Source organism: Lissotriton vulgaris, chromosome 3_1, assembly GCF_964263255.1.
Source record: "Lissotriton vulgaris chromosome 3_1, aLisVul1.2, whole genome shotgun sequence".
NCBI classification, from domain to species: Eukaryota; Metazoa; Chordata; class Amphibia; order Caudata; family Salamandridae; genus Lissotriton; species Lissotriton vulgaris.
This window is the reverse complement of record NC_141689.1, coordinates 671,533,002-671,677,180: the sequence shown is the minus strand read 5'-3', so window position 1 is coordinate 671,677,180 and position 144,179 is coordinate 671,533,002. Positions and strand designations below refer to the sequence as shown.

General features: G+C 44.7%; 1 protein-coding gene across 2 annotated transcripts; it reads right to left on the bottom strand.

The window, feature by feature from the left end:
* Positions 1-27,172: 27,172 nt before the first annotated feature.
* On the bottom strand, positions 27,173-134,666 carry MACIR (macrophage immunometabolism regulator). 2 transcript variants are annotated; one of them, XM_086960995.1, is made up of 3 exons: positions 134,531-134,666; positions 97,904-98,009; positions 27,173-30,676 (listed from the first exon to the last, which is right to left on the bottom strand). In XM_086960995.1, exon 3 carries the CDS (start codon positions 30,657-30,659, stop codon positions 30,030-30,032), a length of 630 nt encoding a protein of 209 aa, XP_086817121.1. In that variant the 5' UTR covers positions 30,660-30,676; positions 97,904-98,009; positions 134,531-134,666; the 3' UTR covers positions 27,173-30,029. The 2 variants fall into 2 exon arrangements, with proteins under 2 accessions (XP_086817121.1, XP_086817122.1); XM_086960996.1 differs by having other exon boundaries at positions 97,914-98,009.
* Positions 134,667-144,179: the final 9,513 nt, after the last annotated feature.

The window sequence follows — 144,179 nt, the reverse complement described above, 5'->3', positions numbered from 1 at the left end:
AGGTGTGCACCATGGTAGTTCAGTAATGGTTAAGCGGGGGCCGGCTTAGGCCATTGACACTGGAATACTCAGTAAATCGGCCGGAGTTTAGATTCCTGACCTGGAATGTACAGGCGTTGGGCACCTGCAGCAAGAGGCAGCCCTTTGACCTTCCTCAAACTGCATCACATCTCGATAGTGTGCCTCCAGGAAACTCACCTGGATGACAGTGGCCCAGTTAGGGTAGCTAAGAAGTGGAGAGGTTAGATACATCATCCTTCTTTCTCTTCTTTTTCGCACACCGTTCACCCCAACCTATAGTGAGGCCGATGTACAAGGCAGGTATGTCCTTCTGCGAGGCACACGAGATGGCAGGAAAATTGTTATCCTCAACATGTATGCACCAAACATTGATGACCCCTCGTTCTATCAGGTCACGCAGGACCTACTGTCTAAAGAGCTCGACGTCCCCTTCATATGGTTGGGAGACTTTAATTGTATGCTTGATCCAGAGCTGGATAGGCATCCCCTCAAGGCTGGAACGAAACCTGGAATGTCACAAATGCTCCAGGAGGTCATGCATGAGTTGGGGGCATGGGATGTTTGGTGGGAGGCCCAACCCAAACTCCCGCTGTCTTCAAGTCATTCCCTTACTCACGGTACACACAGCAGACTGGATAGACTGGATAGAATTCTGGTCTTGAGCATACCAGCTTTCCTTGATGCAGAGACAACCCACCTTGCACGTTTTTTGTCGGATAATGCCCCGGTGTGATGTTCGGTGAAATCGGGCTCAACATACTGGGCCCAAGGAGATGGAGATTTCCACCAGATCTATTTGAGGATACACTCCCACTGACAACTACTCTGAAGGCACAGGGGGGAATCTTGTGCACACCAGAGCAGGAATACTGGAGGTATTTAAGTGCCATCTACAGCATGTCTATACTGCTGACCACGGACTGACTGTGGAACGGTATGTCCCTCTAGTCGGAGACCTGGCTTTCCTGCAACTCGATGCCACAGTTGCAACAGATCTAGATGGCAAAATCACTGTCGAAGAGATTCAGGGGAGGCTGGGGGCTTTGCAGGGTTCCAAGGCCTCTTGGGCGGACGTTCACCCGGTGGCTTTCTTACAAGCTTATTCAAGCCAGCTGGCACAGCCATTGCTGCAGGTGTATGAGGAGGCTTTTGCAAAGGGAATCATGCCTCCGACCATGCGTGAAAGAGAAATAATTTTCTTACTCAAACCTGGGTGGAACGATCAAGACCCCACGGCGTATCGGCCCCTTCAGATGATAAATTCAGACATCAAAATACTATGCAAGGTCCTGGCTGCCAAATTGATGCCTCATATGGTGCACTTAATTCATGAGGATCAATGCAGGTTTACACCAGCCCGCAAAACCGGTATGAATATCAGGCGACTGATGCACATTATGCATGAGGTGAGGCATAGCGATGAGGAATTAGCATTGGTCTCCATAGATTTAGAAAAGGCTTTTGACTCGGTGGACTGGGAGTACCTTTTAGAGGTGCTGAGAGTTGCTGGGTTTGGTCCTCGGTTCCGCCGCTGGGTGCAGATACTATACATGGAGCCCAGTCCCAGGGCCCGGATGGGACACAGCAGATCGGACGAGTGGCATTTGGGGGGGGGGGGACACATCAGGGGTGCCCAAACTCCCCACTATTGTTCGCCTTGGCGATAGAGCCATTGGCGATCTGGGCACGTAGGGATCTGGGGCAATGAGGTATCAGCACGGGTGGGACCACCCCATGTTATATCTTTATAAGCTGACAATGCTCTATTCTATATCTCGTTGCCCTGGGAGGCGGTCCCGAAGCTCCTACATATATTTGTGGAGTGTGGCGAACGTTCAGGTCTGCATCTTAACAAGCACAAATCATTAATTTTCCCCCCGACTCGACTGGTGGGCGTGCACAGGAATGTACTTCCTTGGTTGGGCCTTTGGTGGGAGACTGGATCACCTCGTTCCTCTCCCATAGAACCCAGAGAGTCCACCTCCCTCCCTTCTGCTCCGCGGCCACCGAGATCATCTGCGGCGTACCCCAATGCTCTTCGCTCAGGCCAACCCTCTTCAATATTTACATGAGCCCCCTCACCACCATTGCACGCAAACACAACCTCAACATCATCTCCTACGCCGACGACACCCAGCTGATACTCTCCCTCACCAAAGACCCAGCCAACACCAAAACTAACCTCCAGGAAGGAATGAAAGCGGTGGAGGAATGGATGTAACTCAGTCGTCTGAAACTGAACTCAGACAAGATGGAGGTCCTCATCCTCGGACCGCCCCATCCACCTGGGACGACTCCTGGTGCTCCACAGCGCTGGGCACCGCACCGACACCTGCGGACTACACACGCAACCTGGGATCCTGGACTCATCTCTCTCGATGACCAAGCAAGTCAATGCCATCTCATCCTCATGCTTCAACACCCTGCGCTTGCTCCGGAAGATTTTCCGGTGGATCCCTACCGGAACCAGAAAGATGGTCACCCAGGCCCTCGTCACCAGCCAGTTGGACTACGGGAACGCCCTATACGCAGGAATCACAGCCAAACTTCAGAAAAGACTTCAGCGCATACAGAACGCTTCTGCACGACTCATATCCGCCCACCTGAGAGACCTGCACTGGCTCCCCGTCAGCAAAAGTATCACGTTCAGGCTCCTCACCTACGCACACAAAGCGCTCCGCAACATGGGCCCCGAATACCTCAACAATCGCCTCATGTTCTACACTCCGACCCACCAGCTCTGCTCCGCCAGCCTCGCCCTCGCCGCCGTCCCATGGATTCGCAGAACCATCACCGGAGGAAGATCGTTCTCCTACCTGGCCGCCAAGACATGGAACTCCCTCCCAGCCCACCTATGACTGACCCAGGATCCTCTCACCTTCAGGAAACATCTCAAGACGTGGCTATTCGAGCAGTAGCAGCACCCCCCCTCCCTTCAGTGCCTTAAGACCCTCACAGGTGAGTAGCGCGCTCTATAAATGCACTGATTGATTGATTGATTGACTGAACAGTTTCGGTACATAGGCATTCAGGTGGTTGCACAGGATAAGCAGATACTGCAGTTCAATGCCTACAAATTGATTGGTGCCTTAAAAAGATCCGTGGGCTTCTGAAGCACTCTTCCTCTTTCCTTAATGGGGAGGATGGCGATAGCCAAAATGGTGGTGCTCCCTCGCGGCCTGTACATGCTACAGAATGCACAAAAATGGTGGTGCTTCCTCGCTGCCTGAACATTGCACAAAATACACTGTGTCCCATACCTAGGTGGATATTTCAGAAACAGTGTCCATATTGATAGACTTGTACTGGGCAGGCCGTCGAAGCAGAGTGGAACTCCCCAATCTGAATCATACATATGAGGGTGATGGGCCTGAGGCGCCTAGATTGGCGCTCTACTATTATGCAGCACTGTTGCAACATGCTGCACGATGATTCAATGACGAGGATGATTGGGAAAAGAGGCTGCTCAGGGATAGGGTGCCTCCTGGTGCCCTGCCATCGCTGCTGATGGAGGGAGCGGGTTCCTCTGACTCCGTGCCTTACGTGGTTAGGCAAACCTTTGTGGAGCGCATCCTGCTGCGCTCACTGGCCCACATATCCCTCGATTCTGCAACACTCTCAAGACGCTAGATATAATACTCACATGTGGCTCCGACAGACGCCTCATATCACTGCTGTACAAGGTTATGAGAGTAGATGCAAATGACCCTCCCCCAAGGGCTTTCGCCTCCTGGAACACAGAACTGGTGTTGCATCTAAGCGACAGGGTCTGGAAGGCGGTGGGCGCCTCACACACGATTTCTTGTAGTGCCCGCTTCCGTCTCGTACACTATAAGTACACACACTGCACATACATGATCCGGGAGAGACTACATCACATGGCTCCGGATAGACCCAGCTCTTTCCCTGGGTGCCATAAGATAGGGGCTAATTTCCTTCACCTGGATTGGGAATGCCCCGCGGTGCGGCTCTTCTGGACAGAGGATCGGAGGACGTGTTACCAGCCGGGTGCAATTGTCCTGAACACAATGTTTACTAAGGTTGATATGCAAATCTAAACAACAAAGCAAGATGGAGTATAACTGCTGCAACTAATATTGGTATTAGCACAGCGTAGAATAGGGATTGTTTGGATGGGGTTACGGGCACCTGAGGTTATGAAGTGGATCAGGGATGCTTGTGAGTGGATGGTAGCAGAGGAGGTACAAATGAAAAGACATCGTAAAGATAAGAACCTTGAGGATGACCTATGGTTATGGAGGGAACTCTGCCATTGCCTATTGGTCGAAGAGCCAAGGGCGATCACACAATCTACATCTGATGGGAGTGATTGCACGAGTCCTGTTGGGTAGAAGGATTTAAACGGTAGGTTAGAGCGGGAGGGACTCATTTGAGATTGCTCTGAAGGGTCCAAAGGTCGGGAATGTACTCCATGTATATGACTTTCAGCCTGTACTGTATGCGAACCTCGAAATGCACACCTATACTGACTTTTATTTAAAAATGAATAAATAAAGTTAAGATTTTTTTTTTTACTTATACACAGGGGATCACGCATCCTCCTCGGATCCTCAGTCCTACGTACAGTCCGCTGCGATCACTCCTCTCCCACCATCTGAATCAGAGTGCCTTGAACAGCCTATTACAATAGAAGCAGTGATCTCTGCGATTGCAAGGTTGAAGCCAATGAAATCACTAGGACCAGATGGCTTCAGCGCAATTGTTTATAAGACGTTCTGTAACGAACTGGCCCCTGCTTACTCAGCTTTTCAACTCCTTCTCAGATTCAGGAACCCTGACCGAGTCCATGTTACAAGCCTCCATCTTAGTGATTCCGGGAAAGACCCCAGCAGTGCAGCTCATACCGCCCGATATCCCTGCTCAATGTGGATGTGAAGCTCTATGCTAGCATTCTGGCTAATCGCCTTAATCCCCCGATGCCAGGCCTTGTTGATCCAGATCAGAATGGCTTTATTACCTCACATCAATGCGGGGATAACACCAAGCGTATGTGACACCTTATTGAAGAAGTCCAGCGTTCCCAGGAAGACACTCTTTTACTAGCAATCAATGCTGAGAAGGCATTCGATAGAGCGCACTGGCCCTAACTATTCGCAACTCTTAGGCGCTTTGGGATGGCCAAGCGCTTCGTGAATTGGGTGCACAGAATCTACAGCACGCCTAGTGCAGAAGTTTGGGTCAATGGAGTGAGCTCTAGCAGATTCCTGGTGCAGAGGGGCACAAGGCAGGGCTGCCGTTCTCCCAGCTCCTCTCTGCTTTATATATGGAGTCCTTTGCACAGAGGCTGCGAGACAACCCCAGCTCAGTAGGCATTACATTTAGGGCGGATCAACACTTGATTAGTCTCTATGCAGATGATATAATTTTCTCTCTCACCACCCAACCCCTCTCCTCACTTCCTGCTATTATTTTGGAGCTGGAGGCATGGATACCCAGTGCAAACCCTACGCACCCGGTTCGACTTTCAATGGGTGGAATCCAATCTCCCCTGTTTGGGACAGGTATTGGATCGGAGTCTCATTAATACTGCACAGACCAACTAATCTAGACTCAGGACCACAATCTACAAATACCTAGATCACTGGCAGCAACTTCCTTTCTCCTGGCTAGGTAGAGTAGACACAGTGAAAATAAGCATCCTGCCCCAGGCTCTTTTCATCTTTCAGACGCTCCCCCTCTCTCCCCCCCACCCAGAGAGCTTAATCAGTTACAAAGGGAGATTGATTGCTTTATCTGGAGTAAGACGAAGCCCAGTCTCCAAAAACAACTGTTGCAACGCACCCAGCAGGAAGGGGGGTCTGGCGGTTCCTACTGTCTTGAGAAACAATCAAGCTGCACAGCTGAGATATCTGATTCAGTGGAATCGCCCAATGACAGAAAAGCACTGGGTCTTCATGGATCAAACGTTAGCAGCTGCGCACATCTGGAGAGAGGTCTGAATCCCCGTGTCCATAGATCCTGGGGTCTCTATTCATCCCCGGTCACCAGTCCATCATTGAAAATATGGGACAGGGTAGCGGAAATTGCCGGGCTATATTCTTTCCCCTCCCCTGTGACTCCCTTATTTGTGAACCCAGTTTCCACCCGGTTTGTCACCAGATATTGCTAAGTGCTGGCTGGAGGGAGGCTGTAAGCAGGTAGGCTGCCTTTTCGATCACAAAGGTCTTATTCCCTTTGACCGACTCAAAACTCATTACTCCTCTTTGGAACAAGACAGGTTTACTCACACCCAGCTGACTCATTGGTTGCTCAATACAGAGGCGCACCCTAAAGCTATCAGACCTATGACCACTTTTGAGAAGTGGCTGTTCCTCAAAGAAAATGAAAAGAAACTTCTTTCAGAAATGTAACCTCACTTGACGAAAGCTTCCCTCAATCATTGGACCTCTGGCCTGCTCCGCTGGGAGGCAGAACTTGGGTGTAGTCTTACTGACAAAGAATGGGGAGATATATTCTACAGGACGCACCACACACCATGTAACATAGGACATACAGAAAAAGCATATAAAATCAGTTCATATTGGTATTATACCTCTGTATGCATTCAGAAATGGAACGCGCTATGCAATGGTCAGAGCTGGTGAGGTTGTAGCAACCCGGAGACTATAATACACCTCCTGTGGAATTGCCCCAAACTCACAAGATTTTGGGAACCAATTCTGACTGATATAGATAGCGCTTTCAATTCTAAGCTCCCCCGAATGTAAAAAAAATAAAAATGTTAATTGATACTTGTATAGCGCACTACTCACCCGCAAGGGTCTCAAGGCGCTTGTACGAATACCGCTGTGGAACCCATCCTGGCTTTCCCTGTGAGGCGTCCACTCCTGGGCACCCCCAAGGTGGAGGACAGGCATCCTTAGCGTTGTGGGGGCCGTTGTGGAGATTAAGCAAGCTATTGCCCAGAGTTGCAGAGTGGGACTCCATGATTTGAATAGGCACCGAGGCGAGAATTATCAGGTCCGTGGAATTTTGAGCCCAAGACCCGCCGAGGCGGGGAATCGAACCCTGGTCCCGGGGCTAGATTTCTGCATCAGGGTCTGCCGCTCTAATCAATGAGCCACACTTACATACTATTGGGGCTCCCCAATGCTCTCATATATCCACTCCGGTCCACTAGAAGCAGACAGATAGCTTTGGCCTTTAATGCTTTGCACAGGTTACTCTTGATAGAGTGGGGTTCGGACAAAATTCCTGATCATAGACAATGGCTCCAAAAGCTTTGGTTCTTGTTGGGTATGGAAAGATTATCAATAGCCTTCAATGAGGACTCCACAACAAACGCGAAAATATGGTCCACATTTATTACCATCCTGTCCAAAGCCTTCCAACGCAACCAGCAATACTGTGCAACGGTCATTGTTATTCTCAGCTGTCTCTGACAATTCTTGCACTTTTATTAAACCTGAATGACCTGAAAAATATTTGATCCTAAAATTCTGACTTCTTAAAACTAAGAGTTAATTGATACCTCTACTCTTTTCTTTTGCCAGCATTGCCCCCAAACTTGATCTAGGCCTCTAGCATACCGCCTGCTCAAAACTATGCGATTCTTGATAAATCTGCTATTTGTCCTACAGCTTGTGCCCCCACGTGACCTCCCTTCTTCCCAGGAAACTATGCCCCTCCCCCAGTGCGGTCTACCAAAAACTAAAACTAAAAATACCCCTATGAGGGAGAATTGCCCACCATACTCTATGCCAACCCTAACCCTGTTTTTGGTGCCATGGAACTCCCCTCAAAAAAAAAAAGCAAGTGAAAAGAAAAAAGTACAACATAAAAAATAAATTCCTTCTGAAATGCTAAATGAATCTAGCTCCCTACATCCTCTATAATGTACGACATCAGGGCAGCATTTTGTGCAATAGGCCTTGCGCCTCTTACATAGTTGTACACAAATTAAATTATCCCTTAAACAGAACTTTTAATTAAGACTGCTGGGTTGAGGCATGAGCACCAGCCGCCTTAAATTGGCCCACTAGTCCAAAAAAGTCTCTCCGTCGTGGAGCAGCTACGGGGGATATACCTGAAAAGACAAGGAACTTCCCCTGGTCAGTCACTGTACAGGATTTTTTCTGGATACCTCTTGAAAGAATACTCTACTTGATGCGACAGTGCGCAAAATTGGCAAGGATGATGTGAGGAAACTTAATGTTAGCAGGATGATGCGTGGGAACCCGATGAGCCCTCATGATGGGGAGGTCAGATGGAGCTTTAGCAAGTATGTATGTTTTAATCAGGGATTCTATGAGCTGTAGAGTATTCTAATGACTTTCCGAATTTTTTGCTCCTTCAGGAACACCCACGAACAGCAGCTTGGACCTTATTAAATAGATCTTCATTTCATCAAATTCATTCTGCGACACCAATAGCTTTTTAAAATATTGCTTACATTCTTATCCAAAGAAACCGCATGATCCTCCAGATCCGAGGAACTTTGTTCGAACTTTCTGCAGATGCTCTGGAATTGGCAAAACCATCTCCTCGATTTTATTTAGCCTCTGGTAGAGTGCAGCAACCTCTTGAGCTTGGATCAACTTTAACTTCGGAATTTCTGCCAGAATAGTCTTAAACAGAGACTGCAGCGATGCAGGTTGACCCAGAATTGATGGTGCTTGTAAGCCCAGGGGTCGGAGTTATAAAAGTACTGGGCAGCAAAGGATGCCTCATTGACTGTGGAGGAAGAATTTGCTCCAAGACCTGTCCCAATGTATGTGAGGGCAAACTAACCGGGGGTCTAATGGGGGAAGAGATGGAGATAGTTATAGGCTTTCCCCTCCTATTGAACCAGATATAAGTACTGGGGTGTGGGAGAGGGGGGAAGTAGAGCTTGCTGTGGCTCTGTAATCTCTGCATCACCTCTTTGATGTTATGCAAAGAGAGGGTAGTCCTATGGCCACATTTCAGTGCTCTAGTAACCTCCTCCCTGCTGAGGTATTACGTGGCTTTCCTTTAAACTCACCCGCCCTTCCATAGCCCTATTGCTTGGCTCCACACCAAGCGCTGTACTGCTTGGGCTAGTTGTTGCAGGCAGTCTCGAATTGCTGACCCTCCCCAATGAGTTAGATCAGGAAATAAGTGAATTACCACCGATTTCTGACTGTTGGGTGGCAGGTTCTACCAAGTCCATTGCTGCAGCCTTTTCCAACATTGCACAGTGCCGGCCTCCCAGGAAGCAGTATGTTTGTTCCTTGTTCCCGGATGACCTGAACACAGAGGAGCAGGGAGGCCGAATCCATAGATTGAGACTTATGAAAGAAAGGAAGCGAATCAAGCCGTCCTGCATTTGATAAGCCACATTTTAATCACAAACTGCCGAGTAAAAACGAGCATTCAACTCGTGATTCCGAATTGAAGAAGGGATCAGAGAGTTTTATTGAAAATTTTGAAATAGCAAATTACGGTGGCTCCTCCGTGCAGAATCATAAGCACAGATCTTTTAAAGCAGGTCTTACATTACTAGAAGAAACAGATTGATACGAATCTCCGGTCGATCTAGAAGTCTTTTAATTGATAAAAACTTCTATGAAAGATAACAAGTCAACTGTCAAATGTCCTGATGAAGGTGTGAATATTGTAAACAGACACCGAAACGCTGCGTCGACTCTTTCTTTTGACTGTTTTTTAACAAAAACATTTTTATGATGATAATCACTTGAATAATGTCTTTTTAATTAATTAGATTGTAACCCTAATAGGGAGGTGCCATAATAAATTGTGTTAATTGTTTTTATATCTTTGGTGGCATTTGTTTATTTGTTTATTGATTAATGTCTTGGTATACAGTATGAAGAGTGCTCTATATGCCTTTATAACTATACTCCAATTGCAATTAGGGACTCCGCTCAGACCATAATCTCCCCACACGTCTTTGTATAGTCAGTATCTCTGACCTTTCTTGCAAATACAAACCACAGGGTCTCATTTTTTGCACTGTTTACTCCCCTCCCTGTGTATATTACCGGGGGAACCTTCCAATATATTTGTTGTGTTCCTTGTGAGCTGCAGTAAAGCATGCCTGCGCGGTTTGTTTTTTAAACTTTATGCGAGAGTGGAGTAGAGCTCGTAAGTGCGGCTGTCACCCCTCTAACATGACGTTGCCACATAATAGTCATAAGAAAGTATTGAAATCATTAATATGGTAGGCCCCATGACCCAAAGCCTAGTGTCAGCGACTTATCAGAGTATCAATCAATCAGCTCTGGGGGTGAAGCGCCTTTCTGGCGTGGGCTGTTTTATATTGCTGCAAGGAACATGTCTATTTTAAAAGCATGCCAGGGACCTTAGGCTGCATAGTAGAGAACCCCCTACACGGACTCCTTCCTTGCAGCTACAGAGCACTCTGCTTACCTCAACTGCGCATATGGCAGCTTTCCCGCGGGGCAGCCGATCTATCCAACGCCATCATGGAGACACCAGAACCTCTTCGCGTCTCTCTTCCGAATCTTGCTCTCTCTGGGCATTGAAGAAGCAGTTTTAGCTGTTTCCCTTGGCTCCATGATTAGGCTGGCAGCCTTTAGTCTCAATTGCTACAGTCATGCACTCCACCAGCCACACCACAGCCAGTCTTGTTAGCCTGCAGCGCTCGAGCTCCTGCAAACCCTTTGCATAGAACAGCAGGTCACGTGGGCTCCGTATGCTGCCACCCTAGACACCAGCCTTGATGTTTTTTATTCTCATTAAAGTTATCTTTTGTGCAGAATTAGTGGATGCACTTTTTTTTTACTAAAGTTCTGTAGATCTGTATGCTTTTGTATTCGCCACCAATTATTGACAGGTGTACCAAGACTGAAATTAGTTTGGAGGAGATTGAACAGGATGAGGGACATGTTGAAAGTTTTGGAGTCTCTTGGGAAAGTTGTCCAGTAGATAAGCTATATGCTGTCCTTATAGAAAAATATAAAGCTGTATGTTTTGAATTGAATGAAATGGAAGGGGTAGCACACAGAAATAAACTGGCTGTACCCGTAGACTTGAGGAATCGATTATTGAAATTACTGTTGCGGGCCATGGAGGAACAACTGCTATGAAGAGAAAAGCTCTGCGATCCTGGTGGCCATGTAAATGGAGCATTACGCTAGGGATGGTTTTTCAATTGCTGTGAGCAATACGTTTCTTTCAACTACAGAAATAGCAGTAGTGCCTTGTGAATCCCCAAGAGGGCTTTGCAAACTTTGGGGCCTGACTGTGGTCCATTTTCAGGTACAGGTGTTTTGGGTAAATTTGCAACAGTAATGGTTCATTACTTTTCCAAATGGCCAGAGATCAAGTTTGCAAATGATATCAGATTCTTTCACCTGTCCTCCTTGGGCTGCTCTCTGTACACAGGCTTTGTTTAGAGCAATGATTCTAGAAAGTAACACTGGAGCAGTGTCCAACCGTAATGCCAGACAGACATGGGGGAAAGCTTCACCTACAAATGTCCTCCTCTGTCACACAAGACAGACTCCACACCCTTCAATGTCAGTGCTCAGAAGACTAACCAGTAGCTACTTGCTTCCAAAAGACCTTATGGAGCTTCTAAAGGTAGACCTGCCTCTACCCTCCTCCCTTCAGCTGCAAGAATGCAGGCAATACACTTTTACTATTTGGGAGCACAGCCCTCACTCTCCATCTTGTGGCAGGATAGGCCAGCGACACCGAAAATGGATCACACTGGCCTTTGTCACACAGGCTCACTCACACAACTCATCACCAAGCATGTGTTACATGCTATATGTATTACATGCTACACATGTACACACACACTTGGTGCATACAGTAGGTCAGCACAAAATTAAAGGCAAACAAATAACAGCAGAACTTTACACAGGTATGCAAGTAGTCCTCTGCCCTAGTGACACCGGTGAAGTGGTCTGGTCACTCAATTGATTTCCTTTAAATACACCATATGCTGCCACGAACACAGTATGGGTTATACTCAGTATTGGAAAATGTAGGCATGGTTTTTGCACCCCTCCATGTCACAGAACAGGTCCAGAGGCCCACACAGTCATGGACAGGCCTAGGCCACTTGTGCACATGCTTACCCAAGTGTGATGCTAAGGCTAAAACAAAACTTAAGATACCAGAAATCCATGTAGTTGGGCACCCAGGCAGGGAAAACACCTACATACAATGCAGGACTCATTCCCATCCCAGAAGACACCCCTCCCAGATCTGACTACCCGGATCCTTACGCCACCGTTTGAGAAATCTGGTTGTTGCTTTTTCAAAACCAAAAGGTAACGTACAGCTGCGTAGCCATGATTCTTGCTATGGTCTCCACAGTGAAATCTAAGCTTTCCAATAAGATAGACTTGGGATTCTCACCCATTCCGGCCATCACCCACTCAAGTGTTTTGTGAGCTATCTGGAGCAGTACCTTAGTACTAAACGGGTTAGGTTGGAACTCTCCTCAAAGCCCATCCTATGGAATGTCAGTTCAGTTCTGTTTCAGGGAGTAGTCTTCAGCCGATAAAGGGCCCTGGATGCTCTCTACCCTGGTCATGAAGGTGAGCTAGCACTGCTCCAACTACTTTATCTGGGGAACCAACCTGTGCAATGACGCGCAACAGTAATTTAAGAACAGGCACATTCTATAGTGCTCTGATCAGCTCCATAAACACCTCATATTCCTCAATCCATATCAGCTTTTCAGGCTGTTGCCTAGATGTCTGGGGCTGCCAATGGTTCAATTATGACACCCCTAATTTGCCACAGACTTGATCTTGGCATCCAGTGGGCACATCTTCTCAATGCCAACCTGATACCCAAGGTAGACTATAGAGGAATGCTCTAAATGGCACTTGGTTGCTTTGATGATCGGTTTTGCTTTCTGTAAGTTGACCAAACCCTGTTCTAGGTGCTTCAGGTGTTCCTCATGTGAAGTGCTTAATACTACAATATAATCCAGGCAGACAATGCAGATCACTTCTAGCCCGGATAGAACATGGCTCGCCAGTTACCAGAAAGTGACTGGAGTATTCTTCGGCCCAAAGGACTGGTACAATCCCTCTGGCATGGGGAATGCAGTTTTCGTCTTGGCATTACATGCTAAAGTGAGGTTTCAGTAGCCACTAGACAACCCAAAGGTGCTCAAGTAGCGAGCAGCACCCAGCTATTCCACAGGTTCATCAGCTTTGTGTATTGGGTGTGCATCTGTCTTGGTTCATTGAGAGTCCGGTAATCCACACAAAAGTGCCAGTCTGTGGATCCTTGGTTGGGCACCATCATCACCAGGCTGGCCAGACAGTTACAGGAATGTTCGATCACCACCTAGTCCAACATCTAGGTTGATACACTCCTGGGCTCACTCAGACCTCTTGTAGGTCTTGCTCTTCACATGCAAGCTGTACCCTGTATCTGTGAGATAGGAGTCAACCTTGGAGTCAGTTGGAAGAGATGGGAAACAGTCCTAGTACCTCCCTACAAACTATCTGCTGCTGCTCAGGGGCAAGTTGAACCCACCCACAGAACCATCCTGTATATCACTATACAGTAGCCCGGGGAGATAATCAGTCTTCCTCCACCCCTCTGCTGTACCCATAATGTTCATTGTGTAATCTCCCTGGATATATCCTTTAAGTAGTTCACATGGAACGGCCTCCTGGGTTCTTTTGTGGCATCTGTGACCAGAGTAGTAAATATTCTGTTCTACCTTTTATGGCCCACTCCACCTGTCTTCCAAAGCCAAAGAAACTTTACCACCTAAACACTTTCTAATCCACCTTTCAATGCGGTTTTCTGGTCAAACATTCATTTATCACCTCTTGGTTTGCCTGGAGATTTTTCTTCACCTGAACATTAACTTATTGAGGCAAATCACATACTTTTTTTTTAGATAACTCAGATCTTCCCACTTTGCTCTAATTAGGGTGAGCAGGCCATGTACTGGGTGCCTAAACAAAAGTTCAAAAGGAACTGAACCCAAAAAACATCTGCAGAATTCCTTTCTCCTGAGTTCCCATCATGCTCTTCAGAGCCTAGAAAATCTTTCCACCAATCAATTAGCTTTTTGAAGAAGTGGTAGGTTACACCAGAGTGCTTCCACACCTCTCTCATGAATGAAGAAATTCTTCCTTAGGGAATCCAACCCTAGAAAAGATCGCTGTCTAAGGGAATCCAACCCTAGAAAAGATCGCTGTTTTAGTGTCCTAGCTTTCCTTCTTGCAGTTGTGCTCCTAAGAGGTACTTCCTCCAGAAACCTGGTGGCATAATCTACCACAAGGTGCACTTTTTGCCTGGAACTGTGGTGCGGGGGGGGGGGTCAAATGGAACAATAATGCCAATGCCAGTAGAACAAAGGGTCCAACACCTGAAGCCCAGGTTTCCTGCTATGGGCACTCAATGGGCTACTAATCACATGAAATTCTTGTGCACTAGTGGAACCACTAGCCTCTTGCTAGTTCCTGGCTCGAGATACACAGGCTCGCTACATATAACAGTCTACTCTCTTAGCCAACATAGTGTCTTCAATCACTCCCTTGCAGACCAGTACCTGGGCTTACTTCTGAAGTCCCACAAGTTTAGGCTGCTCACCCTGTGCCTAGCAGAACCCCTATCAGGTAGGTCATCCATCAGCATCCACCCTATTCAGCTCAGACAGTCAGCTAGGCTCCAACAGCGTGTATGCTCCAGCTCTGTCATTCTCCAACTGCTTCTTGAACAGGGCATTGGACACCACAACAATCTCCCATGACCAACTTACTAATTTGTTCGGATCTAGGCAAATATGGAATGCTGTCAGCTTGTTCCTGAGACTGTGCTTTGGCCAACAGAGTTGTTGTGGTTTAAGCCATCATTGACAATAGAACGCAGCTTTTACAGAGAAATAGAAACATTTTAGAGCACTTTGCACCAATCACATAGGCTGGTACTTGCTTTGAGTGGAGTTTTCCCCTCAATGATGTGTCCTCAAAAAAGAACGTATGTTTATTTGCAGTTCCTGATTTAAATCACATACAAAACCAAAGGCAGCATGATGTGGTGATAACTCACTGGGCACCGCCTAGAAACTGCAGAGGTGTTGGGGAGCAGGGCAAGATGGCACCCTCTTTGCTGAGTTCCTGCCAGATGTGGCCACTACTGCCACTGACATCCTAGGTCCTGCCTCCCTCAACCTCATTAGGGCTGTACAGTTTCTTGAATAGCCTTTCATGGACTCTATTTTCAGCTTTCATTTCCTTAAAATTTTTAGAACCTCAAACCATCTTGCCATCAGTCAGTTTAAAAAGATGGTTCGCTCAGACTGGAGATTCTGAGCCAGATTAGTGTGTCAAAGATGGAAGCAAACTATTAGTTGAACTGTTAAATTGCTATTATTAGTTTGTTAGTGAATCAAAGAGTAGAGGTTGAGCAGTGCAGATGTTGAATTGCTTTTGTAGTCTAGACAGTCTTCTGGCTTAAATGTCATTAACCTCCCTGTGATGGGAATGTTGAGGCGGACATCAATAGTATGATGGCCAGTCCAGGTGAAACAATGGTTTGCTGTGGCCATGTTGGCCCTGAGGAGATAAACATTGTGTTCAGAATGTGTACATGAGTGGGGTCGGAGAGTAACTTATGCAGCTTCAACGCTTCTAGGTTAGACAGCCGGGATCAAGGTTGGGAAACATCAGGTTTGTGTACCCAACGTTGCGGCTACCCAAGATGCATAGGTTTTATGATTGCTATTGACAACAAGGAAGGTATTTAACAATATATACGAGAGATAGTGGTGGCATATAAGGTAGCAAATCAATTCTAAGAAACAAATAGTTAAATTCTGATTTTTCTATAGAAGCTCGTCAATAATGGTGCCGCTCAAGGTAACAGAAAGACGACACCCCACTATCACGGATGTCACCACAAGGAAGTTCAGCAAAAATCCCTTGTTAGATTAGACAAAATGATTGTGCCTCAGCACTCTCAGATTTCACATTTCTATTAATGAATAGTAAAGTATATTTCTTTATCTAAAATGGAGAGGAGGAGCTACGCTAAAACAAGATGGCTGCTTAGGCTCCCGGCTCCGCCGACCTCCGTCTCCTGCCAGATGATCCTGTCATTTATCCTGTCTTTACGCCCTGCCTCCGTGTGTATGAACCAGACTACAGCTCGATGGTGCGATCCCGAGATTTCTACCGGTTTGGCAGACAGAGTTATATTGTGTTAAAGTTTGCGGCCTAGCCCAGCTTGGAAGCCGGGGTCTCGAGTACCGGCCCAGCCGGGTTCCAGTTGAACAACAATGGCCATGAGCGTGTGGCAGGGTCCGGTCTATTGCTGTGGAGGTTTTCTTGGCCCGATTTTGATGGCGGTCTCCTGATTTGGTAAACATCGAAGGAGGGGTGACGATGCACGACTGAGGCAGTGGGCGAGGTCCCTGACCCGGTGGCCCGGTTAGCCACCCGCCGACGTTCGCTGGGTTGGGATCTTCGCTTGCAGTGGCGAAGCGCAGATAAATGCCGCTGTTAACATTGAGTCCCCATCTGCTGTTGTCCGTTCCACTTTCGACTGTTCCCCCGGGGAGACCAGGCTCTATGGGGGACGTGAAAATGGTTGATATCGAGCGAGGAGAAGTGGAGCAGACTGAGAATGAACCGTCGTTGTGAACTGTGCTGGCGGCCATTGGGGCTCTTCATACTAACGTGGAAGCCCTTACTCATGAAATGATAGCGCGTTCGTTTGAAATTGGGCGGATTGGACCGGACCCTGCTCCACTACAAAGAATGAAGCAGCTAGAGATACCCACGATGGCCATTTTGATAGAGGAAGCGGGCCCTGTGCAACAAGAGGTGTTGGAGCCTCAGGCCGGTGTGATGGCCGATAGGGGCGAGATTGTTGCTTCGAATGGATCGTCAAGCCTACTATCAACGCTGACTGTGGAAGGACTAATCGGTGCTCCCTTTCAGGAGACTTTTGATGAGAACTGTTTTGGGTTTGAAACCGCGTCCCTCCCCTGTCTGCCAGTTCCATTACGATAGCGGAGGAAACAAAGTTGGGAGTTCATGACGGTGAGGAGAGTCTTTGGACCTGATGGAGTTCTCAGTGACTTAACATCTTTGCTTGATCTCAGTTTGAACTTTGCTGCACTTTTCTCGTATTTTGACTATCCTGTGGAGGCAGCAGTTCGTCCTGAAGGGGTTCGCACGTCCGATCGGAAGGGTCAAGGATGAGACTGATTGACTGGGTTTGACATCGTGGTCTTGATGGATGTGGGATTTGCTACCATGATGCTTGCGGGAGGTTGGGTGGTGTTTACAGTTTACCCGGTTGCATACTGCATTAGCTTCTTAATAGTTTTGTGGATTTACTCTGGGGGATTCTTGGTTCTGGCGGGAGGGAGGGGGGACCGGGGGCACGTACGAAGGTGCCCTCCTCCATTTTCTATTTTTAGTATTTAGTTAGATGGGGCGACAGGCACACTGCTAGTTGGGGTTCGGCAAAAGCCATAGGCAGGGGTGCAGGGTGGGGGGATGGGTGTTGGTGTAGTTAGTTTAGGCTGTAGCGTTAATATTTTTGTCATTTATCCTGATGTTGTTTTTTCGTATCTGGGGGCACTACGCCTCTTTATCCTGTTCTGTTGGGTGGCAGGGACTGAGTACTGTAGCGCATCAAATGTAGCCTAATTGTGTGCAGTCAACTATTATTGAACGATCTACGCGTCCATGTTTCAATGACCCCGCCCACTGTTTTGTACAGAAATCCTAATATCTGAAAATGTTTGATTATTATTGTAGCTGAATGTGATGTCCCAGATACGCCTTTGTTTTATTTTGTTTTATATTTGAAAATAAAAAAATCAATGTGACAACTCACAGGAAAATCAATTTAGACAGTCAATTATACAAACAACTCCTATCTATTTCTTATTGACAATGTTTCACTCAAAGAGTAGTAGTAATAAATACGGTGCAAAAATAGACCAAAACAGACTGTTTCACATCATATAACACTGTTTACAATTTAACATGTAGAGGTCCCAAACTTGAACCTTCTTTGTTAGCATATGGAGATGGCAGCCAACACGTGTTTCGTTACTGATGTAACTTCTTCAAGGCTTATATTTGTATGATTGTTGACTTTTATCAATTGTCAACCCAAAACGTAAAGCTAAAATGTTGTCCCAAGGCAGAGAGTGGGGATCCTGATAGTCAATATTGCCAGTATCAAGTCATTCTTTGTGGACGCCAACATCAAATAAAGGGGATCCTAGGAAAGCTGTAACCAGCCTCCAGTATTAGACATGTACTCTTTGTCGTTTTCTAACTTAGTGTGTAGAAGTAACGGGCTCAAGTGTGCCCTTTCGCTGTAACATGAAAGCACGAGGGATAAGTTGTGCCCCTGCTCCCGGCACTCCCGCCGTATGTCCGTATTTCCACTCGAGTCCAATAAGAAGACTGAAAGAGAGCAAGACCATCTGATGAGAATGGAATTCCACTCTGCTGCTGCAAAGTACTACAAGCTGGGGGTGGCTAAGGAACCCTCAGGGCAGCTACACCTCGGATGTTTTCTTTTGGTATTGTGGTTTATTGACCAAATTAGGTAGTCAAGTCTTAGATATGAAGGTGGGGGAATGATCCAGCCTAGTGTGCATGACTAGGTCATGGATATTCAAACAATTCTTATTTATGGATCTAGTGGCATCCAGGAAGCTGGGGACAGAGAATTGACAGGGGTAGTGTTGGATTCAATTGTACGAATTGTGGTAGGTGGGACAACGGAGAAAGACGAGATGCAATAGAGAGGAAGAATAGAAAAGGACATGACTGGGAACAAGTAAAAGGTGCTCCGATGGCAAGGCTTGACAGAAGATAGAGGGCAACTGTATCACCTGTGCTAGGACTCCTGGGGTGAAGCATGTGTAAGTGGAAAGCAAATATAGGAATTAATTTTAGAATGAGAACTTTGAAAGCAGAGAAAGAAGAGCTGGGTTAGGATATGTGGTAGGAGGGCAAATGAGAGGGGATGCTGACAGAGGCAAAACCATCACAAGTGCAGGGTTGGGTGAGGATTGGGGAGCGATGGAGTTAAAGGGGGAAGAGGAGGGCTAGTCTGCCACCATCTGTCCTTAACCAGGCCACTGTCTTATTGTTGCAAGGAGTTCTATCAAGAGAATGCCCACTTTTCTGTCCAAATTCCTTCTGTTTACGGAAAGATGAATTCCGAACTGATACGCTTAGGAGACATGGGACTACAGCAATACCAACTGCTGGCTGACCTACCTTGGTTCAAATAAAAAGAGCAGCACTTCGCATGCTACTTTATTTCAAGGGATCTTCTTTGTAGCTCTGTGGGAAGAGCCCACGTGAATGATTGTCCCTGAATACATATGCTCACCATGCAGCTTCTTTGGATCAAAGAACAGCCACTGGCACACCAATACAACAACCTACTAAGGGAAGCATGTGAGTACTTTCCAAGGTTGAACTTGTTTCCAGCGCTGTTCACCAATGAAGAAGTGTTACGAAATTGTTTTGAATTGCCAGTCAGAGTTTGTCATTCACTTATTTTTCAGTGTCATTCAAACGGACCCAGGCATTATGCAGAAATCAATTTATAGCACCTTAAACTCACTCCTAATTTGCTTGACTCATGCCAATTTATTAGGCTGCTTGTAACTAGTGAGGATCTACTGTGACCCAATTGGGAGTCACAGTTAAGCAAGATGCCCTGAAGGAAGACTTGCAAAAGAACTTCGCAGTCAAAATTTAAGGAATAACAATCACAGACAGACCATATAATACCAAAGAAATTGATAGGAAAGATGCATAGTTAAATTTGTGAAAAGAATGCGTTATAACCAAGAAAATAAATGGTTGTTTTTTATATACTGTTTCTTACCACAATCTTCCCATTTTTAAGCACTGAAAGTAACAGGGCCCAAGACAATGGTACTCAAGGATGTACTTGTAGCAATTGGTTGCATCAGGAGGTAACTGTAATCTTCAAATTATGACTGATTTATTGGTGTCAAACCTAAGCAATTATCACAATTTTCGACAAAGACATATGCTTGAACTAGGAAATTCTGCACATCATTCTACAAGTAAAGAAACTTGGGCATCAAAATAAAAAACTATTTGCAACAATAATATTGTTTACCACTGTATCTTAAATTAAAATACAACACAATTTCACTTCCCCATTTAATTTCAAAGTCAAAATTGACAGGTTTATAGGGTGATCAATAAATAACAATTTTGAGGCTTCAAACAAAGTAAACTAGTATCATTCTTCCTATAAAGTCATGAATAGCAAAACCACAATGTTCTTCATAATCAATGTATTAGTTCAATTATTTGCAAAAAAGACACTTCAATGTTAAAGCCTCATCTGTAATAGCAATAGTTTGTACACAGGAGAAAATGGTAGACCCGTCAGACAATCAGACTGTCTATCAATCATAGTAAGTGAGATCACAGATACAAAAATCTGTTATTTTACAAAGTACAGTGCATATGTATGCCGGAAAACTACAATATTTTAAATAGACTAGAGGGAGCAAGCTACCCCACAAGAAATTAGCAGGTTTAAAAAGAAATACATTTTCTATAAAGGGACAAATACAACTGAACATTTTATAAAAGCTGCTGGTAATATGTTAGATAAATTTCAGCTCCATGTTTTGCCCGTGAATCATTTATACAGAAAGGATCAAAAATATTATCCGGCACACGTAACCACATGTACATGGCTTATCAGAGGCCATTTCCTGCTGCAGCACTAGAAATGATCCAGGAAACGAAAGTGCTCCACGTTAACAAGCAACGTATTTACAAAAGCAGTCCTGCAATATGCCCAGTGCCTGAAATAAATCAACTTTAAAGAAGTGCATGAAGTCACTTATTTTAAAACTGATGTCCGATTTGCTGGACAATATGGCTTAAGTTACTTCTGAATATAAAGTTTAAAGTCGTAAGGTGGAGCTACAGTCGCACAGCGGCCATTACACACTATCATTGCTTCCACAGTGACTAATGGTAGTCCATTCATTGTTCACCTTCAAGACAATGTAGGTATCGTGTTAGTGGTAAGTGAACGCTGATCAGTGTGGACAACATCAGCAGTGATGCATATGAAGTTTAATGTGCAGACCAGCAATCAGCTACTCACTTTTCAAGAAAGTAGGCCTAACTAATTGCTCATGGAAAGCCAAGAACTTTGTGGCTGTAATGATTTACAATACTCTTCCAAAGCCTCAATAACTAGCAGCATTAAATAAGACAGCTGGAAAAACCAAGTTTAGCTGTGACATCTGCAAACATTTTCCCAATCTAGAATTTAAATAATGATTTTATCATATAAACATAAAACTGTTTGTCAACTAAAATACACTCTTCCTTTTGAAAGCAGGTCCTTAATGTTCGAGTAGTTTGTCATTTGCACATATACGCCCTTTACTTTCAGGCAGACATACCAGTAATGACATCGACCATTGTAGATTTTATGGTCACTACACTGGAGCTTCTGAACGATGCAGTCCAGCTTATTCTACAATCTTACAAGGCTTTACCAGGATGGTAAAAAATACACGAAATGCACGTTCTTGTACTTCGAAAAATAATCTGTTTTGTAACCAAACAATTTTAACTTTGAGGTCACACTTAAATCAACTGCAAGGAATTAAAAAGAGGTCAGTGAAATTATGAACTGAATGAAATAAATTGACATAAAAGTAGATTATATGCTGTGAATGCTAAATTTGGTTGAAAAGTGAAAATCCTTAACAACTAAAAAAAATGACAGGCAATAGCAGAAGCCCCCTTACCAAGCATGGATTTGCCTTGACTTTCTCCTTCAGTCGAGACGCGAATCAAATACAAAGAAAAATGCCAGGGGAAGCAAAAAACCTATACTATTAGTCAACTGTATATGAACGCTGTCTGCTATTCTTTGACATACAGAGGGTACACAACTGTAGAATAGTTAAGAGTAACTCCTCCAAAAACTAATTAACACATGAGCATAATCAAGGAAATCATTCAGTTCTGCACACTGAAACGCAACTGTTACCCTATGCTGTCCGTGCTCAATAAAGGTATAAGTAAGGAATAAACCAATGCACTACTTAAAAAGCAAGTAGGAGTGATAATGTTGGCCAACCTATCTGTTATAGGAGCTACATCCTACAGTTTAATGATTTTGGGACGTTTCATACTCCAGGACAAACCAATAGGCTGCATTCTTGACATGGAAGCAGAAATGGCCTATCACCATTCACTACCTCAATTGAGAATGGAATCAGCTTCCCCTTCGTCTTTGCTGTCCCTCCCTCGTGAATCATCCTGCGTTAAAGCCCTAAAAACCTATCTCTTCTCAGTAATGTAGCTTGTTCACCTGGTCTTTATTACTTCAAGCTTTCAGCGCCATGAAACTCTCGTGTAAAGCTGCGCGCTTTACAAATCCTCCTCGTTCGTTCATTCCCTACTGCCATTGTGGCAGCTTCCTACCCCGAGAGAAATGCAGAAGCCAACTGTAAAAAGTTTGACACCCCATAAACGCTAACAATTTTAAATGAATTACTAAATTCCTCTATGCGCCTCCAAAAAGTAATTTTTTAAGCAGTGCTTAATACAAACATTGCAGCTATTAGTTTAAACTCCAGCAGACCTTTTAAATGTGTGAACCAGGGTACCAGTGCTCCCTCAGAGAGGCTGGAGTTGGGGTAAACTACATCTGTTAATAAAATGTTAAGTCAAAGATGCAGAATGACAAATCTAGGCTACATATTTATTGTAGTTCCCCAAGGTCTGCCTTTTATTGAGGATATCATAAAGGCAGCACCTATTCTGCTGTGACATTCGATCTGACCAAAGCAGCCCTAAATAGGGGCATTGTTATCTATTGCCTCTCTTATGACCACTCGCCAGAGACACCCTGCCTGAGTTATATCAGAGAGGCGTATGTATCTCTGAAGATTCCTTTTATCTCCCCTGGGGGGGTGATACAATTTTTATTGCTCGAAGGTAGAGTTAAAGGCCAGATTACGTGAAGAGAAGTAGGCTGCGAGAGAGCGACACAATCTCTTGAAGAGGTCAGTGGTCTCATATTTATCTATTTCTCAAGTGTGCGGCATGCAGCCATATCCGAGTGTCATTTTATCTGCTCACCATGTGTTTATGTTAACTAGATTCCGCCTTAACTTTGTCCATTTGATGGTGGCCTACCTTCTGGAGGCCAATGCAACAGAGAAAGGAGGGTCTCTCCTTGTGAAGTTAAGTCTGTTCAATGCACGGTGCACTTTGTTTTCTTTTGCACTTTTTACCGCTCTATCAGAGCGAGATTTGTAAGACAATGGGCCAGATGTAGGTGGCCCAATACCGGGCGGTAATGGCCGAAATGACCGAATTTCGGCCGTTACCGACCGGTATTGGGCATTTGGGATGTAGGTGGCTACATTTCAGATTCGGTAATTTACCGAATCTGTAATTTAAGGAATCGGTAAATTACAGATTCCTTAAAATACAGAATCCGTAAATTACCGAATCTGAAATGTAGGGAGCACTGAAATGAGTGCATTGCACAGTCAAGGATTCAGTATTTACCACCAAATAAAGGTTGGTGGCAAATATCGAAAACCTTAATAAAAAGCTATTTTGTGCTTTTTTTACTGTGCCATGTGGCAGACATACATGCCCTTATTATTATTATTATTACATTTCTTATATAGCGCCAGAATCGACCCCCGAAGGGGTATCTCCGCGCTTGCCTTGGGAACCCGTCCTGGCTTTTCCCTGGGAGATAGCCCCTACAGGGCATCCCCAAGGTGAAAGCCAGGCATCCCGCCGCGGGGGGCCGTTGTGGAGATTAAGCAAGCTTAATGCCCAGAGTTGCAGAGTGTGAACCCATGATTAGGTCAGGCACCGAAGCGAGAATTATCGAGTCCATGGACATTTGAGCTCAACACCCTGCCGCGTCAGGAATTGAACCCTGGTCCCAGGTCTGACCTCTGCTTCAGGGTCTGCCTGCTCCAACCAGTGAGCCACACTTCTCCACTTCCTTAGGGCATGTATGTGTGCCACATGTGCACCCATGCACTATTCAGGGGTGCAATCTGCCACCCTGCCACCCTTGAACATGGTTCCCCATTACCGATTCTGTAAATACCGAATCGGTAATTCCCAATCATTCCTATAGGCCTCCAGGCCCATAGGAATGAATTGGAATTACTGATTCGGTATTTACCGATTCGGTAATATCTAATCCTACCAATTCGGTAAATTTACAGAATAATTAGCTACATCCCATTTACCGATTCTGAAATACCTAATCAGTATAATTTGGTATTTTAGAATCGGTAAAATAGGATTACCTACATCTGGCCCCATATGTTTCAAACTTTAGGCAATGTAGGCAGGCATTGTTGTTTCTTAAGACTGTTCCTAATGAGTTGCAAGCCCTATCAACTGATTTGTATGCCATCACAAAATTTAGCTGATAATGCCTAGCATGTTGTTATTGATAGATGTTATTCTAGGCCTTAGCGTCATGCATTAGTTGTGGATGCCAGTCTGTAACATTTTTATCTGTTTGTTCTTTCACTGTCTCGTTGCTTTTCCCTGCATTTAGTTTTATGTGAGGGTAGAGCAAGGTTTTCACTCCCACTAACATTAGTTAGGTTTTTGTTCGTAGATTTAGACAATCTGTGCTTCTATCCTCAAATATTTATGTCTAGCCATAGGGCGTAGGCAACGAGTTTTGTGATCTTGTTTTCAATTTTACTGTTAATACATTATTCGTATTGATTGTGCAGTTTTATTTAAGTATTTTGTTCTCTTTGCCAATATATTAACTATGTTGTTTTTTACTGTGTACCTTTATGGGTTTACTTGTGATATCAGAATAAAGAAAAATAATCCAATTGATTTCCCTAAAAGGCTACGGTAAGCAGTACTATAAATCCAGGATACTCACAGTTTACTTCATGCCGACCGTATTTATCTTTTGAATCTTTTATCAGCTGCAGTAGGAACACGAAGCAAAAGAAGCCCCGTGGCCTGAAACGAATATGCTGCTACTTGAGCATCCTTCACAAAACTGTAGGGGGTGCTAGATAGTTAGACACGCAAGAACAATACCTGTGGAGCTGGTAGACTGTCATGAGAGTTCTTGAGTCCCAATTTTACTTTTACAGGAATAACAGCTAAACGTGCCAGCAAGGGGTAACATATGAGGCAGGATACCCAGGTATTGGTTGTGCTTTCTAGAGTTAACAGGGAGCCAAAGAACAGCTCTTACAAATTAATATTATGCGTTGTGTACACACACAGGTGTACAGTGTATTGTTGTGTAAGGTGCCAGGACACCACAGAGAAAGCCTCTCTTGTGATGGCCAGCTGTTGTCAGCTGTAAAGAGATTGTGACCTATAGTCTGTGAGGTATTAGGCAGTTTTTTCAATGACACTGTTGTAGTAAGTGTGTGAATATAGGTTTAATAGTTCAAGTGTCCAAATTAGCATGTTTTATTGGGATTCATTCATTATTTCTTTCTGGCAGAAATGAAGTTACTTACCTTTGCTAACCCTCTTTTTGGTAGAGACTACCTAGCCTCAGATTCCTCACCTACTAAATATTCCTCCAGTGTCAGACTGGTTCCGAAATAATTTCAGCAGTATCTTTGCGCGGTAAATGTGGCAGTGCGTGTTCACACATATGCCATTCTGCTCCAGAAATGACGTGTGGTGCCTATATAGGCGCCACTCCCGCGTGCTGACATTCGTTGGTTTTTATGTGTCAATACCCCCAGACGCAGAGCCCCAAAATCAATTTCGTGTGACCAGTTTGCAGATTCCTAGAATTGGGATCTTATTAATGGATAGCATTCAACCATGGAATGGGGAGGATGGGTGGGTCGGTGAGGTATATGCGGCAAGATAGCATCTATACCAGAAAGAGTGTTACTGAAGTTAAGACTTCTAGCCCCAAATTCTTCACCTTCTGAATAGAAACCAAAGCAGTACTTATTTGGAGGTGGATCTGTAAATGGACTAAAACCAGAAAGACCTGCAGGAACAAGCAGGCAAAATGCCCTGCATGGAGAACCCTACTATCCAGATGATAGTTCTTAACGAACATCTGGAGGGACACCCATGTAGCTGCCTGGCAATGTACAGGACAGCGAATCCATGTGCCAGCGCAGTGGTAGCAGCTTTGGCCTGGTAGAATGACCACACAGTCCTTCCAGAGGCTGCTTTTAGCCAATGCATAGCACATCTTAATGCAAAGCATGATCTAGAAGGAGATGGTTTCTTTTCTGACAGCCTTGCCTTTTTTGCTCCAGAGAGCCCTACAATGAGCTGATCATCCACCCAGTGTTCTTTGGTATGATCTATGTAAAAGCTCAGCGTGCTTTTGGGGTCCAAACAATAAAGTCTTTCCTTCTCTTTACAAGGGACAGGTGAAACACAGAATGCTGGAAAGGTGATGTTTTGACTGACTTAGAAAGCGGTCACAACTTTAGGTAGAAAGGATGCAAAACTAGCTTGTTTTGGAAGGAGGTAATATACGACGGTTTGACACCGAGAGCTAGAAGTTCTCACACGCCGCGCCAATGTTACGGGACAAGGAATACTGTCTTGAGGGTGAGTAGCCGCAAGGAACATCTGTGAAGCAGATTGAAGAAGTGTACTGCAGAAACGTAAGAACCAAGTTGGTCTCATTGTGGCATGGCAAACGAAGAGGGAGGAAACAAACGTTCTAAACCTGTCATAAAGCGTGTATCAAAGGTGGACTTAAACAATGAGGGCAGATCCTGCAAAAGCAAAAACAGCAGAAAGAGCCAAAGGGTGCCATTTAACTGTGCCCAGTGCAAAGTCTTGACGAACAGTGATAAAACAAATCACAAAATGTCAGATAACTTTGCCTCAAGGGGGTCTATCTGCAGAGTACCGCGTCAAGCCGGTGTTCGGGAAGTGTATAGTTTTTGTCACGAGACGCCATGCTGCCAAGAATACAGGAGGAAGGTTAAATCATGCATTGCACACACCGCTCAGCGGCTTTGCTTATTTTTGTTGCTGCTAGAGTTTGGACTGACTGGCTGCTATCCATCTTGTACCGATCTTGTACTCGAGCAAATGTACTTTCTGGATTTCTCTGCATTATTATCTGAACATTGTATAGACCCGGTTATTCCCCAAATGTTTCACTTCTTTCTGTCCCTACTCATATATTTTTCTTTCTTTGACTATTTCATACTTGTATTCAACGTGTTATCCCTGTAAAGCACTCTGATACCCTAACGGGTCACGTTCACGCTCCATAAAACACTAAATAAATAAATAAAAGATTGAAAGTGTTCAGCTGTCCCTGCTTAACCTCCATGCATGATGTTGGACATTGCAAGACCTAGGTGCAAATCCCTACCCTGCTGCTGCAACATCAGAACCACTCGAAGGGGCAGCCTGATTGGAGCGAAGATGCTCAAGCCCAGGAGGTCTGAGTACCTTACTCTTTGTGCCCAATCTGGGTCCACTAAGATAAGTTGTGCCTGATCTTTTTGAGGACTCAGGACTGGAGTAACATTGGCGCAAAAGGCATAAAGAAGTCTAGAGTTCCACACGAGGCAGAACGCATCTCCGAGATAGAGATGCCTTTGAAACTCCAATGCAGGTAAGGGCTGATATTGCGGGTTCTCAGCACTGGTCGAACAGATCGAACCAAATTTCTCCCCATTTGTGGAAGAGAACTAGCACCACCTCCAGGTGCAACTGCCACTTGTCATCCATTAAGCAACAAAGACTGAACTCATCTGGCCTGGCATTTAACGATACTACCAAGTGGTTGACTCCAGGAAAACTCTTTAGTGGTCCAGTTCTTTCTAGTGCCACAGGGCATCCTGGCACAGAGTCCATGACCAGCCCTGCTTCTTGCAGGACCACATTTCAGCTGTGCCTTCATTGAGCATCTCTAGCTGCTTTGCCTTGAGTTGAAGAAAGCCTTTCAACGCCAAGCAGATGACCCTCACCTCGAGAAAGTTGATATGGAGCAACAACTCCACCAAAGATCAGAGACCTCTAATCCCCACCTCTCCCAGATGGCCACCTCAAATCAGAAGAGATGCATTGGTCAATGCTGTCAGCTCTGTGTGGGAAAGGGAGGGCATGACTGGCACCCCTTACCTCTAAAGGTATGCTGCCACCCCCACTTTTGTGAACACTTGAGGGGCACTGGTTAGGTCAAAGTGGGGCACAGTGAACTGAAAATGACGTGTTCCATCACAAACCACAGGTAGTGCAGATGTTCCGGCAGGATCTGTATATGAAAATATACATCCTGCAGGTCCAAGGCCACCATCCATTCTTCAGGGTCGAGGGCAGACTAGGCCTGGTCCAGTATTAGTGTTTAGAATTTCTCCTTCCAGAGGCCCTTCCCGATAGAATTGGTGGTGTCCATGGCACAACAAATTGGGAACTTGTGTGCATCATGACCGTCCAGGATAGCCTAGGCAAGGACAGGTCAGCGATTTTTAAGATCTTCTGTAACACATTGAAGGACTTGAGCAACCGATTCCTAAAATGTGTGGTAACAGCGCCCCAGAAGGTAGCTGGTGTTTACAGTCCTAAGCACTAAGCTGGTGGACAAGAAAACCCTCTTTCTGAGCACCTCCACATATTTTGACTAACTATCGGGGGACTAACTGGGAATATGTTGGGGTTATTCATACTTGCAGATGCCTGCATCACCAGGGAGGGGTGAGGAGATAATAAATGAGTGTCGCCTGGGGCAAGGCAGTGGCGTTGCGCAAGCTGGTGGTTGACTGGTGGGCTAGAGCAGGGTTTGGCCCATGCCCTCAATACATTATCTGTAAGGGACGGGTTAAAAGATAAGTGGGGCTCATTAGGCGTTTGCCCAGGCAGAAGTACCTCTGGAAGAACAGTGGGCTTGACCACCAAGGTGAGGAGCGGGAGCTCAAGGCCTTCAGCTATTCTATGAATTTTCCTGGCGTAAGTAGCACAATCCTCAGTGGCAGGACTGGGGGGAAGAGGAGCCACGACTCCAGCCCACTAGTCTCTAGCAACTCATTGCACTACTTCTCTTCATAACAATGGCTGCCCAGTCTCATCACCTGCGGCGTAATTGTTCAATCTTGAAAGAGTGGCTGGGAGAAGAGGGCACACACACTTAATGTAGAAATAAATCAGCAAAGAGTCCCAATCACTCAAAGCCTGCCCAGTTTTAAAATAAACATTAAAAAATGAATGATTGATTTAAGTAATTCCGCTAAAATGTAAGATATTATTTATTCTGAAAATGGCGGTTCAGAATGGGACCAAACATCTGAATCATCAGTATTAAACACACTTGAATAAACAATGGTAGGCCTAAAACCCTAGTCACAATAGACAAAGGAAAGAATAGGTCTCTCACAAGGAAAAACAACAGATCTCCAGCGGGGCACATGTTTTGTTTTTACTTTAAGAATGCAACTAAATAGAACAGTAATTGCATTACTAGTCAAAAACACAAAATCTGATTCCAATCACAAAAACAACTGGCTACAACCTATTTCAACCAGATCAATCTAAATAAAAATTTGCCCAATTTAATCAGGCTTACTTTTCCTTAAAGGTTGTTAATGACTAACGTATTCATATTTTACTGCGAATGCTCATATATTGCAAATAAGTGTACACGCGTGCCTGTCTTACAGCACTTACCGAAAGCAAACTGAAATGTTTCCAGTGATCAAGCAGACAATTTCAAATAGGTACAGCATTTCAGATTCAGTAAATATACATCAAGACGCGTTCTTATAAATTTAAGAAAAAATTGTGCGTCCAAGGATGACTTGAAAAACCTTTCCAGACTTTGCTTCCCTTAGCCATTTTTTTCAATGCCGAATTCTACATTCTTCAAACCCCCCCTTTTTTTTTAAATTTAACAACATTTCACTATTCATATAATCCATTTCAGACAAACCCACATTCAAGGTGGATACAGTGCAGCACTAGATTCTTTCATATGTATGGAAAGCTTCTGCTACCATCGGAATCCAACTAATTTCAGCTCCAAGCATTGGCTGCCACCTATGTATTGTTTCGTGTAAACATTCGGTCCCCTCGGAGGGTGAGGTGTTGAAGTTGGTATTGCAGCACTTCAGTGTCAGCTGGCTCTTTGATGTTCATTTTATCTAAATTGAGGTAGTCCAAAGATTTTGAATGTACCCTTTTACCTTTGAGGAGGCACAGAGGCAAAGGCCCGTGCAGGGCCTTGCAGGGTTCGTACGGCAAAGTCTTGGTACACTTATCCCCTGAGCTCGGCATCCGCCGTCGCCTGCGTCCATTAACAGCTGGGATCTCATATGGCTGATAATACCTACTTCTGGTTCTATATAAACGTGAAGCACGAGAAAGTCCTGTATCAAGTGGTTTGGGGCGAAACGTAGGTAAAAGGTCTCCTGTACTCTCTTCTGTTCCTGTGCACTTCTGGGCTAACTTCAAGAGCTCCTCGCCTGTTGTGAAGCCAACTAAGTAGTTAGAATCCATGTGGAGTATCTGGTAACCAGACACAGTCCGTCGCATTGGGGAGCAAGGGGTACTTGAACAGCGAGGCTTCTCCAACTCACATTTGGCTGGGGAAAGTCCTTCTCCTAATGTTGGTACAGGAAGAGTAGTCCTTGTATTCCTTGTATCTCCACTGATGTTCACTTCCATCATGAATGCACCAGTTCCTCCTACAAAATAAAAAAGAGTTGAGTTAGGTGAAGCATCCCTTCATCTAAACAGTAAAACAGACTCCTCAAACCACGCTCAAATGGGTTTTAAATGGCTTTCACTGTCTTTAAGTAACAAGCACTGTGATACATGCATTGCTCTCCTTTGGACAACCAATTACTATAATGAGCTAGGAAGAGATCATGGGCACTCCAGTCCAAAAATCAGATCCATTGTGAAATGGATAATCACTTCAATTGTTCTTCACTACAAAAGAAATATGTGACAATTATTGGCACCCTTGACAGAATGTGTACAAGAGGACCACCAATCTGCCGGTTCAATGTATGTGCACCAAATAACTTTATCTTCACCCTCAACAATCAGACTATAGATTCCCTGTGCCAGCTGGTAGATCTCCATCTTCCTTAAGCACCTAACTTCACAAGCAACTAAGGTCTTTGAATTTCGCTTTTGTTACAGTTTTGTTTACACAGCTGGTGAAATGGCAGCACTTCCTCTCAGACCCCACCATAATTTTCTGGGAAACAACCTCAGGTACAGAGCAGGGGATGAAGCCCGGTATAGATACCCAGTCTCCTTATGGGCGGAGAGTAGCTAGAATACGAAGATAGTAGGTTTCTACAACAGGAAGAGACGTGAAAAGCAAGAAAGGGTGCAGTAGGGTGGACAGCTTGAGCAAGCTGGTGTAGCTGGGTCTGGGGAAACCTTTAACTGAGGAGAAAGTGTGGGGGGCAAGGGAAGGTGGCAATAAACGGAGTGCTCCCAGGTGCAGTCAATGCCACTTTATGCACACAGGCCATATTGTGCAAGTGGGCATTTAACATGAGACTGCTCACCGCTTGAGAACATTACACTGAAGTAAACCACATTTATCTTTAAGAAGTGAGCCATATTTTGGCTACCAAAATTCAACTAAGTCTTAGTATGGCTTTTAAGATCAACATTACTTGGGTTTCACAGTCACAATGAAAGTGGTACAAAGACATGGCTATTGATGACTTTCGCATGAAGAGGTCTTGTATTAAAAAATTGCACTCAATGAGCGATTAGTGATTGTTTTTTATTATAAACAAATAATAAATGTAAACAGATTATAAAAAATGCACTTTCAACAAGCCTGCTACATAAAACACCACATACGACCTTAATCTGCAGATTTCAGACTCTGGCATTTCAACTCCTTCTGAATAGTTCCAAATTGTCACTTCTTTCAACACTACTGTATAAACCTCATCTTTATATTTCTTTTGATGTTGTCTATACATGTTTGTTGGCCAATTTATGCCCTGAAACTAGTCAATGGTTTCAAGGCCAGAGGAGTCAACCTTGTGCATTAAGCTCATAACATTCTACTAAGCACAGCTGGGCAGAGGTCAACTCTTCTGTGATCATAATAAACGCAAGCGAGATGTAGATTAGGAATTAGTTAACAAGGATTCATGGGCTTATACAGCACTTTATTTTAAGCAAGGTTGTTTTCAGCATTAAATATTCAGCTATGCTAGGTCCTCTACTTGAAGCTTAATGTTTATTAAAGTTGAAGCGATTGTACTAATTCCCATCTAATAACTGGTGAAAATATATTATGGTGCTACACTTTATTATAAAGACACTGTCAACATAGACTGTGGTAGTGCATAGTCCTCCCAGAGTTTATGTCCTCTTACAGTAGGTTTAGCAAACTACACTAAACACTAATTGGAATCACTATCCTCAATACAACAATCTAACCCTATATGAAATATTTTAGCATTATATGATTGTGCTTTTGAAATCAGAAATTCTCTTCGCTTAAAGTTCCATTTGTCTATCGCGAATAATCCTTTGCGATGAGGCTCTACTCCACAGATAAACAGCAGCTTTCTTAGACTTGGCTGCCTTCTAAGTCCTGCCTGATCCTCCGCTGCCCTTCCAGACACCAGAGAGCCCTAGATCACTTATTCAAAGAGTACTGGGTTGCTCCTTTCCCCTCACGAGATCTCACTGAGAAATACAGTTTAAATGTGTACAAGATTTTTTAAAAATTCCCTGAAAGCCCACTTTCCCCTCCAGATGACATCCACCTCCAATTCTGCACATTAATAGCTTCAATATTCATTCCGAGGACCCTAACTGTATGTTCCAGTTCTTTATTTGCCCAAGTCCATATTATTTTACAGAGAAACAAACTTGCCGTGAACTGCTCCTGTACTATGTCCTCTATAATGCCCTTTTCGCTGAACAGTTTTCCTCATAGCCATGCCCTTCCTAGCTGTACTCAATAAAAGGTTACTTACCCTTCATAATGATCTTCCTGGGGGATACTCTTATCTACCTACCTGCATATTTCTCACCTCATGAATATCCTCCAGGTGGCAGATTCTATATTGAAACTTTGTATTATCCCTGCAGTGTTGATTGCTGGCACCCTAACTCCAAGTTGACTCAAGACACCTTCCCGGACGGCACCCAGCGTTTGGAAATCAACATATCATCCTATTTTTCCTCCACGCCCTCAGGGGTAGAGACAAGTCTGACAACTGCAAAGAAATGCAACACACAAAACTAACTCAATACCATGCTATCTGCACACTAATCACTCTTCGACTCATCACTTTGGACAGGTGAGCAAGAAATATGCACGACAATAGAGTATCCACCCAAAGTCATGTAACTTCTTCCTATGATGAATACTCCTACCAGCTGATTCTTCACTGCATGAATCATACCTAAGCACGACCCCATAGATGCGTTTGTGAGGAGAGAAATAGCCAAAGGGTCTGTTTCTATGGCATCAAGGCTAATAAATCGAACCCTAGGACCTAGGAAAAAGGAAGTGGGTTCTGCGACAACACAATTTGAGAGATTGGCATCATTCCAACATGCAGCATTACTAAAACTATGCCGAAGATTAAGCTGAGGGATCCCCTAGTCATATCGCCGGGCACTAGCTTTTTGCAGAGAAAAGCAGAGGAGGAAAAACTAAAATTGTAACCGATAGAAATGTATATGAGAAGAGTAAAATGCCTGGACCGTAGCACCAAATCACGCAGAACCAAAAGGTTCATTGGGTGAGGCCAACAGACAAGCTATGAAAATGAAAGGCATCTCAGGGGTAAGAAAACAGTCATGTTTCAGACTACAACCACCTGAACAATGAGGAGGCAAGAACAAACACAGGTACCAATACTAAAAGGTGCCTTGTTACACTAACTGTACAGGGGTCTCCAACTAGTAGCTCGTGAGCTACTGTAGCTCTCCAGCTATCTCTGAGTAGCTCACCTGTGTGCAGCGCAGCTTAATAAATCAGAAAGCTTTTGCTTGGTTGAATTAATATACATAACAAAATTGATATTATACAACACTAATAATATTAGTAGTTCTCAATGAGTTTCATTGAACATAAGTAGCTATCAGTACAGAAACGTGACTAACAGAAGCAAGTAAGCCATTCTTCATACAACAGTGTCCTAGCCAAACAAGCACAAATGTAAATTGAAGCACCAAGTGAACGAAGGACAAAACAAAGTGTATCAGTAGAAGGCCAAACATGGGTCACCAGGAGAAACACACAGCGATCAGGAAAGCAAGGCACTAGAAACTGAACCATCCAGTACAGCCTATAAAACTGTTCAAAAGAAGACGAGGAAGTATCTAAAATGGATACCGTATCATACACAAGCGAGAGTATCAATATTAAAAAGTACAGGAACTGATTGAGCTCTGAAAGCGCAATGCACCACAATAACAAATGGGGAGGCAGATATTGTGTAATGAAGCAAACCCTTAGAGATCAACTTTCTCCAGACAAAAGGCAACAACAAAGAACAAAAGCCACAGCACTAAACTCAAACTGCATCAGAGAAAGACTTCGATCTGCCCTACCTCACATTACAACAACAGACTGTGGTGTCCTTCAACTGCACCTGTCAAGTCTTCTTGCAGAGGAAGAGTTGGCCTCAGTATGTCTTTCGAGAATAGACTTTAGGAAAAGGGGAATACATCAGGATAGTAGCCTAGAATGGGCAAGATGCATGCCAAGGACAGAACTGGGACTGGTGCAGTACATCCTCCCTACTAAAACCACACATAATATGCAAGAAAATAAAACAATCGGGTGTGATTGAAGGTCAGTATACAACCCATAACAGGATTCCCCTATCTGGCTGTAGCTCAATCAAACGAACAACAACCCAGGCAGAAAAACACAAGGCCGAAACCCCAACATGGAACCACCGGGAGGACATCCCTTAAAAATACCATATTATCACATGGAAGACATCTCCAGGAGGCAACACGTAAAAGGAATAAACCAAACCATGTCACCTTACGCCAGTCCATGCAGGCTTTCTCTACAGCAACAATTTCCACCAGAACTAAGACCTGGTTCACAAGAAAGTGAAGAATAAAGCCGGCAAAAACACTGATGTGAATACCAGGAGGAATACCCTGCCTATTCACAACACAAGTGTAGATGCACTAGACTGGTGCACATGAGAGGGACAAGCCTAGCAGAACGACACCTGAGGCTGTTTCAAGGACTCCCCAAGACATGATGCTCCCCTTCAACAATAGGGAATGCCTTATTACTTTGGAAAGATTCAGCAGACAAGAGTCTCCTATATATTCTTTCACTTGGACACCCGTTAGCCTGCCTGTGCAGCCTCCCTTACATATTAAAAGGAGAATCCAACAATCTAAAGTATTAAGGAATATGTCCCTACTTGTGCTTCTTCAGGACCTGCTTGGCATTGAAAAGACCAGAGCTATCAAAAACACCAAGTCAACCTTGTCAGTCCTCAACAGACCTGAGAGACCAAAGACAGCACTAAGCCCTAGGAACTGTTGAGCAGCTCCAAATCCATCATGAACCACCTCAGCAAAGTAGCCGCTCACAAAATCTGGAGGCAGTTGGACCACCATCTGCCAAATAGCATAGACATAGTGGACCAACAGGCATACAGCATTGCAAGAAGAGGGCCATATTATCTTACAAGAAAACTATCTTCTCGATTAAATGAATCGATTTATGATCCATATCTGGTGGAAAGATGAGGGAATATAAAGAGTGCTTCTGCCCATCTTATGTTTATCACTCAATATTGTCAGACTTCAAATTAGGTTCACCTGGAACCAGAAGATAATATTATGCTATTTGCCCAATTACTACTGAAGCAGAGTTCAGTTTATTCCAAATATACTAAGTGGGTTCCATCAATTACTCATTAATGGGCAGCAAGGGCTCTGAGGAGGAAGGATCAGATTTCAGTATTTCTATCAATAAATTAGTTTTAAACAATGTCATGGCTAGAGGAAAATCCAAGATGAATGCGGCTTTGCAGAGAGTCTCATCAATAGAGGTAAGGTCTTCAGAAGGAAACTTTGGGACATTCAAGATCTAGATTAGGCTAAAAACTCCTATCCATTCACATTATGAAAAGCACAATAGAACCTTCCCTGAGACTCCGGATAAGACAAGTTGCAAAATGCTTCCATGATATCATCTACATAATTACACATCTTCCTAACGCCAAAACAAAGTCCAAAGAAGATCTAGAAGAGTGAGCTGGATACCTGGGTTGAGACCGGGAGGTTCTGGCGGACTCTGCTAAATCTCTGGGGATCACACTGGACTCAAATCTTAACATGACCACTAAAATAAAGACTAAAACAAAGGGGGCCTTTTACAACCTAAAACGCCTTAACTAAATTGAGCCTGTTTCTCACCGAATTACCCTAAAAAATAAAAGTAAAAATAATAAATAAAAATAATCGACATTCAAGCTCTGGTACTAGCCAAACTGGACTATGGAAACGCCACCCTCACAGACATCCCGAAATCTCACTTAGCCCCTCTGAGAGCCACTTTTAATGAAGCGCCAAGGACAGTCACAGGAGCATAAAAATACAACCACATCTCCCCTGCAATGAATAGTTTAAAGTGGCTACTAATCGAAGCACCATGTTGCTTCAAGATTGCCTGCCTCACCCACAAATTTCTGCACAGCGGTAAACCAGCCTACCTCACATCCAAACTCACAAAGGCACACCAAACTAGAAATCTAAGAAGCTCCAACAAACTTCTCCTCAATCCCCCCCAAAAACAAACAAAAAGCCTTTTCTGGCTCTTTCTCAGGTAATACCCCCAAAACCGGGAACTCTTTCTCTGTACATTTCACAACTAACCCTTCCTTCATGAGCTTCAAAAGACAACTGAAAGAGTTATTGCTCATTCAGCACCTCAAACATCCAGGAAATAACCTCCAACTCACTTTGGAATTGCTACCTTATTCTATCTCATTTTCACCCAAGCACTCTACACTGGCTTGACACTCGTCAATTTAAGTATATTGTGACTGATAATGCCTTGACAATGCTGTAAAGTGCTCGGATATTCTCAGGTTCTAGCCAGCACCATGGAAAACTCTTATAATAAATAAATAAACCCTAAATGTCAAGCAAAGAGAACAGCGAACACCTGGAAGATAATGTGAGTGCCCAGTGCATATGCACTGCCATCAACAGGCCGGGATGGAGATAACTAGCTGTCAGAAGAGGACCGGTCCAGGGTAGAGACAACTGGAGTGCCCTGGAGTGGAACTCTTTGAGGCCTGTAAGGACATCAAAGAGTCTGAAGGAGCCAGAGCGTAGCTGATAAAATCTGGATGAACACCGCCATTTAAATGGAGTCAGCACTGGCAGCCAGAAAACAAAGAGTGGATCTGGCAGCATCAGAACAGAGTCAGCCAGCCAGGCTCAATACTGGGCATCTGGACTAATGAGATCCTCACAACATTTGCAACTAGAGTCCAAAAAAGAGTCAGGGAGACCTCAGACTCACTTAGGGTGAAGGCACTGGAATGGTGAGATACCAAATGGGAGCTCAATCTGCCAGAAGAAGGATCTACAGAACTGTAAAAAAACTGGAAATTCGAAAAATTCAGAAGAGCAAATTGGATCAGCGTATATGGGCGCAGAAACAAGGAGACTGACGTCAGAGTGGTGGTGCCATATATGGCTCTGGTAAGTCAAATCCAGGAAGATGTAACCCGAGGCCATGCCCTCACTTGTCAGCGCTTGAGAGCTATTGCCTAGTTTCGCAGATCCACGCTGGCACCTAGAGATGAGGAATATGTAGGTAGAGGTATTCATCAGAAATTCAATTCATGCCTCACTTTTTTAATTTTTATTAGCCATCTGCTTTTAGTATCAGCGTTTCCGTGTTCATCTCGTGTGATGATGCGCTTGTTGAAAGGTAGAGCCACTTTATAGATGTTTGCCATTAACAGTGATTTGCATTTCGTTAGACTGCATGTCACATTGTAGTGTAGTTCCTATATCCCTAATAGGCTCTGGGCATTGGAATAATATACACTAGATTTGACATAGGACTGAGGTCAGTATGTCTCTATAGAGTACATTAAACTTAATTACTTGTGTGTGCCAGCTAACTCAGAGGTCACTAGAAATTTCTCGAATAAAGAAGAAGGGATTCGTTTCTGACAACCGAATAAACATGACAACTTTGTTTCATTTAGAATTGGAACAGTCGCAGAATCGTGGAAACAATAGATAACAGTTTCACTTAGTCAATCGTGCATGCTTCGTTTCTACAGAGTTTACACAGAAATAGATAGACGGGCGGTTCAATAAAAAGGGTTTATTGAACAGTCTTATTCAGTCTTATTTCTCGTGCAAGAGATATGAACTGCTACAATCGTAAGACAGAATGCGAAGTATAATACGTACAGCGTTAGCAGTAGGATTAGATAATACTGCAATAGCATGGTTTATAGCTAGGACATATATTCATAAAAATACATACATAAATTACAGGCTAAAATGTGAATACTCATCTGATGCTTCTAGTTAGTTCTACCCCAGTGTGCCCGACCTAAGTGTATTAAGAAGTAGCTGCTGTTTCTAAAGTATAGCTAGCTGTAGTTCAGTTTTGCCAGAGTTGCCAAGAGTAGCTCTAGGTTCTAGTCTGCTCCATACCTTAGAATGAGAGAGGTTGGAATCTCTTTCCGGGTCTCAATCTGTAACACCCTGCAAGGGGAGTCAGAAACACTGGAGCTGGATTTTCTGCGAAGAGGATGACAGTGTCTGGTCAGTGCGTCAGGTGGGGATTGGACTTCCTCCGAACTTGCCATGGCGAGCAAGTAGGCAGCCGAACCATGGTTTGCCATGGCAAGTGAAGGTACAGTTATATCTCGAAGGTGTTTAGGAATGCCAGTATTGATGTAAAAGTCGGGCAGAAGAACATCATGAATGAACCCCTAAGGAATAGATGTTCAAGCATACTAAATGAGTTCTTGGAGAAATCCAAGCAAGGGGAAGTCCTAAAGGCTTAAGAGTCTGGTTTTCCAAGAACGCATTGTGACATTGATGGAAGGATGTAGGTGGCCATGCCTGTATTTGGTTAGTATGGATAATGCCTAAATAAGGGTAGGATTTCTCTGCCTAAATATGGGCAATGCAAATTGTGGCCGTATAAGGTTTATAAATCGAAAACCTATATACGGTATCTAAATCGACACACAACATAAAACACCTTAGATGGAATCAACACTGTATCCGTCAATATGCTCCTATCCTGGCTCATTTTAAAAGAGGAACAACTTTATGTAATTTCTCATCCCTATGGATCCTCTGTATGATACAGCTTATTCTTTTTCAATCCGTTTCTTATTTGTGTCTCCACTATTTTGGATGCTGTTGAACGAATTAACTGCCTTTTCTGTGAAACCACTTTATTACTACTTTGTTATATCACTTTTCTCACAGAGCGCTGCTGTAGCTATGAATATTTTGGCCTCTTACAAAACGGTTGGCTCTTCTAATAAATTAACTGATGGCACTTAGGGGCAATGTGCATTTCCTAAACATTACCTTGCGGTTATTTAGTGTACTCTTCTACTGTTGTATCTGTCTCAATTGGAAGAAAGTAAAACCCTATTACTGAATGCTCTGATTCAATAGCTATGATGAGCTTGGTTGGTTTTTCATGGATCTGGTCAGTGCAGTTCCATTTTGCCAGTACGATTAATAATTATTAATGCAATATAGAAGTGGGATGGCTGTTGTGGGAGACTGGCCTAGTATTTCGTGCTCACTTATGTAAGTGTGCACCCTGCACTAATCCAGACAACCCTTGTGGTGATTTTAGGGGTTTTAGACAACCGTAGAAAGCTAAGTGGTAGCTGTGGAGAGCAGTCTTCATGCTTAGTTCAGAAGGAGAGTAAAGCAGCTTGTTTTACCAGAACTTAATCTTATTGGTATAGGTTAAGTGAAAAAGAACCACACAGTGCATTTATAAAAATAGGTATTTATTATAGGACACTCACTAACACATAACAATATTTCCTTCCCAGAGATATAACACAATGCACTTAATACTGTGCAAATAAACAGGCAAGTATCACAAATACACAATGGTCTCCAGGGGGAGATCAAACTATATGCTAACATAGTGGACAGCAAACCACAACTCACGACAAGAGTGGACCCACAAAACGTAGAAGAACCGGGGACCCTACTAATCACCCAAGGTGAGCATCTCGGGACCCCACCAAGGTCGTGTGCAGAGTGGGAACACGACCGTGTACTCAATAGAAATCTATGGTTAAGTCGCGGTTGCAGTTTTCAAGAAAAAGAACCCTTCCCAGCAGACCATGAAGAAACCACAAAAAAAGATGGAAGGTTGGAGAGTCACTCCACCGGTGAATACCCCAGGAAGCAGGATAACAACACGAGGGAAGCTGGGTGCATAGCTGTCAAGTGACGTCGGAAACTGCCGTAGACCACAAGGGAGGACTTCAGGAAAGTTGCTACTGGAGAAGAAGACAAACGAGTCCGGTAGAACCAAAAGGTGGATTCAAGGGGAGAAGAACCTGCAAGCAAAGGGGAAATGTCAATGTCACTTAGGAGTGACCAGGAGGCACGGAAGACTAATGTCCACCGATGTAGGAGATGCAGGAAAGTTTGACGGTGCCTTTCAAGTTGCAGCTGCACGGACCAGGCGATACGGAGGAAGTCCAGGAACTGTTTAAAAGCTTTTCCATTTCTGATGTCTAGGGCCATGGGGTCAGTGTCCGGCAGGGGCGCAAACAACCCTTGGCAGCAGCAAACAATGTAGATGATGAAAAAGGAGCAGTGCCGGGACCAACAAGGTCAAAGTGACTCACCACGCACAGGTAAGTCGGAGCAGGCATCGAGCAAGCAAAGGAGCCCACTGGAATCGAAGAAGACCCTCAAGAGGACCCACAGGCCAGAGGCACTGGAGTCGCAAGAGGGTTTGAGCAGCTCACCAAATGATGAAGGCCCATGGTGTAAGGGATGTGGTGCAGGCAAAGATCTTGGCTGCAGGATATGCTTGATGTTGGATCTTCTTGGAGCCTGAAGATCTCTGGAGGAGAGAGAGTCAACAAGCTTTGGCAACGACAAGTCTACCCAGTGCACAGGGGTTCTGTTCCAGTGTTTCCGACGAGGGATACTGGCCTCAAACTCGGTATGAAGTCAGTCGAGGCCTTGACAGAGTTGCAGAACCACCACCTGTGTTGCTGAGCCTTTCGGAGTCTGTGGGAGCCCTGGATCAGCAGACTGGTCAGCTGTGTTACGGTGCCTGCAGATGCAGGGGAGTGACTCCATCACTCCAAGGGAGATCCCTTCAGGTGTCTTGGATGTCCACAGGTCTGGTGTTGAACCTGTATGGCGCACGGACACCGATGTTGCAGAAGACCGCAGGACGACACGACCAGGAGCAGCAGGAAACTTCCCCGGTGCAGTCTCGGTTCCCACAGCGAAGTCCAGAGTGTCCAGGCGGTCGAAGTTGAAGTGGTATGTGATCTGAATCTTGTCCCACAACGAATCTAGTGGCCCACCCACAAGTAAGCCTTTGAGTACCATTAGGAAAGGATTGGGACGATTCAGGGGTCCTTCTCAGAGGAAGGGCTGGACAGGGGGAGGATACTGCACCAGAGCAGGAGCCAACAGCACCCTGAACTGGTTTGAGCTGGAGTATGTAAGGGGGTACAATATGTGCATCTCAAGCAGTCTCAGTGGCACTGGCAAGCACCCACACACTGCCTCAATAGCACCCACACACTGCCTCAATACACTAAAACCTATCTAGGAGGTGGTCACACCTCCCTGTGCCAGGATATCTTTTGTTCTGCCTTACCGTGCTCGAGCTTGGCTCAGCAGCAGGAAGGCAGAAACAGTTCTCTGGTCGGCAGTAGTCCTAGCTTGCTGTCCGGTTCTGAAGACTGGCACAGGGATCACTGAGGGACTTCTGTAGGAGATTTACTGTGCATGGAATCATACCTCCCACAATGAATCATATGTCCTACACCGTTTATGGTGGGGGTATGATTCCAACATGTTTGATACCAAACATGACAGGGTTCGTTACAGCCAGTTTATAGATAGTCATTGCGTAGTGACGCATGGTCACTCTATATATTGTAATGGCTGTTGCACTTACAACACAGGAGAATGGACTCCATAGGTTGTATGGGTGCCCCGCTCATGCATGTACACCCTTACACTTGGAACCGAGCACCCTGCCTTCAGGATTGAAAGCCCTGTCTTAGGGGTGGCTTATAGGTTTTAAGTGTAGTGAGCTCAGATGTAAGAAACGTATATCTGTCGTAAGTGGTGCTAGCACCAGCTTACACGGGCTGCAAAGTCACAATTTGAATGGTCTCTCATGGGTGGCATAATGCATGCTTTAGCCCACGGAGACCCCTGGTGTACCTATGCCCTGGGTACCTTAATACTATATACTAGGGACTTATCTGGGTACATCAGTAGCCAATCAGGAGTACCTAAGTTACTAAACATGTCCAATTTAGGGAGGAAGCACATAGACTGGGGTCCTGGTTAGAAGGATCCCAGTCTGACTCATCAGAAAAACAATGACACTAGCAAAAAGTGGGGGTAACCATGCAGAAGGATCCTACCTTAGAACAGCTGTAATATGTGGATGCAGTATCTTAGCTGAGCCACATTTCCGTGAGGAAGGAAGGTCTGGTTTCTGAAGGCAGATCAAATATGTTAAAGGGTTTTTTGTTTGTCGATATGCATATCTTTTTTCTTAATGTGATGGTGCTTTGAGAAAGTCCAAATGTATGTGAGATGTGGGTAGGGGAGAGCTAGGGGTAGTCTGGCTGGGTGCTAGTGTGGAAAAGGAGATAATTCTGATGTTTGGGTGGATACAGCTGCTCTCTATGGGAGGTGGCAGCTACTGGGTTGCTTGGTGTGTTGAATGGGACATGGTATTTAAGCGAGAGGGCTGTCTTTACATATGTTGTGGGTGGTTAGATTTGTTGTAGATAAAACTAGATTAGTAGTGTGGGTAATAGTGCGGATTCTTCAAGAAGTTCATTTCAGGGAAGTTTTCGCCTATTAGTTCAAAATTACAAATGATATGACCAGCAAATATAAATGCAATTTTGTTAAATTGGGGCACTTTCTCCTAACCCTTCCGCCCTCGTGGACTTTCAAGGCCATTTACTTTTCCCAAGTCTCAGAAAGGAGTTATGCCCTCCCAGTCCCCATGCTACCGACTTGACACCAACACAGCATAGAGAAACACTCATCATGGAGCTACAAGGCCAGGATAGCATCAGGAATGTGTCTGGAGTGCCGCCATGCCCCTGGAGAAAGCCAGCAACAAGCCATAAACTCCAAAAGCAGGTGTATCCTTCCCAGTAGCTCCTAAAACAAATAAAGTCAATAGGAAGCAAAGTTAATGAAGATGGGGAGGAGAAATTGTGGAGTAAGGAGTGTTTATTATTTCACTGTTTCTGGTGTACCAAAGTTGTATCAGACAAGTACGTTTCTATACTAATACATTTCCAAAGGTAAAATCTCCGTACAAACCTATCACATAAAGGCTTTAATATGCATTTAAAATCTCGAACACATGTTTCCTCAAACACTCGATGCGCCACAAGGGAAAGTACAATGCCTACATTTGTTGATCTAGTACATTCCATATTCTAATCCAAAATTATAAACTAGTTTTATAGCAAGCTAGTCAGGAACACTTATGCAAACAGTATCCACACCTCATTGGTTGTATGTGGTACCAGGCATAAGGCTGACTGCAGTGGGTTTTCTGTTCTATTTTTAGTGAGAAAGCTCAGCTGAATATGATTGTGCTCAATACATATTTTATTCAACCCACTGAAGGAGAGTAACATTAATCAAAAATGGCAGCCAGGCCCTATTTTTGCTAGACCAAAGCTTTCTAATTTAATGGAGTACATTCTGCCTTAGTCATCGCGTATTGCATCAACCATTGCAAGGTTCTTAAAAGCTGCTTTTAAATATTTTCCTGGAATTTCTTGCAAAGAGGGTGCGCGTTTTACATGCAGAATTTATTGAACTTTCTGGCAAAATATGTCCCATTTTACATTAATCTTTGCACATTCGGATTTAACAGATAAACAGTTAAAAAAAACTCATGCCAAATGCCACTTAAGGTAATTCAGGCTTTAGTGTCAGAAGCTGTACCTTTAGTTTTAGGATTTGATGAGATGCAGCGCTCAGGAATAATGCTTAGCTTCTGTACAATTTAATTTCTAAAGCATACATGTTTTACTTTATACAGAATTGAAAAGAAATGGCCATCACAATACTTATTTGTGTCAGGGAGTTCATTGGCTCACCACGGTTCTGTCATCTTACTTTTTTGCAGATCCGATTACAATAAGTTACTACAAGAGGTAAACAATGCCTGTGGAAAACGCCAGAGAGGATGATTGTCATTGTTTACTTGACAAACGTGTTTGTTCAAGGTACAGAGAACTGAAATGTGGAAGATGAAAATTTATCCAGGAAGCCGAAATCTATGCATTTTTATTTATTTATTTTTATTTGTCATCCTTCCGTTCGCGTGGCAGCTAAGCAGCCCCTTCTGCTTGTTCGGGCCTTTTAGCGACAAACTTTTCATGATACTAAACGTTGCTGGTCAAAAACCCAGGACTGGCTGATGATGTAACAGACGACACATGGCGTCGTATAGCAATGTGTGTGTGGCTGTGTGTGCACCTGGGATATCTGAATACACGGGTGTCTGTCAAACAAGTAATTGTAAACGTGTGAGCCACTCACAAATAGTTTTCTACCCCTTTAAACAAATTCGACAGAAACATAAGGAAGGCTGAAAATGTCCGTTATTTTCGATGTGAAAAATAATATACGTCCAAGATTGTGAAGGAAAAACTATGCCCCTCCTACCTCATCACTGCTGCAACCCACATGGATATTCTTGGCATTACACAGAAGCTATAAGTATTGTCTTTGCCAGTGCTTGTTCTAACAATGTAAAGACAGATTGCCAATCCGGTTTGGGGCGTTAGTCTAGTTTCACAGTTAACCAGGAAATGGATTTAACAGAGCATATATCCACTTACATCTAAAGCTAAAAAATAGAATCAATGATTGATTTTCCTGTTGAAAGTTATTGGTAAAGAGGAGGGTCAGTCATAACAGATGGTCTCAAAATAACTCTCCCAAACATCACTGCAGTGCTTACCTGTATCAGATAGTCCCTTTGAAAGGAAAATACCAGTTTTCACTCATGTCTCATACCTTTCTATGTTAGAACAGGTTACATACAGCTAGAGTATATCCAATTTGTCCCTAACATTTGGGCTTTTTGAAGAGTTACAATATATCCATAACATCAAACAAAATCCGACATTTCTTTGAAATATGCCCTAAAGTGGCCAATGGGAAACAAGTTGTCTTATCCTTCAATCTGACACTGATGAAACCGGAAGGCCACTACTCATCTGCCACTTTAGACTTCTTTAGACTTTTTCTTCACTTGGCTTGTTTTCTAGAACCTTTCTCCTACAAAGAGATCAATGGAGTACAATGATGCATCTCCTCTGGCAAGTGGCAGTGCAGCAACATAATGGTTTACACAGGCAGCTCCAGGTGTGGCATGAGGGAATGAAGGAGTATAAAGTATCACGTCGAGAAATACTTCCCATAAAGACTAGCTCTGGTACTAGCGCTCAGTCTGAACAGTCTCTTGCACTAGCTCTTTGCAAACACAGGGTATATGGAGAACTTCTTTGAAAGTGCAAGGTTTGGCTCCACCACACTCTGAACTCAATACCCCAAATTGTCCACGGAGCAGAAGATTTTAGCTCGAACAACAACTTCCATATTTAGTGCAGCAGGTGCAATATCACCCTGACCTAAAGGTGGGTCAGGTTTCACCGCACGTCAATTATGGGTTCGTACTACTCAACCAGGGGCAAGAGATGGTGTTTCATTGCTTGCATTAGGGCCTATCACACCCCTGGTAGACTGGTTACCCAAGACTTTCAGTTTGATGGGATCATATATTGGTTGATCATTTGGATCACTACACCTTGCTACAGTGAACGGTCAAAAAGACAAATCCTTAGCTTTTCCTATTAATAAGATGTTTTACACGTAAAACTGGTCATCCTACAGCGGCAAGATTTGCTAAAGTAATTTTATTAAAATATTTGTTGGGGGCAAAGGCGCATATATTCTTGCTGCCTGAGATCCAGTGGTGGACCAGGAAGCTTCTGCCACCTGTGCCCTTCAAAAGCATCCACATTAACACTAATGGTGTACAGCTAGAACTCCCCATTCCTCCAACCCACCTGGACAAGGCCTGCCATCTCTCCTAAATAACTGTGATAGATAACACCTCTGGATTCTGGGTGCGAGGTAATTATTTACATACAGATGAACAGCTTGGGACAAAAACACAATCTTGTTTCAACTTTTGGTGTATATGGAAAGTAACAGTACATTTTTCATTTAGGCAATATCAGACCTTTCTTTATGTGTGAGAGTTCAATCACAGCTGCATATCTGATTGGAACACATTTTTGTAAGTACGATTAAGTATTTTTAATATAAAAAAAGTTTAAAGTGACCATGAGAAAAACACTTAAATTATCCCCGAGAGATCTTGTATCCAGAGATTTAAAACATTATTTTCTTGTATGTGTTACAGAGCATCCCTTACCCAAATTATGTCTCAGGATTACCCCTTCTTTGAGAGGTGTAGTTACCGAATATTTTTGTAATACAGTCAATAGATAGATATTTTGGTGGCACTTCTCATACATAGAAACTAGGATCTATAAATGTTTAAAGCTCCACTACCAGACACAAGATCTGACCTAAACTCATACTTGTAAGAAATTTGACCTGCAGCAATGGCCCAATGTTTTTTATATTAAGCTTTAATAGTTCCAATGGGAAACAACCCCTTTAGCCTTATTCATTTGTTGCCTGGACTGCAATTTCTAAAAGATCTCGCTTCAAATCGAGGAGCTTTCCTTTGGGACACAACCTCTTCTCCGTCTCCCAAACCACCATGGACGCTGTCTGTTGTCGAAAAATGTATTGTGTATTATACCAATACTAACACAGGGCTTTGGAGTCTTTTTATGGGCTGGCGTTCCTTCCTCTACTTGAGTTTGTGCCCCCCTCGGAACAGAGGTGTTTTGCAGTTTCTGATTGGATAACTTGCATCCTTCTACTGTTTACATTCGGGTGGCTACTTTTCTATTTCATTCAGTTTCCCATAGGAGTGCATATGTTTATGGACTCACTCACGTGTGCGGTTTCCTCGCTCACATCCCCACTCTCCATGTTGTATCCTCTCCCCATTCCGCTCAGCTTTTTTGTTTGGCTCCATTTAAAAAAGAAGTTTAAACCTAGTCCTTCTCTGTTTTTGCAGTCATAAGAAGTGAAAAGCCAACAGATCAGCTAAAGCCTATCAAAGATGACTTATTGGATTCTTTTGTGTTACCCTTATGAGCCGCTGCAGTGACATTCCTTATGCCATCCTTTAAGTGCCGTAAGGCCCTCTGAGCCCCTTTCTCGGTCTTCATCAAACCATTCCCACCCAGTCTTAGATGCGAGTGGGCATGAGAGAAGGAAACAAATCATCTTTCAATATCGACCTCACTTGTTTGGAAGCTGGCAAGGCCAAAGCACAACCTTTTCTCCAAGAAAATCTCCCCCAACAGGGTAAACAGAGCTCATTGAACTTTGCAGAACTATCTTCTAAGTTAAACTTATCACATCTTAATATACACAAAAGGTGCTCGCCCCTGGTTTCAGAATAAGGAAGCATGAAAGGAGTGAAATAGGAAAACACACTGCTACAGGAGAAATGGATTACAAGGGATTTCCACTCACGGGACCTCAGTCATAGCATTCCCAGGAGCAAATGGCGATAACAATGAGATTATTATAATGCAACGGGTTTAAAAAAGCTAAGTTAGCAAGCAATTTGATAGGGATTCTCCCTTCGAGAACTTGTGTCCCTTCTTATATGCATGAGCTCAGCTAACATAACCCAGTTCTATTACAACTTGGAACTGATGCACACATCCTCGGGGGGAGGGGCTTCAAGAGGGCGGTGGGAAGAGAAAGGTCTAGAGTGTCCTATACAAAACAACTCAAGGGTGTGTGATCTTAATAACAGAAGTAAGATCACTGTTGAGCATCACATGCCTTAGGCCGACTTGGCTCCGTCCCCCACTTCACTTCTGGAGTTCCAACAACAGTTTATTCTCATCGTCTGAGGAGTCATGTCTGACCCCTCCAGTGCTGTACAACATGTACCAACCTATAGGAGCAAGCTGCATGGCAACTTAAAGGCAGGTCACTTAAGAATAAAAATAATAAACCACCTTAGGCTAAACGTGAAATTCTTTTTGAGCTGCTACACTGTACTGAGCACAGACCCTTCTTTGTGGACTGCACATCGTTCAGTCTACTATTGTCAGATTTCCCGGAGAGGTTTTTCATCACAGTAGTGACTGCAAACTTCCGAATACAAGATAGCAGCAATACGGCTACCTGGAGAAGAGGCCGATCAAATATTCAAGCCAAAGACACATGTGAGCACCCATAAACAGCTAAAAGACTCAGAAGGGATAGGATAACGCTATATAAATGCAAATATAGACAGCTATGAAATGGCCCTTACTTTTGGGTCCACCACTCAGCCATCCTAAACCGGAGGTGTCTTATGATCAGCACTGAATTGCTGTTGCAGGTCTTAAATATGCAAAAAGGGAAAGGAAAGCAAGCCCATGGGGTTAAAGAACAATTGACTTACCTTTGTAAACACTCTTTTTGGTGGACACAATCTAAATGCAGACTCCACTTGTTCAGAGTAGCCCCAGATGCCACACAGGACATGGAGAATTTTAGTACCAATGCTCATACAAGTAGGCAAATGGCATTGTGTGGCTCTACAGTGAGACCGCACCACCTGGGAAGTGATGGAGAAGAGTTGCATAAAAGCGCTAACGTCAGTTCATGTATAATTCTCAATTTGCACCCTCAGACATGGAACATGGAACACATTCGCGGAACACTGTGCTAATCTCCAACATTGAAGGAATAAAGATGGACCTTGGTTCCAGTATATAAGTCAGAACACAAGATGGTACGGGCCAGGTTGAGGGGACAAAAGGTATCAGGGACGGTTCTGCTACTGGAAATCCAATTTGCTACCCTTGTGGCTCTTTGTTGACCAATGATAAGCCAAAGAGATCATCGCACTAAAGATTTGCAGCATCTCCCCTTTGAAAACTCATATTTGCTGTGGGATCCAAGTCAGCCCGGGAAATTCGGGGCAGACTGCGACAAATTGTGGAATCAGGTCAGATTTGGTTGACAGCAAAGTAGTGCAATCTTTATCTTTACTTCCTTGTCCCATCAGACTAGACTTCAAGTGCCAAAGTGGGGTCGAGTCACGCTTTGCCCTCTTGTACTTATGTCTAGGCTTCAAATTAAAAGAAGACTATGATTGGGAAGTGGACTTTTCAAAGGAATGACTTCACTATTAGAGCCTTGATCAGTCCCACAACATGGAGTGGGATCTGTGCTTTGACAACGACCACTTCTCAGCTACACAACATAGAGCTTCACCCTCCTATTCCCGGATCACCTTCACTTGTTGCATGACTGGGTCGTGGCTGTAGCCCAAGCAACACAAACATACCTCATGAAGGTCTGAATGACATGCGCTTCTTGTAGACTCATCACAGTTTAAAGCTGCTGTTTTTGGGGGGACAATCTCCCTAGCACACAGTCTTGAAAAAATTGTGGAAGTCATCGGAATACAGCTCTAGATACATCTTTTGAAAGGAGCACACATTGGCATAAAGGGGAGTCATTACATGCTGCTCTGCTCCATCACTTCTATGGCAATGCAGAGTCAGCAAAGGGCCGCAAAATTCCATCTACTGGTGTGCGAAAAGCTGCTACAAAACTCTCGGCTGAATGTCCGATAGCCAGCGATATTGCAAGTACTACTTGCACTATTCAAAACCTTTTTTTGGATTAATACACCTAACAGATCCCTCTGCAGAGCAATCTACTGTTATAAGTATCCATCACAAAATAGGTTTTGCGTTTTTGAGTAGTGCAGACAGACTACCACACCTTCAGTCATCCATGCACATGCAAGACCAACATGCACGTGAATACCCATGCTTACAGACAAGCTCACACATACACACAGAATACTGCTCTAGGACACACAACATAAGTATTCACATAAATACACACTCCCAAACAATACATGGTGGGTTGGGGTGTCAATATACAAATGGATAAACAAGAGAATATATGGGTAATTGTGCGCACTTAGATACACTGATGGGTAGATAGATGAATGAAAATTAAAAATGAATACATTTGAATTATATGATTTATTTATTTATTTTATTTTGAAAGTTTTATATAGCGCGAACAAGATCTTTACAGATAACAGAGCGCTTTACATAGGCAAGGGTGGGTGGGTACCAGAGGGAGCATAAAATACAGATAGGAGGGAGTAAAAACAAATCAGGTAGGGTCGGTAACACAGGTAAAAACAACTGTGCAAATGGGTCAGGCACGAGTACAGATCGACGCAGAGTCCTAAGAGATCAAGAGTGGCAGTTCAGGTGTATTAAGTCATGAGGATAGCTTTAACTTCTTTCTTAAAAAGAAAAGTGGAGGGGATGAGCTTGGTTTCAGGAGGGAGTGAGTTCCAGATCCTAGGCGCCATTCCTGAGAAGGAGCGTTTGTAAGTTCTTTCCTTCCGGAATCTTCGAGGTTTCAGCAGAAGATTCTTTGTGCTTCTGGTGGATCTCGAGCCGTCTGAGATTGTCAGTTTCTGAGTGAGGTAGCCAGGTGAGTTCAGGTGGATAGCCCTGTGTGTCAAGCAGGCAATTTTCAGATGAATTCTGGCTTCAAAAGGCAGCCAGTTCAGGGATTTGAAGTCAGGGGAGATATGTGAATTTTTTTTGATCCAGTGATGAGTCTCGCTGCTGCGTTTAGTGAGGCTCTCAGGGGTGCAGTTGTAGTTAGGGGGAGGCCGCAGAGGGCGATGCTGCCGTAGTCTATGCGAGGGATGATTAGCGCTTGTACTGCAGTTTGGAAGTCTTTGGCTGGGAGGAAGGGTTTAAGTTTCCTCAAGGTATTTATTTGGAAGTTTGCTCCCTTAGTTGCCTTGCTGATATGCTGTTGCATGTTGAGATTGGCGTCAAGTGTTATGCCTAGAAATTTTGCTGAGTCCACGATGGTCGGTTGGACATTGAGTGCAGTTAGGTGTTTAAGCCAAGTTTGAGTGGTAGAGATTTTCGCGGGAGGTGAGATCAGAAGGAACTCAGTTTTCATAGCATTGAGTTTTAGGTGGTTATCGGCCAGCCAGGGTTGGGTGCTTCTGATCGTTGAGTTCAGACGCATGATGTCTTTGGGGGATTGTAGTTTGAGATATAGTTGAGTGTCGTCGGCGTACATGTGGAAGTGTACATTGGATGCTTGTAGCAAGGTGGTGAGAGGTTCCATAACTAAGTTGAACAAAGTAGGGGATAGGCAGGATCCTTGAGGGACACCTAACGATACAGGTACTGGGGAGGACATCAAGTTGTTGCTCTTGAATTTCTGAGACCTGTTGTGAAGAAATTAGGTGAACCACTGGAGAACAGTCCCGGAGAGACCCATTCTTGTTTTTAATAGTTCGAGTAAGTTCTCATGTTTCACAGTGTCGAATGCTGAAGAGAGATCAAGAAGGATACGGAGGCAGGAATCATTGTGATCTAAGATTTGGAGGGCGTCGTCAATTATGTGAGTCATAGCCGTTTCGGTACTGTGCCCTGCTCGGAAGCCTGATTGATGAGGGTTGAGGAGATCAAACTGTTCTATGTGCTTTGTCAATTGTAGTTGAATGCATTTTTCCAACAGTTTGGCGAGAGTGGGAATGTTGGTGATAGGACGGTAGTTGTTTAGATCAGTGGGGTCTGCTGTTGGTTTCTTTAGTAAAGGTGTAACTTGTCCAACTTTGAGGGAGTCGGGTATGATTCCTTGCTGAAGTGAGCTATTGATAATTTTAGTCCAGAGTGGGAGGATCAGCGGGGTGAAGTCTTTTACCGCGTTAGCAGGAAGAGGGTCATTGAGGTGATTGGAAGGTTTCAGGGTGCTGAGTAGATTGCCAATGTCTTCTTCAGAGTATGTGTCAAAGGATGACCATGTCGCATTATTTCTTGGTTCATTGGGTGTTATGCAGTGGTGTTTGGAGTAGAGGTTTACAGTGAGGAGATCGCTCCTTATGTTGTCAGTTTTTTGTTTAAAGAAAGCAGAGAAGTCTTCACAGGAAGGTGCATTGCTCAAAGTGTCGACTGCTTGGGGTTGTTCCTTGGATTGGGATCGAATTAGCTCGAACAATTTTCTTGGACAGTTTTTTGCTTGGTCGAGCTGGAGTCTGAAGAAATCCGACTTTGAGCGTTTTATTTTCCTGAAGTATGCGTTTCTCTTTTTCTTCAGAATTTTTAAGTGCAGTGCCGAGGGAACAGATCTCCAGGTGCGCTCTGCCATTCGCATGGCCCGTCTGTCTTCATTGAGACTCCCGTCGTACCAAGGGTTAGAGATCTTGGTGGTGTCTCTTTTCAGTTGCATCGGTGCAGCCTCATTGATTATTGAGGTCATAGCGTTGAGATAGTGGTCCGTTAGGCACTGAACGTCAGTAACGTCGGAAGGGGGAAGTAGGAGATTGCAGCTGTTAGGGGGTACAGAGTTTGGCTTGAGTTTCTTCAGGTCTCTTTTCCAAACTTTGGGCTTGGAGAATTGGACCGGGATACGTTTAACTTTTTCATTGATGTAGAAAGTGACAGTATGGTGATCAGACCAGTCACAGGGTTGGATTGATTCAAGTTGAATAGTGCCTTCTTTGGAGATGATGAGGTCGAGGATAGAGCCTTTGTCATGGGTCGGGCTGTTGCAAATTTGGGTGAGGTCAGAGGAGCTAAGGTAGTTTTTGAGGCTATTGACCACTGCGTCACTACCATCATTCCAGTGAAGATTGTAGTCTCCAAGGTAAATTTGTGTGTTTTGCCGTCCTGAGTTGATTGAGATTGTGTCCATGAGTTGTTGGGAGATGGTGAGGTCCAATGGTCTTGCTTTTGTAGCTTTCAAGGGACGTAATTCAATTAATTTGCTGAGCATCAGCTGCTCTTAACAGTAATGGCCTCTAAACTAATACCAACAACCACTTATGCAAGTATGGCGATGAAAGGCCGAGACGCTAAAATGCTGGACAGGATTCAGATAAGTGCATAAATCCACCTCAAGTTTGGCCTTGTTAAGCAAGACCCATCTTGAAGAGCAGAAAAAAATTAGCACAAAATCAGCCAATCAACTAATTGTTTAAATCAAGCCACTAAGTCTTATGTCAGCACTTCAACATAATCAGTTATCAAAACACCATGAATACCAACATGCCTCCATGAAGAAATTAGATCTTATGGAGCTATGGACAACAGGCCTTTCCTATGACACCTTTAGAAGGGTAACCAACAAAACCACAAAAATGATCTCCACGCTGGCAGACAAAAACCACTTTAGTACCCAGTTACATGCATGGATGATAATAAAATACTACACGGACTTCTCTGCGCCCTCGTATATGACATTCCCTTTTCAGCATATATAAAAGGCAGGTATCTTTCCCTATGCATGGGAAACATACCAGCGGTAGCAGCCTTGCCAATATGGAAATCGAACGTCTCTACGGCATGCAGTCACTGTAACAAGAAGTGAGAAGACCTAATACACCTGTTCTGTACCTGCCCAGGTTTATAAACAATCACACGATGAGATCTAAAGCGCTGTTTTAATGAGAGCAACTTACGCATTTGCAGGGAAACTGTAAATAGCCTGTTTTTATCCTGGAAATCCTCAGCTAAACTGTAAATTTGTGAAATTCTTAGACAAAGCCTGTCAAGAACATCTCAAAACACCCCTCACCAGCTGACAGAAGTATGATGCATTACACACAATAGTGCTGTTGACAACATGGGACACTGTGAAAAGTCTGGAAAATGGAAACTCATCGATGGTTGTATAAACATTCAATTCCGCACAGGTGTTTTAGTATTTGTTTTAAAAATCTAAAACACCAAGTCATTATTGTCGATGAAAGTTTTTAATAATTTTAACAATAAGACTGAAGTATGCTTTCAGAGTAATTTTAGCTAATGCATGATATACAGTGTTTTCGTACCTATTGTTATGGTTTTAATTAATTAAAACAATAAACTTGACTTGAATTAATTTGCTGAGATTTTGCTCCATTTTGTGCTGCAACAGATGTTATTAAGAGCAATTAAAAATTATTTTAAAAAAAAGGGAGGGGCGGAAAATTAATATCTGGACAAAAAACTTACATACAGAGCCACTTAATGTAAAAGGAACAAGAATGAAAAGTGAAGTGGAAAATGCTGACAAACATCCACATATTTATTGGACCTGAAGACGAAGGTATTTTTCAATATGAGAAAAAGGTTTAATGTGCTAATGGACATTTCAACAACAATACGTAACTGCAGAAAAATTGTGAATTGTCAACCCCGAAAAACTGTTGCACCTATACTGAGCTTGGAGGAGCAAGCCTGCAAGGAGTAAAATTAAGATAGTGAATTAGGTCCACGGAACCTACATTTTAGGACATGATAAACAGTCAATGAATGAAGTGATGTCAAGTGGAGACTCTATGCTACATGGTAGAAGACCATTGCCAAAAAACATGTTACAGATCTGGTGGGAAGAAAAGGCAGTCAGACATGTAAAAGTATACATTTTTTAATGTAGATATGGCCAAATAATAGTGTTGACGACCGAGGGTGCTTGATAAGGAATAATGAGAAGCAAGAGATGCCCAATTTCATGAAATACATTAATAACCTTTTCCCATTTCAACATATTCCTAGTAAGGGTAGTTAGTAAGCAGGTATAAGGTCTGTCAGATATTTTATATTGTTAATTAGAGGCATTCAAAGTGCACTAAGCGGAAGGAAAGTGGTTTATTGTGGACAAGTAAAGGGAATTGCGAGTTCAGTGATATGATGAGGTACTAGAATTGCTGCACTAACACTTATTCTATTGTAGCCTCAAAATAATGGTATTATTGTTCCATCAAATATGTTAAAGCACTGGTATTGTGGGCATTAATGCAAAAGAATGGGAATTCCATTAAAAATGTTTAAGTACTCCATGCCACAAGATATCCGCTTGGATGATTCACTTAAACTCTTTGCAAGGCAACATTTGAACCATTTTAAATATTTAGAGGACTTTAATCATCAAAATGTGTTCTTGAACGTTTTCTGCTTTGCCTATTTATGTATTGGACATGAGTCCATAGATGTCATTCAATTAATTGTTTCTCCCGAAAGGAGAATAGGAGGCCAGGGCTATAGGATCCAAAGAGAGAAGCTATTTGTAGAAGAGTTTTCCATTTATGAAGGACGCTTTGAGTGCAAGCATCCAATTGGTAATCAGACTGAATGCTAACGACTTGGCACGCTCAAAAACGTGGGAAGATGTGTAATTTTCAGTTTGCCGCAAGTCATTTTTCATTGTGAAGGCTTGGTAAACCAAGGATCATACAAAGATGGTGGTGCCATACTTTATGACCGGAAATGGATGCCAGTAAACAATTTCTATTCTAACTCCTATATGCAATTCTGAATTACAATTTGATTAGATCTGAAGGCAATCCTCAACCACCAAGCACAGCTATGGGAGATCAACATCACTCCATCCTATGTAAATATTTATTTGCACTGAAATAGAATTCCTCCTGAACAACCCAAATAAATAGTTGTGGTAGATTTGTCATTTAGTAGAGTTCTGCAGATCTACAGATATTATCTTGGCATTTAACAGTCCTAGCCATCGACTTTAACTTACACTGAAAATATGATCACCAAGTGTTCATTACCTTGATGTAAACATTACACTGCTAGCTAATACATTCATAGCTGCTGTCTACAAGAAATTGAGGATAACCTGTTATATTATAGAGTTTCATCCAACATCAATAATGAAGAAAATTAAAATAATTTCAAAAGAGCATTTACTTATAGAAAAGCACAGAAATTGTTTGAGAAATCTAAATCAATAGATTACCCAGCAAATATTACAGAATAAGCATGGTCTATAGTACAACTATCTTCTAGACAATTTTTGCTATAACCCAAAATTAAAACTCAAAATGAAAATCATATAAATCAGTTCAACAATGTTTAAATCTAAAACTGTAGAAAGCTATCCTCTTTGGGAAAAATCTCAAACAACTAAATAGAATCCAATTTTGCATATAAGAATGTGTGTTTTAATTATAACAGGTGGCAAAGACTCAAGCCAAAAGAAAATGGCAATTGATAATTCAAAGAAAACAAAAAGGCAAAATATGTTTGCACTTATTCTAACTCTGTGGAAACAATTCTAAGATGCACCATGCTTGCCACTGGCAAGCCAATACGAATCAAGCATTCCACAGCAGGCAAAACAAATTAAGTGACATATACTATTTGATGCACATTTGGACATAAAGCAGCCCACTAGACCAGGCAAATTTAGGTGGAATTAGAATGGCTAGCACATAAGGACCTTAACCAAACCTCACCAGTAGCAAAACACTTTCAGAAAATAGCATAGGGAAAGCCAACTGGTCCGACTGTACGATTCATACACTTACAATCATTAGCATTTACAAATGCACGTATAAACGTGTTAACCTGGTCAAATGTGGCTTGTGAGAAAGGTTGCCTGCCCTATTAGCTTTGCCACAGTGTGGAGGGAAAGTTAAAAAAAAAAAAGATTTTTCTGTAGGGGATAGTTACAAAAGATCATAAATTGAATCTGACAAGCATGATTGAGTTCATATTTTAGATTTAAAAGTCACTCATGCATTCCAATAGAAGCACTTTCACGAAGGCAGAATAAAACAGCAAAGCCCGAATAAAATTATCGGGGAGAGTAATGAGGATTGGAGCCAAAGCCCAGTCTACCTGTATTTTAAACAACTTATCGTAATTCAGTTTACCGATAGCTGCTCTGTCAAGCCAAACTATACTAGAAAATAGTGCCACGGATAAAACTTAAAATATTAGCTCAAGTAGAATACTATGAGAAGGTATAAATGAGAGAGGCATCTAAGTGAAAAAGAAATGCTGTGGATCAGTGCACTGGATGCATTAAGTTAACAAAGAAATTAATGAGTATCAAGACTGTGATAATTTTAATCCTCAACTACATAGCTTTAAACGTAAATGATAATGTATCCAGTTTTAGATACATTTTAATGAAATTAGACTGCTTATGGTATAACACCGTGGCATTTTCTATCTGGAGATGACTGCCAAACAGGGAAGAAACCAATAGATTACAAGTGAATTGTACATTATGGCTTCACAAGTACAATAAATCGATTGAAAACCCATATACTAGATACCTTTAAGAGTTGGAAAACTATTACCTGTTATAGAATTTACATAAATGTTAACGACCATAAAAGGGAAAACAAACTTCCAAACCAGAGGGGACTGAAAAATAAGCATGTGGATATTTGAGACTGTGACTTCTTTTCAAATGGCACAGGCTCAGCAATCCAAACAAGACTTTACCTCAATGGTATTAAACCTTGCAAACACAAACCAATCTCAGAAATGGGAGGGCGATCTCAACATCTCAAATAATATTCCATTATTAAAACAAAATTTGCAATATTGAGACTTCCTCCCGCTTCTCAGATTTGTGTTTGTTATGGGATTTGAGTTTGATGGCAGTGAAATCTCTGGGAGTGGGTAACATTGGTTAAGCAGATACCCACCTGTGCAGTGTATTGATCCCACAATTGCTTTTGAACGCTTGTTAACCTGTTGCTATTAACGCTGACCCTGTCTTGGACTTATAACTTTAACATCTTTAGAGGGATTTGGAGATTGTTGGCCCATAAATCTGATCACTTCGCTGTTCATATAGTATAGTTGCATTTGTGTGCTTTTCAGCTTCTCTTTATTTATAGAGATTTTATCAGAGGACGTTTCTGATGTCTCAACATACTTCCCTTAATGGATTAACTAATTTGGAAATGTTTGAATACAAGGCTGAACGAGCCATTTTGCCTTAAAGAGAGCTTTTAGTTGTAGGTTGTCAAAGACATGTTGTGGAAGATACCAATACTTTCAGTAAGCTAAAGTCAGCTCATTCCTTAGCATTGGTTGGCTTTCGAGTCAATCTCATGTGCATACTTATTAAATGGCTTTCCTTTCTCTTTTGTTTGTCTCTCCCCTGGAGCATAGCTTCTTTACCATCCTGATGAGTGGATACTTAGTAGCCTTCCAATGATCCAAAGCAGAGAACTATTTTTGCACTCTCTCCCATATGCTACTTCCCTCCTAAAACACCCGCATCTGTGTAGCTCCCCACCTTTTTTCAAGCTTGTTACTTTTGTATGTTTTGCCCAGTTCCTATCCCCGCCCCATCCCTTTTATGCTTCCATTTGTTCAAGCGGTGTTTACTTGTTTAAGTTATACTTCCCCATTCAAGATGTTTCAGCCTCTCCCTCTTGACCAGAACAACGAACAAGGGCTTTGACTCATCACCAGTAAAGCAGAGTCTAATAATCAAATCAACGAAAGGGTGCCAGTACTAGGTCTGATTTTGTAAAAAGACCAACCTAATCCTGTGCTAATAAGCAATCAATTATTAGCCAGCAATTGGAATTAATCCATCATTATTTATTTCTTTTACGATAAGAATTTTTGAAGAAAAACACAGCCACAATAAACGACTTTTTATATATATATGACATACAGCAAAGGAAAAAAGAAATGTTTCAGGGGGATAAGGACAGATACTCTAAACAATAGACAATGAAAAACGTGTATATTTTCATCCTCACTCAGACACCATACGTGAACCAGACATTCTTACACTCCTTTCTACTCACAATATACTAAACATATAGCACAATAGACAACATGAAAGGTAAAGACAAGAGGTCAGAGAGTAAATCCATATACTATTTACAAAAACATGAAAGCAAAACGGTTTTCAAGGAATACCAAATATAAACCTGTTTAAAAATTGCAAATATATAAAATTTTAGACAACAAGTCAGACAGATAAGGTCGACGCGTTTCGAATCGGACCCTTTGTCCGATTCTCATCAGGACCAGAAAGAAGATCTGAGTGGTAAAATACTTGAAAGAAGTATCTGATCAATATCTGTGTGGAGCTGTGACTCCTGTGCAAAAAGTTCTGGGGGGATTGGTTTCAAGAACTACTCAAGTCGCCAATGTGGTCGAGAAAGTGCGGCTTTAATGTATTCCGGGAAAGGTTTGTCTTCAATCCTTCTGTTTATAGACCCTGAATTGGTCGGGTGCGCGGCAGTCCGTGTCAGGCTTAATCAGGACTTTGGGACTGCGGGAATCTGGGGCTCCAAGCTGAACGCGTCGGGTTTAGGAGACTCCCTCTTGACAGCACCCCAATGTGAGCTACACTGTCGCTTTGTGCCCTGTCATGAAAAGATGCCACAAGCACATCTTTAAACCCTACTCCTCAGTGTGTGAGCTAAATCACAGAGATTGTGCATGCCTACAAAGGGGGGATACTGCAGCGGCATAACCCCGCCTAGGAGCTAAATGTCGGCTCCTTAAGGAATATGCTACTTACCAGTATGCATCTGTTCTTGGACAAATGTATCTGTAGCCGGGCTATCTTTTGATTTCCTTCTGTATTTGAGCCTTGTTTTAGAAGGCTTAGCGCTTGCATGTATTAATGAAAGCGACTGTCCCCAGTTTCCGTGTTCGCCAGCGACGCAGACAGCTGTCCTACAGGACTTTACATTTAAATACCTCCTGATGATTCCTTCTTGTTTTTCTGCTCTAAACCTTACCGTATACTGCCCAAGTTTATTTTAGATACTACAGCCATAAATCTGTTACCATCAAATAAAAAAAACTCAAGAACACTGGAGGAATTTTGCATTTGTAAAATGAGGAGTACAACTCACTTAGGGTGTCCACCAGTGCAGTTTACGGGACTTTCTTCAATAGAGCAGGAACTCAAATGTGCGTGCACTGAATTGGAGGAGTACTGCAGTGACACTAATGAGCAGCTCGTTATTTGTAGTACTTACAAGTTGGAGTGCTTTTCCAAAAGCGATTTCCATGTAGTACTAGAATGCTTGCATTATAATAAATGTAGTACCCACTAACACCGTTTGGCCATTTCTAAGCACCGTAAGCATCCCCTGTCTCTATCAACAAATCGAACAGTATTCGGTTTATCAACCTCTACAAGATGAAAGGCTGTAGTGCCTTATGAAATTCTCTTACCGTTATGATAAACAAGTAAAAACAATTTCGATCACATCCTCTTTGCATGTGTTGAGATGCTTGAGGTGACTGTTCTTTGCACGGCATTGAAAAACCAGCTCTTGAGCTGGATTACTCTCACTGGACAGAGTGGTAATGACTGCTCTGCAGGGAGGGGGTGGATTCCTAGCCAGTGTCTGCAGGTTTTAAAAAGTTCACTTCAACATGCACATTAACCCTCCTATCTATCCAACAAATAAAGGACGAACGGGGCTCCACCCTGCAAGTGGAAATGTAGTGTTCTATTTATTGAGGAACAACTCGTATGTTTTGGGGTTTGGGCTAATGAGGTGTTTGAAATAGTTTCTTGGTCTATACATTATTCGACAGACCAGATAAAATTTAAAATAAGTTTAGAAAAAGCTGTTGATATTGTCCAACGAAGAAAACTTACAAGGGTTTCTAAGTGTGACATCATTGTTATGTTTCGAGACCTACTGTCTACGATAAAGTAGAAAGACGAAGCCTTGGGTCTGTGCCTCGCCCTGGTCTGGATGCTTGTGCTGCTTCGGAGTCAATAGCTTTCCTCCATATTCTTGTTAGCCTCGCCCAGAAGCATTTCATTCTCACATTGCTCTGAATGAATGAGTTGTATCCTTCTACTGTTAAGTTGAGGAGACTTCAGGTCTCGCCAACAGACAACTCTAACTTTCTCTTGTTGAAAACCTACTTGCTCTTGAATGCATGGTTTTCCCGTCTATCGCATGTCACTGCTTCTTATTTAATGGTTATGGCTTTCCTGACTATTCTTGATTTCGGTTCCGCGTTTGGAGCATTTCTACTTTATTGTGTTCTAATTCGTTTACTTGTGCTATTCCATGATTGCATTGAGGGAACCACTTTTGAGCTCCTGCCTAACAGACACTGCAAGCGGTCTGGTTGTGAAAGACCTATTGTGAACTTACAGTGGGCTCACAGCCCGCCCACTGCTTACAAATGACTATTTTATATCAGTCATTTGCTTACTTTTAATTCCTTGACTTGCCTTCCTCATTTTGTGTTTGTCTCTCCCCCAGAACATAGTCTCTTCACAACACGTTTGAGTGGCTGACTTGTATACTTTCACTGCTCATATTTAAGGAACTATTTATTCTTTTTAATTCAGCACTTTATAGAAATATGTTTCTAGCTCCCTTCTTTTGAGTGCTGCCTGCCCCTTCAAATATTCCACTTCAAATATACCCCTCACTTTTGCGGTTTTGTTCCACATCTTTCCCACCTAGTCTGTAAAATCACAGCAGTATAGTTTTCCTGTGGGAGGGCTGACTTAAAGGGTTGCTTTTTTTTTTATCTCCTGAAATTCACACATTGCATGAAAACACAAGCTTTGGCACACATAGTATGTAAAGAACGTACAAATTATAGGTGGAATGAGGTTACATACCATATTTGACACGGGAGGGCATGAATCTTTGTATTGAAGACCCTTGCCATAAAGACTAATATTTTCTAACTCCAACTAACCATCAGTCATAGATATTTTGTTGGAGGAGCTGTTAGAACATGAGGTAGCTCCTGTCTTTTTAACTCTTTAGCAATTTTTGTATAAACATACTATGGTATTTAGGCTCATTTTCTTTTCAAAGCGTGCCTAACCATATACATTCTAGCACAAGACAGTTCTATTTTCTTTGCTCTGACTAACAACTAAGGGAGATCTTCAGGGTAACATCCTCTTTCAAAGAAATCTTCAGAGACCATTAATATTGGTATACAAATCTACCTGGGCTTCTGCTGTTGAGTCAAGAAGTACCAATGCAACATCAATGTCATCATGATCAAGGATAATAAGACTGGTCTTGTTTTAATTTCAGAATCATTGGGGAACATTTATTGTAACTGTCCTGATGAAGGTTGTGAAATCTTAAATATACCACCGAAACGCGTCGATGCACAAGGAGCAATACAGAAGAAAAAAAAAAACTAAGGAAAATTCTAAGCTTTTTGTTGGAATTTAGTCCTTTTCCTGTACCTCATTTTTTAATAGGAATGTCTGATTTATTTCTTTTATAGTGTTCCATTTTGTATATGTTTCCCTCTCTTTTTTTAACAAAATATAGTGTATGCAAATAAACTGTACAGATCCACTTTTATAATAGTGTTTTCACAGTTTTTTTAATTTATTCTCATTGCTTCCTTGTTATGGTTTGATATTGGTGAGTCTCTATGTGTCTGTAATATTTTATGTCTCTATGGTAATTTGCCCAAAGGGAATTATACTTTGACTTGTGTCAATTGCGGAACCCTATCCCTTTGGTCCTGGGGTCCCTCTCTCTTTTACTAGAGACAAGGATAATAAGAACCTTGGTTTCAGAAGAGACTATAGTAGTTCTTCAAACCCTGTGGCATTTGGAGTTTATGTTTTTCTAAGATCCTCACAAAGAGGCACAGTAATAGAAAGCCTCAGCTAGAAGTGGGACTCAAACTTAGGGCTGGATCAAATTTACCTGAAAATTGCATTTTACCTAATTTTGTAGCTCAAGATAAAGCAGTGATCTTAAAGGATATGTTGCATTCCGATTAATAGATTTTAGCCAGTATCAATAAGGGTTGTGTGTATTCATTGAAGTGCTAACACCTGAGTGGAGATGGAGTGATGTCGAGCCGACTGAACTTTTAAAATTGCACCCAGTTTGTAGGTAATAGCCCTGAAAAATGTATATGCTTCTTGCTGGGCTAAACGGAGTATGAGATGCAACTCACTGTCAGGCTTTCATCTTTTCACTGGACACTATTTCAGTAAGACAACAATTGCATCAATGGCTCCAGGAATCAGGGCAAGATCACAATCAGAGCAGAACAAGGTTGATTCATGGGTTAACAGCTGCTGAAATTCTTCTGATTTTAAGATCACTGCCTTGAGTGCGATCAATGGAGTAAATACAGCCCAGAACATGTCATGTTGACATCATTTGTATACCTCATTGTGCCATTACTTTGGCACAGCAGCAGGTTCTTAATTGTTGCACCCTTTCAGTAGAGCGGAGATAACATCTATAGGTCGTTCATGGTTGCAGGCTGTGTATGGTCATTTTAGATGACCAACTGTATATGCGACAACAAGCAGTCAAGACCACTTTAACATGCTTTGCCATTTTAAATGGTTGAGAAAGATTCTATGGATGCTGCCGGCTGGGGCTCAAAAGACGGTGGTCCAAGCCTTGATTGTGTCAAGATTGGACTATGGGAATATCTTATACCTAGGAGCCAACAAGTATGTCATTCGCAGGCTGTAAGTGGTTCAAAACACTGCAGCCAGACTCCTACATTAGCTTTCTAGAATGACCCCCATCACCAGGTCCCTTCGCGACTTACATTGTCTAAAGATCAAAAATCGATCTAAATTCAGAGCACTCTGCTTCCTGCATAGAATCAACGCCGGGACGGCGCCTAGCTATCTTGATGCTTTGGTTAAACAATACATCCCCACGTTATCTACGCTCTTCCAAGCAGGCCAAATTCGTGACCCCTAGGTTCAAACTGGCTCGGATGGGTGGTCGTTCTTTTGCTCAATTGGCCCCTGCATTGTGGAATTCATTTCCACTCTTACTCCGTCATGAGCATAACTACGTCAGATTTCGAAAAGGCATCAAGACATGGTTATTTAATCAGTAAGCTCCATTGCTACATTGCTACTCCTTTTCTTAGCATGTGTCCGTAGGCCGGGAAACCTCCGGGTAGCTGTTGCGCCATAGAAGTTTAAATATAATAATAATAATAATAATAATAATAATAATAATAATAATAATAATAATAATAAGTTCAGATTTATTGCTTGCCAAGTTCAATATTAGATTGTGTTAGAATATGTGAAAGTAAAAGGAGTTTGAAACGGCTTACGTTCTATGTAGTGTTTTATAAGGATAGGTATTCCAAAACACACTGCATTGAAATAGTGTGTGTGTTATAAAAACCAAACGCTGGCAAAGCCAATTGGTCTCACATTTTGGCTTTGTGAAGGTACACCTGTTGGCTTTGCCAATGCTGAACAGTTTTGTCCATAAATAAATAAAGTGCAATTATTTTACGTGTTCATCATAAAGATTTGCACATTAGCATCATGGATCTCTGTTCACTACTGCATGATAAAAAACTTTTGCATGCCTCTGCACACATGCATGCACATCATGATGCAGCAGCCTTGTTGAATTTACCAATCCAAGATGACAGACACTATTAACTAGTACATTTAAAATTTAAAGACTGTGCCAAAGCGGGTTTTTTTAAAATGTAGCCGCCCAGCTCCACCCTCTTAAAAAAACATTTTTAACAATATTGAATAAATAAATTTTAAAAAAAAAAGAACAAAAACAAAAAAAATAGTAGGGGTGGTGTAACAATTGGGGGTTAGAGTGGGGGGGGGAGAGAACATCGGAAGTGGAAATCAGACAGTGATGTGGAAGTGCCAAAAGCAAAAGAAAAAAAACTGTTCCCTGAATATAGGCAGCAGAGGGATACAAGTCATTAAACAAAAGGATGGATATGATTATAAAGCAGCTGTGAAGAGAAACACAAGAAGAGGCGGAAAGCAGATAAATAAAATGCAAGCACATAAAATCTACATGAAAGCCAAGCAATGGGCTGACCCAATAACCATGTAAGTACTGATATTGTCCACAATAAATCTTTCGACAGCTTAGCTGTTTGTAGGCGATACCCAGAAATGGGTGGATGAATGACGTCACTAGTTGTGTCAATTATGCACAGAGATCACAGCTTTGACAACCTCCTTTAAAATAAACATGCACGTGCAAAGAAGTCTCCTTGATCCACATTTTATACAGCTATTCCGGTCAGAGGTGGGTAACATGCGAAATAAACTATTAGCAAGGTTATTCAACTGGAATATGACATATGGCATTCAGTCAATAAGATCAAAAGGGGGACAATTTTTGCGCTGTTCCCAGACCTTGACATTTGAGCAGGTGGGGGACTTGTGCAGGGAAATTATTAACAAGAGAGCAGCTTGTTAGATCCAGTGAGAAGAGCCGTAATACCACTCCTTAACTTTAAACCGCTCCAGAGTTTTGCCCTTTTTAGGTTTCGCCTGCACAGCACTTGCGATGTGCTTGAGAAAGCCATTGTTTTTAACAAACTTAAAAGGGACTTCTGCCTTCTCGCTTCCCTGACTTTTCATTGGTTCCTGTGCCTGCCGCGTACCCTTCCTTCATGTTCATTGGCTGTAGCATATTTTCCTGTATTTACCAATGCTTGTTCTTCGTCTGCTTCTCTGATCAGTTTCCTGCCGCTGAAATACTGTTAGCATCAGCTTTAGTGGAACTATATTTTCATAAAGTTTTGACTTTTACTATTGCAGCATATTTATGTAAAGCAGTTTATCACCTGGAGTGATTAGGTAATTTGCATAGAAACACAGGAGGTTGCAGGGGAGACTAACCGGGATCCACAGCTCTAGAGTCAGCAGCTCTAGCCGCTGCATCACATCCTCTCCACTCTTTTGTTATCTGTCAGGTAGCTCTTTCCTTCTCCCAGATGATGATTGATGAAAACGGCTCTTTATTCATTCATACATACATACATAGATAGGCCAAACCGATGCATTTCCAATGCTTGTTAACCTTATTCACAAGTAACCTAAACTGGCATACAAGTTCATCTACAAACCTATTTTATAAATGGACCATGAATAGAAATAGTGGCAACCTCCTGAGGTATTCAGCTATAATGTGGCGGTTATGGTCAGGTTGCAGGAATTTAGCTTTTGTTCACCTTAGTATATTTTGATTCTATTTGACTCTTCACTATGCTCTGCTCTGCATTCATTTTATAAACATTTTATATTATCTTTTTACTTCTAATCCACTTCTACTTTACAATTCATTATCTACTACATTATACAGGTCTACTTCTTTCTCCTCCATCCGTGCAGCCTTATTATGTAACTCTAACATATGTTTTGTCATTTTGTTACAGCATTAATCCTTTGTTTCATATTATTTTCCTTTATAACCCAAAGGTCACTTCATTTTATTAAAAAGCTCACTATTACATCATAGTCTGAATATTTTACAGAATCAACAAGGGCTACAGAAATATGCCCTATTAATTTCCCCTTAAATGCCGAGTGTTCCACTTGTGAGCCATTTTGGGGCAGTTTGGACTTAAATCTTCCCAACCTTTTTTTCTACAAAAGATATACATTTTTTGCCACATGTTGGGGAATGTACCCTGCCCTTGTACCCTGGTAGGGTTCGAGTAAAAGACACAATATGGAAGCATTTGTCCAAAACAAATCAGAACAAAATCCTGTACAAGAAAGTGTGTGTTTTTCAAGTTCAAGTTCCAAAATTTGTATAGCGCACTACTCACCCAGAGGGTCTCAAGGCGCTTGAGGAAGGGAGGTGCTTTACTTATCGAATATCCAAGTTTTTAGTTGCTTTCTGAAGGAGAGGTGGTTCTGTGTAAGGCGGAGGTGGGTGGGGAGAGAATTCCAGGTTTTGGCCGCTAAGTAGGAGAAGGATCTTCCCCCCATGGTGGATCTGTGGATGCGCGGAATAGCGGCGAGGGCTTGATTGGACGATCGTAGTTGGCGGGAGGGGGTGTAGAAGGATAGTCGCGTGTTGAGGCATTCGGGTCGTAGAGGGCTTTGTGTGCGTGGGTGAGGAGACGGAACGTTATTCTCTTGTTGACAGGGAGCCAATGGAGGTCTTTCAGGTGGCTGGAAATGTGAGCTTGCAGAGGGATGTCCAATATGAGTCTGACTGAGGCGTTTTGGATGCGTTGGAGTTTTTTCTGTAGTTTGGCTGTGGTTCCGGCGTAAAGGGTGTTTCCGTAATCCAGTCGGCTTGTAACCAGTGCGTGGGTGGCCGTCTTTCTTGTTTCGGTGGGGATCCAACGGAAGATTTTTTTGAGCATGCGTAGGATGTTGAAGCATGATGATGAGACGGCGTTGACTTGTCTGGTCATCGAGAGGGAGGAGTCCAGGATGAAGCCCAGGTTACGTGCGTGGTCCGTAGGTATGGGTGCGGTTCCCAGGGCCGGTGGCCACCATGAGTCGTCCCAGGCAGAGGGGGATGACCCTAAAATGAGGACTTCCGTTTTGTCCGAGTTTAATTTTAAACGGCTGTTCTTCATCCACTCGGCTACTTCTTTCATTCCTTCGTGTAAGTTGGTTTTGGCGGTGTTTGGGTCTTTGGTGAGGGAGAGGATCAGCTGGGTGTCGTCTGCGTAGGAGATGATGTTGAGGTTGTGTTGGCGTGCGATGGATGCGAGGGCACTCATGTATACGTTGAAGAGGGTGGACTGAGTGATGATCCTTGTGGTACGCCGCAGATGACTTCAGTGGCCTCCGATTTGAAAGGGGGAGGCGAACTCTCTGGGTTCTTCCGGTGAGGAACGAGATGATCCATTCCAATGCTTTTCCTTGTATTCCGACGTTGCTGAGGCGTTGTATGAGGGTCTGCTGTGACAAGATCGTCCTTATCCCAAATTGCAAGTTTCTAAGTAGTGGTAAAGAATTTCTGCTTTTGCGCCTTCGACCTACTTTTAATTTCTGTGAGAAATCAGTCCAACACCCATAAAGCTACATATTTCTGAGAACTGAATAAAAGTCGGAATTTTGTAAGGGATTATTTGTGTTGCTTGTTTAAGATTAGCATGCAGAAATTAATAATTGGATTTAAAAAAGTGAATATAAGTAAGTGGCGATAAAGAAAACTTGGTGCAGGGTTATGACAATTGAGGAAAATTAAATGATGCTATGCCCACCAGACTCTTCTGGTCACAGATATATAGCGTTTGTAGTTTCTCTAAAGAGATTAGATATAAGGGTCATTTGTAGCACTTCACATTTTAAAATATACACAATACCACCAGGTGTTTGGAGACTTTTTTCAAAATGTGTGTTTTGGAAGTTCTGAAGATCCCCACACCTACCCAATAGTGTACTTCGCTCTTTCACAAGGGCAACCAGCATGCAAGGAACCCTACCAGCCCAAGCCATTTCAGGAACGCAAGAGACCCAGGAGAATATAGGCCACCTGACTTGCATGGATCACATCATTCGTTTCCCCCAAATGCTCTGCAAAATTCACAGTTTGAGTAAACACACAATGTTCTCTTATTTATGTATCAGGAAACTAACTTCCAGCTAAAGGCAAAAAGTCCTACCATCAGTGTCCCCTAAATTCCCCTCTTGTGAGGCTGAGCCTGTCCCACAGGACAGGAATAGATCAATGTGGAATGTGAAGTCAATCCAAGCACTCCACTTCATTTCTCTTCGTGTCATATGGTCAAAAATGCTCCATGGTGTCCAGATTTGAAGTCCTCCAAATTGGAAGTGGGAAGAGTGACCGTCTGCTTCCCCTGGTACAATAAAATTCAGATGGTGGGTAGAGGCTAGAGCAAGGCATACCAAGTGCCCAAAAGGCATGCCTCGCTCTGGCTATCTTGCCTTTACTCACCATTCTGTTATTATGTTTACAAATAAATGTTAAGGTGGCATATTACATATATGAGCTGAAAAGGAGATTTCCAATAAAAGCAAAGGCTGCTGATTTTTAACATAGTGTAGTGATCTCTTGGCTTAAATACTGTCCCTTTTACTGGAAAGTAGCATTATAATAGATTTAACAATCCATCAGGCGATTACTCTGCAGTGAAAGGAGCGCTGCATAATTTAGTTATCATCCCAGTCACTTAAGTGATGCATGGAGGAGGAAAACCCCACATGCCAAACACAGTGGTATGCACCATATGTATTGAGAAAGCCAGTGTGTTTGGCATATGGGTTTTTATCTCCTCAATGTAACACTTAATTGACTGAGTGACATTTAAATTTACACTTATCAAAAAGTCATCTTTAAGGTTAAAAACATTGAAGGCACGTGAAACATTGGTTTAAAGGAGGTAATGTTAACCTATTTAAGACCTTATTAGAACTTCATGTTGGTGGAGGTGTGGCGAGTGACGGATAAATTAATTTCACATCAACCAGAAACGCATAAATGACTGCAATGCTGAAGAGTGGCATTGTTGAAGACTTCTCATATATGGTGATAGAGAAGATAACTGCAGTCTAACAGAAGCGTACCCCAACTGAGCATCAGACGAGCACAACAAGCACTGAAATATCAAGATGGAAACCCTGTTTGTCTTGGTGATACCATATTGTGAGTCCTTTCCAATTTGTGGCATATCCATTCATTTAGCAAGCACACAAGCTTCCTTCCGAAATTTCTATACATTATAGGGAGTTTAATGACTTGCTGGGGAGTTAGTAGATGTGCTTGTTGTGGGTTACTGATACATCAGTTAAGAAAAACACACATATCGGAGGAGCAAGAATGTTTCCTGTTCTCAGTGCCAGAACCCTGTGTTCACAACTCTCCACACACGATCACCCAAACCCAAACTCTGACACCAACCGACAAGTTTGTTGCTGGGGAAAAGATTCCCTTAACACCTTCCATGCTCATGACGGAACGGTTCCATCATGAGCGTCGGTTGGCCTGTGTTCATGACGGAACCGTTCCGTCATGGTTCCATAGCCCCAATGGAACGTTCAGCACAGCGTAGGAATTTGCGCCGCGCTGAACGGGTTAAGAAAGTTATGTTCAAGGATTAACTTGACAATGTTGACGGAAGGGTAATTTAAACATTAAAGTATTTATACTGACTACTGTCTGATTGAATCAATTTAGAGAAAATTGTTAGCTGCATGTCGTTTGATGGAGACATTACTCTAGGAGGTCAGTAACAAGAAAGTTCTCTAAAACTACAATATGTTATGTTAAGTTCATTTATTAGGCGCACAGCTGCTCCAGCGAAGGAGCGTCCTGGCGCCCGACAGGTAGCAACACAACACAACTGGTCAAAGCAAAGCAAAAGAAATTCAAGGAAACAAATAGGTTTTTAGGGCACGACGGAAGGAAAGCAAATCCTGAAGAGCGCGTAAAGCAGGGGGAAGAGAGTTCAACAACATTGCGGCACATACTTGAAAAGAGCGCCCGCCTGCTCTGCAACGCTGAAAACGGGGAACAACCGCGAGTTCTAAGTCCGAAGATCTTAAAGCCCGGGTCGGAACATAGCGTGGCAGAAGATTGGAGAGGATCATAGCCGGGGATCCCTTGAGTATTTTATAAGCAACACACAGGACCTTAAACTGGATCCTTTGAGCAATCGGCAGCCAGTGCAGCGTGCGCAAGGTGTTAGCGATTGGACAGAATCTGGGTAGTCCCACAACCGCTCTCGCTGCGGCGTTTTGGACACGCTGCAGGCGGATGATTTCCGATTGATTTAATCCCGCTAGCAGGGAACTGGCGTAGTCGAGCCGGGAGATCACGGTCGCTTGGACCACCAGTTGCCTGGTGGTGGCGTCGAAGAATTTAAGAACAGGCCGGAGTCCACGTAAAATACCAAAACAGCAGGCCGTTGTACGTTGGGTATGGCAGGCAAAAGAGCGTTGGATCGAGCCAAACCCCAAGGTTTTTTAGCTCAGCGACCGGGGTTGGCGTAGGTCCCAAATCCGACGGCCACCACCTGTCTTCCCAGAGTTCCGTTTGTTTGCCAAAGATAATAACCTCCGTCTTGCTGGCGTTCAGCTGGAGGCAGTTGGAGGTCATCCAGCTGGCAACCGCCCGCAGTCCATTCTGGAATCTGGGGGCATCCACCTCCGCATCCCCACTGATCGTAACCGCTAGCTGGGTGTCATCGGCATAAGACACCATGGTCAAGCCCCAATGCCTGACAACCTCAGCTAGCGGTCTCACGTACAGATTGAAAAGCGTGGGACTCAGCGAGGAGCCCTGGGGGACCCCCAGAACCAGAGGATGGTGTTTGGACTGATAGGGCGGAGACGGCCACGCAGAAGGAGCGGTTGGCAAGAAAGGAACAGAACCACTGGAGAGCAGTCCCCGTGACACCAGCTTCCTCCAGGCGAAGCAGAAGGATGGGATGGGACACAGTGTCAAAGGCGGCGCTCAGATCTAATAACACAAGCGCCGCCGTTTGACCCACATCCAGCATGGAGCGTAAATGCTCCACCATATAAAGTAGAGCAGTCTCCGTGCTGTGCCCAGCTCGAAAGCCATTCTGCGTGCTGTCCAAAATATTCGCCTGGAGAAGATGGTCGGAGAGGACAGAGTTGACATACATCTCCGTAACTTTAGCAGGCCACGGGAGAAGTGAAATTGGACGATAATTCTCGGGCTTGCCGGCGTCCAAAGATGGTTTCTTAAGAATAGGCATAACTACTGCCTGTTTCCACTTCAACAGGACCTCGCCGGATGCTAATGAGGTGTTGATTAAAGAGCAAACCGGCGAGAGGCCATAGGATGCTAGATCTTTGAACAGAGCTGGCCGTAAAGGATCGGCCGGAGACCCTGACTTGACCTGCAAGGCCATTTTACTGAAAGTTTCCGGTGTAAGGCTCGGGAAGGATTGTAATACCTCCAGGGTGAGGGGCTTAAGAGGTCTACCTACAGGGGAAGCAGTCAAAGGAAAGGCTCTGTATATTGCCTGAACCTTTTCCAAAAAGAAAGCCGCTAGGGTTTCACAATGCGCGGTGGAACTCTGATGAGTGACATTCACCTTTTTAGCAATGAGGTCTTTTAAGGCCTTAAAAATAGTTTTGGAGGGGTTAGTGCTGGTACAAAATTGCAGGGCGTAGTAGGCCGCGCGGGCTCTGCACACTGCACGATGGTAAAGTTTTACAGCGGCCAGATACAAAACTTTTTTATCGGTGTTGTAGGTTTTGCGCCATTCCCGCTCAGCGCGCCTGCAGATGTTTTTGAGCGCCCGCAATGAGTCATCGTACAACGGGCTCGGATCCCTAGGCCCACACTTACAGGAGACTATCGGGATAAGGGAGTCAAGGGCACAAGTAACCCACTCACAAAAACTATCGTAGCCCACTTCCACGTTAACAATTGGACCTAGCGGGTTGGTTGACAGAAGATGGAAAAAGTCATCGAGTTGCAATTTATTCCAGCGCCGTCTAGGAATGGAGCGCACCAAGGGTTTGAGTTGCGGCTCAAGCGTGGGGCAGTGTATACGAACCAGATAGTGATCGGTCCAGGCCAGCGGAGATGGAGTAGAGATGCTGACTTCCCCTAGATTGGTGAAAAAAGGATCTAGGGTGTGGCCCCCCACATGGGTAGGCTGCGACACCAGCTGGACCAGCTGAAGAGCCTCAAGATCAGTAACAGAACTGAATACCGCTGGTAGGGACAAGTTGTCATAATGGAGATTTAAATCTCTGAGGATGGAAAAATTGGAGCAGCCAGCTGCCAAGGTGCTGATGGCATCACGGAGGGCCTTCCTAAAGGCCACATCGCTACCAGGGGGGCGGTAGATCAAAAGGGCCGAGAGAGCGAAGTTAGGCGTAATAGCGATCTTGAACAGCGCACTTTCACAGCCGATTTTTTGCACTTGCCAGGTGCACCGGTAGCATGACTTGACTGCAAGTGCTATTCCCCCACCTCTGGAGGCTCGGTTGAGAGTGTACACCGAATACTCGGGCGGGAAGGCCAAATTGATAATGGCCGTGTCCGTATCTTGTAGCCAGGTCTCCGTCAAGCAAAAGGCATCCGGCGCCTCCTTACCTATCAGGTCGGAAATGTCTTGATGATGTTTGACCATCGACCTGACATTCAGGTTCCATATGCTGAAAGATGGACTTGCGCAGTCTAACTTAGCGGCAGAGACAATACTCACACATGGTGAAGGAGCGGGAAGTTCCAGCATCCCGCAAACACATGAGTGAGGGCCACACAACGGACCAACCCACGGAGCGACACAAGACCTGAGGCGAGGGCTAATGGCCAGCAACGTGTCCCTATTGTAACACAGCATTGTGTACTTAGCGGTGTCCGGCAGAAAGGGTCCGTCTCCAGCCCGTCCTGGCGCGGACGGGCGCAGACGGGCAGGACTCTGGCAAGACTCCGGCCACGCGAAGGCACGCCCGCTGCGCGATACCGCTGCGCTGGGGGGAGGAGCTTTAAGTAGGTGTTCCTCGCTGGCTAGTGCGCACTAAAGCGCAGGCAAATGGTGGTGCCTACACCAAACACTCACCCAACTCCAAGATGGCAACCAAAACCGGCAGCCCACCCCAAGAACCGGACCCGCTCAAGCGGCGGTGAGCAACCGATTATTGTGCAAGTGAGGGGATTAAAAGCAGGGGAAAACAAATTAAAATAAAGCAAATAGAAAAAAGGCTTTGTTTAAAATCGCTAGATTCCGCGAAATGCGCGCAAAGCGCTCCAGCAGCAGTACGCTACCTTGTCAGCAGCAGTACGCTACCAATACCAAATGTTTTCTTCAAGCTCATCTTGCTAATGGCTATTCTTATCTTATTCCAGGAGGAAAAGAAATCTGGAGTTAGTGCCTATGCCTTTTCAGTTAGGGACTTAGAGAAGATGCGAGCCACTGAGCATAAACCCCCTTTTGCATTGAGTGTGTCCAGAAAAGACTAAAATATAAAGTAAGAAATTCTAGGAGCATTGTTGGTATTCAGGTCTAGACCACTCATTTCCCTGTATAAAGAAACAAATGATCCTCTGATGACACGGATGGGCTACCATCATTATCTGGAGGCTGTAAAATGGTTCTTGGAATTCTATTGGAAACAAAGAGAGAGAGTTGTGCACTCTGGTGCCCTATTCAGACAGGATATTAAACATAGTCATTCTACAGATCCACTGATCATGGATAGCTATTGTACATCAAGGTGGAGGCCTGGGTTTGTCACGATACAGAAACGGTCCAGTGGAAAAATGAGTTCAGAAACTATGAAGATCTCAATCAACCAGTGCTCGCTCCAAGTCAAAGCAACATCAGAATCCAAAGTTTACCAATTCGTGTAGGACAAACTTAATGGGGGGCACTCCCTCGAATTTCTGAACCCTCAAAATAAATTGAAAAGAATCCCTACATTAATAGCGGTAGATGAAGGCACAGCCTGATGAATGATGATGTTCAAAATAATGGGGGCCTGAACAAACACTTTGTGGGCTTGAGATTGGAATCTCAAAGAATGAGTGATATGAAGATTAATGCATTTTCAAGATGTAAAAATACCTTCACGTTTCTGGAAGGTTGGCAGGGTAAGGTGAAAGAACTCTGTCATTAACCACAGACTCCTCTAGAAGATGTGGCCTAAGAGGTTCATGACATAAGTAAGGTATCACAAAAAGGGAGTTTGCTTTGAAGGCCACGGTGCAGAAAGAGAGAGGTTCTACTTAAACTGAAAGTCATGAAACAACTCTTGCATGTCTTAATGAGGACTAAAATGCTTTAGTCGGGTCTTCCCCTTACTGGTGACTGCAGAAACCTTAATTCTAGTAGATGCAGTCACCATATCAGAAGATAGCAGCATCTATTCAAATGGCAGTCACTCTCTGCTGGGTTCGTTTCAGGGCACAAAGAGAACAGAATCTCAATATTATATCACACAATGTCAGCAGAAGCTTGGGAGAGCACCGGGCAGCTAGGTTGATCTGTCTACCGGAAAAAGCATTCAAGTCTTTAGTTTCTGTTGAGAGGTACTTGTTAAAGCACTAGGAACCACAATCAATTACAACAGTACCCATGGGAAGACACACAAACTGTGTAATCGACATGGGCCTAAATGTGATACCTTAGGCTAGACAAATATGTTGGATCAAAGCTTTATTTCAGAACGCCAACCATTTCAGGGTAGCATCCTTCCTATCCACAATGATCTGCTTGGCCACAGACTGGGCATCAATGGAAAGAGCATACTGACTTATTATATGATTCTTTCCAAAAAGTATTAGAGAAGCTTGGTAGGACTGAGGTACATTTCCTAAGATCATGTCCATAATTATGGAACATAAAAAGGGTTCTGTTGTGAACCACGGTTTAAAGGATCACTTAAGGCTGAAAGCTTGCAAGTTAGTGACCTTTAGCCATAATTTGCTTTATTGAAAGAAACAGGAGCTTTAGTCTGAGGTGTCTCACCAATAGGAGTGTCATTCTCTACTGGACTGCTGGCCTGCTGGCCAAGGGCCTTCTCAAGGATGAAAGATTAATTATAAAGAGCTATAAGTAGGTAATATCTTGCATGAAGTACCCCAGGCCACACATTATAAGGATACTGCAAGACACCAAAACTAATAGGGATTGAGTTATTACACAAGACCAGAGTAGGCCCAAGACGTACTGACAGTTTATTGTCAAATGTACTAAAAAATAAAAATACATGTTTTAGGTTGAGTGCTCTTTTTACCTCCAGCTAAAAGAGACAACCATAGGCACAACCTATGCACCACGTTTGGTGACTTTATTGGTGGCCCATTTAGAATTTAATAGTACACAATCAAAGACAAACCATTTATCATCAAATGTATGATTGAGGTGTGGTGCAATGATTACTTTCTACTAGTTTAGACGGGTCTAGAGGATTCTTTAAAAAAGCTGCATCAGCGACTGAATTAGAAATGCATTGATCCACAGTTTAGCTAGAACAAGAGATAAATCACTTTCCTTTATTTACTTATGCTTGACAGGAAGCCAACACAGCAGAAGTAGAACAGTCACCTCCTTCACAATTTACAGAATAAGCTTACATTAATTAACCTTCCAGGGATAAAACACAATTGTACAGAAGGAAATTACTCTCCTTCAGAGGTAACATTTCTGGCCAATAAATGATGTGTACAAGAATATCCATGCAGGCCTGTAAATTGATCAAGAGAGCATGATGTAATGACCGTGAAACACCAGGAAGGTACAAACGAGTACTGCAAATATTGGGAACAGCTTGAGAAACTATCCAGTTAAAAAATACAAAGAGCCAGAGACGCAACAGATATAGCTGTATTTGAGTTAGAACTGTGTTTTTATTATTATACATGTAAGTGCACCACCTGTACATGTAAGCATTCTAAATCGTTATGTCTGTGATCAAATATGATCAATTCTCATTTAGTGGCACATTATGTCTCAAAGAATGCCTGATGAATTATATGAAATAGATTGTTATTGTAGCTGTTAAGCCTTCGAAAAAGATCACTATAAACCAATTGTATCTATGAAAGACAATGGATATCATCTGTTTTTTGATAGGCGACAGCCAAGTACTAACCTGTACATTAGAGCCGGAGAAGGAGCAGAGAGCAACAAACAACAAGCATTGGGTACTGAATGCTGAACACATTTGGTCAGGGGACACTGGGTAACCAGCACCTCCTGCTGCATCATCTGCTGCCCCTCCACTTGACTTGCAGTCGGCCTTGGTTAGACAAGAGGCTCTTAGCAATTTCCAAACAGTCCACAATCGCTCCCATAAGTACAGTACTCAAATATTGTGGAAGACATTCCAGGAGCACTTGCCCGACAAACAAGAATGAAAGAGGCACCCAAATTAGCATCAGCTGGGGCACAATGCAGTGCAGTATTATTATTATTATTATTATTCCGAGTTTTGTATAGCGCCTGGTTACCAATAGGCATCCCCGCGCTTATCAGAAAATAACACAGCTACAAGAATGCAAGGATTAAACAGAGAACAAAAAAGTTTTTAAAAGTTTACGAAACCTGAAGAGACTGGCTTCGGAGCGCAGTTGTAAGGGCAGTGAGTTCCACAAGGAGGCCACATTTATTGAAAACCTTCTGCCCCCAGTTCTTGCCTTTTTCACCCTGCCAACCTGAAGGAGATGTTGGTGGTCAGAGCGGAGGGAACGAGAGGCCTTATAGGGCTGGACCATCTCCTCAAGAATAGGTGGACCCACCCCGTGCAAGACTTTGTGGGCGATGCAGAGTGACTTGAATTTCACCCGGTCCTTCACAGGGAGCCAGTGCAATGCCCTCAACGCCGGGCGGGCAGATTGCCGCCTAGGGAGACCCGTCAAAAGCCTGGCAGCCGCGTTCTGCACTTGCTGCAGTCTGTTCAGGGTAGATTCAGGTGCGCCCAGGAAAAGCGCATTGCTGAAATCCAGCCGCGAGATGATAAGTCCCTGGATGAGAAGCCTTCGAGTGGCCACTGGGAGCAGGGGCAGAATCTTCTGGGCTGAACGGAGCAGGCCAAAGCACACGCCAGCAGTCTTTTTGGCATGGGTTTTAAATGATAGGTCCTGCTCCAGCCATACCCCCAAGCTCTTGATCTCCTGCTTGGGGGGGGCATCGGTCCCAAACAGTCTGGCCAGCTGCTGGGGGGCAAAGATGGAGAGGAGTTCCCCAGCAGCATCAGTTCCGTTTTGGAGCCATTTAACTTTAGGGCTGAGCTGCACATCCACGTGTAGATCTTTTCAAGACACGTGTGCAGCCGGTCGGGATGGTACGCCGACTGGGAGAGGCCTACCACCAGCTGGGTATCATCAGCGTAACTGATGATTTTGATACCCAGCGGCCGTACCACATTCTCCAGGGGGTCCATGTAAACGTTGAATAACCCCTTTGATGCTGATGAGGAGCTGAGCTCGTCATCAGCCACGGTGGTCGTGTGCGGATGACGAGCTGAGCTCGTCATCTAACACGGCTTTTAGAAAAAAGCCGCGTAGCGGAAAAATAACCGCCGCAGCGATGCGGTTAAAGCTCGGAAGCAGAATACATCCCCCAAAGAACAGAATTACTTTCCCACAAGAGAGACCGTCACTCTAACATAGGAGTAAGATCAATCATCAGAGCCCACTATACCATTCATTAATGGTATAAACTCAGGACCTCTGTCAAAGTAGAACTCAAGCATTGTAGTAAGGTAATCTTCAGCAATCGAGACACAGTAGAGGACAGCTAGGAATAGTAAGTTGCCTGGGCTCACCACCACAGAGGACCAAGAAAGTAATTAGACTCAACTTATTTTGTGCCCACAGTATATCTCAAGAGGAAACGAAGACCTCCTCAAGACAGCAAACAAATTTCAGCTATGTCACCATACCCCACTTTAAAACATTTACAATCTAAAGATATACAAAGAGTTCAATTTGTATGATCAGATCACCCCCCCCCCCGCATGTAGAAGAGACAATTGTGAATTTTAACCGAGTGTGCAGCATTTGAGAACTGAGTTATTGCCACTCAAGAAGTTAAGCCAATGAAATACCAATACATCTTAAACAGCACAACAGATCAGGAACGAACTGAGCCCCAAGTTTCAAGCATGCTAAGGATTGCTCATAGCACCTTGCATCCTATTGCATACAAAAGGCCAATGATCTGGATCTGCTACTGTAAAGGTGATTCGGGAAACTGCACTGTCTACATCTAAGGACCTCTAGGAAACCAAAAAGAATGGAGCTGGCTAGAAGTAACGCTGCAGACCACATTAAACCACACTCCTAGCAGAAGCATTTGTAAAGCAATGAAAAATAATGTCACTTAAGAACTGTGCTAATCAATTTTCTATCCCAAGTTCCATGAGAGCAGCAACATCTTTAAAACAGAGATTACATGAATATCATGGAATGTTGCCAGACACCACAGTTTAATGATTTAACAAGAGGCATACTGGTTTATCACGAATTTCAACAAAAGAACATATTAACATGCTCTGATTACACAACCACACTATATGTAGTCTATTCTAGTTCTTTTTTCCTTTGATGCGGTGCAGGTACGGACCACCCATCCATTACAGTCTGCTCTACATCCCAGTTTTTATGCGTTGAAAAAGTCTGAGTGCAGACGAAACACGTGTTGGCTAACCGTGTGCTGGGGATTTTAATGTTTGAATATTATTAAAGGATATATGAAACTTCAACTGATGATCTGATTAGAGTACTTTGAACTTACTGGTTCTTCCTCATCATCCTCATGGTGTAGAGATTCAAACTACACGAGTGAATCAGTTTGACTGATGACCAACACTGTTTTCTGGTTATGTCATGAACTTAAGTCTATGTAAAGGTTGTGCTGCAATAGCTTCTTTTGTTGTAATTTGTTTTATGCATATTATTGTTTAATGTGCAGATAGCACCTCTAGGTAGTAGGTGTCTTTAAGTTGAGTCAACACCCGGTTGCCAATATTGCACCAGGCGCTCCATAAATGCCCCTTAATAATAATAACTCCTATATTTATCACGCATATTACTGACATTTTATAACAAGATTGGAATCTTGTAATAATTTTGGATGTGCGGTTATTTCCCTCTTAGGGATCACTACTATCTGTTCTTTTTTGCTGGTTTATCACTACTCAGGATATAATAGGTCAGTAAGAAACTTTCTGCGGTCGACCAGTTCCCATAGCACGATATCAAGAATTTCACAAACCAACAGTAAAATTCAAGCACTTTGGGCAGCCATCAGTTGGGGTTTTCCATCTAGATTTCTGCTACCTTGAACCTCAAAGTTAGAAGTTCCACTCCAGTTGTCCAATTGTGCTAGCTGTGACAATCAACGGCTGTAACACTGGTGGCAAATGAAGAACTTTACAATTGGTTAACATCTAATTTAACCTGCATATGGTCAACAGAAATGTAACTTTGAATAACCATGTTGAGGAAGATCTTATTTGCACAAATCCGTCTGCTGAGATTATTCTCACTGGAGCCTTCAACTTAGCCAACCTTGGCACATCTTATTTAAAAGATACAAATCCTCCTTTGAAGGCTTGATTGACCTTCTGTTAACTCTGAACTTAATGCTGCTACAGTCACGTATCAAAAGACAGCAACCTACTACCTACATTTATAAGCATTTCATTCTGCACTACGCATCTGTGAGTCATGCATCAATAAAGGCTACGAAATTATAACTTCCGTCCAGTGATCATCTCCCACCGCGTTTCTCCTTTATGCGAATAGCCAGGGCAGCCACCAAACTAAACGCTGATGTGAGACTCCAGACAATGACAACTATGTACCACTAATACGGCTAAAATGGAGCGAGATTAGCAAATCGAGACTCAGCCACTGGAAGGCGACTTGTCAGATACATGGGGAATCCTGATCCAGGTCAAAGACATTATATTGATGTTCTATCATGGAAACCTTGTATCAAGCCCTAAAAGGCAGACAGGAAACTATCTATCCATACAAAAACACCTCAAAAACTTTCTAAAAACCCATGGTACACTGTGGAGATATGTAATATCGCAGCAGGGTATTAAGGCTAGCCTTGTAAGCATTCAGAACAGACAGACAATATTACTCTGCAACAAAGGGTGTTCACATTAAGAAAACAGCATCAAAAAATAATATGGCATGGGAAGACTAAACATCTTTAATCAATCAATTCCTTTATTCGGTTTTCATAGGATATAGAAAAACTAAACGTCTTATAAAAAAAAAAAAAAAAAAAAAAAAAAGAACGGCTCAATGCTCACTCCCTCCTTGGCCCTCACAAACAGGCAACATTTTGGCAGCACATTTACAAATTAGAAAGCAAAACTTGCATAACGGGAAATGGGTTCACCATGGAACTTTGGGTCAGACATGTTGAGGCATTATATAATGAACATAGAACAGCTCCTCAAGTAACTTTATCTGATCCTCTCAACCAGCCGTCCTATAAATCAATAAATGCTCTGTTGAAACCTTTAAATGGGACAGAAGAAACGATGAACACAGAGGTTGTACAAAACACTGGACATGATCATCAAGTGATCATGCTCCATAATCAGACGGTCAGTAAAGTCCTAAAAACAATCAGAGGGAATGGGCGTCAGGACCTGATGGACTATCTGAGTCAGTGTCCAAGGCTGATACTGCGATGTGGACTAGTATTGTAGGTCCCCTTTAGGTCTACTGCTTCCAGTACGCTCAAATTCCACACTCATGGATAGGATACATATTAAACCAGACTCTCAAAAAAGGACCAATCAACGATCCTTCAAATTATCGATTAATTGCACTGCTAGAGCAGAAGCGAAAGCGTAAACAAAGTGTTACTGCAGGAGCAAGAGGCATGGTCTGCAAAGAACAATATAATCCTGTATTACCAAACCGGTTTCAGGACAAAGTCCAAGTCAACGACCATAAATAACTTGGTAGCCCTAACCTATTTGGTTAATCAAAATATGAAACCCTTCAGTGCATCACTATTCACCACTTTTATAGACAAGGCATTTCCTTTTCCCTATTGAAGGCAATTAATTGCTCTCTATTTTGACAACTGGGTCTGTATTAAGCTTGACAATGGAAATAGAGTTACCCCCGATATACTAACAAACAGGGGTGTGTGTTGACCCAAGTCTGCTGTATATAAATTGAACAAAGTCGGTGCCAAGTCATATCAAAAGCTAAAACACAGCCAAGGACAGGATCTTAAAGACTTCAAGTATTCCAATATGCTGACAACTTAATCTTTTTGGACTACACTAGAAATGGATTGCAGAGAGCACATGACCAGCTGAACTCATAACACAAGTAGCAAGCTTGCTGTTAACAATGGAAATACAAAGGTCATGATATTCGGCAATTACAAACATAAGTCGAATCAGAAATATAGGTATGGGGAACCGAAGGCTGAAAATGTATCAAGCAACAACTACTTGCAAGTATGGTTCTTTGATAACCGTAAGTATACCACACAATTACAGCACCTTAAGAAAAGAGCAAATGCAGTCATATTTGCTCTATGCAAATTGAATAAACAGCTACACAGTCCATCAGCAGAGGCAATAATCTGAGTTGTGGGGGGTCATACTACTACATACTGTTTCCTAAATTCATCAAACTTATCCTGGAAAACGGTCACTCGCACTAGATACGATATGCCTATAGGCAAAATTTCAGTCTACCAAACTACTCTAAGCAGTCCCTGCTAAAATTGGAGTTCGGCCTTACTAGACAACACCTAGAGTGCAAGGCATCGCATAACAAATACTATCACTCACTAGTTATAGCCAATGCAGCAACCTTAAAGAAGGCCCTATTTGAGATTTAGAAGACGGTGAGTAATTCCTGGGGGTTATACTTAGCAGCATCAGCATAAATCAGCTTAGAGTCAGTTTCCACTTTAATAGTTAAACCTTTGTTTATCAGGTCTACTCTGGGGAAAAAAAAGTTACAGCTATCTCCCGTAAATCAGATATAGAGAAATAGGAGATGCTCCTTACGCTCATCTAATTGTTAAGTCTTATGAAAACACAAAGATTCAGTGTGATCTTAAACAGTCTTTAAGCAGAATGAGCAGATACTCAATTTTATGCCTCAGACTAAGGACTCTCTGATCCAAGAAAAACGAACAAATTGGGCTGAACACAGTAGATTATGTGATTGTAGGCGAGACTCCATGCCTTGCCTACTATGTTGCTGTCCTGCACTTTGCACTTTATTAAGGCCAATGATTTAAACGCATGAGATTTGCACCAGTAAGGAGGCCTGGGCATATTGTTTAAGTACCAACAGACTGACGGACCTTGCCCGGTTTGGAAAATGTATAAAACAATTTGCACACTGCCGTGAACCCCATCAACTCCCCTGCACAATAGTGAGTTAATTGTGTTTACTTTGGGTGCCTAAAATTTAGCCCTCTATTTAAAAAGTTTTGGGCAGCTTTTTTTCTTTTTACAACATTGTGTTTAAATAACTTTGTGATTTTAAAGGTGCTATTGTGGCGGAGACCGGCACAACAAAAAAGAGATCTTTTTTGAAGTGTGAAGGCTGCTCAACCACACATTCCTTGAAGGGCTGATATTAGCACCACAGTTAAGTAGTTTATGACCCGAGAGTATGCTAAGATTTGTAAAATGTGCTACCCGAAGCCCTCCAGCTGACACTGAACTGACAGCATGGGTTTGGAGAGTGGTTTACCGAAGATATATTTGAGGAATATGGGGATGGCTTTAGGACATTGCACCCCCCACGCCCCAACCTGGTGGAAAACCTGCTATCATTTCACCTGTGCTCCCTCTTGTCTGCTCTTTCATGGAAGTTCTGTTTTCTTACCATGTTAGTGATATTTGGTTCCCGAAAAAGAGGATTTTGAAATTGGTTGTGGGGTCAGAGGTTTGATGTGTTGATTTTGTATGTCTTTATCACTGAATTAAAAGAGTAGCACCTGAAAAAGTATCTCTTTAGTCTGTTGTTCTTGTGATGCACTGTTAACACTGTTGGTGTGTGGACAGCTTCTCTATCCCCACAGTCCGTTTTGTACCTACTGATGTGTGAATATTCTGTTACTCTAACAGAAAGAATTCTAAAGGTGGGACCATGGTGAATCAATGAGCTTTTGAATCAATGATGTTAGTTTGTGGTGTCTGTGTAAACCCATAGGACTGTCAAGTTGTCTGGTTCTCAGAGTATTTTGTTAAAAGGACAATAAGCCATTGTCCACCCAAATGTTGCATGCTTTGTTATAGGGCTTTTTTCACTGAAAGTGAAATCTTTCCTCCATGAGTGAGATCATCTGTATGATAGGAAGCTCTTAGATCTTAGATTTTTAGTACAACCAGATGTCACCACTATCACAAGGTCTCCCTTCTCTTTTTAAATTGGGTAGAGGACAAACAAAATAGGGAAACACTTAAATGGTCTTCTAGTTAACGTGGAATGCTTTATTTTGTTTGCTAATTGGCAGAAGTTAAAGTTGAAGGGGGGGAGAAGTCTTCTCTGACATAAGATCAAAACGTTTCAACCCCTGGGTATAAGCCCGAATAAAGTTTGGAGGCTTTCTTCAGGACTGGAAACCAAAAGCAAATACTGCCTGTAGTGACCTTCTGTCCTTAAAGTCACTGTATAACATAACATGTAATCGTAAAGTGCACTTCTCCCGTAGGCATCTTGGCACTGATTAACAGATGTTTAGTGTTACCCAACTTAATGATACTCAGGTTATCGAGCTCAGATGGGTAAAAGGCTAAGTGAACCTGCCAGGATTTGAATCTGTGACCTTGAGGTTGAATACAGGCCATTGCACCAGACACATTAGTCCACTGAGCCACCAGACCCGGCAGAAATAAAAAATGCGACAGACACCCACAAATAGTTAAAGAAGTGAGAAGACTGAGCCAAACTTTCTGCATCCTAGTGGTCAATTTCTAGATTCCTTCTCCCCCAAAACTGTGAACTGTTAGGCAGCCAGTCGTACTGTGTGAGGAGGAGAAATTCTGCAAGGCTTCTGCTTGTGACCAAAACTGGGAGCAAAGGCTTGCTAGTCTCCCAGCTGGGTGGGGGGATAAAACCCAGAGAATCCAAGACCACTTGCCCTTGAAGCCTGGAGCAATAGCGCCTGCCTGCTGGTCAACACCAGTGTGCCCTATGAGGGACATGAGAGCGATGGACGGAACAAGATCTAGCGGAGCACCATGGTGATTGGATCTCCATAGTGAGGACACAGCTGCTGCACTGATCGGGTTGTTGCCCATGGGCAGTTAGCACGTCTGGAACCCCGTATAGCAGGTGGGCCACCGTGAAGATTGCTGCCATGTCTGTTAGGCCATAGTCCATGAGCGGGACCAAGTCACAACCCTGTATGCCAAGAGAGGCCACCGTGAAAACTGCTTCTGTGGCGATCTGGTCCTAGACTGTATAGAGGAGAAAGAGTAACCCTGTATTCCGTTGTCTGGTAGAGACAGTCATCTGAGGAGGGAGGCCACCATGGTGACCTGAGCAGGTCCAAGCTGTGACAGACGACCAGTACCCAGAACATCGCATTGCCCACCTCCCCTCTGGGGAAGGACTCAATAAACTTGCCAGCATCAAAGGAGCATCAATGTAGGACCGCACTTTAGGAACTAGAGGACTCGCGACTGCAGCCCTCCCATGCAAGTCATGTGAAGGACTTACCGAACAAGCTCAGAGGCTCCGGTCACTTGGATCTTGCTAGTAGGTCAACACTGATTGGCGGGCCAGGTTTTACTAAAAAGAGTTGGAGTAGGACTCATGAGACTCGGACTTACCGAACAAGCTCAGAGGCTCCGGTCACTTGGATCTTGCTAGTAGGTCAACACTGATTGACGGGCCAGGTTTTACTAAAGAGTTGGAGTAGGACTCATGAGACTCGGACTACTAATGGTACCTAGACTGAGTGTTGTATATACCAAATGGGGATAACCAGTATCACTATGAGAGGGAAAAGGAACTCGGGGACTCACCAAAAAAAACACTAGAGCCCTGACCTCGGGGGACAGGGTGTATGGTTTATGAATGTTGTATTTTACTTTGTGTTCGAATATAAATTCTCCATTTTCCATAAAAGCAATTGTTTGACTAGACAATCATTTATTGCTGCTGAATGTATTTTGAGTTGTGAGCCTGTGATCCGCCCCCCTGTCTCTACCTTACCCCGGAGAAGCCTTGGACTGCTCAACCCATGATACCACGGAGAGTCAAGCGTTGAAGGGGTACTTGGCCAAGTTCCTCAAGATCCACAGTAGACCGGGCCCCGGGACATCAGGAGTAAAAGGCCTCAACCCCCACCGGTGGACTCAGTCGCTCCTCCTTGCCACCTGGCCCTCTAAGCAGTGTTCAGATAGAGAGTATTAAAGATTTTCAGGGGAGGACGGTGCACCAAATTAAGCCTAGTTAGGGCTTGTTGTCTCGGATCCGTGCCAGTATACATACTTAATAAGAGCCGCTGCGGTCCTGGCCAGCCCACATTGGAAGCCTTCCTGTAATACTCCGCTGATCATATATCGGGTTCAATCATCGTTTAAGTGGTAGGAAAGGCAGAATTTTCATCAGCATTTTGTGACGCTGGAAACAGTTGGAAGCAACTTTATTAATCCCAGGCAATGAAAAAAAAAACGATCCCTGTATGGGACGTTTTACTTCTAAACAAAAACTCCAAGACTATGTATAACACATTTATACAAAACAATGCAGCTGTTGTTCCTGAAAGAACTCTTTCAGGAACAAATCTGTTTTTTTAATTATATTTTTATTAGCATTCGACGTACATCCAGAGTACAACCCATTTAGATATTACAGTCATACAGTATCTTCACCAGTGTCTATTATAGATCATGTTCCATATTTACAGCTTCTAATACACCAGTGTGCATGGTATTATATTTTGCTACACAATTGGTTCTTTTTAACAGCCTAATTTGTATTTTATATTATAAAGCACGGATATAGAAGTCCACGCATTGCATTTATATAAGTGAACTATACACGAGATATCCAGAGACAAGTTTACGACCTTAACGAGTCTAAGGACTAAACCACAATAGGTTGACGCAAAGCCTATGGAGCGGTACCAGAAGTAGCCCATTGCCTCAGATAATGGAGGTTTCAACTGGCAACAGGCCCTGCCACTTTTAAAATTGTTTGTGGTCTTAGGGTGAGGATAGGTCACATATTGGAACAAATTAGATTTAACACATCAATGGTGTCATTACTCGGGGTAATCTCCATTTATTCTTCCTCTTGGAAAATCCTTCCCAAAAAGTGCATGTGTTTTAAGTAATTTCAACCCTCCTTGTTTGATGTTCCAGGTACAGATGGTGCGCTCCTTAAGTTCCTCAAATATAGACAGAGTATATTTATATCCTTGTAGCCACCTCTAGGGCGAGCGCGGGGAGACTCTTGGCGCATTCGTACACTGCAAACTCCAGGGCTGTTTCTTCAAATATGAAGTGCTCCACTAGGGAAAGGCGGCATTTAAAACACAAACTGCAGGCTCGACCAATAATAATGAAGGCAGGCCGCGACACCGATTTCTTTCCGACTTACTGGCCACTGCGCTTACAAGATATTATAAAGACGAAACCCCATGACTTGAAAATACCACTGATCCAAGGAGGCTTTCTCGATGCAACCAGAAACTCCATCAAAGTGCATGACTCCTTTGTATCAGGTCTCACAAAGTCAATGGAGGCCGGATTTTAACCATAATAATGTAGGTCTACAGCTTTTGGCCGAGGGACATGTAAAATATTACTCTTGGTGTGGCTATCACATTCTAGGACAATATTTCAGGGAACGGCCAATTGCGTTTCCACTAATAGTTGCACGCGGAGTCCTGCTTATTCAAAATAACAGGTCGTCCCTGGAGGTGCTGACACCGGAACCACTGTCCCTCCATACCAGGTCTCCTTTGTTGTACCTCGCACATGATATGAACAATGTAGTCCTCCATTTGTGTGCTCTTGCTTCACTACTCACCAGTGAAAATGTACTTCTTACAATTATAGGCCCGTTCACTAATCTATTTTTAATTTCGTTCCTTTTTTGGTGGGTTTTCAACCGTCACCATTTTTCCTTTCAACTTTTCCTCTCAACTTCACCTTCTAACTCTGGTCGATCTGTGCGTTTAAATGTGCCTTGCAGACATGGGCGTATTCAGAGTGTTGTTGTACAGTGTTCTTTAAAACACAAATCATGCATGGCGACCTCTTCATTATTTTAGTTTTGGTCTTTCTACATTGCAGATCCAGTTGCAAGTAGTAGCGCTGCATCATAGCGGGGATAGTTGTAGGTCGAACCAGACCTTTATTTGTAAAAGAATACGTGTTGGGGCCCAAAGTTTTGGCCAGCAGGATGCGGCCAGCTCTATTGAATGTCGGCGTATAGAATATCCAGGTGGTTAGTTTCGATTCCACCTCATGCCTCTCTAATCCACCACCATGCAGGTTTTTTTTAAAATCCCAGCTTTGCCCTTTGCAATGGCTTTTGCATTTTTTCTCTTCCTCCGTTCCCTCTTTTTTGTACTTTTGCACTGGGTCACAGTCTGACGAGAAAAAATAAATGCTGGTGGGCCCGACCTACAACCTCCAGCTCAAATTAAGCAATAGGTCAAGCCCCGTTTTAAAAGACAAGCACTTACAGGGGACCTTCAGCACACCCACTACTTTACCTCTGGTTGGCATTACTAGCACTCATTTGCATGCTTCTTATTCAATGACTTTCCTTGTCCATCTTGTGTTTGTCCCTCCCCGAAGCATAGCCTTTTTACCATCTCTCGAAATGGCTGGCTACTAGCCTTCAACTGCTTACTTTTGGGGAAATATTTGTATTGTTTTTAGCTCAGCACTGCATGGGAGTGCATGTGTTTTCCAGCCGTCACCTACTTGTGCTTTTGCCCACCCAATTAAAAGCCCCAATGCGGTCTCCCTCTTGTGATGCAAGCTCTGTTTAGTGTATGCTTCTCTTTGCCAAACTCCCCTACTCTCTCTCTATGTTGCTTCTTCTTCATATGTTGCATTTTCCCTTCCCCACCATCCACTCAACATTGCTTCCCGCCCAATATGCCCCTGGTTCAAACAGCAAGTGACTGCCAGTACATCGCGCTTTAAAAGTACTTTTGCGGTAGTTCACTGTTATATATATTCATCTGGGGTCAGTAAATAAAAACGGTGACACACGTGCGTTCTAAAGTCTTCAGACGGCTTTGTCATCGTACTTATTTTTTAATTCGTTATTTAATATTTTTTAATTTTTTTGGTGCTGTACAGAAATGCCTTAAGCCCCTGTCAAAGTCCTAAATGGCTTTCCTAAAGTTCGTTTAACAAGGTCTGTAACTGGGTAATCTAATGAAGAAGAAATGGAGAAGGGGAGGGTGGGGAGGGTGGGGGGCACGGAGTACTGAATGGGATTATGTAGTTAATTTTACACCAATAACGGAAATGAAGTGATCTAAGATTATACTGTGTTGCGCAGAGCTGTAAGACTTGTTTACAATGTTTGTCTGTTTTAAGCTTGCTTTATGCACCTGAATAATCAGTTATAATTATATAAAAAAAGAACAAATGTTGGCATGCTGACATGCTTTCTCATTGGGAATCAGTGATGTAGAATGAATCAAACCGCAGCTTGTCTGTGCATCTATTCTAAATGCTTCTCTGAAATGAGGAAAGTGATAATTTCCCACGCAGTTGGGAACACCACATTTATAAAACCTACTTCAGAGATAAGGAAGGAAATCGACAAAGTCCCCGTTCACTGATGCGAACAACGTATGTGTGAGTTTAGGATACAACGGGCGGCTTGCCATTCACTTTCCTACTTCGCTGGATAAACGGAGAACAGCTTTCACCGGTTATATGAGGAGGTAAAGAGGACAAAATAAAAGTAGGGTGTTCCTTTCTTGGAGTAGGCCTCGGAATTAAATTTACCGTGGTGGGAAAGGAAAAAAGTATTTGTGTCAAAACCTAACCCAGATCACGGCCAGAGGTCGACATAGGCAAATGCTATTCCAAAAGTTACACTGTAAGCGTGGGAGACAGGCTGCAGTATTTTGCACTCTTAGTGTATGGGAGTACTACAGACAGGCAATTCCCTCATTTTCTGTAAAGGTAGAAATAGAGATGATAGTCCATTGTATGTGGGATTTCGTCATTCATTTTGAACTGGACGCCTACTTGTGAGCGAGTTGAGATGAGGCACCATTCACTGGCATATGAACATAAGTAAACCAAACTGTAATGCCCATACATCCAGGAAACTTTACATTGAGTTTATTACAGGTTGAAACACCACAGCAAAGCTCCAGGAAAAAACGCCCCGTCTCGCCTCCAGACCAGCCTGTATCTCCAGGTTCCAGTCAAGGCCTAGAACTCTGGTGATACAGGGGATGAACGCAGGAGCGACTTACAAATAAAAACAAGAACAATAAAAGGTAAACTACAGTGGTAAAAACTAAACATACAGAATAATATGAAAATACATTAAAATAAAATATACAAGGTAATGGAGGACACAACACAAACATTCCATAATAAAAAGAAAACATGAGTTCCTGCTTATTTACCTTCATTTTTTCATTGCCATTATCAGGAGCAAAACAGTTTTTTTCTTTTGGAAAGGCTCATGCTGTGCAGCCATTGTACACGTCGATTTAGGAAACCTTTTAGCCAGCAAGCAAAATAAACTTTCGTGAAATAAATCAGTGCTAAGTCTTGTGATTTAAAGCGCCATTTTAAAACTAGAAAGCACACACTGGAGCTGGGCACACAGAAGAAAGCCACTATTCAAGCAGGCAGATGTTCACCCGCGTCAGACTCACATGACGCTGGAGACAAAAATATTCAGGTCATTCGCTTCAAGAGATCTAGTATCACAGACAGCAGCGTATACTCGAATATATTAGGCAACAACAAGCAGACAATAGGGCATCAGCCCAAGGACGGGTTCAGTCAGAAGAGCATAGAAAAGAGCAGATGAAAAGGAGGGACTAGTAACATACTGACTGAACTAAGAGTAAAAAACTTATTATGAATGTGACAGAAGAGCATTTACATACCGAGATCCGACACTCAATGATTTCATTTATAGGCAGTTTATATGGTGTGAAGAAATTCCAAGAAAGCGTTTTATAAACATGCGGTATCACAGAACAAAATATCAATAACCTCGTAAGGGGATCATAAAAGCCACAGAAAAACAGCAACCAATATTTACAAAGAAATTAACATAACTATACAAAAATGAGATTATAATGTACAGTGACACAGAATAATCTGACCGCACAGAAGAAGTGAGACACAAGTAAGCAAACTAATACAAATAATCAATAATTGTATTAGCATACAGTCTCATGGAGTGTTTTCTGTTACTGCACCACCCTTGCGTATCATTTACAGGTGAAAGTGACCCTGAGGAGTCAGATTCTTCAAATCTTTATTAGCTCATAGGGTGATGCTGCAAACAGTGGATTTCAGCTCGTTTTAGAAGGCGGTAAGCAGCCGATTCCATTAAAAGATATGAAAACACACCAGGACATCAGCCTCAATGACGCCTTGTTTTTTTTTTGGGGGGGGGGGGGGGGGGGGGGGGGGTCTGGTGCCTCAGATAGCTCTTGGCTCCAGGCCCCACCCTCTCCTCACAAGGAGCAAGTTATTTTGTAAGTTAGAAGGTATGCATTTACAAGGAACACACAGGAGAGAGTAGCAGGGGGCTGGAAAACACATACACTCTCTCTGAGAGCTTAACCAAAATGAAAAAGCTCCCTAAACATGAGCAGTGAAAGAATGGAAGACAGACAAAACAGAGATGGCAAAGTGGGATGAACAAAAACAAGTCTGACAAGCTGGCACAAAAAAAGCCAAAGAAGAAGCAAGCAAATAAGGATGAAAGTAAACCCACCAATGATAAGCAATGAGCGGGCTGTAAGCCCAAGTACATTCTTGGTAAGCTCACCATATGAATCTTTCAACCAGACAGCTTGTGCATGCTAGTCTTTAGGCTTGAACAAAAGTTTGCTCTATTATTTTGGGCTTCTTAAAAACCCAATGAGAGGACCCCAGCCTCTGGACAAGATAGTTTGCTGTTTCTATGTGTGGTGCCATATGTGATGAATGAGAATTTGTAAATGTTCCTGTCTTGTGGTATCACTACAGTGAGATCAGACAAGCTGCATGCAGGAGTGTGTTGAGAGGGGAAAGAGGCAATTTGGGAACTGCTATGAAGCAGTATATGCCAGACCCTAACATCAAACAAGTAGTTCAGTCTATCATTATCCAATCTCCAAAGCATGAAGGACTGAGCTGCTTGTTTGAAATCAGGGTCTGGTATGTTATGTTTGTTATGTTATGTTACTATAGTTTTATATAGCGCAAATCACCACTGGTCTCTAAGCGCTTTTAAAGAAAGGAACACAACAAATAGCCACCGGTAGTTCGCCCGCGACCCAACTGGCGATTTAAATTAGAGATGGTGTCTTTATGAAAAAGTGGGTCTTCAACACCTTTCTGAAGGGCAGTAACGCTGGTTCCCCTTGCAAAGTTGCAGGTAGCTCGTTCCATGTTTGGAAGGAGGACCGACAGAGCTCTACCACCCTTCAATTTAAGGTTGAATCTCAGTAGGGTTAGCTTACAGGCTTTGGAGGAGCGCAAGGCACTGCCTGGGATGTACTTTCTCAGACGGTCTTTAATCTATTTGGGAGCCTCTCCATAGATGGCTGTATGGACTATACAGAGACATTTAAATTGCACTCGGTGTTCGATGGGCAACCAGTGCAACTTCTGTAGAAGGGGCGTTGCTCGTGTTCTCCTCGGTAGGGAGAAAATAAGCCTGGCTGCATCATTCTGAACCACCTGCAATTTCCTAAGGAGCTTCCGAGGGAGGCCCTGATAAAGAGCGTTTCCATAATCCAACCGAGAGAGGACTATGGCTGACACAATGGATTGTAATGTCGGAACAGAGAGATTAGGAACACGTTTCCGGAGTTGCCTAAGTAGGCCTACACAGGAGCCCACTACCGCAGAGACTTGGGGGGCCATGGACAGATCTGCATCAATTTTTAGTCCTAATCTTTTTACTACTCTTCCTGGGGGTGGTACCTCCCCAAGTTCGGGGGGCCAGAAAAGCTCACACCAGGGCTGTCTTGTGTTGCGATAATGAGCACCTCAGTTTTGTCCGGGTTAACCTTCAGGAGATTATTTGCCATCCACTTAACCGTAAACCTAAGAAGATTTTTTACTGAGTCTTGAGCCTGGCTGGTGTTATCAAGTTGGACCAGCAATTGCGTATCATCCGTATAGTTAACACCTTAGCTGCATGTAAATATCCCTCCCCAGTGCTGCGCTGTCCATTGGAACTAGTGCTGAATGGACGTCCAATGGACGTGCGCAGCACTGGGGAGGTGGCGCTCGTGACGACCGTTGGTCGTAAGCAGCGCTTAAGAGGTTAAAAACTTGGCAGTTTCTATGTGTTAGCTCTTCCACTAAAGGTTGTAGGTAAATATTAAATAGAAGAGGGGATAGTGCAGATCCCTGGGGTACGCCACAAGTCACAGAACTAACAGAAGATAATTGATCTCCCATTTGCACTCTCTGAGTCCGGCCAGTTAAAAAAGGATTTAAGCCATTTAAATGCTTGCCCCATTATTCCCAGTTTTGATATACGGTTCAGCAGGATGGCATGGCTGTCCGTGTCGAATGCTGCTGACAGATCTAAGAGAATCAGGGCACATGGCTGTTTATTCTCGGCCCTGATTCTCAGGTCGCCAACAACGGAGGGCATCACCAGCTCAGTGCTGTACTATGATCTAAAACCTGCCTGTCTGGGATGGAGGAGTCCATGATCTTCCAAATAGCTAGCCAGAGTATTCAGGACCTGCTTTTCCAGGATCTTTGCCAGGAAAGGGAGTTGGGAGATGGGCCTGTAGTTTTTTAAAGCTTTTGTATCCGCCCCTACTTTTTTCAGGAGGGGGATAACCCTAGCTTCCTTCAAATTCACTGGCAGGTATCCCGAGTCTAATGACTCATTTAGTAGATACAGCAGCTGCTTCTCCAAACCCGGCAAGGCCATTTGTAATATCCTCGAGGGACAAGGGTCCATTCTGGAGCCTGATTTGATCTGGTGAGCTATTACCGCCAGACTCACTTCATCGATGCATGGACTATTCAGATTCCTGCTCAGGTCTGGGGGATTGGATGGATCTACTACGCTGAGGTCAGTCGAGGTTCTAGTGATGTCCTAGATAATATCCGGACTTTCTGGAGAAAAAACTCCTGGAAAGTGTCACAATCCGGGCGGTCGTTTATTGGAGCTTTACCCTCCATCTGCTTAAGTTCCTTCAGGATGGAAAAAATCTCTTTTTGCTTATTACCAGCTCAGCCAATTATGTCCTCATAAAAGGCTGCCTTCCTGAGAAGGATGTCTGCTTTATATTTAGATAGGAGAGCCTTATAGGTATCAGAGTCCGCTAGGTTATAGTTCAGTCTCCACCTCCTCTCTGCTTGGTGCAGAACGGTTTCATCCTAGGGGGTCAGAGCTGAAATTAAGCTCTTTTCGCCAGTAAGTTTTTAGGTGCATTGAAGTGAACACAATTCTCCAGGATGAAGCGGAGAGGTTCAGCACAGTCCACAAATTTATGGCAGTGCTTACTTGCTGATCTAATTCGGAATTGGTAAAGAGCAAAAGGGGAGAGGGTAAAATCAAAAGGAACTCGAGAACCGTTTAACTTCAGATTGTGTTGCATCATCCATGTTTGTATGTCATCACAAAATTGGGCCATAATCTCTACAGCCATTAATACGTCAAGGAAAAAGAGGAGGCAAAAGTAGCACCTCTATAATGCGGAGAGCGAGAACATTTTTAGAGCTATAGTCTACATGCTGCATCCTGAGCTTAGAGGTTATACAATGTACCATACAATTAAACAGTCCAATGATGTGGGATTTTATAAAGTACCTCCTAGGTCAAAGGACGAGATGGTTCAGAAAACCACCCATCCAGTATACAATCTACTTGTACCACTAGGTGGCACACAGTGAGGTGAAAAATACCCTCAGTTTATGGTGGGCTGATACTGTCATGTAGGAGGGTTAACATTCAAGCACTCTGAGATTATGCAAGCTTTCTAATTAAACTATACTGAATATACCAGGCTCTATTTAAATCAAATATTTGAATATTTAACCACATACCTGCTGACCAAATTCCTCTCCTGTGCTGGGCCATAATGATCTTGGGTGTGGTCATGACAAGCTCAGCTCGTCATGAGCACAGGAGCACTGTGCCTCATGACGAGCTGAGCTCGTCATGAGCATCGAAGGGGTTAAAGATTCTGCGTATGCAGGGGATCAATTACCGTAGGAGTTCTATTTAGACCAGTTCACTGATCATGGTAAATCTAAGACTATTTTGACCAACAAAGTACCGGATACACCCTGAATTTTTTTTAACACTACTGGGAGCCCCTACGATTACTGAAGGAGAATCCCCGAAAGCGTTTTTCCCATTAAAAAGGACAAAGGCCCTCACTCACTGAGGTGACATTCTTCATCATCTGGCCCCTCCTCACGGTGGGACCTCAGTAGATCTCTTTAGCTGTAGGAGTAGGTAAGTATGACTAGCTGTTTGTTTGCAAACACCCCTGGTACCAGTAACTAAAAGTAAAAAAATTGGGTGGAGGGGTGACCTTTGTGTAACTTGTATTGTTCACTCTCTGTCACATGGTTAAAAACACTGAACCTGGGGGGAGGGAGTGGGGCTGTGTGATACATTCACCTAGTATTATGCCAACATGTTTCGGCGCACATCGAAGGCCCTGTTGAGTCCAGGGTATTCATCATGGCAACAGGTCCGCCTAAATCCCTAGAGTAACCCTGCTCTAAGTCAATACTTTCATTACGCCAGAGTTCCGATGAAAGCATAGCTAGATCATTGTTCTAAATGCACCACTGCTCTATTTCTTACTTTATCTTCTGGGGTACGTGTCTCGTGTATTGCTCTGGCAGTACAAGATTCTGAAATGTGACTGTAAATAAATTCACATAATAATTATTTTCCCGTGGCATGCTAGGCAGTCATCTGAGGAGATCACACAGAGGGACCTGCACATGACCACACTATATACATTCTTAGGTGTAGCACTTTATCTAGCTGCCCCTCAGTTTCCTTAGTTGAGCATATGTCAGATGCCATCAACATCAATGAGTAGACGTCTACAACTAAATTAATTTAGTGCTGTCTGGTCAGACAAAATGTGATAGGCCCAATCCTCAAAGCTACCCACAAGCCGAAGTTTAGCTACACAGAACAAAAAGGTGGTTTTGCACTCCTAAAAGGATTTACTTACATGTGGATTTCTGCACAGACCTAACCTACTCCTGGCAGGCTAAAAAAGGCAAAGATTTTTATAAGGGGGTCGTGCCTCATGCCCCCCTCAAGCTGCCAAAGGTTCACAAATGTGAGCCAACACCAGTAAAGCTAGCCGTAGTCAGGTCGTGGCTTAGACCCTGGTTAACCTGGCACACCGCACATCCGAAGGTGAAACTTGGAGAATCTGGTAGGCTGCTGCCCCGAATGAGGTAGACTGAAATAGTCCACCCATCTTACACTATTTGGTGTTAGATTACAGCAGCTCTTGCTCTCACTCCAGATTGATCAGAATGCATCCTTCCAGCCTCGTATTATTTCTTCCCAGTTTTCACTATTAGTAGAGAAATTACAATTCAGGGCAAAAAAGAAATAGTGTGCGGATATTGTAGGTGAAGGGCTTGTCTCCATGCCCATCTCCACTATTAAATCAGGCAGCAGCAAACTGTGTTTGCAGACGATAGTTGGTCTTGGTCCGTGTTAAGCATGCTCTAAAAATGCATCTGAAATTGAAGAGGCCACTCACTGGCGGGTGCTAAGACAGGCCAACTGAACCTTCACACTTGTCCCCAAAGTGCTGCACTATCTGCGCTTACTGCTGCAACACAGACTGTTCATGAATAAGCTGCCAGGATGGCATGTGACTAGGGCCTCAACGACCATGATATTCACAGGAGTAAGACAACACTGCCAAGAATCACCTACAGATCTGATTATCGTTGAAAGGATACGCGATTTAAACAGCAGTGAACTTTGCACTTTACAACGCCTGGTAAGTTGCTTGCCATATGTATCAACACATTTCCCCATAGACACAGAATGGACAAAACCCTTTGATACATCTGGCCCTTACTCTGTAGTATGAAATATGAAAGCTCCCCTTCGTTTATCCAGACTTCGCCATTCATTCATTTCTTTACCACAGCTACAAGGGAGTATGCCAGTCACACCAAAATACGAACGTTTGATGGTGCCCTTATTTCCCAAGAGTTGCTTACATTGGATAAGAAAGCTGTTTAGATAACAGCAGTAGACAGCTGGTAACTTACTGTAAGTCAACACATCTAACAGGAAACTAACTGGCTAACTAGGAGGCCTCAAACATGTGGGAAATTCAGCAATTAACTAATGCCTCCAAAAATATTTTCAAAACATTCTCTCTTTTTGCATTCTTTCGATCACATTTTATCAACAGAGACCACAACCAATCATATTGTTCGTTCCAAACAGCCCTAAAAATTACAAAAAACATTGGAAAGGCCAAGAAGGCTAGCTCTAACGCGCAAACACAGCACATGCAATTTACGACTGTTGTATGCATAAACACTTTCACTCAAAAGTAAATAATGATGGCTTTCCCAATACTGGGAAAATGAATCATAAAAGACTGAATACGAGAGAAAAACGATGGTGTGAAGTGTGATGATAGAGTGATGATGGAGTGTACTCTTCAGATGTAAAATAGTTCTCATGCATTCTAATAGAGCCATGGAGGTGGAATGACAAAACCAAACACCAATCTCAAGAGGTGAGGGAGTTACATACTTCTGGGTGGAGGTGTGTATATATGTATATTTTAAGTAACTGATAAAAATATTTCAGGTAGACAACTGTGCTGTCAAGCCAGATCTACTAATCAATAATTAGCATGGATATCTGAGATCGAAATAAAATAATTGAACTCACCATCACATTTATAGTACTATTCTTACAAGTCCACATACATCAAGCAATTTCACCTTCAACACACAAAGCACAGATGCCAAAGATATTTTGTGTTGTGCAAAAAACATAACCGCTTCAAATAGTGGGGTTCTGTGACCATCACGACTGCTCTTTTCCATTACCATGCCCAATGTGGACTATGGAAATGACCAACTGCTATGCCTAAAGAGCTAACCTCAAATCACACATGAAGCATTAATAAAACAGGGCTTCTAATGCAATGCGTAATACCTACATCCATTGGATTACAAGACTCCAATTGCAGTACGGATTCCCAGCAAGGAACACCGATTGCCTTATGCTCAAATTTGGCATCAGTTGTGGCAGTACTATAAGAGCCGAAGTATGCCCCCCTTCCGATACAAGATACAGATGGGTAACACCACCACACTTCTCTCCACAACCTTTTCGGTGCTTCAGTGTAACATACCTTATTTTACCTGTATTCAGTCAGAAAGATCTTCAAATGATCATCAACAGACTTCATCCAGAACTGGGGTCACATCCACAGAAAAAGTCCAAGAACATTTCCGCCCCTTAAAAAAATAAAAACATTAAAATGTTTGGGATTTTTCATAGGCTACAAGACCGAAGAGGAGGCGATCTGAAACTAGCATGTCAAGTAAATCAATGTCAATTGCATTAAAGCTCACAAATCCAAACATAACAAATTTATAAAACACAATGTTAAGTGTATTTCGAAATTAGCTAAATAAACGTAGGGCAACCAACAATGAGTAACTATATATATATAAATGTAGGATTGTTTAGTGTTGGAATATACGTCTTAAATACATCAACCTGAGGGCTGCTTTCCTAGCCCTCCCAAGGAATTTCCTGCTTTTAACCAAGTACATCCAAAAAAAAAACGGATACTGGCAAGTCTACCTCTTTTTGTATTCGGAAGTCATGGCTGGCAGGACTTACCTGCCATAGGAAGAAGGATTTGAACATATCAGTACCCGATATATCTTGGGCCTATTGCTGTGCTCAATGTATTTCAATGTATACCATTCAACTACAGACATTACCTCATGCAGTTAAAATTCTTACACACAAGATCGCCTGGCTAAATTTACGCCAAACATTGATGTTGCGTGTAAAAGGTGCGTCAGGATAAAGAAACAATTTCTGACAGGATACCTTATATGAATTACGAACGTTTGCATGTAACGTAGTTCCTCATTTTTCTCTCTCATTTTCTTGTCATAATGCCTTCGACAGGAGTTCTCCATTGTCAATGAGGTGTGTTTTGCAACAAATACATTGAATATCGCTAGGAAAGTGACTAATGTAGTATTTTAAAATGATCAAAAAACAATAATGTGTGGTGCTGGTGAGTACAGAAACGAATGACATTTTCAGTTTATGTACTGTGGACCTAGGTTTTCTGTTGGATTTTATTTTTGGGAAGATTTATTATTTACAGCCCTGATGAACCAAGTACGCAGGCCGTTTTTTTAATTACCTTGGAACTTCTATAAACTAATGTTTCTGAAGAATCTTATTAATGATATTAATAAATAAGTTATGACTGACTTACCAGAAAGTTCCCATTTTTTTTACATGAATGATGGCAGGACTTCACACTGGGATCTTGGCCCACCCTCCCACCCCCAACACAAGTAGTCTTTGAAAACACAGTATTGGGCAGTGACTAAACTGGGGAGTGGCCCTAGTTGGGCTGAAAGTTCCTTCTTCACATCCTCAAACTGAGTCTCAGGGAGAACATGTCTACCAATGAAATGTGTTACCCTCAACTGAGCACATACTTTGTTACGGTAAGGGAAAGGCAGCGACAAGTGCTTCAAGCTTATGCAACTGAGAGAAAGTAATCTGGAACATTGACCCAAAACACTATTCAAGCTGCTTGGCCAAATGTAACAATCACACCAACTAAATAACATTGGTTGGTCTTCCCTGGACAGTACTGGGGGAAGAATCAGCAAACTTTAATCATGAAAGTATAAAGAAAAGAACACAACGTTTCAGGAAGGGAGCTTTAGAATGCATGATATGATGCTTGTGCCAGAGGCCACTAATAGGCCACTTCGAATACTTGCAGACTAGATCAATGGGGTCTTGCAATTAAGAACTTGTTCAACAAAAGCCACTGGAAGTGCTAAAGAGGAATTCAAGACATAAGAGACTTGCATTCTTAACTAACACATTGGATAATTTTGAATAGGGGAGCACAGGGAAAGATGCATCTGCTAAATTAATGAAAGCCCAGCCTTTCCAGCAAGAACCTGCAATCCACTGAGGGCCTAGTCCCTCTAGTCAGAAGGGGAGGTAGGAAGTAGATATTACCAAGCCTAGTCATGTACCTGCCCAGGAGCATCTTTCTGCAAGCTACACAAAGCCTTGTGCCAAACCGCTTCAAGCACTGCCAGGGAAATGAAACGAAGCCTCAGTTGGCACTAAATGCTGGTACAATTTAAATTACTATAATTAGGAACTTTATAATTCAGCCTCCAGGGTCAGGCTCATTTTATACTCAAGCAAAACGTATCCAGTGGCGGGTAAGCAGCTGTGGCACTGACCTTGTGACTCAAAGAAAACAAACCCGAAGAAACCAAGACGAAGTTTATGTGTAACTGAAAGTAAATATGCAGCACTTTATAGATGGCATAAATCAATAAATAAAATAAATAGGTCTTCTCTCTACCGATCATGAACATTTAGAATGAAGCCTGAACTAACTGTAATTGCCAAATTCTCTCAACTCTACTATAAATGGGGGGGCCCGTAGGTGTAGGCCAAGTACACAACTGAAATCTTAAAGTATGAATCGGAGACACTCTAAACCACAAAGGATCAACCGGATGATGGCTGAGAAATGTTACATATTTTTTTTAAGTAACCCAAGTTCTTAGGTATGTTATGGTGATTTGAATAAGATAGGTGAACTGTAAGCTGAATCAAAGGCTCTCTTGCATTTAGGCCAGTCCCTGAATGAACAGATTCTTTGGTAAGGCATACACCACCATGACCGTCTGCACATGGGCGCTCGCTCACATTTACACCAGACTGGTTAGGCTCACATCAGTGCACCTGAACGTCAAAGGTGTTAACTGACTGGTTGATTAGTATTAGAGGAGATAAAGGTGACATTCTATACATACATTCTTCCCACAAAACTCCTGCTTTGCACCCAAATATACTAGGCCAATGAAAAACCAAAAACAACTGCCTACTCCTCTCGTGACATAATTCCATATTGAAGGGAATAAAGAAGGATCAGCAATGGAGGTTTGTCATAGTATCAGTTCCAAGTGAGACATAAATATCTTCATAATGCCGTCTGAAGCCTTTACCAGGCAACTGGGGAGTTAACTAGATATTATAGTAAACACAACTAAAGAACTTGAGGTACAGAGTTAAACCAGCCCAGGATACAAGAACAAAATAGGAGTACCACAGAAGCATAACCGTTCTTATGCTAAGCACGTAGCCTATGTAGCTCCCAACTGACTTTATACTGAACATTCAGACATGGAGCCCTTTAGATACAAGGATAGGAGTGAGACAAAGAAAAGAGACACTACCTGCATAATACATCTTTACAAATAACACGGTTCCAATCAAACTCTGCACCAAGCACCAACGATTCCATAATGAAAGTATGCTAGAACAATGAAAATGTGAGTCAATGATGCACACCTCTCACCCAGGTGACAAGTCGCTTCTTCACTAACATACACAAAGCAAACACTGGACTCTCGTGATCTCTATTAGATACACATATCACAAAAAAATAAGATAAAAAAAATACAAAAACTCACTCCAACACCACAAACAAGATAAAATGGCACAAGATACAACTCTTCACCACCCACACGGCTACTTTAAACCCCTAATCCTGTGTCTGCACTAGAAAAACACCACCACCCACAACACCACACTCAAAATCCTTCACCCACATAAGGCACAGGTCTAAAGCACAAGTTACTACTTGTGTAACGATATATCTGTAAGAGACATTAGTTAGTGATAGATTCCTTACCTTAGAATATCCCCAGGCGTCAGACTGGATCCGGAAATTTTTGCGTAGCAATACCCCTGCGCGCCGGTAGGCGTCGTCTGCGGCTCCGCGTCCGTCGTCGGCGTCGTGAGCGCCGGGATGACGTCATCGGAGTATATAGACGGCGCCCATGCGCGCTGACGTCAGTTCTGATAACACAGCTTTTCCGCGCCAGATACGCAGAGCCATGATAGAACTAACACTGGTGCCATTGAAACTAGGGCCCTGAAAGGGGATGACCTTAACCCTAAATATCGGTTCGCAGAACGGGGAGGATGGGAGGGCGGTAAGGAATCTATCACTAACTAATGTCTCTTACAGATATATCGTTACACAAGTAGTAACTTGTGCATCTGAAAGAGACACGTTAGTGATAGATTCCTTACCTTAGAATAGATACCCCAGCAATACCAACCCCGGTGGTGGGTCTGCGAACCAATATCACACCAGAAAGTCCTGGAGGACGGAACGGCCAAAGAAGCCATCCCTCCGGACTTGACTGTCCAGGCAGTAGTGTCTTGCGAACGTGTGCAGCGAGGCCCACGTGGCTGCCTGACAGATGTCCTGCAGGGGGACACCGCGGCCCAGGGCAGTTGTCGTTGCCGTGGCCCGAGTGGAGTGAGCCCGCAATCCAGCCGGGGGCTCCTTCCTCGCCATGGAGTAGCATGCTTGGATGCACAAGATGATCCACCTGGAGATGGTCCTCTTGTGTACAGCCTTTCCCTTCTTCGCGCCCACGTAACCAACGAAGAGTTGGTCATCCACCCGGAATTGGCGAGTGCGGTCTAGGTAGTAGGAGAGCGCACGTTTTGGATCCAGACGGTGGAGCCTCTCCTCCTCTTTCGAGGGATGCGGAGGCGGAAAGAAGGTGGGCAAGGTGATGGACTGCCCGATGTGGAAGGCCGTGACAACCTTGGGCAGAAATGAAGGTCGTGTACGCAACACCACCTTATCAGGATGAACAGATAGGAAAGGCGGAGAAGAAGAAAGAGCCTGGAGCTCACTCACCCTCCTGGCAGAGGTGACGGCAACCAGGAAGGCCGTCTTCAGCGTAAGGAGACGAAGAGGACAGTTATGAAGGGGCTCAAAGGGAGCACACATCAGATAGGTGAGAACAAGATTCAAGTCCCACTGGGGCATCACGAAGGGAACAGGAGGGAACATGTGCGTGATGCCCTTCAGAAATCTACTCACTATAGGGGACTTGAACAAAGAAGGCTGATCTGGTAGCCTCAAGAAGGCTGAAAGAGCAGAAAGGTACCCTTTAAGAGTGCCCAGAGCAGAGCCCTGCTGGGCAAGGGAAAGAAGAAAGAGCAGCACTTCCGAAAGGGGTGCAGAGAGGGGATCCACAGCCTTTGCTGCGCACCATGCCACAAATCTATTCCACCGGCAGGCGTATACCGACTTTGTGGAGGGACGCCTGGCTGCCAGAATGATGTCACAGACTTCGGGAGGCAAGTCAAATGGCCTCAACTGCCGCCGCTCAATCTCCAAGCTTGTAGGTGGAGACTGGACAGGTTCGGGTGCAGGACCGTCCCCTGCTGCTGCGACAGAAGGTCCTCCCGAAGAGGCAGACGAATCGGGGGATCGACTGACATGCTGAGTAGCTCGGGATACCAGTATCTTCGAGCCCAGTCCGGAGCCACAAGGATAACTTGGGCCCGGTCGCGCCTGATCTTCTTCAGCACTCTGGGCAGAAGTGGTATAGGCGGAAAGGCGTACAACAGGCCGCAGCTCCACTCGCGACGAAAAGCGTCTCTGAGCGAGTGCCGCCTTGGAAACTCCAACGCGCAGAACTGCTGACAATGCGCGTTCTCTTCTGTGGCGAATAGATCTAACCAAGGCTCTCCCCACTGTCGAAAGAGACCTTGCGCCACGTCCGAGTTCAGACGCCATTCGTGATCCATCATGCACCGGCGGCTGAGTTCGTCCGCCCTGGCATTCAGAGAACCTGCCAGGTGTTGAACCACCAGAGTCACGCCCTGATTTCCCAGCCACTGCCAGAGGCGCAGAGCCTCCTGGCAAAGGGTCCACGACCCCACACCGCCCTGTTTGTTGCAGTACCACATGGCGGTGGTGTTGTCGGTGAACACTTGCACCACGCTCCCCCTGACAGAGGGGAGGAATGCCTTCAGTGCAAGACGAATCGCCCGCAGCTCCAGAAGGTTGATGTGGAGCCGGGACTCCGCCGGAGACCAGAGGCCTCTGATCTCCGCCTCTCCCATGTGGCCTCCCCAGCCCTGGAGGGATGCGTCCGTCACAACTACGTGCTCCGGCTGGGGTAGAGAGAGGGGTCTGCCACTGACCCAGTCGCGGTCCGTGAGCCACCACTGCAGTTGCTTCGCAGTGCCCTCCGAGATCAGGACATGATCGGACAGGTTGCCCTGATGCTGGGCCCACTGAAACTTCAGGTCCCACTGCAGAGCCCGCATCCGCCACCTGGCGTGACGCACCAGAAGGATGCAGGAGGCCATCAGTCCCAGAAGCCGCAGCGTCAACCTGACCGAGACCCGGGATAACGGCCCGAAGACAGGAATCAGAGCCTGAATATCCCGAACCCGCTGCTCGGGTGGGTAAACCCGAAACTGCGCCGAGTCGAGAACCGCTCCGATGAAGAGGAGCTTCTGAGAGGGACACAGGTGTGACTTCGGCACATTGATGGAGAACCCCAGCAAGTGCAGGAGGTCGGCCGTAGTCTGGAGGTGGCTGACGACTGTCTGGGGCGAGCCCGCCTTCAACAACCAGTCGTCGAGGTAGGGGAAGACTGATACCCCTTGCCTGCGCAGATGGGCTGCGACCACCGCCATCACCTTCGTGAACACCCGTGGGGCGCTGGTAAGGCCGAAGGGGAGCACGGTAAACTGAAAGTGCTCTTGGCCTACCGTGAACCGCAGGTAACGCCGGTGGGCCGGCAGGACAGGGATGTGGAAATAGGCGTCCTGCAAGTCCAACGCTACCATCCAGTCTCCTGGGTCCAGGGCAGCCAGGACCTGAGCCAAAGTGAGCATCTTGAACTTCTCCGTCCGGAGGAAGCCGTTGACGTTCCGCAGATCCAAGATAGGGCGTAGGCCCCCTTTGCCCTTCTTGGGTACCAGAAAGTAGTGGGAATAACAGCCACGTCCTACTTCTGGCCCAGGAACGCGCTCGATGGCCCTCTTGGCCAAGAGGGCCGAAACCTCCTCTTGCAGAAGTTGCAAGTGATCCCCCGACACACGGTGGTATTGAGGTGGCATGGATGGAGGGGAAGACTCGAAGGGGAGGGAGAAACCCCTTCGGACAATTTGCAGCACCCACCTGTCCGAAGTGACTGTATGCCAGTGGGAGAGGTGATGGCGAACCCTGCCTCCCACAGGCGTCACATGGGCCTGAAAACTCGGACTAGGAAGGTTTTGAGGCGGGGGCTGCTGAGGGAGGTGTGGACTGGCCTCGCCGCTGGCCCCGACCACCGCCACGGCGGTTCCCACGGCCGCCACCGCGTTGCTGAACATTCTGCGGCGCGTGGCTGACGGTCCGTGGTGGGGCGCCCCTTCCGTGGCCACGAAAGGAGCGAAAGGCACCCGATTGCTGGCGTGGGGCCGCAAGGCCCAAGGACTTGGCCGTGGCCCTGGAGTCCTTAAAACGTTCCAGCGCATGGTCTGCCTTGTCGCCGAAGAGGCGACGGCCATCAAACGGCATGTCCAGGAGAGTGGCCTGGACATCGGCCGAGAAATTGGCGGACCTCAACCAGGCGTGGCGTCGAACCGCCACCGTCGTTGCCATCGCCCTGCCCAGTGAGTCCGTGGTATCCAGCCCACACCGGATGGAAAAGCGTGCCGCATCTCGGCCGTCCACAAGGGTTTGGCTGAGTTTAGCCCTGACCTCCTCAGGGCATTGTGGCAGCACCTCCGCAACCGTGTCCCACAGAGTGTGGGTGTAGCGGCCCAAGAGACAGTTGGTGTTCACTGACCGGAGCCCTAGGCTCACAGACGAGAAGACCTTCTTCCCGAACTGCTCATATCTCTTGGATTCCCTGTCGGGCGGGGCCAACGGGAATGCGGTCTGGGAGTTGGAGGCCTGGATGACCAGGCTCTCGGGGGTGGGGTGGGTGGACAAAAAGCAAGGGTCGCCCGGTGCCGGGCGGTAGCGTCTGGCCACGTTCCTATCCACAGGGGGACCTGTGGCGGGCTTGGACCAAGTGCCCAGCAGAACGTCACACAAGGCCTCATTGAACGGCAGAAGGGGCTCCGCGGAGCCGGACTGCTGTTTGAGTACCTCAGTGAGGAGATTAGTCCTCACGGCCGCGACGGGGAGCTCAAGGTTTAGGGCCTTAGCTGCCTTCGTCAACACTACACTGTAAGCAGAACCCGCCTCCGAAGCCACAGTCGGGGGCGACGTAAATCCAGTGTCTGGCGAGGGGTCAATACCACTGGCCTCCCCAAGCTCATATGTCCAGTCCTGATGAGACTGGCAATCACGTGCCAGAGGGTCCTCGGACCCCTCCCATTGCTCCTCGTCACCCGGCTCCTGGAGACCAGGATTAACAGCCAGGGCCTCCTCGTGGAGATAGAACTCTCCGAAGGCCGACGGAATCGGCGCCCAGCGGCGCCCCTCCGACACCTGAGCAGGACCGTAGGAAGCATTGGGGTCGGCAACCACGTCGGCTGCCGGGGACGACACCTGAAGGGACGTCGCCGGCGAGGTCGTAAGGTCGACCGGCGAGGTCCCGGATCCGGAGCCGGATCCAGCGAGGTCGCGCGGCGCCGGGACCGAAGTCGCCAGCGGCGCCGGGGCCGAAGCACCCGACGTCGTCGGGGCCGAAGCGCCCGACCCGGAAGGACCTCCAGACGGAGCCGATCGGCCCGAAGGCGCCACGGGAACCGACTGAGGGAGGGCCCTCATGGCCATGAGGTACCTCTCGACCTCCTCCTGCGAGGCGCCGTGCCCAGGGACCCGAAGGTGTGGGGCAGGCGGCGACGCTTGCGACTCCCGCGGAGCCGCGTGGGCGGTGTCGCCCGAATCCCCGGTCGCATCGAGCGAGCGACGGGGCGGGTCGGAGGACCGATGGTGTCGCTCCGACCTCTCATGCCTCTTACCTGAGGACTTGGAACCAGACGATCGGTGTCCACTCCCGGAACGTCGATGACTCCGACCTCGCGACCTGTCCCTCGACCTCCCGTGGGACCGGGACCGGGACCTGGAGCGGCGCGGGGCCGACTGCCTCAACTCGAGACGCTTGCGGGACCGCTCCCGCCTAGCCTTCGACGTCAGGGCCCGGCAGTCGGAGCAGGTTCGATCGTCGTGGTCGAGGCCTAAGCACTTCAGGCACCGGCGATGGGGGTCCGTGACCGACATGAGTCGGCCGCACTTCGAGCAAGGCTTGAACCCGGGCATCCCTGGCACCGATAGTCGAGAATCGACTGACTAGAGGATCAAAAAGATCAAAAAAGTTTTCAGTCAAAAAGTGACTGGGGGTAGAGCTTCTTCCGGATCTGCGCTAGCTGGCGCGGAAAAAAGAAGAACTGACGTCAGCGCGCATGGGCGCCGTCTATATACTCCGATGACGTCATCCCGGCGCTCACGACGCCGACGACGGACGCGGAGCCGCAGACGACGCCTACCGGCGCGCAGCGGTATTGCTACACAAAAATTTCCGGATCCAGTCTGACGCCTGGGGATATTCTAAGGTAAGGAATCTATCACTAACGTGTCTCTTTCAGATTGTGGATTTACAGCACTAGCACATACCACAACATTTACAATCACTAGCTCGCCCACACATGTGTACATACAATGGGGTAACTTTAAAATGCATGTTCGTGCGCATGCACACTGGCAACCATCACCTACATCTCACAGGCATTATATCACTATGGATTACTCCTACGCTTCATACACCACAAATGATTACGTATTCCTGAATGACCTATTAGTGAGAGAGGGTCTCAGCAAAGCTACAGTAACTTTAAGGGGGTGAGCAGGGAGGGATACTCTAATTCAGAGGAAGGGATATGGCACAAGCAGACGGAGGATTCCCCATCTAAACTAAATTTAGAAATACTGTATACCAGATGACGAGACTCATGTGAGGCAAGCATCACTCTGAAATACCTTCAAGGCACTTACACAAGGTAACTGCATAGAACTAGCACTAAACTGAATAGGATGTGGGCTGCATGGTGGCAAAACACAATATTGCCAGAACGTGGAAGGGAGGGGTCGAACTGCGGCACACTGATGGGGAATCAGACATGGATGGGTGTATGAAAGCAGGGGATGCCCTGGTAAATGGACTAAAATATGGGGCTTCTTGAACGAGAGTAGAGATTGTATTTGTACTTCATTTAATGATGCCCCTCTGTTATGGTGGAGAATGAGATACTGTAAGCGTTTATTTTGTTACATGGGACGATGATACAATTGACTTGCTTTTGACCCAATGTATTGAGTTAGTTTGAATGATTCTTCTATTTTTCCAGTAATTATTCTACGGTTAGAGGCTGTACCTGTTTTGTTTGGATCAATTTATGTTTATTTTTTCCTTTTCAATAAAAATATTTTTAAAAACTTAACAGGATGCAGACACAAGACCCACCTAAGAAGAAATTGAAAGAGCAACTGAAAATGGAAGAAGAATGACATAAAAGGAGGGAAGGCACAAAACATGCACCTTGTAATTCAACCGAGAGGGGAAACTTAACTTTGACAGACAGGCAAACGATATCCAATTTAAAACGAAAACAAAAATGCTGTTAGACCAACAAAAAAAAAACGGATTAGGTACGGTCTTCCTAATTGAAGGTGAAATTACGTAGGCTTTCATCAAAGTGATGAAACAGCACCACTCTAATAGAAGAAGGAAACGCAAAGGGGAAGTATGGGGAGTTTTCCTGACACTGAATCCCAATAAAGCTAAGGAGAATACCTCGACAAAAACACAATACCGCTTAATCACACTGTCATTATGTTAAGACCTGAATCAACAAATATACGAGGAGGTGGAAATTGTGCTTGTGAAATACCGAAAACGACATAAAGGACAAGGCCAGACAGCTAACAGTCTCATTCCATAAAGCCGTTTTCAGATTGCAAACAAAACCACTTTCACAGCTGGAAAACCACTTTAACATGACAAGTAGCGCAACACTATGGAAGAAGCATCACTAGCCCTTATGTTTGAAACAAGTGCAGGTCAAACAGATTGAGCAACCAACCAACTGCCTTTATCAATACTGCTGCCAAGATTTTCATTAAAAAATATATATACATTAGGGGGCGTGGCTTGCCTGAACAAGATGGCTGACACACTTTGAGTGCACTCCCAGCCATCCCTATAATCCTCCATCATCCATGCAACTGTGTGCTGCTCAGCAACAGCGAGACCTTTGCAGTGGTCGCGGGGGATCAGCCAGATGGGGCTGGTGGTGTCCGACCATCATGAGAAAGCTTATGGAGGACCTGACAGCCTGGGGACTTGAGGCAGAGACCAAAAGAGACACTTGCACCTTCCCCCAAGATGCCAATGCGGGGGAATGCCGGGGCAGAATGAGCACTGCTGCGCTGCCCCACGCCCCAGTGAGAGCCAAGTGAGCTAAGTGGAGGAGGGCCGCCTCGTCGCCGAGGCAACTGGAGCATGGGCCCGCCCGGGAGCTGCTAGGTTCATCTGAAGAGGCCTTATATTGCCCCCTCAGCAGGCGAGTGGCAGGGAGGGCAATTGGGCTGGGAGGGTGTGGCATCTCACGAGCTAGTAGAGAGCCCTGACAGGGCCTTGGCAGCCTGACAGCCTAGCCTGGCCCAGAGGGATGATGTATGGTATCAGAGGCATTTGCGAGTTGCCCCTTTCGTGTGGAGGCCCAACAGGGCAGTAGTGCGTGTGAGGACAGCCTGGGAGTGGAACTGCTCCCCTGCTTAGCGGACAGCGAGGAGAGTGGTGAGAGTGACAAAATAAGCAGCAAATCTGATGGGCTTGTCGCTTGGGGGGTGGGGGGACATTATGACCGTCCCGATGTACTAACCGCCCTGGCGACATTCAGTGGGAAGAGGAACGAACATTGATGGATCACCCTAATCGAGGTGATGTCACAAATCCCTCCCATTCCCCGCTTCTCCTGTCTGGTCGATCTCACCTGTCCCGGCGTTTGCTCTGCAAAGTCTGGATCCGACTGTGAAATCTTACCCAGAGGCGGGCGCAGAGATTGGTTACCTGCAGCACTGACTGGAATTTTATTTGTGGTGGTGGGGTGGGGGGCCTCGAGCTTTTTGTGAATACTGCCACCGGTTGGTAGTCTGGAACCGGTCTCATATAGCCAACACTGTCACTCCTCGCCAGGCGCTTTTACAACGTATCAGCATAAGGGCGCGCTAATAGCCCCTTGTGGGTGGGGGAAAGAAAATGTTCTTCTGATATTGCTACTACCTGTGGTGGGAGTGACATTGAGGAGTTGTATGCGGCCCTCCACTGACTACAGGCCTCACTCACACACATGCTTTGGGACCTACAGCCTTTGTGGACAATTGGAACAACCTGGAAGGAACCCCCAGCTGCTTGTGCCATCCCTCTTTGTAGGTGGAAGCATGCCGGGCAATAGCAGCCTCTGATGTACCACTCAAATCTCACCTCCAAGACTCCAACCAGAGCTCACCACACCCTACGGGGAAGGACATAGTCTTGACGGTACACACCCAAACCAAGATGGATAGATATACCTCTCCTCCCAGCATGAACACAGGTCCTCCAGGAGCGGTCCCCTCACAACAATCCATCAGCACCAGCAAACCATACTGATGTGTTACAGGCCATCCAAGCCTCCTGAGAGGCGGTTGAAACCAAGATAGGAGAAGTAAAAGTGGATGTCACATGTATAAGCCATGATTTACGTAACATGGCCCACAGTCACCGAAGCGGAGGAGAGGATTTCCTCTGTAGAGGTCAATGTAACCTCCCTCAAGGCAATATAACAAAAACTTCTGTCCATCACTGCCACGCTAGAGAAAAGGACTGAGGACACGGAAAATAGATTGATGCTCAACAATTTGTAATGTATGGGCTGCCCAGAAGTATATCAGAATTGTGAGACTGGCTGAAATCAAGGCTACCTAAGGACCCCTTACCTTAGTTTGTAATAGAGAGGGTGCGTAGATTACTGGACCAGCACCCCCCCCCCCCTTCCTCTGGATGGGGGCACCCACTGATTTCCAGATCTCAAATATCATGATTGTAGATGATATTCTCCTGTGAGAACTGCACAGCTGTTTCACAACCTTTTCAAGCACCCCCCATTATGGTTTTTCCAGACTACACCGAGTAACCCAATGGTTTTCCTTTGATTAAGTGAAACAAAAACTCAGGACCCTGAAATATATGCTTCTGCTCCATTCAAAACTCAGGGCGACTCATGATTGCCGCTCCCACTGCTTTGACACCCCAGAGGCAGCGTGGTATTGGGCAGCCGAAAAAACAGCCTGGCACAGCACTATTGTCAACCCTGGGACCTCCCAAACATCAAGGGCCTCAACACGAACCAAACCTCAGATATCTATACAATGCCGGTGCACTAGATCTCGCAGGGCGCAAGGGCGTTCTATGAGTTCTCCTGACTCATCCGACGTGGAGGAAGGTTGAGACCAGGAAGTAGAGTCTAGTAATGATTTGCTGACAAGCAAGCCTATGACCCAAGAAGGCCACTCATAAGTCATATATCGATAAGCCACGCTGGTGCGCTATACACAGAACCGCATAACTCAACTTGGGGATATCTGGAAAGGGAGTCATGTTACTTCCTTCCAGGATATTCAGACACAATTTGCCCTCTCTAAGACACAATTTCATTAATATCTACAAATTAGACGAGCTCTTTCTAGGTACAGAGATCCCCTGAACTCACTCCCGGTACATAACCTGTTGAAAGCCCAGCTACTAATGGGTCCAGCTGGTCATCCATATTTACTGCACACAGATTAATAATGCCCCCTGGCGTACTCATTCCCCAGAGATGAAATTGAGAAGCCTGGACTGATGCCTGGACTGATGCCCCTAAAGGAAAAGTGGACTGGCAACTAGCCCGCATGACTCCCCAAAAGATCGCAACATTCTCCCCCTACAGGCTGATCCAGGTGCACTATGGTCACTGCACACATATAACCCTCAGAAGCTGTGGCAAGCAAATGATCGATCTCTACCCGTTTCCACTGCCCTAGCTCAGATGCAGACTTTTCACATGACAAGGTCATGCTCTCCAGCCCCCACGTACTGGGAAAATATAACCTCTGCCCTCTCCTGGGTTTTGAGATTCACACTTACGCTGACAGCCTGCTAGGCATACTGGACAACCTAGGTAATACTAGGGGGGAAGTTGACTCATTGGAATGGGCACGATAGTGGGCAAAAGAGACACTGCCCGCAGATGGAAACTACTCATGAGGAAAAGGTTATATATATTATGAACATGAGTGCAGACATTTATTTTTTTAATCCACCTGACTTTGTAGAACATTGTCTGAGGAATTTTCCATGTACGTCCAGACATTGTACATTCTTTTATTTTTTTCTCCATGCCTTTGGAAAAGTACTGAGTCGTTGCTAGAATAATTACACTTTGTTAACCATTTCTGCTTCTCTGAGATGGAAAGCCTCACTGGTCTTTTTCCATTCAATTTGCAATTAGCATTGGCTTGTGATCACTTATCTTGAACATGTAGTGTGGTTAGTTATTCTTTTTGTATGTATAACTGGAAAGTAATTTCCAATAGATTAAGGAAGGGAGTGAAGTCTGTAGGCAGACTTGTTTGAAGTATAGTATAAATATGAAAGGAGAATTATTTTTAGTTTTTCATTACTTTCACGGAACAGGTTTTTTTTCCTTGCTGGTTTTGCATCCGCTTAAGCTTGAATAAACTGATCTTTTTTACCTCTGACTCCCTGTACTCCTTTGAAGTTAAAGTGGACAAGAGGTGCGTTTCTTACCCACCACACCAACAGTCACTGAGTGGAAGAAAAGAATAGACCAACGTGCCACACTGGAAGAACTTTTTTGCATGGGACTGCCCTTGCAAATGTGAGCACATATGGGGGAAATGGGTAGAGTAATGTTTAATGTATTAGACTTTTGATGGAACATTGGTTCTAAAACCCTTTTGAAATCAGGCACAATGTGTTAGTCTCAGATCTATTCAGTAGTCCCCCCCCCCCATGTGAGTTATAACTGGGTCCAGAAATGGGAATAGTGAGTACTAGAGCAGATCAATGAATTATAGAATGGTACTAAAAAGTTAGGATATGAATGCTGTAGATAACCAACAAAAACATGTTTTAGGTGTATATTTACTCCCATTCATAATTTTATAAAAGTTTGTTTTGCAATTAATGAATGGTCAATAGTGTTGAATGTTCGCCTGAGACAAAATGATTCTTACTTTTTGTACTTCGAGTAAATGGAGTAGAGAGCAACAGAAACACACTGTATATTAAGGTAGGTCCAGCCTTTCTTGTGTTTAAAGGCCCCATCCCTTTTCACCTGCAAAAAAAGCTGAATGCACCTAACCTCTGAATTGACTGACCGTGCCAAACAAAACGGTACAGTTATGAAGCATAATGGTGCACACTGTTCAAAGGAACACTCAGTCAGGGAAATTCAGAACCAAGAAGGATCAGGCCAGGATGTAACGTTACAATGAGGCTTAATTTAACTAGAAAAAAAAATGGAACAAGCCCAAAAATGAGTATTCTCCCAAGGATAGAAGAACCCGAAATTAGCAGGTTCCTAAACAGCCCTGAATAGCTTTCACTTTCCCATGTGTTTGCAAACTACAAAAAGGTGGTATTTGATAGTAAGCAAGCCCCCCACCCATTTGCACCTATTTTGGCAGTAACTGAAAAAACTGAAGTAATTCACACGAATATCGCAACGCAAGATGTGCGGGTAAAATAGCATCAACAACCGCATTGTGTCCAAATGAAACACTCAGTCATGCACTCAGTTAACAAAACAAGTACTGGCAAAGCCAACATATCTGGCCTTAATGAGTGGATATATCCAAACACCATTTGATTAAGCTTGTATTTTCATATGTTAGATCATTAAAGCAGACTTGCTCGGTTCGTCGGTAGTGGTAATGGCTTTGCTAGATGTCGTTGTAATGCAGTGTTAATGGTGGTGGTGGGGTGGCCGTAATTGTATTAGTAGGTGATCATGATTATGGGGATGTGTTTATGATGGTAGTAGTTGTGGTAATGCTGTCAGTAGTAGTTCTGATGGTAAGGGTGGTGATAATTGTGGGGGTGGTAATTGCTGTGCTAATGGTAATAGATATTGTAGTGATATCGCGACTAATTGAGGTAGTGATGACGATTATTGTAATGGTGGTACTTGCGGTAATGGAGGTGGTGACTTATGGTTAGAATGAACTAAAATGAAGTAGCGGTTTAAAAAAAAAAAAAATCATGTGGCCATCAGAAAGTTAAACTCGCATTCCATTACAAACAAAAACATTTAGTAAAAAAGCATACTGCAGAACAAAAAATGTCAAAACAATTGTTTTCTGTATACATTTTATGTGTGAGATTAAGAAATGAATGTGTGTATGTTTCAATTGTAAAACAGTCACTAAAGCTCTAAGTAGAAGCTGTGGAGAGAAGCATTCATGCTTAGTCCAGAAGGAGTGTTAAGCAACTTGTTTTAGCAGATCTAATCATGTAGTTTAAAAGAAAAAGAACTACAAAGTGTATTTATAAAAATATGTCTATTTATTACACAACACTCACTAACACATTGGTTTATCCCCTACCCGGAGAGATCAACACAAATACACACAATACTTCAATTGTAAACAGGTAAGTAAGCACAATACACAGTGGTCTCCAGGGGGAGACCAAACCATATACTAAGAAGGCGAACTGTAATCAAAGTCAGGACTTGGACCAGGAGACTCAGGAAAGCTGTAGAGACCAGTAACCATGCAAGGTAAGTAACCTGGGAGTGTGGCTATACCACACCCCAAAGGATTTATATGAGGGGAACGATCCTAAGGCGTTGGCAGGACTCAGATCAGCGGTGGGTTTTTGGAAATCGTTACCGCTGGCCCCTATAGGCAGAGTCGCACTGGCGAAGATGATAATGGTCCCCAGACTCCTATACCATTTCACTAACCTCCCCGTAATTCCACCGCGCTCGTTTTTTAAGGAGTTAGATAGCCTGCTCATCAAGCTCATATGGGGTTGGGGGCGGAACCGGGTTGCATTGTCAATGCTCTATCTACCCACAACTGGTAGATAGAGCGTTGACAATGCTGCGACATGTAATGTGTGCGCGTGGACCAATCACCCCAATCATGGTTGGACAGTACAATACCTCTACATGGCATCTGTGACTGGGGAATTGTTTGTTAAATGTACCCTTTGTAACATTGCACCACTGCACGAATCTAACAATGTTGTAACGAATGCTAAAACCCAATAAAAATATTCAAAAAAAAAAAAAAACATGCAAGGTAAGTACCCAAGAGCCCCAAGGATACAGTGTGAAGAGTGGAAACACAGCCGCATACTCAATACAACTCAACAGGAAAGTCTTGGTTGCAGTTTTGAAGGAGGACCCTTCACAGTGGACCTTAAAGAAACCCAGTGTAAGATGGAAGGTTGGAGAGTCACCCCACCCGTGGATACCCCATGAACCAGGATACCTACACCAGGGAAGCCGGGTGCATAGGTGTGAGTAATGCGGAAACCGCTGTAAAATCACAATGGAGGACTTCAGAAAAGCTGGCGAAGACTGTGCAAGAATCAGGTGGAATCCAAAAGTGGATTCTTGAAGAGAAGACACTGCAAGCAGAGGGGACAGAGTCTATGCCACTCGGAGGTGACCAGGCGGCCCGGAAGAGCAATGACCACCGCTGACAGAAGATGCAGGATTGATGACAGTGACCTTCTCGCTGCAGTGGTGAGGACCAGGTGACGCTGCGGAAGACCAGGAGCCGGTCCTGAGCTGCCCCATGTGAGAAGTCGAGAGCTATGGGGTCAGAGTCTGGCGGCAACACCAACAAGACTTGGCAGCAGCAGCAACAAACTTGGTATACGATAAAGAAGCAACGTTGGGACCAGTAAGAACCAAGGGACTAACCAATTGCAGGAGTCTCAGAGCAGGCTCCAAGCAAGCAGGGGAGCCCACTGAATCCAAAGAAGACCCTCAAGAGGACCCACAGGTCGAACTCACAGGAGTCGCAAGAGGACCTCGAGCAGCTCACCAAAGATGCAGGTTCATGCTGCAGAGGATGAAGTGAGGATGAAGATCTTGGCAGGAAGAGATGCTGGAGCTTTTTGTAGCCTGAATATCTATGGAGTACAGAGCCAACACACCTAGGCAAGGGAAAGTCGACACTGTGCACAGGATTTCTGTTCCAGTGGTTCCAACGAGGGATACTGGCTTCAAGCTTGCTGAGAGGACAGGTCAGGCCTCAAGGGAGTTGCAGAACCACCACCTGTATTTTTGAGCATTTTGAAGTCCGTGGGACATCAGGGGCAGCAAACTGGCAACTTTATGTGGTGTCTGCAGACGGAGGTGTCATATGGCCGTTAGGGTCATTGTCGACATTGCTAAGTTAGCATGAGCTCTGCTGCCATGATGCTGCTTTTGCGCATGTTACTACATGACTTTATTTTGCAAGACTGTCTGTGCCTTTCACATGAGAACTATCTGCTTTCTGTGTTCTCAACTTTTTCCTGTAAGTTCAGTCTGAACACTGAGTACAAGGTCGATAAACAATGACCCTTGTTATTCTGTTCCATTCAGTCCCTAGCAGTTAGACAAAACATGCTACACAGCTGCAGCTGCTGGAGAATCGTGCTTTGGTACTGTGGGGATGCATGTGCGTTTAACACACACTTGGAAAAAGGACCTTTTCACGGAGAAGAGCTATGCAGTTCCTATGATGTAATGCTATTATTTAGGCACTAAGGTATGGGGTCTGCTGACAAAGCCCAGAGATCTTCTTTTATATAATAAAACGTTACCTGTCCATGGGGAGGGGGTTAGGCCTTATAGTCCTTTATCCACTGTCAGTTTACCATGATATCCCCTTTTGTAATCTATGAACTTGCTACAATGCTACCTGTTTTAGGTCTATGCGTTTTGCTGCGGGTAGTGGCATTCTAGAGCACTATAGTTAAAATAAACATTTTGAACTGTAACAGTGACTCGGCCTATTCTTATTGTGGACTAGTATGGGTGAGAGAACGAAAAGGTATGTCTTGTTCCCACGATTCCTGAGAGAGTCAGGAGTGTTGTGTTCTGTGTTGTCTAATCATTTGTAGATTCATGATTTTGTAGGAGAACGAATGAGACACTACAGCCAGACGGTTTTGGGATTGTCAGTACTGAGGCGGTAGGAAGGCTTAGCCCCTATACACCGAAGTCCTGTTTTCCTGCGCATAGTTCTGTGTGTGTGCAGAATCCCAGCAACAGAGGGGAGTGACTCCATAACTCCAAGGGCGATTACTTTGGGTGTCCTTGATGCCCACAGGCCTGGAGAGGTACCTGGAAGAAGACGACGAAGCACATGCGTTTTAAAAGCAGAACAGAACAGAGCATCCTCCTTTGAAGCACACGTTCCACAACAATTAACGCACGTGCGTTTTAAAAGCATGCCTTGTAAAAGCCCCTGCGATGTAAGGGGCAGCGTAATATTGGCCTGCGTCGGAACGTCGCTTGCGTTGTAACGTTTGCAATGTGAACGCATGCGATGTAACGCATGCGCTGTGATGGGTGTTCCCCTGTGGTACTTGCCAAGCATATCAAAAGCATGAATGCACGATGGAAGCTGGAATTCAGGGGTACCATGTAGAAAATAGCTATGATGCCATTAAGCAAAGCAAAGGTGCTGACTGACAATTATGATAAAAGGGATGATTACATCCCACAATATGAGAAGGAAAAGTACTGTGAAGAACATTTACTTTTTCATGTAGCCCTTGGAGTCCGAAAACAAGGCATCTATTCATGACTATGGCCTACTCACAACATTTGAAGGGAAGTCCTTCGAGTAGACTGAAGAGATTTCGGTGATTACGAGCATAGTTTTTATATACCAACATCGCTCAGGATGGGCCGTAGCAGTGATTACGCTGATTTTTTAGTGGAAGGAACGTGCTATAATCGGGTTTAAGAAACACCTCACTGTGTTTAAGAATGACCTGTGTTTACAGATATAAGAGGCAATGAGCTGCACTTTTGCCCAAGAGGTAGCAAATATTTAAGTTACACTTTCTAGAAAAATGGGAGTATGGAAAGGCTAATCCATTCAAACGCCACGTTAAATCGTGGCATAGATTTGCAGAAGACACTTTCCTGATTTGGCGCGGCACCATTATCAGTTTATTAAACTTTCATGGGTAGTTGAGCTAATGGACTGCAAATGTGAGATTCACAAGGTCATTAACAAATGAGAGAAACTTTTCTGAATGTATGGTTTCATGCTGACAACGGGAAGAGATGAGCATATATTCAAAACTCACAGATGGGAACACTCTTTCACACTTTTTTTTTTTAAACCTTTATTTGGAGACAAGCAAAAGACAGCAGTGGTACATTCATAATCCACACAAATAGTGAGAGACAGTGCAATGTGGCAATATGATCAAAATGTCCGGGCTTCATGTCAAGGCACAATACAAAGCAGACAGTAATGGAAAAGACACATAACATCTGTAAACTTGCATCGCGGTTCGCATCCGCTCAAAGCAGTAAGTGATGGCAGGGGCATAAATCTGTAGCACACAGACCGTAAGGCAGGGAGACAACCATCGGCCCAGTGGACGACCAACCACCATGTACCATGTGGTCAGAGGAGGGCCCCCCCCAACCACCAACAGGAGAGTAGCCGCTGGCCCATCTCACCTCACACAATGTCACCACAGCATGACAAACATAAGTAGCACAGCAACAGAAGAACGAGAAGACCCCAGTCATACCGGGGCATGGAATCCGGCATGTGCCTGCGCGACTCAGCAAACCTCGCGCCGTTTAACCCACCCCAACCCGGTCTTCACTGTCAGAATCAGAGTCCTGCACCGCCCTAGTGAGGAGGTACACCTGCAACGGGCTCCAAAAATCCTTAGGCCTACATCGCACGGGCATCAGCTCCGCATACACATTGTATTGGTCCTGACAATAAATGATATCACGTAACCAGTCCTTGAACTGCGGGACCCTGCCTCGCCCCCAACAGCAAGCCACTCTCCGTTTGGCCAACAATAAGGCCACATCCACAAATCTACGGTGGAGGGCAGGTACCCCCTTAATATACCCCAACAGGAGAACCATGGGGTCGAACAACACCCCATCCTCCGTCATAATCTGCAGAGCAGCATGGACCTGCACCCAGTACTCCAGAACGGCCGCACACTCCCATGCCAAGTGCAGGAAATCGGCGCCTACTGCCCGGCACCGGGTACATCTATCGTCCTCCGACAATCGAAACCGAAGTTTCCTGGCTGGGGTGTAATAAAACCTCTGTATGAATTTGTAGTGTATAATTTTCAAACGGCAACTGGAGGAGATATTAGCAGTAACACCACAACAGTACTGCCACTGTTCGTCAGAGATAGTGATGCCCAGTTCAGCGTCCCATTGCTCCCGCACCCGACTAGCCGGGGTAGCACGCTGCCGTCTAATGGCACCATATAGCTTCGAAACGAGATGTCGCCCATCGGAGACTAGTAGTACGTGAAGTGGCAAGGTCACATCCGGCTCCTTAGGGAAATCCGGCAATAAGGTACGCAGGCCCTGTCGCAGGCGGACATAATAGAACAGCTCCAAGGGGGAGCAGATCACTTCACCAAAAAACTGTTCCCGGGTACGGAAGGTGCCCTCGTGAAAAAGGCCTCCCCAAGTAAGTACCCCAAGACGCTTGCACAGACGCTGAAATCCTGTCTCCTGTAATAGGGACAGGGCAGGATGATACGCAAGGGGTAGTGCAGGTGAGTAGAGAAATGAAAGATCCATCAAACGCGCTACACGCTGCCAAGCATCCACCGTGCACGTCACCGTTGTCTGGTGGGTGTCCACATCGCCCACATTGCCCAGTACCATACCTTCTAACGGGAGAGGATGGGCGACCCATTGTTCAGCCGCAATTTGTGGCATAAACGGCGTGGGACGCATCCAGTGGTATGCATAGTGTGTCTGAGCACTTAGATAGTAAAGTTCAAAATCAGGAACATCAAATCCGCCATCGACATAGGGCAACGTTAAAGTGGCCCACGCTACTCTCGGTTGTTTACCCCCCCAGAACAAACGAATGAGCTCTGAACGGAGACGTTTAAAAAAATAAGCGCCAGGGTGATATGGGATATTCTGAAAAAGATACAGAAAACGGGGCAAGACCACCATTTTAATCAAGGACGCCCTACCCGCCATAGACAAAGGCAAAGACATCCATCTCGTAATGTGATCCGCCAGTTTAGTGATAGCTACGCCATAGTTAAGCCTAATAGTCTCCTCTCTGACCAAAGAGACCACAATACCAAGGTATCGCAGCTCCGAGTCACACCATTCCAAAGGGTAGTCCAACGGAAATCGATGAACCGCCGCAGTGAGCGGAAAGAATTGGGACTTCTGCCAATTGATATGTATCCCAGAGACCCCTCCAAAAGCAACTAGCTCTCGCAGAAGCGCATTAAGATTAGTCTGCGGATCCTTAACATAAAGTGTGACATCATCCGCGTACAAAGAGATACCCACTTGACGTTGGAAACAATTAAACGCACTCTGTTGGTGCAGTTGGCGGAACACTCTTTCACACTTTGCCGGTAGTCAGCTCAGATCACTTAAGGACACTCTTCCTTATGGGCAGTTTCTGCACCCATAAGGAGAAACATTTCAGTAACCGTGAGGTCATATGTGGGGAACTGAAAAATAAAAGGTCACCCGAAGAAGAAAGTGAAAGCTGCTTTGAAAAGAGCATGGTTCACACCTCACTAAACCCTACAAAACAATCCCCCTGACTTGTGCCCCCTCCCCTGTGCTTAAAGCACACTCAACAGAAAGAATTTTTAATTTGAACACTAAACATGTATTGCAACTTAGATCCAGAATTGGATGCATGCCTCAAGGTGCCCCTCTAGTGCAGCACTATGAAACCATGGGACATATAGAGGGGGACATACTGTCCTGTTTTGAAGCTACATTGGGCGGCAGGAGTGGCAGGACTGAAACTTTGCTGCTAGGGACTGAAGCAAGATATTTTAAGAAATTCAACTTGTCTATTGATGGTTTAAACGAACATGAGGAGCTGTGGTCACTGATTAAAAGCTGTGTATGGGTGCAACATCCATAAGTGGGAATGAGATGTCTCATCTGCGTCTCAGGAATTGGAAGATTCGAGGCCTGGCCAATCCCCAGAAGGTTAGGCCGTAGTTCATTCCTAGACAGACACAGATAACATAGCCCTCCTCCAGGAGGGACACCTGGCGGATGGGAGGGGCTTCCACTTTCCTTCCAAACGGTGCAGACATAAAGCGCTTAGAGCATACTCTTTCCATGATAGGGGCACAGAGATAAGATGCAGTCTTCCCTTTGAGTTACTCAACAAATGTAATGACCCACAGGTGAGATTTAATCTGCTTCAGGTGATGATTTTCGAGAGGCTCACTGCGCTCTGAAATACCTAGCGACAATGCTGACTTTCTTGAGCAGAACTGGCTCAGGTGCGCATCGCAGGCCCCACGCATGGGACCGTGGGGTAGGGACTTCAATCTGGTCCTCAACAGACAAGCGGACCGCTCACATCCAAACCCGATTGGATCACAAGGACGCATCGGCACCAGCTGCTATTACGGCAGCTGGGGGCTAGGTACATATATGGCCCGTGAGACCCCTAGAAGACAGGGAGGGGCTCTTACATATCCACTGTACATGCAACCTGGCCACGACTGGGCCATAGGCCGAGTACACAGGCGGCATGCACACAGCTGAAGCACCTTCCTTCCTCGCATGACACACACGATCAGACCATGCCCCAGTCAAACTCGCTTCGGAATTACAGACTCATCGGGCCTTCACCTGGTACCTATCCCGGATGTCCCTTCTTGATAATGCCGTCAGGGAGGAAGTGTGGACCAGAATGCGGCACTTCTTCCGGGTGAATGAGGACTCATACTCTGTAGGCACTTCCTGGGAAGCCTTAGCTGCGTGGTGCATGCATTTGTAAACATAACACAGCACTGCGTGCCCAGCTTGCCAGACTTGAATCAGAACTTCAGGTCCTCGCAAGCCATCTATCGCAGTGCCCCACTGCACATGGCCTAACCCAGGGCACAAGTCCTAAAAAAAGAATTGCGGGGTGGGGGGGGAGTAGGACGCTGTCACCGGAAGTGAAGTCACAACACAGGAAGTGACGTCACAAAAGGTGGCTTACACCATCGGGCTCATTGCCTCCCCTCGCTCACCCCTTAGATGTGATTGCATCTGAGAAGCCAGCGCGTGAGCAGCGTGCTGTGAGCTCCGAGTGAAGTCCAGCTGTTTGGCTGGGGGAACGGCGTCCACCCGCTGGTACCCCGACTCGAGCCCTGGTCTAAACAGATTGCACACTAAAGTAGACATATTCATCACGCTCACAGACCAGAATCAGAAACACCTTCACAAATATTCTAGGGCCTAGGGCTTTAAGTGGGTTTTTTGAAGGGTGCCTTGAAACGGGTCTAACTCGGCTCGGTTTTGTGCCCCGGCACAGGCAGTCCGTATTTTTCCAGACTGCAATGACAGCAGGCACATGGATGTGCGCTGCTCAAGTCTCACTAGTGGAGAAGTTACTGAATGACGTCATGCCACTAGGTGAGCGTTGTTGGGGAAGGGAAATCCGTTAAAGAGAGTCATTTTCTCTTTGGATTTCACTTCTCTTTTTGAAACTCTGGAGCAGTAACATTGTCGAGGTGTCACCAGGGCTTTAAGTGAAGCTTTTTCAATATTATATACAAGCCATAGTTGTTGCAAACATTTATCCTGTACAACTAACAACCATTGACAAAGCCAATAGTCCTGACTTGTTGAAGGTATGATGTTTCTGGTTGTATCATTTATAGGGATACAATGATAGAAACAGCAAAATACAAGTTGTGCTGCACACTATGGTAAGCAAAGAGTTTTAGGTTACGTGTTTTTAAGCCATGCCCTTAAATTTATTTTATCTATTTAATTTATCCATTTGTAAAGTGCCTGGTTACACCACCGGTGTGCCCATGCGCTAAAAACAGACTCTCAGTGAGGTAGCGGAGAACTATTAGAAGGTATGCCGAGGCATGTGACAATAGTACTTGTGGATCAAAGTTAGTTTAACAATGGGAACAGCCATGTCTTTTTTCGCAGGGTTCCGCTCTTAGATCCACCTATGCCCTGCTTTTAGATCTTAGGTTCCGTGCCGGCATATAGGATGTTATCATGGATTGAATATAGAGCGGACCTTTTTGTCTACATGATTCTGTGACAGTAGCACATTGCATTCAACGTCATTCTCTTCTCCACAGGCAGCCAGTGCAAGTCTTCGCTGCAGTTGCTCTTTTTGGGAGGTTCAAAACTAGGTGAGCTGCTGCGTTTTGTATTGATTGGAGCTTGGTCAGACCTTTTTTGGACGCAGCCAGATACAGAATATTACCATTGCCCATCTGGGAGATGACAAGTGCATGCACTATTGTCTTCCTCGCATTGGTGGGTAATAGGTCAAGGAGGAGTTTTCTTAAGACTTTAAGGGTTCCGAAGCATTTCCCCGCCATTTTCTGGATTTCACTTTCAAACGTCAGTTTTGAGTCAAACCAGACCCGAGGCTTTTTACTTTTGGGGTACATTGGCCACGCCCCTTTGAGAGACACCCCAGTTTTTCACTCCACTTTAAGTCCTGCTAGGGCCCATGGTGAGGCTGAGCGACCAACTGGGCCCTGGCAGCCCTACTGCGCGACCATTGGACAGCTCAGAACCATTTGTAAAGCACTTCTCTGCTTTATATGTCGCTGACACCAGCACTCCCTCATGAGAATACAAAGCATACTTCAACCGTGTTGCCATGGCATGGCTTGAGGTCCCACATAGGCAATTCCTGGATAGCCCTCTTACTTTGGAAGAGATCACTGCAGTGATCTCAGGACTCCCGACTTGCAAGGCAGCTGGTAGCGATGGATTCCCCGTGGAGTTCTATAAAGCATAACCAGCAGCCCCCCCTTAACTACTGAGTATATAATGAGGTGCTAGAAAAAGACACACTTCCTCCCTCATTCAGGAGTCACACTTATTATTTTATTAAAAACCGCCGAGCCTGCAACACAATGCAACGCCTACCGCCTTCTGTCTCTTATAAATGTTGACCGCAAAGATCCTTGCCTTGGTCTTGGCAAAACAGCTTTTGCTCAATCAGCACGATCTCATCCTTACAGACCATACAGGATTTACTCCAGGCAGATCCACCTCACGAGACCTCCCGACTGAATTTGCCATGCTCCCCCAGCTAAACCTGAAAGTAAATGCTGTGGCAGTCTTCCCCGATGCCACAGAGGCATTTGACTCTCTGGAGTGCCCGTTCCATGTTGTCGCCCTCACTAGGATAAGCTTCCCTGCCAGCTATGTTCCCCGGGTAAAGATCCTATACACCTGCCCAACTGCTAAGGTATGACTAAAAGGCTTACTCTCTGACCCAATGCCACTAGGCACGGGCACTCAGCAGGGCTGCCCCCTCTCCCCACTACTTTAAACTATTGCCTCGAAATCCATGGCATATGCACTGCAACAGCTACTTGCACATCACAGCCTAAACTTCTCCCCAAAACATGTCCTCATATCATTGATGATATGCGATGATGTCACTTTATACCTTCATGACATGGATGGTAACCACAGACGGACCAGTTAACAGGGATCTCATGTTGTGCACAGCGCTGTCAAGCATTACCATGAATTTGAATAAATCAATTTTAGCTCTGTGCCCTGGCTGTTTTACTAAATAAAACCTATTGTATGGTAATGGCTAAAACATAGGACAAGACGGATAGATGGCTGATTTTGCCTCTTTCGCTGATGGGGTGTCTTGCCTTGATGAAATTGGTTATCGTACCTTGGCTGCGGTACATGTTTTACAATGTCCCCATGTGCCTGAACAAGCACTTTTTCACAGCACTGTGCTCACACGAGTTCTTTGGCATAGACAGACAAACACCAATGAATTCGCTGGGAAATACATTGCCCTATGAATGGGGCGTTTTTTTTACAGAGATTTATATAGCGCAAACATGACCCGAATTGGGTATCAGAGCCCTTTACATGGGCACCAGTTGCATTACACGAGGACACATTCATTTTTGCTAGGCACAGAGAGATTGAGTGATTTGCCCAGAACCACAGGATGTTCAGCGTCATTGCAGAGATTCGAGCTCAACTGCCTTAGCCATTAGGCCATCTCCTCTCCCCAAGTTGCGGCGCTAGATTACAACCTCTATTGTAATTGCCCACAGGCTCACTTTGCCCATTACTGACTGCACTACACATAGCACATGTAGCGAAAGAACATGACAGTGCTTTACCACACCCTCTGCGGATGTGCGGACGCACTGAAATCAGCACAGTGCTGTGTACCCAAAGAGCATTGGACAATATTTGCCTCAGGTTGAAACTCCTTTTGCTCGATAGCCCAGCGCAGCCACTCACTTATCTGTTAGTTCAGTTTACCCAGGAACAGCTGCCCTTCCTTCGGCTCAGAAGATCTGCAATGCGCATGACAGGAGAGGTCTATCCTGACGGGCTACTTTGTAGACTATGCCTCCACTGCAGCTACCGTGGAGTGCACTGCACTGGATCGGTTTACAGATCTCAGATGGAAAGCATTCTGCAAAAAGGACAATCCTGAGTTCTCATAGGCACTCTGGAGGTGTGTGGCTCAGGTAGCAATCACTATCTGTCCATCCTTCAAAACACCCAGTGACCGCCGTGCACACCATCATGCATGCCGACGCCCCGGAGCCACAGTGGCTCATTGGGTCAAACCCGGCTGGGAGTCGGCTATTGGGGGACACTATTAGGGACAAACTAGGACACTATCCCCACACTTAAGCTACGCCTCATACATTTTATTATTCTTACACCACCTCTCTCTACTGTTTGCATCTTGACCTTGCTAAATCTTAGCGCGTCCAGACTCCGATACCTGAGGTGTGGAGCACTGGGTGCAGACTTCATACACTCAGCCTGGCACTGCCCGACCATACAAGACTACTGGATCACGTTCCTATATCTCTTTCGAAGATGGTTGATCTACCCTTGGAACCCTCACCCAAACTTGAGCTTTTGTGTTGAATATCCGGCATCCAGAGCAGCATACAACGCTTAGTGACTCTTTTGGCTAAGTGAAGGGTGGCATGCACTTGGGGAAGGTATAAAACCCCCAATGTCAGAAAATGGTTGCTAGACATGGGTCACTGTCAAGAAGAATTGGAGCTCTACTACTCTACCATGACACAAACCAGCAGATTGACGGGACATCTGGGGCCCTTTACAATCCTACTTGGCAAACACCAATACACTGACTGATGATAGGCGGAGCACGAGCATTTGCCTGGGTTAAACATGGAGGCAGACATGAATGTTCTTTTCTGGTGGAACTGAGCCTGCCCACCACTGTGCATGTGATATGTTAGGAGGCTGCGGGGTTGACCATGGTGACAAAGCTGATGTACTCGACTGAGGGACTGTTTGGAGCTATCCAGTTCCATCTGGTTTGCAAATGTACTTTGCCATGTTACACTATTCTTTCAGTGCTCTGTTACTACTGTGATTGTGTAGATTTGCGGTCATCCGCATGTGCCTTATCACTGCATACTAGGCAATGTTATGCTGTTTTTATGTTGACCTCCAAATAAAACTAAGAATAATAAAAAAAAAAATGTTTTAGACACCAGAATCATTGTGTTCTATTCAATCGTATTATTTTTTGTTTAAGGGTCATGTTTGTTGCAATTAATTGGTTGGACGAGGATTCTCAGAACAGAATGGGAGGCAGAGGAGATGGATACACCTTTTGTGAGGTATTGATGATTCAATTGTATGGTTTGGCTTAAGTTAAGAGCCAAGACTTGCCCCTGTCCCACTTTGCAGGTGGGCATCTCCATCCCCTCCCCTCTTTCTCCTTTGTCGAGAACGAGAGCTCCTTATATTTCTGCTCATAGACCCACCTTCTAGAGCAAGTACATTTCTCCTTTTCTTGATTGGAACCTTCAATTGGTCTGATTGCAATTTTATATTTGCCAACACATGCTTCTTCTGAACCTTAGCTTAGCATTACCGAGTTTCCCTTTATTGGAACAGAAACTAATCTCACTTTGCTTAGGCTATCTTTAATAACATGTACTTGCGTTTGCCGATTTGAAATGCCTGGATTATATTTGTACATGCTGTATTCAGGTTACTACTGATTTATGCTTAACCGATTTGCTTTTAGATTGTAACTTAACACATTTCTTAATAAATCTTCATGGTTTGCAAAGTTTCCCTTCTCAGTTATTCTTGTGGGGAAAATTCTGCTGCACTATCATTGATATATTGCTGCATTTTCGATTTTAGCCTCAGTTTGACATAAAAGTCCATCCCATTGGACACAGAAGAGATTTGAGTTTGCACAGTTAGTACAATGCAAACACGATCCTTATATTTCCCGCTACCACTTTTGCACTGCTAAGGAAAAGCTAAAGAGGCTTGGAGGCTGCTGCCGGTGGGAGAGCAGGGGATCTACTGGGAGGACTGATGCCTGGGATGGCCTGTGAGCTGCCTGCCTGCCTGATCCAGATCTATGGCTATGAAAGTGCTGGGGTGACCACAGAGTGATCTGGGGAGATTGGTGTTACCTGAACACCAACACCCTGGAGCAGTCTCAGAATTTCCTGATCTGTAGGTCGAAACTGTCTGGCAGGGATTGAAAGCACCAGAGAATGTGCCATACCGTACTTTCCTTAAACTGTTCCAAGGCGGAATAAGCTTTTTTTGCCGATCTGACCCGAGCCATCAAAAGGAATATTCATTAGGGAGGCCTTTGCATGTCCTGAGAAATCTATAGAGCACATCCACTTTCCAGACAATCAGTAGTAACAAGGCCAGCACAATTCATATATATGGCTGCATCCCGACCATTTTGAATGGGTTGAGCCAAGGAAGCCACAAGTTCTTCCAGGACTGCTGGCAAGATCTTGCTGGCCATGCCGCGGAGTGTGCGAATGTATCACCCCAGGAAACAAACAGCACTGGCTGACCACAAGGCTAGGCTAGACGAGGAGAACAGTTGTTTTTTAAACGCCATGATATTCTAGGCTCCCTGTCTTGGGGATGGGGAAACATAGGAAATGAATAGGACGCGGTGTGAGGAAATCAAGGTCCCCAGGAGCCGGTCTATGGTCACAGGCAGGGACAAACAGGACCTGGCAGTCATGCCCATTAAGGTGTCAATAAGGGCTTCATAGAACACAAGCAAAGCCTCGGATGGGGCTGGCCCAGGTTGCAAAATCGCATTAAGTACATTTGTCTTGACTTCAACTTGAGGTAGTTCTAGGCCCAGGACCTCAACTGCTCGCCGGATTACCACAGCAAAAAAAGAGCTCCCTTTCGCTGGGGGCCAAAAAGGCAAATTCACCCTTGAGTCAGGGGACGTACCGAGCCCACTGGCCTCCTGCAAGTCCATGGAAAGACTTGTTTGAAAGCACCGAAAAAAGGAACTGACATTGGTGCACAGGGGTTGTGTGTATATGTGGCTCTGCCCCGTGACTTGTAAGGCAGAACAAAGCCTACCTGGAGCCACATGGCGCCACCTGGAAGCGGGCAGGAGCACTGCTAACGAAAGATTCTGCATCCAGTCTGGTACCTGGGGAATATTCTAAAGTACGAATCTGCGGTTAGTAGTATCCATCAAAATAATCAAGTTTTAACACCTCAAAAAAAGCATGAAAGGCATGCAAAGTCATCAAAGGAACTACAGCAAGAAGACTATATGTAAGTACTAAGATAATGTAAATTACTTTATGTTCTTTTGATTCTAAGCCACATTGATCGCGTAATTCTGTGAAATGTAAATATGTAACATTCTCAATTATTATATATAATGTTGCAGTTCCTTCTGCACAGTGCTTTAACAGGAAGGAAAAGGTGTGTGTGGATGGGGGGGGGGGGTGTGGAGATTATAAAAAGGTGAGGCCAAAAGAAGCACAACTAGGAAGCCTTTGCAACAGGTGTGGCCAATATATTTAAATGGTTTGGTTTACATGTGAACTAAAATCATCTGCTTCACATAGTGCTGCTTGACCAGTAGGTTGATGACTCTCTGAAGAGCTGTTATTAAAACCAGACATATCGCACAAATGTGTCTAAAACATGCCCAAACTGTTTGCTTCCAAATGCTTCCTAGCAGTATCAGAACTGACATTGGCAAAGCCAATAAGTTTCACCAAAGCAACCTACTGGCTTTGTCAATGTTTGAAGCCATGTTGCACACCAGCTGTGCAGCATGTGAAATGAAAGGAAAAGAACATTTGTAAAACGCGGTAGCTACCCTGAGGCGTCCTAGCGCTGCAGACAAATGCGGGCAAGGAGGCTGCTGGGGTCTATAAGGGTTTATTGAAAAGCTGAGTTTTTAGGAGTTTGCGGAAGGGCAGCAGGTTAGGCACTGCCCGCAGGTGGAGGAGAAGAGAGTCTCGAAGTTAAAATAAAACAACACTATGAGGCGCCCTCTTCACTCCTCAGTCTACATCGTTTGACTACAACCGGTACTTAGGCCTTGCAAATAGCCCAATGAGGTGGCTAGGAAGTGCAGTTCCTTTGGTTATTATGAGACGTGTAAATTCACTCACGTGGTTTCAAAAAAGCTATTGCGTTTAAACATCTACTACACCCTCTCAGTAACTAATTGTAATGAGATGTGTTTTAAAATTATAACTCAAAAGTTCTACACATAGGCTCTTAAAAATTGGTGGCTAGTGAAACATGCTGATGCTAAGTGAATGTAAACACAGATTCCAGTTTGTGCAGCTACCGCTCCTCAAACAAGATTGCCATGTCCTAGATTTTGATTCATTGATGTGGACATTAACCCATGAATTAGGAGAGCTGTTCCCTGGGTAGTGCTGCATACCTTATCATCATGGAAAACACTTAATGTAAGGAGTAGACTCCAAAAGTGAAGTATCAGAAAAGAGGACGGGTTCACCAAACCACGCCCATAATGGAAGGCTTTGCACACTATTTATTTATTTATTATGCAATTTGTATCGCGCAAACTAAACCCGAAGGTGTCAAGGCGCCTATCAAAAAAGATCAAAAATGCAGAGCACCACTACAGGTACGCGCGTACAAAGAGGTGGGTCTTCAGGGCAGATCTAAAAGATTGTAAAGTGGGGAGAGACCTTAATTCAAGAGGGAGAGCATTCCACCACTTTGGGGCCAGATTGGAAAAAGCTTTACCCCCCCATCTGGTTTTCCGGATACGCGGAACAGAGAGAAGAAGTCTGTTTGAGGAGCGAAGGTTCCTGCCAGGATTGTAATGGGACAAAATAGATCCAATGCCAGTAGGGCTATTTTTAGCTAAAGCCTTGTAGACCATACACATGGTCTTAAAAAGAATACGGTCCTCAACAGGAAGCCAATGAAGCTGCTTCCGGGCAGAGGTACGTCGGGGTAGATCCAGAACGAATCTGGCTGCTGCGTTCTGGACCACCTGCAAGCGCTGTAGCTGACTTTTATTCAGTCCAGCATACAGCGCATTGCAATAGTCCAGACGAGAGCCCAGGAGGGCAGCGGCAAGTTGCTTTCTTGCCTGCAAAGAGAGGTAGTACCTGATTTTCCTTAGTATATGGATGATACCCCAACAGGTCGATACAGTCCTGTTGACCTGTTGGCACATACTAAGGATAGGATCGATCATAACCCCAAGGTTTTAGGCTGAGGAAGTAGGATCAGGACAGGCACCCAGTGAATCCGGCCTCAAAATGGACACCGCATAAAGGCAATCCCAATGTTAATATGCATTCTAGACCTAAGGGAGTCTGGTATATTGAGTAAAGAGACTGTGATTGGTTGCTCTTTTTGTAACCAAATGCAACCTGCCCAATCGCAGAAGCCATAAACAACGTGCATGAGGTGGGAGAGAAGACTGCAACAATCAGGGTGTCGAGGGGTGGGAAGAGGACTCTGGAAGGGAGAACAAAACAAGTACCCCACTCGGAGTGTGCAGAGGAAGGTCCCCAATAAACATATTATTCATTACTTGGTCCATGCTCCATCAAAGGAACAAACACAAAGAAGAAGTGTAACAGGAAGCTGCTGACCAAGAAGAAGCAAGGAAATGAGAGTGACAATGAAGAAAAAGAAATGTAAGTAACTAAGCCAACATAAGATCTCTCCAGTGAGAGCCTGTGCGACGTCTCAGGCAAGACCTAAAAATGAGCAACAATGTTTTGCTGTGAATACCTAGAATTGAAACCATGAGTGTGAATAAAACATTACTACTGTATGTAGAAGAGGTGTTGGTCTTCTGAGTGTCTCACTCACTCCAGTATTCCCCTTCACACCAATTTCCTTTGTTGTCTCGCGCACAGACACTTAAAATTATCTAGGGGGCAGATGTATCATCCGTTTTTTTGTCGCAAACGCTGCAATTCGCAAAAAAGCAGCGTTTGCGACAAAAAAAACGGCAAATGCGATGTATGCAGAAAATCACATCACAAAATTAAGGAATCACAAAACGTGCAATTCCTTCATTTTGCGTAAGCATTTAAGGAATCGCAAATTGCGATTCCTTAAATGCTATGCATCAAGCATTCTATTTTTGCGATATACCATTAAGAAATAGGAAATTTCACCAGCACCGCTATTTATTTCACATGTGTACGAGAATACGCGCAGCGGACACGCCGCTGGCGTGCCAAAGGCAAGCTCGTCTGCGCCCGTCCGCATGGCACCCAGGACTCTGGCCGTTTGAAAACATATCAATCCAAATCTCTCTCCTACTCTACGGAAGCCTTATTAAAGATGAGAAACGGTGAGAGTTACTGCTCCTGTGCTATCTTTCCCTCTAAGAGTGGGCATGAATATTCACAATATACTTGCACTTCTTGTGGGACATACAGAGCTAACTCCAGGCTGTCCAGTCACTCATCAGTATCCAGTGGGCTTACCCACGGGGTGTCATCTGGTCCCAGCATTGAGACCTGAGGTTTCTCAAAATGTTCTAATCTCTCTCCCCTACTGGTTGCACAATATCTCTTGAGAACTCATGCAGGATCACCATGGAATGCTTGCCCACCAGCAGTTTTCCATATGGCAGCTAACATTATAGCACAGCCTCTCTGTAAACTCATGATTAATGTGATCCTAACTGGATCCTATCTGATTAGCTGGAAGCAAGACATTAGGCCTCTCCTAAAAAAACTAATCTAGACTCAGGGGACTGTAAGAATTATTGTCCCATATCCTTACTTCCAGTCCCTGAAAAGATCCTGGAGTTGCATCCCAACAACCAGCTGATTGAAATTGCAGAACAGCAATTGTGGCTTAATGACTCCCAGTTCGGATTCAGGAAACACCAAGTGATGGAAATTTCCCTAATATCTGCCACTGACTATATCAGGTGTACTGTGGAGGAAGGACAGGGGGTGATGCTGATACTCCTGGATATGCCTGCAGCATTTGACACCATCTCACCTAAGCTGCTGCTGGACAGACTCCAGGATCTTGGCATCTCATAAAGCACTAGCTCTCCTGTCCTCATTCTTGACAGGACGATCTCAAAGGGTAAAACTACAGCACTTTCACAGATTCCTTTGTCTACCTCGATGAGCCCCACACTTTCCAACCTTTATGTGGCACCTCTAGCAACCGTGATTCACTCCTCTGGATTGGAGGTAGTCTTGTACGCAGATGACATGCAGATCATGGTTTCAATCCCCAAGGGCTCTTGCATGACTGAAGTGGCAGAGTGGGTGTCTGGTAACTTCTTGAAGCGTAATGGGGGTGGGGGGAAATCAGACAGAAGTTATGATATTCGGATCAGGGGCATCAAAGTGGAACAGCAAGTGCTGGACCCAGTCCTTAGGGTGCTGGCCCAAGTCCTTAGGATGCTGCCCAGCCCAGAGCAAGAAGGTTGATAATCTTGGAATTCTGAAGGACACTGAACTTAACTTTAATGTCCAAACGAATCATACTGTCTCCACGTGTACCTGGATCATAAGGATGCGCAATAAAATCTTCCCTTTCATCCAACGGCCAGCACGTATACAGGTAGCTCTGCCATGGTAATGTCCAGACTCGACAACTGCAACTCACTATACCTGGACGCCAATAAGAACACGCAGTGTAAACTCCAGGTGGTGCAAAATGCATTGGCCAGACTTGTTCTGGACATTCCCAAAAGACAATCTGCCAGGAAGGCATTAGAATCACTGCACTGGCTTCTCATCAATAAACACATTCACTTTAAGTCACTCTGCATGGTACACAAGTCACTCTATGTGACCTGTCAATATTAACCCCTTGCGTGCTCCCGTCGGCTGACGGGAGCACTACCTCGCTAGTGCTGCCGTCGGCCATGGGCCGACGCGGCCCTAATTTGCGGAAGTGCCGCACTGCAGCGAAATCGCGGCCGCGGCAAAGGGGTTAAAAACTAGGTTTAGCTGGCACTCCCCCAGCAGACCCCTCAGATCATCGTTCCAACTGCGTCTGGTGGTACCAAGAACCAAAAAGAGGAAATGGGGTGACAGAGCATTCTCCGTGGCCGCAAATAAACTGGAATTCCCTTCCCCTTGCCTTAAGGGCCAATACCCCTTCTTCCACCATTCAGAAAGGCTCTTAAGACATGGCTTTTTTTCCTATCTAGATTTCTATCTGGGGCAGTTTTGATTGTCACTTTCCTTCTGGAACGCTGGTCTTCAGCGCCTTGACGCCGTAGTGTGATTGCTGTGCTTTACAAATTTCAATTCAAAAGAGCAGCATCCTTGCTGCTCAGCCCATTCTCTCCAACTAACATTCACACCAACCAAGGCACTCCTCAATATTTGGTACACGTGTACACACACACGCTGAGCAGCACAGAACTGAGAACTATGGAGACCATGTATAGCAACAACAATCACAAGCCACATCGACCTGCAGTTGAAACTGTACACTATATCCACAGTTGACTCGAGCACAAAGCGCTCTTACGTCATTTGACTTACAAAGCGCAATATAAACGTACAATTTAATAACATATCAATAGTTTGGTCCACTGCAGGCAGTAGGGAGGCTGGCACTGCAGAGAGCATCGTGTCACTGCTCTGCGCCTCGTGGGCAGGGAGCCTCCCGATGACGCTCCAGTGTAATCTGTTTTGCAACATCATCGCCGTTCCTGCTGGAGCTGCACCCTCACCTGTCAGCGGCCACAGGGAAGGTGGGGACTAATGCGGAAGGAGGAAGAAACGTGCGGGCACCACCCTCACCACGGGCAACCTTGGGGTAACCTGTGCCCTGAATAACACATACATCCTTTTAAAGGGCGGGCGTGGGCACTCTGTATTTAAAGCACAAAACTACATTCATAAAAAAACACAACAGCTGACGTAAAAAAAAGCCACAAACATCGGAATAAAAACACAAATCACGCGGCTGTTACGCAGAAATGTAGCGCACCGCCCTGTTGCTAGGCACCACGCGTGGATTTGGAGAAAAATAAACGCTTTATTTTTTTTTAGTTGCTTCCATTCAAAATATGTTTAAGAAAATAACCTGGAGAGAGGCGTCAGAATTAGCGGTTTGAAATCGAGAGGGGACACGGTGCGTGAGAGGATTACCATTTCCTATTTTAATCCGAGTTGCTGGGTAAGGGAAAGGGAGGGGATTCAATCAGTTTCTGTATAAAGCCGCTGTGCACTGGGTGATGGAGCTGTAGCCCCAGAGGGAGACTCCATGTGTTTGTGAGAACCCCTCCCTCATGGCTAACGTTACCAGCTCAGCAGCGAGGACCCGGCATCGCGCATCATCATAAAACAGGAGAGAAGCAGTTTTGCACCAGCCACCCACCTACCTCTAGTCCACGCCGGCTCGTGTAGCTCCTGGGCAGGATAACGACCAGCATCCAGCCCCAAGCGCTGCCGCATACGACCGGGAAAACGAGGCTGCACAGACGGAGAGAAAGCTCTGGCAGAGGGGACCCCGGCGAGGAGAAAGAAGCAGCAGCAGCAGGGATTAGAGGAAGAAGACGGCATCAGCCAACACACCCAAGCCCCGCCTCAAATCCCTCCTCCCAGCCCTGTCGCGGAGGAGAGAAAGCGATTGAAAATGCGCATGGGCACATGCTCTCCCAGCGGGCCAGGGCGAAGGATGGTCTCACTGGTCCATTTCCAGTGCAAACGAAGCATGTATGAAATAGGACGAAGGAGGGATCCAGTGGGTCGAGATCTAAAACTCCTACCTGACTCTTTCCCACCTTGAAAATTGTCAGAGATTTGCACAAGCAGAAACACCCCCTTCCTATTTTCCCAGTAGAGAATAAAAGAAAAAAACAAGCCCTGGCAAAGCTACTGGGTACTGCCTTGTGCTCCTGGTGTTGTCTACGTTTTATTTTTTAAGTACATTTAAATCTAAAAAGAGTTATGACATGGTCAATGCTGGCCGCGTTATAGCTTTTTCTGATGTACAACATGGCTTTAGTAATGCTATAGTAGAAATTTCTTTATTTTTTAGATATCATATAACACAGATATCTTTAAAAGAGGATTACATAATTCACATTATATACAACTCATTAAAAATGAAAACAGCAAGACAGTCAATTAGTCAGCCATAATAAGAATAAGGATCTTCCGCATCCTCAGCCTCCTAGATCCGTAAAAAAAAATTTTTAAAAGAAGGATAAAAACACAAGAAAAAGTAGTACAAAAGTTAAAATCTAATATACAGGAAGCTTCACCCCATTTTCTTTACTCTCGCTGAATTGGATATCAAACATCTAAAAGACAACCCAATTTTCCTAGGGGTACTACTCATATTCTTTTCATTTCATCCCCCTAGAAGTTTGGGATGTATCGTAAGGATCATTAAGTAATAAAAAGGAAAAAGGAAATAAGAGGGAGAATTTAGCAGGACCTCTTTCGCTTAAAATTGCGATATGCTTGCTGGATGAACTTTGTTAGTCTGATATTTAAGTCAGTGTTTTCAGAGTTCAGAGCTACGATAATGGCTTGCCTGCAGGTTCGGGCGCCCAACCTGTTCCATTCGGCTTTTAGTTTGCACCTGCGTTGGAGGTTGAAGGCTGGGCAGAGGCAAACCACGTGTAACAATATTTCAGCTGTTTTACCGCACCCTCTGCAGGTTAGATCTTCCGCCGTGCGTCTCCAGGGAGGTAAGTCTTGCAGAAAACGCCAATCACCCATTCTAATGGCTATAAGGCTACGTTTTAGATACAGTTAATATGTGTAGGAAAGGTAAGTGGCGGGGAGTAGCCGACTGTAAGAATTTACAAGGGCCCAAGAATGGCTGCATTTTGAGAAGAGTGCTTTGTCTGTGATAAGTGATCTCATTCTTACACATTTTTTGGTGGCGATTTTAAACGCTGTCTGACTTGGGTTAAGAGCCCATAGGTCACCTGCTGACATTTGTTGGATGTAGTCCTTAAAAAGGCGACCAAACGTTCCACCTGGATTTTTCTGGGAGATTTCTAGCCAGACTAGGGATTCTAATGAGCCTGGGTTAGCCTGTCTCAGCTTGTGACAGAGGTTTAAGTATGCACCAATATTGAACACCTCATAGTTTGGTAGCCCCATCTCCAGTCTTATCTGTGCAGCAGATGCAGAAGTTGGCAACTGGAGGACCTTTTTGTAGATTTTGGTGGTATGTTGATTTAGGGCCGTATTCAGTTTACCCTTGAATGACTCTATCCCGTATGATAGGGTGGGGCCGGTTTTCGCTCTCAGGACTTCCAAGAGGGGCGAAAGAGTTGGACCTGAGAGGTTTTTCGAAAGCTTGGTTAAAGATACTGCAAGAGTCGTGCTTTAACTGCAATCTCATGGCGCTGTTTTAAAAGGTTGCCCCTTGAATCCAGGTGGACACCAAGATATTTATACGATTGACCTATCGCAAGGCTTATGTTGTTCAAGGTCCACCCACCGCAGACATGTAGTTTCTTCCCAAAGGGGACTACTTGAGTTTTCTTTAAATTGACTTCTAATTGATTCGGTATTGTGTAACGAAGCAGTGTGTCAAGGAGCCTTTGCAGCCGACCCTGGTGAGGCTGAAAAGAACAAGGTCATCGGCATATAACAGATTACTGAGTGCCCTGCCGCCCACCTTTGGAGGATGACTATTGGTTTCATCCAGGGTCAGCGACAGATCTGCTATAAACAGGTTAAAAAGAAGGGGGGCCAGCACGCATCCCTGCTTTACACCTCTCGTTGTCATAATTTTCCACGAGAGATGCGTGCCTGACCCTAACTTCACTCGTACCCAGGTGCGGGAGTGAAGTTGAATCATGGCCTCCAATAGTTTGTCAGGGATCCCCCACTTCCTTAGCTTTTCCCATAGAGCCACCCTAGGAACCCTATCAAATGCTGCTTTGAAATCGACAAAGCAGCTTAGCACTGTCCTGGATGTTAAGAGTGCTTTGTCGACGATGGTTGACACTGCTATGAGATTGGTCATAGTCCCTGAGTTGGCAACAAACCCCGTTTGATTCATCGGAATCCGGTTGTGTTCCATTGCCCATTGCTTCAGGTCCTCCAAGAGGAGGCCTGCATAGTGCTTAGCCTCAATGTCCAAAAGAGCAATGAGTCTGTAGTTGTTAGGGGCAGCGCGGGATCCTGATTTATAAATTGGATGTATTATTGCACCCCGCCATGAGTCTGGGATGGTTGCGGTTCTCAGGGCGTAGTTGAAAAGGTTTGTTAGAGTTCCTGACCAAAAAGCTATATCAGATTTGAAAAGGTTCTGTGGCAGGCCGTTTGGGCCCGGTGCTCCATCTGATCTTGCTTTAGTCACAACCGTCGCTACTCTGTCTTGGGACACCTGAAAATCCATATTAAGTGAGCTTGGCAGCTCAATGGGTGTATTTCCGCTGGATGCTGGCCCTGATCACGGTCTCTCTCAGGGGACCACATCCTATGGGTCCTAGATTTTCTGGGGACCTGAAGTGGTCTGCGAGGAATGATGCCCATTCAGACTCTTGGATATTTGCTGATCCGAAGCTAGTGGTGCTCGGATTGGTATGATTAATTAGGGCCCAGGACTTACTTGGATTTTTGCTCTTACTCTCCCATACCAGTTTGCACCAAAATTGATTTTCGTGTTTCTGTTTGTCTTATAAGATCGCCAGCCTAAATGACTTTTGGGCAGCTTGATAGAGATTTAAACATTCGCTGTTCCCAGGATATTTTGCAAGTGACCGCAGGGCCTTATTCCTGGCTTTCTTGAGTACCTTTGACTGTAATGAAAGTTTAAAATTGTGAGGCTGAGTTGTCCTTTGGGCCTGCTGTATTACTGAAAACAGTTAGTCAGATGGGAGCACAGCGTCGTCCCCTTTACGATAGGGGAGGCATCTTGATCGTTTCCGCCTTTTATACGTTCCATGCATACCTGTAGGATAATTGGGCTGATGTCATCGCTCCACTTAAGACGCTTAAGATTTTCCGTATGTGTTCCCCGACACGCTGAAGGTGCGGGTTTGTGCTTCACTTTGTTTGTGTTAAGGGATATGACCTGGGGCCTGTGGTCGCTTTCAGAACGTGGAAGGATACAGAAGCTAGTCAGACAATGAAGCAGGTCTGCGTTGCAAATGGTGTAATCCAGATAAGAGTGTTTGCTACCGTTAGTACAGGACCAATTCGGGGGGACATCCCCTGCCGACCTGCCATTCATTACCAGATAGCCAGCGCTGTAGAGTTTCATCACACAGATCTCACTCAGACCGCAATAGGCTTGGTTGGTTGATTTGATTTGTGTCAAGGCCTCAGTGATGGGGAATAAGAAGTGCCCTTCGGTGTCTGTTAATTCCCCCTGAAATAAGTTGGTATTAAAATCCCCCGTGACTATGCAGTCTGAGTTGGGGTGTTCCGCAGCTATGTCGCTCATTATTTCCGTTAGGCGTGCCAGGTGATCTTTTTTTGTACGTGTGTTGGGGTTGATATATACATTTAAAAGAAGAAGTGGGCGCTGTTTTCGCCACAAGTTAATTTTGACCCCGAGTAGCCAGTCTTCCTCGATGCTTAATCGTGAGGTTGGGCCTTTTAAGTTATTTGATATGTATATTGAAAGGCCACCTTTGGCATGGCCGTAGCGGCTGTTCCTGAGTGCGGGTTTCCATAGTTCAATATAGCCAATGACAGGAAATCCTTCTGTAGCCCAGGTTTCCTGTAGGGCTATTATGGCATGCTCGCATAGAAAAGAAAAAGTATCAGGGTGCGTAATTTTCTGATGAAGGCCGCTAATGTTCCAAGAACATATAAGAAAGATGGAATCAGCTTCTGGAATAGGAGCGGTTATAGATGGAACTACTGGTGGAATTGGCATTGCTTGGAGTTTGTGGTTATGGGTAGAAAGCTCTACTTCAGAAGATCAATCTGAGCTTTTGGTTGACAAGATTGCTGGGAGCCATTCCCAGCCTAGACTTGTGTCGGCGTTGGAGACCACCGTTAGAGGAATTTTATACCGTTCCTCGGATTCTGCCACGTTTTTTAAGATCGAATACGGTCTGAGATAGGGCGCTGGTCTGATAGTACCAGCATTTCGAGGAGGTGTCGGCTGGGTTAGTAGGAAGATGGAGTAGTTTGGAGTGGAATATGGATACACTCTAATGCCCCAGTCCTGAAGGGTGGTCTTGTGGTTCAAAAAGGCTCCTGCCCAGCTGGCCGACTTGAGTGACACTAGCGTTACCTCGGACGGTTGGGTGCCTCTTGTGGGAGAAATTCGATGGATTCTATGTCCTCCGATGCCAGGCCTGCGAACCCCGGGATGCCTTCCACAAGTTTTATTATGTTAGATCTGTTAAGGATATCTTGCCGACCCCTTGATTTATATTCGGGTGCCAGTAAGATGTGGAAGAGTGAGGAATCATTTTTATTCTCTTCTTTGGGTACGCTTGGGGCCAACTTGTTGATTTTGTTAGTAGACAGGCCTGATTCTGATTTCTGCTCCTGTTGCATTGGACAATTAGGAACCTTCAATGAAAGATGACTGGTTTTGGGCACAGTTATTTTTTGGTTGTAAATTGTTTTTGTGAGATTCATTCTTATTTTTACGGTGTCCACGCGGGGAGGGGTTGTGGCCGACACTGGGTTAGATTTTATTAATGTAACTGTGGGCCCTATTGGGCTCGGCTCAACGGTTTTGGTCATTAGATTTTCCATAGCTATGCTTGATTCTTCAGTTGCTGCTCCCATAGCTGGTTCGGTTAGATCTTGGGTACCACCCGAGGATGGCTGGGTTGTGCTTGCTGGTAAATCATCTTTTAATTTGGAGGCACTGGTACTTGTTAAAGTTGGTGGGACATCCGTCTCACTTGTGGCTTTCTTATCATCTGCCTTCGCAAAGAGGGGAAATAAGTCCTGGTGTGCAGCATCTGCTTTGGCTCTTGTTTTGTTTCTATGTTTGCGCTGTCGTTTGCGCTCTCTCTTGCTGCATGGTGGCGGGAGGGCTGACAACGCTTCTGATTTGGAGGGTACCAGGGTCACTGGGCTGGCCATTGACCTAGTCGCAGGGTTATCCATGCGGGTTGTGTGTCCGATGGGAGCCCCGGCATTTTCACTCGTCACTTCAGTTAGGTCAGAACCCGTTGTTGCTGGTTGGATGTGTCCGCTTTTTGGCTGATCGTTTAGCTGGTTTGTACTTGGCTCTGTTCCACCACTTGACTTAATGCCTTTTTTAGTAATGGACCATGGTTTAGCAGGGTCTTTGTCCGTTACCGATGGTTTTTGCTGTTGCAGACCAGAATTTGTGGATGAGTTACCCCCCTTCAGCGACTTGACTTCCTTTATGACACTGGATAGAAAGTCTGGAAGCGAAGTAAGTGAGTCAATGATTGGGGAGCAACAGCAGACCGACTGTACGAGCTTGGTCGAGGCTTGTGCTCCTAATATTAGGTTGTTCAATTTGTCGAGTTTGTTATCTATCCCTGCCGTGAACAGGGCTAGAGTATTCAAAAGGTCAACCTGCACGTCCAGTTTGTCAGAGTGATAATTTATGCGTTGACTGTTTGTTGAAACGTTAGGAGGAGTTGTGGCCAGACTCCGGTTGCTGTTAAGTCTTCTTTGTTGGAATTAATGTTTGGCGTATGATTCGGGGAATTTTGGGTGTTTTTGAAGAAGAATGACAGATCCGCTAAGAGCTGGTCGTTCGGATCGGTTTTCTTGGCTGTTTTTTGAGGGGATGATATTTTTGCTGCTGGTGGTGAAAATACAGTGTGCTGAGGACTTGACACGACGTTGTCGATGCGCTGGGGACTTAACGTGGCCAGGTGCTGATTTAATGTGTTTATGACTTGAGGTGAATGGGACTTTTGGAGAGTAATATTGCGCACAGGGGGATTTTGCACATGAATTTGTGCAAGAGTTGATTGGCAGTGGGGAGCCATTGTAAGTTCATTTGACAGGGCGTGCTCTTGTTGGGAGGTAAGTGCAGGGGACTCTGGTCTCTGTTTGTGATCTGAGAAGGAACTTGGGTTAGGTTGCAGGTCCACCGGGGAGGACTGGAGCAGGCATACTCCTTGCTTGTCCGCTCCAGCGGATAAAAGTTGCTGTCCTAATTGCAATTGTGGTTGAAAAATAACTGGGGGGTTTTGTTTAGGGCTTACATCCCCTGGCCAAGCCGAGATAGAATCGTTGAAAGTTGATCCAAAGATATACACTCCCAGGGGTTGGGCAGACTTTTTGGATTTCATTGACCACTGTAATGGGGATACAGTTGTGGAGGAGGCACGCTTATTTCGGCCAGTTGATCCGGGACTCCAAGCCTTGCTGCCTCCTGGGGCTGGGACTGTGAATGCGTATCAATCGTGGTTGGTGTTTTCTTAAAGTAGGCCAACAAGGTTTGAGTGCTTCATGGTTTTTGGCATGTATGAACTCTTGCCTTTCTTACTTGAGTGGCAGCAACTGGTTGGAGAAGCTTTTACCGCGGTCATTATTTCCTCGGGACCCAGGAGGGATGAATGGCTACTCGGGTGGGGTTCCTCTTTGGGTGCCGGCTGTTTTGTATTCCTCCGTTTAGGTGCCGCTGTGGTCCTTCTTACCTTCCCCGATCTCATTGCCTCAATTAAATGGAGATAGGATAAGCTGCCATGGCTGATAGGAGCCTAAAAGTAGTCCAAAGTAGTCCAAAAGAGGAGGTTGCTATATCCTTAAGTCTCTGATAGCTATGCAATGGCTCTACTGTTGAGGGGTTGGAAGGGATTTAGTAGCCTTGAAGCTCTGGTGAGTCTGGTCAATGTGTTCAGTCTGAGGGTACTGCCAGTTCAGCCGGTACAGATCTCCCCGACCGGGTCCGCTATGATTGGTAGTGCAGTATTCCTTTCCTTTATGTTCCTTTATGTTCTCCGCTTCTGTTCTCCACTATCTTGAGTTTTGGTTGATCCGGTCTTCGTAGGCTGCCCAGCTAGATGATGGGTAGCTATTTGAGTGGCACTATGGCCCTTCACCGGGCGTGCACAGAGTCTGCACTTAAAGGTACCTTTAGGTGTGGCACCCCCCGCCCTTTGCTCCCCAGCCAGCCCCTTCCACCTAACCCTCGGCCGCCTGCCAAGCCGCCTTCCTCAGGACTGGGCTCAAAGACTGGGCTCAGAGTCTGAACCTTGAGTAGGGCCACACAGATGGGAAGATGGTGTGTGTGTGACCGTGTCAGACCGAGTCAGCTTGTTAATGTCCTGAGCTTGCTGGGCTCGCAGCTTGGCTGGCCGTCACTGGGCAGAGTCGGGGGAGGAGGGGGGGGGGGAGGCGAGGGGGAGCAGCACCAGAGCTTAAAAGAGCGGCCTGATACCTCACACGGCCGACGGCCGGGCTGGTAGGTGAGGTTGTGCAGGAAAACCGACACAGGGCGCTCCAGGGGAGGCTTGCTCGCCGGGCGGCCTTCTAGAGCAACACAGGAGCGACACAAGAGAGACCTGGGAGGTACCTGGGTGGTTGTACAGGGTTGGGGATCTCTCAGCAGGTAGGTAGTGGCTCTACGCGATGTGCGTGCGGTTCAGGGCAGAGGGCTTGTATCACATTTGTTAGCTGTTCTTACTGCCGGTTATCCTGCCCTACCCTACCACAGCCAACAGTGGTGGAGCGCCTCTCCGCACCCTCATTCACTCCCACACGCAATTAGCCAACTTACCGGCACACCACCGCTCTGCCGGAATCCCGACCCGATCCGGACCTCAATCGGCGGGAAGCCTGCGCGGCTTTCCGGCTCCGGCCCGCAACCGCACAGCTTGCAGCAACCCAGCTGCAGGGCTTCCGTCAGTCTCCGCCCTCCTCACACTCGCCACACCTGCCCGTCAGCAGGTTCGGGGAACAACCGCACTTTCCGTTGGTGGGGCGCGGCCTTGGTACTTGGATTAGCACTCTACAGATCTTCAACAGGGAACTACCTGTGCCTAAGCCCACAGATCAGTATTCAAAAGTAGGTTTATTTGGTTACAGAATAAACCCTAGCAAAGGGAGCAGAATAACCATGGACTGCTTTAGTCAAATCCCATACAAAGAATACCCCCATAACATTCTTATTGCTAAACTCTTAGTTCTAGTTTCATTAATACTATGGAGGAATAAAAGGGACAAACTTGTATTAAATAGACAAAACCTAAATACAACACATATTTCCCCTTACAACGAAATGAAACAAAATAAAACAATAACAATGTTTAAAAAAACGTCCAGTTTTACTCTATTTGTTCTCCCCTAGTGGTCTGGGGGATAGTTAATACAAGAGGGTTATGGTCTGATAATACACGGGGAAGCCTTTCAATCTGGGTAATAGCGACCAAGGAGCTGGAGATGAAGAAATAATCTAATCTAGCGATCATCCTATGTGGTGCTGAATAGAAGGTACTGCCTGTTCCTGGTGGGTTATTAACTACCCAGACATCCACAAGTGCATTATGTTGTGCTTGATTACAAATGGCACTGCGTGATTTCCTTTTGCGGTCCCCCTGGGTCCCCCCCCGTCATACCCAACCCTGACATTCCATTTACATTGAAATCCCCGCAACAAATCGCAGGTTCTGGCCAGAGAGCTAATTCCATATCTAGGAAATCAAACACTTCGGGTTCATCATCGTTCGAACCATATACAGAAACAATTGTGGAACATCCTGCGCCTGTTTCTCCTTCGATCATGACCCATCTCCCCCTTGATCTTCCTTACTTTTCTTCACCTTCATTACTCCCCTTTTCGCGATTATAGCCACCCCTCTTGTCTTAGAATCCTGCTGTTTATGTGCAAGGACCTCAAACCCAAGTTGTTCAAGGAGGTATTTAGTTTTGCCCTCAATGTGCGTCTCCTGGATGCATATCGCGTCTAATTTCAATGACCTTAAGATTGCTGCTACCTTCTGCCTTTTCCCTCCCTCATTTAGCCCACAGATATTAATAGAGGCAATCTTTAACGCCATCTACACTCAATGCTGCTTCCCTTGTAAAGTACCCAATCCATTCGCACTCCTCCTAGTGCGCCTAGTACCAAAGTATATCCATGTGTCTTCCTCTTTTGTG

Excerpts from the sequence above, each read along its gene's own strand:
- MACIR (XM_086960995.1), bottom strand. The coding sequence starts at position 30,659 with ATGATGGAAGTGAACATCAGTGGAGATACAAGGAATACAAGGACTACT.